At 35.2% G+C, this 114,353-nt stretch overlaps 5 protein-coding genes, 3 long non-coding RNA genes and 3 pseudogenes across 15 annotated transcripts; 7 read left to right on the top strand and 4 right to left on the bottom strand.

Moving 5' to 3' along the window:
- The first annotated feature begins 7,224 nt into the window (after window positions 1-7,224).
- On the top strand, window positions 7,225-21,940 carry LOC147280029 (TMV resistance protein N-like). Its single transcript, XM_086252114.1, is given in 9 exon segments — window positions 7,225-7,739; window positions 8,490-8,501; window positions 17,061-18,034; window positions 18,037-18,149; window positions 18,251-18,529; window positions 18,628-20,345; window positions 20,457-20,541; window positions 20,638-21,297; window positions 21,413-21,940. Coding segments are annotated over 9 exon segments (4,866 nt in total). The 5' UTR covers window positions 7,225-7,242.
- Window positions 21,941-29,642: 7,702 nt separating this feature from the next.
- LOC147280028 (uncharacterized) lies at window positions 29,643-32,141 on the bottom strand. Its single transcript, XR_015123563.1, has 3 exons — window positions 31,562-32,141; window positions 30,962-31,017; window positions 29,643-29,800 (listed from the first exon to the last, which is right to left on the bottom strand). It is a non-coding gene; the product is annotated as an uncharacterized LOC147280028 (long non-coding RNA).
- A 516-nt stretch (window positions 32,142-32,657) lies between these two features.
- Window positions 32,658-33,614, top strand: LOC147280027 (uncharacterized). The gene has a single exon (XM_086252113.1). It carries the CDS (start codon window positions 32,658-32,660, stop codon window positions 33,612-33,614), a length of 957 nt encoding a protein of 318 aa, XP_086108239.1.
- LOC147280026 (uncharacterized) lies at window positions 32,658-36,178 on the top strand. The gene is made up of 3 exons (XM_086252112.1): window positions 32,658-34,925; window positions 35,009-35,406; window positions 35,489-36,178. The coding sequence occupies exons 2-3, from the start codon at window positions 35,032-35,034 to the stop codon at window positions 36,176-36,178; spliced, it is 1,065 nt and encodes a 354-aa protein (XP_086108238.1). The 5' UTR covers window positions 32,658-34,925; window positions 35,009-35,031.
- A 252-nt stretch (window positions 36,179-36,430) lies between these two features.
- Window positions 36,431-38,144, top strand: LOC147280025 (uncharacterized; annotated as a pseudogene).
- A 19,187-nt stretch (window positions 38,145-57,331) lies between these two features.
- On the bottom strand, window positions 57,332-59,729 carry LOC147280024 (uncharacterized). Its single transcript, XR_015123602.1, has 3 exons — window positions 59,340-59,729; window positions 58,594-58,650; window positions 57,332-57,499 (listed from the first exon to the last, which is right to left on the bottom strand). It is a non-coding gene; the product is annotated as an uncharacterized LOC147280024 (long non-coding RNA).
- Window positions 59,730-76,300: 16,571 nt separating this feature from the next.
- LOC147280022 (uncharacterized) lies at window positions 76,301-88,912 on the top strand. Of its 6 annotated transcripts, XM_086249735.1 has the most exons (5): window positions 76,301-76,809; window positions 76,882-77,642; window positions 77,901-78,314; window positions 85,877-88,081; window positions 88,315-88,912. In XM_086249735.1, exons 1-5 carry the CDS (start codon window positions 76,319-76,321, stop codon window positions 88,716-88,718), a joined length of 4,275 nt encoding a protein of 1,424 aa, XP_086105861.1. In that variant the 5' UTR covers window positions 76,301-76,318; the 3' UTR covers window positions 88,719-88,912. The 6 variants fall into 6 exon arrangements, with proteins under 6 accessions (XP_086105861.1, XP_086105862.1, XP_086105866.1 ...); XM_086249740.1 differs by lacking the exons at window positions 76,301-76,809; window positions 76,882-77,642; window positions 77,901-78,314 and adding an exon at window positions 84,824-84,834 and having other exon boundaries at window positions 85,392-88,081; XM_086249738.1 differs by lacking the exons at window positions 76,301-76,809; window positions 76,882-77,642; window positions 77,901-78,314 and adding an exon at window positions 85,397-85,853 and having other exon boundaries at window positions 85,989-88,081.
- LOC147280023 (uncharacterized) lies at window positions 80,543-83,071 on the bottom strand. 2 transcript variants are annotated; one of them, XR_015123623.1, is made up of 3 exons: window positions 82,801-83,071; window positions 82,383-82,528; window positions 80,543-80,831 (listed from the first exon to the last, which is right to left on the bottom strand). It is a non-coding gene; the product is annotated as an uncharacterized LOC147280023 (long non-coding RNA). The 2 variants fall into 2 exon arrangements; XR_015123622.1 differs by lacking the exon at window positions 80,543-80,831 and adding an exon at window positions 81,627-81,744.
- A 661-nt stretch (window positions 88,913-89,573) lies between the features above and the next one.
- Window positions 89,574-90,860, top strand: LOC147280021 (annexin Gh1 pseudogene; annotated as a pseudogene).
- Window positions 90,861-91,344: 484 nt separating this feature from the next.
- Window positions 91,345-97,026, bottom strand: LOC147280020 (uncharacterized). Of its 2 annotated transcripts, none has more exons than XM_086251873.1 (5): window positions 96,887-97,026; window positions 96,747-96,805; window positions 96,481-96,530; window positions 91,823-91,968; window positions 91,345-91,712 (listed from the first exon to the last, which is right to left on the bottom strand). In XM_086251873.1, exons 1-5 carry the CDS (start codon window positions 96,904-96,906, stop codon window positions 91,508-91,510), a joined length of 480 nt encoding a protein of 159 aa, XP_086107999.1. In that variant the 5' UTR covers window positions 96,907-97,026; the 3' UTR covers window positions 91,345-91,507. The 2 variants fall into 2 exon arrangements, with proteins under 2 accessions (XP_086107999.1, XP_086108000.1); XM_086251874.1 differs by having other exon boundaries at window positions 91,823-91,965.
- Window positions 97,027-100,989: 3,963 nt separating this feature from the next.
- On the top strand, window positions 100,990-102,837 carry LOC147280019 (uncharacterized; annotated as a pseudogene).
- Window positions 102,838-114,353: the final 11,516 nt, after the last annotated feature.

Raw genomic sequence — 114,353 nt, 5'->3', positions numbered from 1 at the left:
AAACACTATGTTTTATGGTTAGCCCCAAAGCTAGCTTCCCTCCCTCTCCCACCGTCCTCTCTCTCTTCTCCCCAGTGCCCAATCTACTATAGTGCTATGGCTCCAGTTAATAATTTGACAATTGCAGATATGTAAAGCTCTGTTGTTTTTTTTTTTTTTTTCAGAAATTTTCCTATGCAACATCACAATTTCTTCTCCTCTTTCACTTCTCTTTCCTCAGCAAAACACCACAACACCCCAAGGAATACATTTGTACACTCAACAAATAACAAAGCAAAGATGTCCTTGGGTTCACAGTAGAATTAATGCACTAAAATTAAAAAAAAAAAATATATATATATATATATATACACTATTGAGATTGAACAAAGTGTGGTGGCGTGACCTGGCATGATCATCTAAGTAAAAAACTAAAATAGATATTTGCCCATAAAGAGAGATCTTTATTGCTTGTTTAATGACCTTGCATGCACAACTTAAACAGCACATAGAAAAGTTACACTGGTCTAAACTTAAGGGGTACGTATATGAGATTTTGAATTGAAATGAAGAGTTATAACGTGATAAAAAGAAAATTATTGATTATACTTCAAAATGATTTAGAACTCTTCACTATACATGCAGCTAGTCTTCCAAGTTCCATAGAAGCACTTGATCAATGGTTAAACACTAAAATATCCCTCCTTAAGTAAGAGAATAATTAAATAACATACAATCTATCAAGTATGAAAACAAATGATATTCTTATAACCAAACAATGTAGCAACGAATTTAGCATAAGAAAATATCTAACACAATCTGTAATAGGTACTAGAGAAAGGAATTGTTTCTCTTCCCACATTGGGAAGGCAGCCAGTACTGGTAAAACAATACAAGTCAACCATCGATTTCAAACTCTTCTTCCTTGTCTCCTGTCAATGCGATCATATATACTTTCGTGCCAATGACTTTAATGACTTTGATCATCACTGAGTAATTATATCCTGTGTGCAACAAGCAAAAGGAAATATCAAACAAGCTATTGGACTAGCTGTTGTAGAATTTTATTTACTTGCAAATATACGAGCCTTATAATATACTAACGAGGTCGAATCTCAAGAAGTGATGCAAAACGATACACTAAGCTTAAACTTAAGTTAATTTAAAATTAACCTAGTTTGAAAATTTTGTTAGTTTGTGAGGCAACTTGCAACTAAAATATAAAGCAAATAAAGTAGATGAAAGGAGAATAAAGTAAATGAAGGGGCAAGAATTTAAATATTAAATATAAAGAGAAAAATAACAACTTTTTGGTTTTGGAAGTTAAACAATGGTATAAGAACCAAGGTTAGGGTTCCACACCACTATGAACATATTAAGTGAGATTTTTAGTAATTTCCCAAAAAGGAGGGCACCCAAGAGTCACTTGATGCCTTCTTACAAAGATAATTATGATTTGAGCACAAAAATTGAAGATTTATATGGTAGATCTTGATTTTTCTTAGAAAATACAAACTTTAAGTAACTCAAGTGAACCAAAAACTAAGAAACAACTAGAGTTCAAAAAGGTTTGTGTTTAAAAAATTAACCATAAAGCTAAAATGTGGAAAGAAAATCTAACTACCCATAATATATGACATTATGAGTGAAAGATGGTCTCTTTCTCATTTTAATATCAAGATCTAGAGCTTGTAGGATCTAAACAAGGAAAAAATTAACCTAAAAGCCTCACTTAATAATATTCATGGTGGTGCTTCCTCCTTACCTTGGTAAGGGGGTTTAGTGACCACCCATGAACTTAGAACTTAAATAAAAATAAAGAAAGAAATAAACAAGCATGTAATTAAAAAACAAGAAAATAAATAGAGCAAATTACACGTAGGTACCTCAAGTTTATCCTATATTTCAACTTAGTATCTCAAGTTCAAAAAGTTGCAAGTTGATATCTCAACTTTCATTTCGTTGCAACTGCATACCTCCGTTAACTTTTCCGTCTGAGAGCACGTTAACCGCCTACGTGGCACGCTGACATGGCTTTAAAAAATGCCACGTAAATAAAAAAATCAATAAACTTTTAAAAATGAAAAAACAAAACAAAAAAGATTAAAAAATAAAAAAACCAAACAAAAATCCAACACAACCCTCCTTCCCCACCCAGCAGCCCACAGCCCCCCCCCCCCCCAACCCGAGCAACCCCACCCAGCAACCTTATAGCTCCCCCTCATCGTCGTCTGATCCTCTCGAAGAAATCATCGGAGAAGCTCCGACTTTCGCAACCACCCCAACCCACAACCTTCCACTCCTTCCCAGCCACCCACCCCTCTGCCGAGATCCAATCACACAGCGACCCCAACGACCCAGTCCATCATCTTCGATCTCCACCTTCCCCATCGACTTCAACAGCTCCGTCAAGATCGCGACAGCTCCGTCATCTCCTCCTCATTTCCCATCGCGCAGAGCTGGGAGATCCGATGCCATTGAAGATGAGAAAATGAGGTTGAGGGAGGGAAGAAGGGTGGCTGGGGGGCGCAAGGTGGATGGGCTTAGATTGGGTCCGAGAGTGAATGTGATGTTGGGGTTGATCTCAGTCTGGGGTGGTGACTGGTGGTTTTGGGGTGTGGTTCGGCGGCGGAGTGGTGGTTTACTGTTGATTTGTGTTGATTTTTTTGATATTTTTGTTTTTACATAATCTCGTCCATTGAAATTCCTCAAAAAAGTATTAGTATCAATATAAAAACATTTAAAGATTAATTTACACAGACACATTCTATCGTATGTTTATATAACTTCAAAGATTTCATATATTACACTAAGATCCCTGAGGTTTTATCATGTATTTTCACACAATTCCTTAATCAAAACAAACGTGATTTAATAAAACAATTCCAAATCAACCTCACAAATGTCAATGTAAATACATTTAATTGGCAAATTTCTAAGACAAACCTATCTTCGTAAACATTAGAAAAGTTAGAGTTTGTGTGTCTATGTTTAGTCTAAGTTGGTGAAGATTATCAAGTTTAGTCATGGGTGATCGATGCGCTCAAATGTTTCAAGCTCAGATTGTGGTGTTCGAGTTCATCTCCATCCTAGATGAGGTAAGTCAGTGATCATGTATTCATATGTGTCATCATTATGGTTTATTTCATTTTTACTGAAAAAAGGCCACGTTTTATACAATTTGGTAATTCTAGTTTAAACTTTCATTAAAATTTATTTGGGAGTTACTTTTCTATAGACAGTATATTTTAAACCCATAATCAATTCATGGAAAAAAAAAAAAAAAAACCTCCATAATCAATTAATCATGTGAAAATATGACAAATTCACCAACCAAAAATATTCACCAAATAACTTTAGAAATTAATTAAGAGCAATATGAGAAATTGAAAACCTTCTTGTCCTCAAAATATATGTGGCCAAATAAGATGAGACGTGTTATTTTTAAAATTTTTTAACCCAATAACCAAACACTATGTTTTCTTGTTAACCCCAAAGCTTCCCTCCCTCTCCTCCCGTCCTCTCTCCCTTCTCCCCAATCTATTATAGTGCTATGGCTCCAGTTAATAATTTGACAATTGCAGAAATGTAAAGCTCTGTTTTTTTTTTTTTTTTTTTTTTCAGAAATTTTTCTCTGCAACATCACAATTTCTTCTCCTCTTCACTTCTCTTTCCTCAGAAAAACACCACAACACCCCAACGAATACGCATTTGTACTCTCAACAAATAACAAAGCAAAGATGTCCTTGGATTCGCAGTAGAATGCACTAAAATAAAATATAATTTTGAGATTGAATAAACAAAGTGTGGTGGCGTTACCTGGCATGATCATCTAAGGAAAAAACTAAAATAGCCTTGCATATATGCACAACTTAAACAGCACATAGAAAAGTTACACTAGTCTAAATTAAAACTTAAGGGGTATATGAGATTTTGAATTGAAATGATCAAGAGTTATAACGTGATAAAAAAAAATACAAATTATTGATTATACTTCAAAATGATTTAGAGCTCTTCACTATATATTCATGCAGTCTTCCAAGTTTCATAAAAGCACTTAATGGTTAAAGACTAAACTATCCCTCCTTAAGTAAGAGAATAAATAACATACAATCTGTCAAGTATGAAAACAAATGATATTCTTATAACCAAATAATGAAGCAACGAATTTAGCATAAGAAAATATCTAGCATAATCTGTAATAAGTACTAGAGAAAGGAATTGTTTCTCTTCCCCCATTGGGAAGGCAGCCAGTACTGGTAAAACAATACAAGTCAACCATCGATTTGTAACTCTTCTTCCTTGTCACCTTTTAATGCGATCATACTTTCGTGCCAACGACTTAATGACTTTGATAATCACTAAGTAATATCCTGTACGTGTGCAACAAGCAAAAGGATTATAATGCAATACCTTGTCTGATGTAGCACGCAGGAAATTACTCGGTGATGATCAAAGTCATTGGCGCGGAAGTATGATGGCATTGACAGGAGACAAGGAAGAAGAGTTTGAAATTGATGGTTGACTTGCATTGTTTTACCAATGTAGAACGTACAAAATACAATTCCTTTCTTTAGCACCTAGTTGTTGTTAATAAAATTAAACAGGGGTAGATATTTTATTATGCTAAATTCGTTGCTTCATTATTTGGTAATTATATGAAAATATCATTTGCTTTCATACTTCACCGAGTGTGGTAAGAGGGATATCATGAGACTATTACCAGATCCTATTTGGCAACGTACACCTATATACGCACATCAAGGGCTGATTTAATTATTTATATATTTGGGGAAGGGAGTTTCGAACTCTTTCAACAAAATGGAAAGAAACTACTTAAACCAACTACCAAGCTAATTGGTCTAGTGTATATGGTTATAGTATTAATATTACAGATTAGATCAAACAAGTACATCAACAATAGAAATATGTATTAATTAAGTTGCTCTTCGGTAATTAAATATAACCAAATTGCTTGCATGTATTTGTTTGGGTGCTTTTGGTGCTTTGCCGAGGAAATAGAAGTGAAAGAGGAGGAGAAACATCTTAACCAAATACTGTCTTCAAGAAAATTCTCAAGCCTATCGCATTTGCAGGAAATTACTCTGCCTTTGTTAGTTTTAATTTACCCAGGAAATTACTCGGTAATGATCAAAGTCATTGGCGCGGAAGTATGATGGCATTGACAGGAGACAAGAAGAAGACTTTGAAATTGATGGTTGACTTGTATTGTATATAGTCATAGTATTAAGATTACAGATTAGATCAAAGTCACGGGTTTGCCATTATAGCCGTGTTTTGTTGACCCTTTGCACGCGGCATTTGGACGATTTACATATGAAAAGAAAAAAATAAATACAGGATTTATATGTTGTATTTACTCCACCTTCTTTCAATGCTATTTGGTGATGATTTGTCATCTTCTCCTTTTACCTTCTCTTATATTTTTTTTAATCCGAAATATAATTTTATGATCGAAATCGTTCATTTTTTAAATCACATTACAAATATTATTTATGCAAAAAAATAATTAAATTGGAAATTGTTTAGTCATCGAATTGTTATCAAATATATTGGCGATTTTGGTAGCAATTTCAATCACCGTCTATTTATTTAATAACAGTTAGATGACTAAATAATTTTCGATTTGGTTAATTTTTTTCACAAATGATCTTTACAAAGTAATTGATCATGATATTACACTACAAATTAGGAGAAATATGGAAGAATGTGAAAAAGAGAATGTAAATAGCATTTCTCATTCCATAGGATTCCTTTTTGCATAATATATTTTTTTTGGCTTTTTGGCAAGATATCCACCTGAACTTTGACTCGATTTGCATGATACCACCTAAATTAAAATTAAAGCAAGTTGCCCCCTAAATTAAATTTTGTTTGCAAGTTACCACCTCCATCCAAATCCTCATGAGTTTTTTGGTCTTTTTATAGAGAAGAACTTGGGTGGGGAAGCTTTTGCCACCTCACCATGCTGAGTGGCAAAGCCTAACCAATTACAAGTGGCCACATGTACAACTATTCTTTTATTTCTCTTTTTCTATTTTTACAAACTTTGAAAATTATTTAAAAATAGTTTCGGACTCAGAAAAATACACGGAAAATTCTTACGGACTCGTCTTGACTAATAGTAATTTACTATAGAGTCAAATTATCAATTTGCCCTCTGAGATTTTCCAGAAAATTTAGGAAGTCCAAATTTATTTCTAAAAAATTAAAATACTCTGAATTCTTTAAAAATTCATAGGATAATCTCCCGAACTCCAAAAAATACAAGGTCTGCACCATTGGTCTTCAAAAAATTAACACTACCTTTCTCGTGAATACTTGTTACCCAAAAGACCGAGAGGTCTTAGAGGAAAATAAATTCAAACTTCGGAATGTTAATTTTTATGAAAGGTAGTGTTATTAGGGTAGCAAGTGTTCACGAGAAAGGTAGTATTAGTTTTTAGAAAATCAATGGTCCAGACTTTGTATTTTTAGAAGTTCGGGAGATTATCCTATAAATTTATAAAGAATCCAAAGTATTTTAATTATTTAGAAATAAATTTGGACTTCCTAAATTTTCTAGAAACTCTCAAAGGGTAAATTGATAATTTGACTCCATAGTAAATTACTATTAGTCAAGACAAGTCTGTAAGAATTTTCTGTGTATTTTTTTGAGTCTAAAACTATTTTTAATTAATTTTCAAAGTTTGTAAAAATAGGAAAAGAGAAATAAAAAAATAGTTATACATATGGCCACTTGTAATTGATTGGGCCTTGCCACTCAGCATGGTGAGGTGGCAAAAGCTTCCCCACCCAAGTTCTTCTCTATGAAAAGACCAAAAAACCCATGAGGATTTGGATAGAGGTGGTAACTTGCAAACAAAATTTAATTCAGGGGGCAACTTGCTTCAATTTTTAATTTAGGTGGTAACATGCAAATCGAGTCAAAATTCAGGTGGGTATTTTGCTAAAAAACCTTTTTTTTTTTTTGGTCAACTTTTTCCATAATTTATTTGTCATCACTTCACATTAATTAATTAAGAATGATTGATTGTAGTTATGGAATATCAAAATAGGAAAGTAACTCCAGTACTTACCCTAGTAGGAATAATGGATTTTTTTAAACCCGGAAATTTCTATGACATTTCAGCAAACCAAGCCCTATAATTATAATTAGGAAGAAATGCAAAGTTTTTATTTGCATACACCTTTCTGTAATCTTGATCATAAATTGAGCAGTAACCTTCCAGTACTCCTTTGATGGCCACCCAAACAAATACTTCTTCTTCTTCTTCTTCTCCTCCTACTACTCGATGGACATACGACGTCTTCCTTAGTTTCAGAGGTGAAGACACCCGCAGAAATTTTACAGATCATTTATATGCTGCTTTGAATCAGAAAAGAATATTCACATTTCGAGACGACGAACAGCTTAAGAAGGGAAAAGACATCTCACAAGATCTCTTGAAAGCAATCGAAGAGTCGAGATTTGTGATTGTCATTCTTTCAAGAAATTACGCTGATTCAACATGGTGCTTGGATGAGCTTGCAAAGACTGTTGAATGCATGAAAGTGAATATAGAACAAACTGTACTTCCAATTTTCTATGACGTGGATCCATCTCAGGTACGAAAGCAAACAGGGAATTTCCAGGGAGCCTTGTGGAAGCATGAACAAGCCTTTAAAGACAATCCAGAGAAGGTGAAAAGGTGGAGAGATGCTCTTTTTGAAGTAGGTAGTCTCTCTGGATGGCATTTGTTCTTTTGATTTTATCCCATTGACTTTTGTTCATTATTTTCTTATATCCATTTAATCTGCCCATTAAAGTAAATAATTGAAACAAATTTAAACCCTTTAATTTATTGTGTTTTTTCATATAATTTTGAATTTTGCATTGCGGCCAAGACGCACCTGTAACCAAACATAAAAATTTGTAAGAACAATTTGATCAAAAAAAAATTGTAAGAACAATAATGTGCCTCCTATACATGGATAGATACATAGGTTAGAGTTTATAGTCTCTTTCACAATACCTAGTTAAAAGGTAAAAATGGCAAATACACTTTGGAAACTCTAACCTATTATGAGGCATATTCATATTCTACACTAACTACACAACACGAATTCCAAACAAACACAAGAGTAATTAAGCAAACTGTACCTCCTAGGAAGATTGCTTTACTTTTATAAGAAACTATAGAGTTTATTTACCGGCCTTATTCTCAGAACTTTCATGGAAGATAGACAACAATCAAAATTCAAAATCCACAAAGGGTAAAAAGTAATTATAAAAAAATATGATTGTTGATTGCTTAATATAATGCACTTAGAGAGAATCTCTAAGGCCTCGTTTGTGTCATGACCCAAAACTTGAGTACATAACAATGGGACTTATCTTGAAAACACCCAATTCTCGAGTATTATAATATCAAATATTCTCATTTCTAGAAAGAACTCAAAAATGCGCTGAAAATGACAGCTAAAGAGCGAAGGACCTATTTATAGAGAAAAACTGGCGAGTTGACTCGGCCAACTCAATGACTCACTGGGTGGACCCGGGTGAACCGTCACAAAAGGAGCCAATCCGAGAACACATGGACATATGAATGAGAGAAGGCAACATGTTGCGACTATTGTAGCTGAGAGCGTAAAATGTGGCGTGTAGGGTACACGCGCAACGCCTCCAGACGCCTTGTAGGGTTTTTAACTGACACATGGTCCCTCAAACAGACGCGGGGATGATTCTGGGCTGTTTGATCTCCTCGCGTGGACATTCAAGATGGCACCACGTGTCTTCCTATCAACGGGCCTAGCGACAGTGTAGTACCGTCTGTTTGATGTGTTAGTGTGGCACGTGATCAATTCTAAGATCGCGCTACGTGTCGCTGCTCCAAATTTTATTTTCCTATTTTTCTAAATTTTTCATAACTTCTAAAATCCGAAAAAAATAGCTCGGGACTTGAGAAAATACCCCGAAAAATTCTACGAACATCTCTCGATGAGTATTTGATAGGACTGCACCCGGATTCCACCCTGAAACCCGGAGAGGTCCTGTGGGAATCCAAAATTAAGGAAAATCCTACCGAAAATTCGGCAAAACCTCCCAAGAAAATGGACTAACCCAAAATTTTCAAAACCTGTTAAAGCACTTCTAAACATCAACCACCTCTACCACAACCAAAAAGGGTCTCAGACCCAACAATTTCACAGAAAACCAACTTAAAATTTAAAAGTGGTTATCAGAGCTACTAATCTATTACAAAGAATTTTTACACCGAAAATAAAAATGGCGCCTACTGGTTCTGACTAGGGAGATGAACGTAAATGCCTCGACGTTATTAGCTCGACCTCCACCAAAGCTACTACCTGGGGGGAAACAACAAAACAAGATAAACCGTGAGACAAACTCAGTGAGTGGACAGTTTAATAAAAAAAACGAAAACGAAAGTAAACTTCCTGTTTCAGAAAATCCTTCAGTTTAAAACCATAAATTTTATTTAAACTTAAAAAAAATCCAATAAAATAATATATATTTTCTCAAGATAACAATTTCTTAAAACAAACGAACCGTAAAACATCGTAACAACCTTGATAGAATTTAAAAGAATCCCTCACTTAAAATCATATTTAATAATCTCTGAAAATAGCCAAATTCATTGTCCACCATGCTATATACCCTGAATAATCCTTGCCATACACCTGTGCGGAATTCCTGCATCGCACGGGCAGGCAATATTCTGGCCATACACACGCGTGGAGTGAAATCCAACACGTGCAGGCAATATCCTGGCCATACACACGTGTGAATAAAATCAGCACGTGCAGACAATTCTGTCATACGTGCACGCAGAGCAGCCCCCAAAGGGCGAAGCATCCCGACACACGGCCCAAAGCCTATATGTGTGCCGTGATGGATCCCAAAGACCGATCCAATCCGATAACCTGGAGGGTACTGCAAGGGTGGTTTGAAAACCATTTTTCCATAACCAAATCATAAATCCTTTTTTTTTTCCACCAAGAATAAATATCAAGGTACTTTTTCAAAAAGAAACTTAAAATCCATAGGCCAACATACGAAATCCGAATCAAATTCAATATACATAAATTAAAATAATACTTTTCGACAAAAACCGAAATATTAAACGAACCTTGTATATAAAATGAGAAACTAAATTTTTTTTTCCCAAAACCCAACATCCTCACTAAAACCAACATGTGAATATATGTTTTAAAAACTTACTTATGAAGCATTTGAAATCCGAAATCTAACATTTTCATCAAATCCCAAAACAAATTCAAGCCATCATGCGTAATAGGATTAATGAAATCTTTTATGATTTTATTTAAAAACCAAAGTTCGCTCACATTTGTTATTTCTAAATCAAACTTAAATAACCAAAATAAAAACATAAATTTCATAAATCAGTTTAAGGAAGAAGGGTCCACTCACAGTATTTTCCGAGCTATGCACAATCTTTCCCGAGATTTGTTTCCATCTCACGATTCAACACTCGTTCGCCACTAGAAATAGCCGAGAGACGATACTTTATCAACCTAACTCAACTCCGAAAAATAATAATAAACTCCTAATCAATCTCAAATCTCCAAACCAACGTCTCATACTTATCCAAAATCCATACCTATTACGAAAGAGAGAATTATAGGTTAAACCTTAGCCAGAGCTTGTCTGAGTGCCGATTGGTATTGATAAAGCGTCCGTTTGTGTCCTGATTCCCAGTTCAGTTTCTCTGAGCACTTTCAAATCACCTAGCATGAGCAAACATGTTATTAAGGGGCTAAAGAAGACCACAAAACTATTGGGCAGTCGGTGGGTGGCCAAAAACACAGCGGTGGCGGCCTGAGGTGGCAGCCCAAAAGGGATTTTTTGCAAATTTCACTTTCTCCTTAAGTTTTAATGGTCGGAAACACCCCACAAGGGTCCTAGGATTTTTAATGGTTGGAAACTACCTCAAACACACCTGCACCGCCACCAAGTGCTGTGGATCCGCGGTGGTCGTGGGTGGTCTAAACGGGTTTCCTATTCGGGTCAACATCAGGCCAAACCAGTCATACAAACTTGTAGAAAATGAAGAGATGATCGATTTTGATACCTGGGTCGAGGCCAACGGTGGCCGGAGTTGGCCGGAGAACACGAAACCCGCCGGAGGTGCCGCGAGCTTCTCTTCTTCGAATCGCCGCGTACGGTGGTCGTCTTGGCAAGGTGATGACACCTTTGTGCTCGGCTCGTCGAGAGGAAGAGATCTGGGGTGGTCGGAGGTCGCAATGTCGCCGGAGTTGAGAGATCACCGGTGGGGTGGTCGGACTGTTTTCGCGTCGATGCGTCGTCGTGTCTGGTCGGATGAGCAATCTGAGACCACCAGTAGGAAGGTGTCGTCATAGGCCTCTGGTCGCCGTGAAGATGGCTGGGGCTGGCCGCGCCGGTGAGAGAAGAGAGGGGAGAGTGTGAGCTCGGGGAGAGAAAAAGTGAGAGTGTGTGTGTGTCTGTGGGTGTAGGTGCGGGGAGAGAAAGATAGAGAGAGAGAGAGAGAGAGAGAGAGTATGCCAGAAAATTCAAGAGAGAGAGAGGAACTTCTTAAAAAAAATCTGATGTTTTTAAACCCAATTTGTCAATTTTACGAAATTACCCCTCGCTTCAAACGCCCATATCTCACAAACCGTAACTCGAAACGACACGTGTTACGTGTCTATGAAATCGTGGGCTCGAAACCTATCTAATGGACCCACAGTCAAAATCAAAAGCACTTTTATTTTAAAAGTCAATTTTTGGTCAAGCTCAAATTAAAACAAATAAATAAATAATTAAATCAAAACCCTTTTATTTTTCAAATAAATCTCAAAATCTTTAAAATACAATTCCACATCCTTTAAAAGAAATCTCTTAAAACATAATTAAATAAAAATTTAAATTTCTAGTGAAAATTTGGGTCGGGTCGTTACAGTATTATATTCCTATTAAGTGAAAACAAAAATTTTACTTCATCCGTTTTCCAAAAAATTTCAACTTCCTTAAAATGAATTGCGGAAAATTAAAATAAGTCTTTTCTACTTCCCAAAATTCACCGAAATTCTAGAAATTTTCCAATAAATCACCAAAAATTCAAATATATTGAAAATGAAATATAGAAATATTTATGGCGTCGTCTCACAGTTTGGTTCGTAAATTGAATTCATAGAAAATCATTCCCATGTTAATTAGTTTTCCAATCATACATAGTCTTATAAGTGGGTAATTAATGCTTTTCCGTGGAAAATAATTGGACATAATTGATATTTTTAAATGTTGATGGGGGAAATTTAGTCTTAAAAATGTGTAATTAATGCTTTCATATGGGAAATGAAATGCAAACCAAAGTTTATTGGAAGGTTTCATTTTCCCCCTTTTGGGGGATCACTTTCCCATGGAGTAGGAAATGATTTCCCATGCATGCTTTCACTTACCAAAATAACATGGGCAATGAATTACTTTCCCATTCTGAAGCTCCAATTACGCCAACCAAACGGGGCCTACGATATTTCCTAAACCATTAACTTCAGATATTTGTCCACCTCACCGTGACACCACGTGACGGTGTGACCAATCCATTAAAATTATAATATGTATACAATCATTAAAATCTGAAACCCTAAATCCTAAATTTATAAACCTGTTGTCTACCCATATCATAACACGTGGATCCGTAACACCACGTTGCGTTATTATGGTCACACTATTATCCTTAGTACATGTTATTCTGACTAATTTTGTCTTAAGACCTTGCTCCAACTTGTTAGTTATTACCTTACTATTATAGGATTTACTTTTTGGTTACATAAATGTGGCTAGGAGGAGAGCGAAAATAGCTAATAGAATTTGCTTTATATTTTGCTTTTGTTGAGCATTTAGTTGATGCTTTTGGTTAAATAAAATATAAAATATTTTGAGGTTAGCTAAAATAGTGAACATTGTTAGAGTAAATTTTCAAAAGTTGGTAGTCAAAATAAATTTGTAGTCAAAACAACCACTTTTAGGTAACTGGAGTCCAATTCACGTTTCGCCATATCACAACGATCACTTTCAGGTAACTAGAGTCCCTAGTTCGACAAGAAAACATTACACTAAATTCTAACTTTACATAACCCATTGACCTTAATAAGGTTAGGTCGGGTTGTCAAATCTTGAGGCGGATCCCTAGTTTAGTCACTAGGTGAACCATCTCAGGTCATAGGTTTGACTTGCCTCGTAAGGTCAAGTCATTCCAGACCATTCAAGAACCTGAGTCACGATTTGGTTTCTGGAACCTAAATTCCCATTTTTAATTAGGTTGAGAAGGTTTCTACTTAATTAGGGCGACATTCAAAGAATTTTTGAGATTTGTAGATCGCGACTGTTTGAGCACGATGATGCCGATGGTGTTGCTGGTCAAGGTTTGGTTTCCAGCATTGTGGTTATGGCCAACAGTGGCATTGCCGACCAAATCTCTCTCTATTTTTTTTTTTCTATGTAACATTATGGTAAGTTTTTTTTTTTTTTCTCTAATCAATAACATGGGAAATGAGTTACTTTCTCATGGTTACACTTACCAAATTAACATGGAAATTGAATTACTTTCCCATTCTGAAGCCCCTATTACGCCAACCAAACGGGGCCTACAAGATTTCCTAAACCATTACTTGAGATATTTTTCCACTTGACCTTGACGTACACCACGTGGCAGTGTGACTAATACATTAAAATTATAACATATGTACAATCATTAAAATCTAAAACTCTAAATCATAAATTTATAAACCTGTTGCCCACCCATATTATAACACGTGGATCCGTAACATGCACCATGTGACGTTATTATAATCACACTATTATCCTTAGTTATTCTGACTAATTTTGTCTTAAAACCTTGCTCCAACAAGTTATCTATCACCTTACCTATTATAGGATTTACTTTTTAGTTACATAAATGTGACTAGGAGGAGAGAGAAAATAGCTCATAGAATTTGCTTTATTTTTTTTCTTTTGTTGATAATTTACTTGATGCTTTTGGTTAAATAAAATGTAAATATTTTGAGGTTAGCTAAAATTCAGAACATTGTTGGAATAAATTTTCAAAAGTTAGTTAAAATAAATTTGTAGTAAAAAAGACAACTTTCCGGTAACTAGAGTCCAAGTCATGCTTAATTCACCACCTCACAACGATCACTTTTAGGTAAGTGGAGTCCCTAGTCTGACAAGAAAATGTTACACTAAATTCTAACTTTACGAAAACCGTTGACTTTATTAGGGTTAAGTCGGGTCGTCACATCTTGAGGCGGGTCCCTAGTTTAGTCACTAGGTGAACCATCTTAAGTCCTAGGTTTGACTTGCCTTGTAAGGTTAAGTCATTCAAACCTTTCGAGAAACCGAGTAACAATTTGGTTTTAGAACCTAAAGAGTTTCTACTTAATTCCCATTTTTAATTAGGTCGAGGAGATTTCTACTTAATTAGGATGACGTTCAAAGAAGTTTTGGGGTTTGTAGGTTGCAACCATTTGAGCACGATGATGCAGACATTGATGGTCAAGGTATGGTTGCCAATGTCATGATTGTGGCCAACAGCGGCATGGCCAAATCTTTTTTTTTTTTTTTTTTTGGTTCTTATATAACATTATGGTAACTTTTGTTTTGTTTTGTTTTTTTTTTTTCTTAAATCATCCTGTAAGCTACAAAAAGAAAAAAGATAGGCTTTTGATTTCATTTTGGTGTCTTGTTTTTCTTGTTGTTCTTGGTGTTCTTGCTTTTAATTATTTTTAAATTTTATTTTAATTTGAGTGGCCGAGGGTGGGTGAAGATGAGAGATTTTGGGGATTGGTTTTGGGGGGGGAGGGGAGGGGGCTGTTTTTTTCTTAGTTTTTGGTGTTTTCTTTAATTTATTGTAGAATTTTGTTTACAATTTATTTCTATTTTATTTTTATTTTTATAATTTTTTATACTTTATTTGTCCACATGGCTATGTTTAATAAATTAAGTATTTAGCAAGAGATTAAAGTAGAGTATTGGAAAGTCGAAAATTAAATATATGGTACCAAGTAGTATAAATGTGACAAATTGAGATACTAAATTATAGTTTGCTCAAATAACTTCTAGAAAACTATTGAAATGTTCCTAAAAACTTTTAGGAAGGCTTAAAAGTGAGCATATATATATATATATATTTTTTTTTTTTAACTCAAAATTCCCTAAACATACATCGGCGGACGCGCGACTGCATTTCAGTAAAATCGTGCCCAGCGCTCGTAGAATTTCAATCAAGGAAAATCGGATATGATGGTTTAACGGATGATCAAGTTAGGTCTTTTAATTTTACAATTTACTGACTAAAGCCTTATAGCTTTTAAAATTCTAAATAAAGTCCAATAATATTGTAATCATTCCATGTTACATAATATTGGTCCATTAGTTTCTAATTTTTTCATACATACCAGGCGCCGAGCGCTTGGCGGCCATTTTTCGATTTTTCTACAGTACATTTTTACTTCTTCCTCAAGCCTTGGTTTGTCGACTTTACATTATGTTTTAACTCTGAGATCCACTCAAAATCTCATAGTTAAAACCTAACATGCAACCTTCACAAACCTCATTCTATATACCCTAAGAAGGTAGGAAGTGAATCCGTACCCTATATCCTCATAAAAAAATAATGACATATTTCTTTGACAAGGCAATGGTCAAAGACTCAAAGGGCTTTATTTAGAAGAAATAAAGGATTTATTTGGAAAAAAAAAAAAAAAAAAAGCCATAAGGTTTTTTTTCAAATAAAAAATATTAGAAGGACTAAACTCTAATTTTTTAGATGATTATTATTCATTAGTTAAAACATTAAAACCCTATAACTTGTCTTCCTAAGTTTTGCGCCGCCGTATCTCTCTCTCTCTCTCTCTCTCTCTCTCTCTCTCTCTCTCTCTCTCTCTCTCTCCTCTCTATCCCTCTCTTTCATTCTTTTCTCTTTCTCCGATTTCTGTCTCCAGCGTCTCCGTCATGATTTTTCAGAAAGCAGGCATTGCATTTCTTCTCATCTTTCTCTCTCTCTCTCTCTCTCTCTCTCTCTCTCTCTCTCTCTCTCTCTCTCTCTCTCTCTCTCGCTGGTGGCGGATCTCGGCCCTCATGAGATCTCTGCTCTTTTCTCTCTCGCCTTTGTCTCAAATGTAAAACCGAAAGCGAATTGCACCAAATCGGTAGCATCCGTTGACCTTGTCGGTTGAAAGGGTCTCCGGTTCGGTTTCGGTCGCCGTTCTTCCAATACCGACATCATCGGTTTGGTTCTCTGTTTTAGCCACACGGTTCGGAAACCGAACCGTGCATGCCCACCCCAGTTTTAAATCACGTGACTGATTAACATAGGAAGTAACCGTTTATTTCCTCTATTCCGGTAAATCATGGCTCATCTATATATATACCTATTGTCAATTTTCATCAAAACACATAATTGTCAAACAAAAAGTTATCTGTACATAATTGTTTGATATATTATTCTTCCCACTTAGCAGTTATATATATTATATATACACAAATTCTCTCTATAGGACGTCCGTTCTTTAACTAAAAAATGAACATGGGTATTTCTATGACATTTTGTCATTTTTTAGGCTATTTTTTACAGGGTTCAACGTGTTAGGGTATTGCCCAAAACTCGAAAGTTAACACCTAGATTCTAACCGAGGAAATGAACTCAAAATCATGAGAGTTAAAACCAAGGAATAGGTCTCGATTGATGATTTATACCCTAAATAATTAAATCATAACAAGTTTAAGATCAAATGGTGAAAAAAAAGTCATAAAACATATGCATTCATTCAAACGTCCTGCAGAGAGAATTTCTATTATATATAGGAGTACAAATATTGCCAGCACTAACTGAAAAAGTTTTTTAACCAATAAAACATGACTTCTCGTGAATGTCACTTGTCACTCAAATAAATAAGAGATAAAATCTATGACCCTTCTAATCAAAATAAAGAAAATGGAAAACATTATAAAACTTTACATTATCCACATATGATTGTTGTTTTACATATATGATGGTTATTTATTTATTTATGTACAGGTATGAATCCAAAATTATTGAAGATATTGTAGAAAGTAGTTTCACTCAATTACATCGAACAATGTTAAGTGTATCGAAGGATTTAGTTGCGATGGATTCTCACGTAAGAGAAATGCTTTCATTCTTAGAGCTCGAGTTGCTTGATGTTCGTATGGTCATTGGGATTTGGGGAATGGGGGGAATTGGTAAGACAACTATTGCACGAGTAGTTTTCGAAAGGATACGTGCTCATTTTGAAGCTTACAGCTTCCTTGACAATGTTAGAGAGGAAATTGGGAAAAAAGGTCAAGTTCATTTACAAAAGCAGCTTTTTTCTGATATGTTGTTGGAAAGTAACGTACATATACAAAATATTGATGTGCAAAAGGTGATAAGGCGTAGACTATGTACCAAAAGGGTTCTTATAATTCTTGATGACGTGGATAAGTTTGAACAAGTGGAAGCATTGTGTGATCCCAGTTGGTTTGGTTTAGGGAGCAGAATCATCATAACATCAAGAGATGAACATGTGTTGTGCGGATGTAGAGTAGATAAAACATATAAGGTTAAGCTATTAACTGATGATGAAGCTCTACAACTCTTTAGTTGGAAATCCTTCCAGAAAGACCAGGTTGGAGAAGTCTTTCTCAAGCTATCAAAGGATATTTTAAAATATGCTAATGGTCTTCCATTAGCTATTAAAGTTTTGGGTTTGTTTCTTTATGGTCGAAGCGCAAAACTATGGGCAAGTGAATTGGATAGACTGAAAGCAAATCCTAAAAAAGAAATTATTGATGTTTTAAAAATAAGTTTTGATGGTTTGTCAACTACAGAAAAAAATGTATTTTTGGACATTGTGTGTTTCTTTAAAGGAGAGGACAAAGATCATGTAACAAGAATACTAGAAAGTAGTGGCTACAGTCCAAACATTGATATAGAAGTTCTCATGGAGAAATCTTTAGTAACTCTATTTGGAAGAAAATTGTGGATGCATGATTGATACAAGAATTGGGTTGGGAAGTAGTTCGTCAAGAATGTGGTGAAGACCCTGGAAAGCGTAGCAGGTTGTGGCTTCGTGAGGATATCATCCGTGTACTTGTAAAAAATAAGGTAAGAGAGATTCAGAGATTGGAAAACTAATTATTATTGTCTTTGTAGTTTGCTATATGAATTGTGTGCTTAACAACTTATTCTTTGTTCTTCTTTATTAGGGAACGAGTAAAGTTCAAGGCATAGTCCTCAATTTAGCAAGAAAAGAGGAGGTGGTTCACTTCATTACTGATCCCTTCTCAAATATGGACAAGTTAAGATTACTCAAAATTTGGAACGGGAACTTTTTCGGAAACATCAAATGTCTTTCTAAGGAGATGCAATTTCTGGAATGGCATGAATATCCATTCGACTATTTTCCTTCAAACTTTCAGTCAAACAAGCTTGTTGAACTCAGAATGTATTCAAGCCGCATCAAACAACTATGGAGTGGAGAAAAAGTAAGATTATTAATTCTTATATATGCATTTTTAAATTTTTAACTATAGCAACCAATTATTTATTTCAAATCATATGATTATTTTTTGACTTCTTTCAGAACTGGACCAGGCTACAATTTATCGATATGAGTTATTCCCAATACTTGATCAAGACCCCAAACTTCAGTGAGGTTCCAAATCTTGTGACTTTGGTGCTTGAAGGTTGTATAGGATTGGTTGAGGTTCACCCATCCATTGGAAATCTCAAAAAACTTACTTTGTTGAATATGAGAGATTGCAAATCTGTTAAGAGCCTTCCACCTTCAATTAGTTTGGAATCTCTTAAAACTTTTACTCTCTCCACCTGCTTAAGACTCAAGAAGTTTCCTGAAATTAAAGGAAATATGAAAAGCTTGTTGGAGCTTCATCTAGATGGGACTGCCATAGAGGAATTACCTCCATCAATTGAACGCTTGACTGGTCTTACTTTGTTGCATTTAGGGGACTGCAAAAGCCTTTTGGTTCTTCCAAGTACCATTAAATATCTGACATCTCTGAAAAGTCTCATTCTAACAGGTTGCACAAAACTTGATGGCATACCTGAGAATCTGGATTGTGTGGAATTTCTGGAGGAGCTTGATATAAGTGGAACTACTGTAAGAGATTTTTCTTTCATTGCAGATATGAAAAATCTAAAATATCTATCCATCCGAGGATGTGATGAAGATCTACCTTCAAAATCATGGCTTAGAAAGAGCCTTGTCTCCATGAGCTTGTTGTTGCCTACTTCCTTCTCAAGTTTAAGTTCTTTGACATATCTAAATTTAAGTGATTGCAGTCTAATGGAAAGACCAAAATTTCCAGATGATCTTGGCAGCTTATTATCTTTAAAAGACTTAAATTTGAGTGATAATAATTTCACCTGCTTACCAGATGGCATCTCTCAACTCTCCAAGCTTGAATCTCTCAACTTGAGCAATTGTAGCAGTCTTCAATTGCTCCCTAAGAAGCTTCCATTAAGTGTTCGACATGTGGAAGCAAAGGATTGTACTTCACTGATAGATTTTCCGAATCAGTACAGACTATATTCTTCTGTCTTGGGAACAACTATTGTCAATACCCGCATTTCATCCATGAATCAAGAACGTTGTACTTTAAGTTGGGGCAACTTCACAAGAGGGTATAGTAGTTTTTCAGGTTCTGATGTCAGAAGAGAGTATAGTAGATTTTATGTCAAACGTTTTTTTCTTAGGTTGCAGCTAATGGATCATAGTATAAATCGCTATTGTTTGTCTTGTAACCAAAATGAAATTCCAGAGTGGTTCAGCAATACAGTTATTGGTGATTCCATAGTAATCTCAATACCTCCAGGATTGAAATCTAATAAGAAGTGGATGGGGGTTGCTGCTGTTGTCTTACTCAAGGGACCCCCTGATGTCTCTCTCACTGAATCAGATTCAGAAACTTCTAATTACTTCTGTCAGTGCAAATTGAAAACTCAAGAATTTTCAATGGAACCATTTCTCTTGAATGGCAGTAAACAGCACAACTACACGAGTTCAATATCTCTTCCTCTTTGTATTTTCTATCAACCTTGTGTGAGCTTTCCAGAGCTGTTAAATAAATCAGGTGCAATGGAGGCTTCATTTGAAACCTACCAAGGCATTGAGGTTCAGAAATGTGGGATTCGTCTACTATATGAACAAGATGTTGCAGGGTTTATCCAAACTGCAGTGATGCAGTATTCTGGACTCCAACAGTACTGCAATCAAAACCAAGATAATGGAGACACATGTGAATCTGGGTGGTATAATCTGGTGGATAACATGTTGAGATGGTATAGAATTTAAAGTTTTTGAGAATTACTTACATTGCTTCTTATTAAAACTTGTTAAATTCATAATTGTCGACGTTTTTCTTGTATTTGGTATATATTGCATTATTGCAGGGAGTCATTAATTCTAAGTTCTGAAGAAGGTTCCATAATTCTGCTGAGAAAGAACATTGAGTCATTTCTTCCGAGATACCTTGAGGTCTCTTTCTCTCTCTCTCTCTCTCTCTCTCTCTCTCTCTCTCTCTCTCTCTTTTCTCTCTCTCTCTCTCATATTAATTATCAGTTTTTCCTGCAGGGACTAAACCATAAATGTCATGGCTATAATTATTTTGTAAATGGAAGCCCAGAGTGGTTCAACCCTCAAGTTAGGTCCTACATGTCAATAGATCTGCCATCAAATCTACGTATGAGTAAGAAGTGGATGGGATTTGCTCTATGTGTATCAGTTGAAGTGAACAGGCCTATATTAGGAGATGATTATCATGTTTTTTGTCAACTCCAAATGGGTAAATATTCTGATCATGAGATAGGTTTAGTTCTGTCGCTAAATAGAATATCAGCTGTCAAACCTCAACTTTTAGTTACTTACATACCGCGGGCAATGATGAATGTTGACTGGTTCACTCACGAATCATCAAGAAAAATATGCGCTTCCTTTAAAACCGATAGTCCTGATGTAAAGGTTCAAATGTGCGGGCTCCGTATTTTGTACCACCAAAATTTACAAGGGTTTGTCCAGGCAATCACCCAATGTATATTACGCAGCTCAGATATTTCCTTTGATGATTATAATAAATTGCTGGTAACAGATTGGTTAAATTTCATAAAGTTGGAAAGTCGTGAATTGGATTTGGATGCTGGAAAAGAAAATTATACTTCTGGAGAAAATGTCTCAAGTCAGCTAACGGCAGAGGAATGTGAAAGTGATTTTAGATATATGGTCTCTCTCTCTCTCTCTCTCTCTCTCTCTCTCTCTCTCTCTCTCTCTCTCTCGCTCTCTCCCATATTAGAATTTGATCTCTCGAGAAATTAATATCTCACATTTGAATTTTTTCTTTATTTTCAAACAGTTCTCGTCTGCTAAACACTTTGGACATACATTCACTGGAACTGAAATTCCCAAGTGGTTCATGCATTTGAACAAAGACTACTATGCGCGAATCCAAGTGCCTCCAAATTTGTTCAATGATGATGATTGGATAGGGATTGCTGTCTGTGTTTCTGTATCGATGCACAAACATCCAAGCGTCATTCTCAACACTCCTGATTTAGAGTTTACTCATGGGTTTATTTGTACTCTGGACACCAATGTTTCTTGTGGCGGTGAACTCCTTTATGGGTGCCATATAATTAAACTGATGGGGATGCATGCATGCGATATCATTCGGTTCATATACATAGCACGTACTGAGTTTCCTCAATCGTGGAATCAATGTAATCGCATTGGTGCAACTGTTGAATCCAATAACCCAGTTGGCTTAGGAGTTCGTGAATGTGCCCTACGTCTAGTGTTCAAGGAGGATGTGGAAGAGCTTGTACAAACATTGACCCTCCGCAACAGTCTGTCCTGCACACAATTAGCAGAGTATTTATGGTAATCAATATATAACACCGGAACCCATGAAAGAATATTAGTTAAGAAAGCTTAGTGATCTCAAAATGAAGTACAAGCTAGGGCAGACGTACGTGGGAGTTGTAACTTGTTAGTAGCCTTTTACCTTTCTCATTAGATCAAATTTTGTTACTTTTAATTTGGGCTAGTGCAATAGCTTGTTTGATATTTCCTTTTGCTTGTTGCACACGTACATGATATTACTCAGTGATTATCAAAGTCATTAAGTCATTGGCACGGAACTATGATCGCATTGAAAGGTGACAAGGAAGAAGAGTTAGAAATCGATGCATGGTTGACTTGTATTGTTTAACCAGTACTGGCTGCCTTCCCAATGGGGGAAGAGAAACAATTCCTTTCTCTAGTACCTATTACAGATTGTGCTAGATATTTTCTTATGCTAAATTCGTTGCTTCATTATTTGGTTATAAGAATATCATTTGTTTTCATACTTGACAGATTGTATGTTATTTATTCTCTTACTTAAGGAGGGATAATTTAAGTGTTTAACCATTGAGTAGTGCTTCTATGAAACTTGGAAGATTGCATGTATATATAGTGAAGAGGTCTAAATCATTTTGAAGTATAATATATAGTCTTTTTTTCTCTATCACGTTATAACTCTTGATCATTTCAATTCAAAATCTCATATACCCCTTATGTTTAGACTAGTGTAACTTTTCTATGTGTTGTTTAAGTTGTGCATGCAAGGTCTATTTTAGTTTTTTCCTTAGATGATCATGCCAGGTCACGCCACCACACTTTGTTTATTCAATCTCAAAAGTATATTTATTTTAGTGCATATTCTACTGCGAACCCAAGGACATCTTTGCTTTGTTATTTGTTGAGTGTACAAATGTGTATTCGTTGGGGTGTTGTGGTGTTTTGCTGAGGAAAGAGAAGTGAAGAGGAGAAGAAATTGTGATGTTGCAGAGGAAAATTTCTGGAAAAAAAAAAAAAAAAAACAGAGCTTTACATATATGCAACTGTCAAATTATTAACTAGAGCCCTAGCACTATAGTAGATTGGGGAGAAGAGAGAGAGGATGGGGGGGAGAGGGAGGGAAGCTTTGGGGTTAACAAGAAAACATAGTGTTTGGTTATTGAGTTAAAAAATTTTAAAAATAACACGTCTCATCTTATTTGGCCACATATATTTTGAAGACAAGAAGGTTCTCAATTTCTCATATTGCTCTTAATGAATTTCTAAAGCTATTTGGTGAATATTTTTGGTTGGTGAATTTGTCATATTTTCACATGATTAATTGATTATGGGCTTTCTTTTTTTTTTTTTTTCTATGAATTGATTATGTGTTTAAAATATAGTGTCTATAGCAAAGTAACTCCCAAATAAGTTTTAATGAAAGTTTAAACTAGAATTACCAAATTGTATAAAACGTGGCCTTTTTTCAGTAAAAATCAAATAAACCACAATGATGACACATATGAATACATGATCACTAACTTACCTCATCTAGGATGGAGATGAACTCGAACACCACAATCTGAGCTTAAAACATTTGAGCACATCGATCACCCATGACTAAACTTGATAATCTTCACCAACTTAGACTAAACATAGATGCACAAACTCTAACTTATCTAATGTTTACGAAGATAGGTTTGTCTTAAGAACTTGCCAATTAAATATATATACATTGACATTTGTGAGGTTGTTTTGGAATTGTTTTATTAGAAAGATATTATGGTTTTGTTAAATCACGTTTGTTTTGATTAAGGAATTGTGTGAAATTAAATACATGTTAAAACCTCAGTAGCCTTACTGTAATGTATGGAATCTTAGGAGTTATATAAAAGTACGATAGAATGTGTTTGTGTAAATTAATCCTTAAATATTTTTATATTGATGCTAATACTTTTTTGAGGAATTTTAATAGACGAGATTATGTAAAAATGATTTAAAACCTCGAGGGATGCCATTGTATTTTCTGAAACCTCATAAGTTATGAAATGAGGATAAAACGACTTAAGGGTGTGCGCATAATTAACCCTTACAATCATCAAAATTATCAAAGCAATTTAGAAAGATCAAGCAGATCACTTTATAATTAACCCTAAATAACTAGGTGCTGAAAACAATTGGTGATCGAGGGCAAAATAGGAAAAAACTAGCCAACGGTAAAAATTCTCTACAATCCCTACTCAATTATTGATGCCAAAAGTGGTCGGCAACGGCAACTATCCACGTCAACGGCTACCCCTTACCCTTTATTTTTCAGTCAATAAAAAATTTAAAAACAGTACCACAAATAGAGACTGCCCTCTTCCACAGATTATTCCTTTATGTGATATTCCAATTTCAATCCAATACATATCATCATAATCAGCATCATTCTTGTTATTTTTCTAATTCAGTTAGTGGGAATATGAGGTGGAATAAACTTGAAATGAGTACCTCACACAATGGTTGTATGTCTAGAACCCGATGTTCTTAATGACCAAAGACAACGGTTTCATCTCAAAATTGTAGTATGAAAGACCTATAAACATGACAACCAACTATTTTTAAAACAACTACACAACGGTTATTAGCAAAACACTGTTGTCGTAATAGGCATTTGATGTCCTTTTTCTACATAAAACAGTTGTAAAATACATGCATTTTGTAATCTTAACCGTTGTGTAACATGTTTTCACACATCTGTCTTTACGTATAAACCGTTGTCTAGATAGGCACTCAACAACAGTTTCCTCTAAACCTTGGGTTTTTAAGGGTCAATATAGAATGGTTGGATACTCAAAACCATTGTGTTAGTGTAAACAAGACAACAGACAAAAGAAGTTGTCCATTGGTACCCCAATAGATGTCGGTCAATTAGACGACGGTATTTGAGCACACTAGACAACGGTTTTTACCCGTTGTCTATTAGCTTTTTTGTAGTGTGCCACTGCATAGTGAGGAAAGCTAAATAATTTATTGCATCATGGAGCACAAAATGCAACTGACTATCATCAAATTCAACTTAAGTAAATTTCTAACCAAAACTATGACATTTACAGATAGAAAATGAAAAGAAAATGGAAAGAGATAGTAAATGAAAAGAACATGAAAATAGCTTGACAGAGTTCAGTTTGCAAAAGAGCAGCAGAAGAAAATCATGAACAATAAAGAATGACATTTTATAAAAACCTTTCCAATCATTAGAGGATATGTGTCACGCCCCGAAACCCAGGTACGTAACAGAGGCACCTATCTTGAGAATACCTGAGACTACAACAACCAATCCCCCAGTGTTATAATCTCAAATATCCACAAAATAGGTTAAGCCTTTTGGTTTAGTAAAAATGGGTTGGATCAGAGTGCTTGAGTTTGCAGCGGAAAGTTTATTCAGAAATAATTAATTCATAATTAAACCAACCCTCGGAGCTACTATTGTTTAGAGTAACTTCAAAGAAACTGTTTATATAGACTCGATAATTCAAAAGTAGACAACCCAAGGACTCAGTGTATATACAAGATATGACCAAGGGTATATAAAGATAGTAAAAGGACACCAAGGACCTGCCCAAGGAAATATACTGACTAAACAGGAACACAGGAGTTGACAAGCTCGAGACCGCACCACCACCCCCTTAATCGAGGCCGTCAAAGTCCACACGCGCAGCACCTGAGAGGGAGAAAAACAACAATGTAGGGGTGAGCATCACATACGTTCATTGCTTCCCCTCAGGGAACTCCCTGCTAGGTTTGAAAAATAGTTTGAGATAATTTAAAATCAAATGCACAACACAAACCAATTGTCAAGCTTTGTAAAACGAGTAGCATGCTCATACAATTTTCAAAATACAGTTTTCCGGGCCCAAGTTCAGAATCATACCTGTTGACCAGCCGTTAGGGCTAACTACCCTCTCACAAAAATATAACAAAGTCCTGCAGTCATTTGACTGGGACAGGGTAGCGAAAGTGGCCATTTCATGGTTATACCGCCTAGACTGGCCTCCCAAGAAGGACAATCGACCAGTCCGTCCGTACAACCCCTCATGAGGTTTTGGGGATCGAAACCCAGGGTCTACCGTAAGGGACCTTTCACTCTCAAGTCAAACACAATAACAATCTCACGAGAATATGCATAACAGTCATCATTCTCATCATCATAAAACCAAGCAGATATGCCAATCAAAAACATGCATCTTTATCACACAGTATTTATTATATAGTACATGCAGGAAATCCACTAGTCAGAGTGTGTTGTCCCCCTACCTAGCGTCCAAAGCTTTTGCTTGTTCTCGAGTACAAATCACAATTTGCCACGTCGCAACGACCTCCTTTAGGTAATTGGAGTATCTAGTTTGACAACAACTGGTGTAAAAAACGGTCTTCACGTAAATCGATGACCTTGTCTGTTAAGACCAGGTATAATTCAGAGGTTTGGCACTAGCGTAACTGCTAGGCTTCTCTGAATTATTAATCCGATATGACCTTGCACCCCGAGGCAAACAGTCATGTCAGACCGTGTGGTTTCTATATCTATTTTAATATATTGTCGAGGAGGTTGATCAGATATGAACCCACAACGTGACCAGGTCAGTGCATGGGGAAACTGAGGGAGCTCTGGCTCAGTACCCAACGCCTGTATGCTCATGGACTGACCTTAGTCATCACGTTATTTGGTTACCACTGATATGGCCTCAATATTTATTAAGTTCATTTGATAATAACAGTTAAACAGCGTTCCGTCTATAACCACAACTTAAATAATAGCAGGTTAAATAAGCTGGGTTGAGGGTATACCTGTTGAAGACTTCCCACGGGCAGAGTCTCGGTACTACTAGACTTGCTAAGTAACAAGATTAAAAGAACCTAATTAACAAGAGATTAATTTAACAAAATTTTAGCAGAAGTTCGACAGGGATCAAGAAATTACCTATGGAGCTCAGAAATGATTTTTTTAAAAATTCACCAAAACATAGCCTTCACACTACTAGAATTGAAGAGCTCGTCGCCACGATCGCGTAGGCGAAATCGGATCGTCGATCGGAGCTCCAGAACTCAAGATAAACTCAAAACAAGATTGAAGAAGAGAGAGAAAGGAGGAGAGAGGAGAGAGAAGCTCTCTCTTGGGAAGCGTGCGGCTGAAATGGGATGAAGATCAGCTGGGTTCACGCCACTATTTATAGGGAGAGTGAGTGAGTCAACTCGGTTGACTCATCCGAGTTGACTGGGTTAACTCAAGTCAACCGTCACAAAATGGGCCAATGAGGAAGTGACACGTGGCATGTGCACTAACACTTGGCTGCACATGCAGCCATCAGATCTTGCTGCCATGCAGCGATGGACGCTCCAGATCGTGCCACGTGGCGCGATCTGGTGGTTTCCTATTTTATTTTTCTTTTTTATATATTCTCCAACTTCAAAAATTAATTAAAAATAGCTTGGGACTCAGAAAAATACCCCGAAAAATACTACGGACTCGTATCGACTAGTACTAATTAACTATGAGGTCAAATTACCAATTTGCCCTTTAGAAAAATTTCAAAAATTTCAACCTCCACAAACTAAGAAAACTTAGGAAATTCATAAAATAATCTCCCGACTCGGAATAATACGAGACTTGCACCGTTGGGTTCGTGAGTAAAAGTACTACCTTTTAAAGTTCTAATTTGGGTCAAAACCCTAGTCAAAATTGGTCAAACAATTTAAAGCTCAAGGTGAAAAAAATTAGATTTTCTAACAAATAAATTCTATAAAATTTTTTTTTGAAAATAAGGAAAAATCACAAAATAAATTTGAAAATTTCCGGGTCTCACAATATGTCTCCAAAAAGGCAACAAAGAAGAATCACAAATGATAAACAATGAACATGAAAGAAAACAAATTATTGAAAGTTTGAAAAAAGCCAATGAAAGATAATCAAGGAAATCAAATAGACTAATTAAATGCATATATGAATAGAACCCTCTATGTTGTGGATGAAATTAACTATATGCATTTAGTCTATATTCACATACTAAATGCATTTAGTCAATCTCTTCAACCCTTTAGCCTATATGCAATTAGTATATATTGACAGAACATAAATCAGATGATGGCCTGGGGCTATTAAATGTATATATGAACAAAAGCTATCTATTTCCAAGTTTAGATGAAAATAAAGTGACAGAAGAACGTACAAAAGCAAAATAAATGACACGATGGGCTATAGTCCTCAACTCGATTCATATCACTGCATAGTGATGAGGAAGTTTATTCTCACTACTACAAAAACTGTCTATTGTGGCGGACAATGCTGGCGGATTAGTCTTATCCGACGCGAATGCTACTCTATTCCTGGCGGACACATAAAACCGCCAGTATTACTCAATTATGGCGGATTAAACCGCTAGGAATACTCATACGTGGCGGTTATATCCGCTAGGATTAAATAAGCAGGAAAATTCTCGCGTTCAGAACACTTGTTGAGAGTAGAACTCAATCCTGGCGGACGGGACCGCCAGGATTACTCAATTGTGGCGGATTAAACCGCTAGGATTACTCATTCCTGGCGGTTATCCGCCACGATTAAACAAGCGGGAAAATTCCCGCGTTCAGAAGGCCCGTTGACAGTCAAATTCAATCCTGGCGGATTGGACCGCCATCATATTTAATTCTGGCGTTCCAAACCGCCTGGATTGCTCTAACCTACTTACGTTGTGCAGCCTTCCCCCTTTCATTTCTCCTTCTCCTTCGCGTTTTCTCTTCTCCTTCGCCGCGCGCCTCTTTCTTTATTTCAGTTCACAGTGATCTTCATTTCTTCATTTCTTTTTCTTCTTTTCTTCTTTTCTTCTTCTTCTTTTCTTCTTCTTCCCTTCTTCTTCTTCGTAATATATTCTTTTTTTCTTTATTTTCAGGTGCGGCCTTTGGAACTCGATCGGCTGGGGTTTGATTTGGGTCTTCCTTTGTTTGAACACGATTTCAGGTTGATTGGAGTTTGATTTTGGGTATTTTTGTGTTGATTTTGGGTCTTCCTTCTTCGATTTGAGTTTCTGATTTATTAGATTTTGGGTTTCAAACAGATCTGATTTTGGGTTTTATTTTCTTTTTTTTTTTTCAGGTTCAATCGGCAAAGGTGTAACAAAGATCGATTGGTGTTTCATTTTGTGCATCCTTGGATTTTTAGGTTGAGTTTTTAGTTTTGCCTTTGATTTGGGTCTGATTTTTTGTGTTTGATTTGGATCTAAACTATGATTTTTTGTGTTTTATTTTGCAGGCCTACCCGTTGGTGCAGCAAGGTTTGGGTGGAGATTTTGATTTGGCAACAAGGTTTTTCTATGTCTTGGATATTTGTTTTTTGTGGTTGTATGTTGATGTGTTGTAGTTAAAAATTTGTTAGAGCTAAAAATATGTTAAAAATTATTTATGTTTAATTTAATTGATATATATGTATGTGTTAGATTTGTGTTTATTTTGTCATATATTGCATGTTAGTGTTAATATATTATTAGGGTAGTATGAAAAATATTAGTTATTGACAGGACCGCCCCCGAGTTTCGCCCAGAAACCCGGAGGGGTCCTGCGGGAATCCAAATTCAAGGAAAATCCTACCGAAAATTCGGCAGAACTTCCCCTGAAAATGGACTAACCCAGAAATTTCAAACCTGTTAAAAAGCACTTCTATACAGCAACCACCTCTACCACAACCAAATAGGGTCTCAGACCCAACAATTCCACAGAAATCCCACTTAAAATTTGTAGAGTGGTTATCAGAGCTACTAATCCTATTACAGCAATTATTACATTTACGGATAGGAACTTCTAAAATGGAAATGAATCCCTACAAGATCCGGGGGCAGAAAATGGATGTAATTTGCCTCGACGCGTTTGGCTCGACCTCCACCAATGCTACTACCTGGGGGACAATTTAAGACAAAACAAGAAAACGGTGAGATAGGCTCAGTGAGTGGACAATCAAATGAAAATGAAATCAAAGATTTAATATCTTTTTAGAAAACCATTTTACACACGTTTAACTCTAAAATCTTAGAATGTCCTTTGAAATCCCCCAGTTTTTAAAACCATTTCTCAGTGAAATAATAAAATCCCGAGCTGAAAATCAAACTTTGAAAGTCCAAGTTCTCAAACTGAAATCGATATTGTCAATTTATAAATAAATAACTTGAGCTGAAAACTTTCTTCTCAAACATTCTCAACATATTGAAAATCAATAAACTGTTCAACTGAAACCGTCTTACTTAAAAACCTTTTACTGCCATAAACTCATCACTTAAAATACTTAACAGTTGAAAACACACACCAGTCAGATACCCATAGAATCTGTCATACATGCGCAGAGCCGAGGATCTGTCATACGCATGCAGAGCCATAAATAATCTGTCATACATGCGCAGAGCCGAGAATCTGTCATACGCATGCAGAGCCACAAATTCTGTCGTACGTGCACGCAGAGCGGCCCCCAAAGGGCGAAACATCCCGACACACGGCCCAAAGCCTATATGTGCATCGTGATGGGTCCCAAAGACCTATTAAATCTGATAACCTGGAGGGTACTGCAAAGGGTGGTTTGAAAACCATTTTTCATAATCAAATAATAAATCTTTTCTCATCAAAAGCAAATATTATCGAAACCTTCCAACAAAACATAAATCAAAATGCCAAAGTGTATTATTTCAAATAAACATGAAACAAATCCAAACTTTCGACAATACCCAAATTATTAAGTAAACCACGTGAATGAAACAAGAGACTAGATTCTTTTCCAAGGTCCAACAACTCAGAAAAATCAACATGTAAATCTAGGTTTTAAAACTTATTTATGAACACATTTTGAAATCCGAAATCCATTGCCATTGGTCAAATCCCAAATTAAAATCAACAATACGGAATAATTAAAATGATACGATTTTTATAACTTATTAAAGATTAAACAACCAACTCAAGGATTTTTATTTCTCAAACAATAATTAGAAAACAATTATAAATTAAATTATAAGCTTTCATAAACATTTTCAAAATAAAACATTTCAGAAAGATTAAAAGTTAGTCCACTCACAGTGATATCCTAGCTCCGATCCTCCGCCGAATCGTTCCTAGCCGCGGTCGTCTCGCCTATAAAATAGACAATCGACGAAATATAATTAGTTCCGACTCAAGGCACTTAAATGTAACTATGTGCTTAACTTAACGTCACACCCGCCTCCCAATCTAGTTTGACGATTCCCAACCTCCACTCGTAGACCCAAAACTCCTACATAAACACTCCGGAAGCTCTTCGGCTCAGCCTAACCAGAAACGTCATAACCAAGATCAATAACTCACTCCACAATTGCCCACAATTACTCCTTTATTTACGAATGACAGCGGGGGTTCGGACTCACTGCAGGAGCCGTCCAAAGTGGCTGCCCCAACTCCAAATTCAACCAAGAAATGCCTAATTCCTCAAACCCACTCAATCCTTCAATCTTAAACCACAATTGGGGTTTATAGGAATAGAATTTATTATTTAAAACGACAAAAACAGCCCTCTAGTCCGAAAATTAAAGAACAACCCGAAATGGCTTCAAAACCCAGAAATTTCCAATTCCTATATACTCGAAATAATTCAACATCAATTAGGAAAATGAAAACCCAAAGGAAGAGGAAGAAATCTCACCAAAAATAGGGATGAAATGGGCTGAGATTTGGCCGGAAATCCGGCGAGCAGTGGCGGCGGCTGGGCTTCCTCTGGCCTCGTTCTCGCGCGTGTGGGAGCTGGGCTGTAAGGGGGAGGTTGCTGGGGGCTCGCCGGTGGCCTGGGCAGGTCGGGTAGTGGCCGGAATTGACCGGGCTGGGCTGGGCTGAGCTGGTCGCGCACAGAGGAAAGGGGGAGAGAGAGAGAACTCGGGGAGAGAGGAGGCCGGGGGGTGGTCGGCGCCTGGGGGGAAGCTCGCCGGAGCCAGGGGCCTGGTCGGCAAGTGGTGGTCGACGGCGAGGTGAGGGGGGGATGGCTGGGCTGGTGCGCGCAGGGAAAGGTGCAGGGGTGGAGAGTGGGTACCGTGGAGAGAGAGAGAGAGAGAAATAAAGGGAGAGAGATGTTTGGAGAAGATTCTAGAGAGTGAGAGAAAAATCAGAAAAATTTTCTGATTTTTGGGTATTTAAAACCCACTTTTACAAATTTACAAAATTGCCCCTCACTTCACATGTCCGTATCTTCCAAACCGTAACTCGAAATGACGCGTGCTACGTGTCTATGAAATTGTGGAATCGAACCCTATCTAACGGACCCGAAGTCAAAATCGAAATCCCATTTATTTTAAAAGTCAACTTTGGGTCAAACCCCAAATTAAACAAAAATAAAAATTTAAATCAAAGCCCTTTATTTTCCAATAAATCTCAAAATTCTTTAAAATACAAATCAACATTCTTTAAAGACCTCTAAAAAAAATAAATAAATATTTAAATAAAACAAATTAATTTTCCAGTGAAAATTTGGGTCGGGTCGTTACAGTTATTTAGCTAACATACTATTTAACTTTAAAAATTCATGTATCAACCTTAAAAATAAAAATTATAAGAGAAATTAATTTATTAATTTGATCATCCTAATTTATTAATTTGTTCCTTCTAATATATTGAATGTTTTTTGAATTTAATCTAATAGGTATGGATAGGTACGCCTACATGATAGGGATTGAAAGATTGTAAGCGTTAGAGTCTAGAGTTTTCATCTAAGAGTTGCGTAATATCTTTTGATTATTAGGAGGTAAAGCATGGATAGGAGTTGGTTGACGATACCGCGACAGTTAGAGGCATACGTAGATGGAATCAATTTGTTTTTGGATCAAGCGGTTGCGAATGGTGTTGGGTTAGATAAGTTCAAATGTCCTTGTAAAAAATGTTGCAATCGATATACCTTTGGAAGACAAACTATTGTGGATCATCTTGTTTGGCATGATATGGATAAAGATTATAAAAAAGCTTGGTGGCGTCATCATGGGGAGCCTAACATTGGAGAGCCAATTTTAAGGATGATAGAAGATGATGTAGGAGGGGAGATGGATGGTATGCACGATTTTCTTAATGACATATTTGTTCAACCAGTAACGGAAGAAGAGGTCAGGTCGTCAACACAACCCCCTATTGTGGATGAGCGTCCAGCAGAGGCTGAAAGTTTTTTCAAGTTGCTTGAAGAGGCAGATCAAGAGTTGTATCCTGGTTGTAAAGAGTTTAAGAAATTGGAGGCCGTTGTAAGATTGTACCAGATTAAGTGTTTAGGGAGTTTGCCGGATAGTTTATTCACTACGTTACTAGAATTGGTAAAAAGAATGTTGCCTGATGGAGATTGTTCGCCTGAATCTTGTTATAAGGCAAAAAAACTTATAAATGGGTTAGGTCTCACGTATGAGAAGATTGATGCATGTCCTAATGATTGCATGATATATTGGAAAGAAACCTCAAAATTGACTGCATGTTCGGTGTGTGGCAAATCAAGATATAAAGATAACAAGGAAGATGATACTTCTAGAAAGAAAGTCTCAGCTAAGGTTATGTGGTACTTCCCTCTAAAGTCAAGATTGAAGAGGTTTTATATGTCGAAGCATATTGCCGAACATATGAGGTGGCATGCAACTGAATGTCCCAAGGATGGGTTTATGACGCATCCATCAGATTCTCCGGCATGGAAACATTTAGATACTTTGTACCCTGAGTTTGCGTCAAAAATTTGAAATGTTCGTTTAGGGCTTGCAAGTGATGGATTTAATCCTTTTGGCCATATGAGCAATGCCCATAGCACATGGCCTGTGGTGCTTTCTGTTAACAATTTGCCTCCATGGATGTGTATGAAGCAACCAAATTTATTATTGTCCTTATTGATTCCAGGACCGAGAAGTCCTGGAAATGATATTGATGTGTATTTGCGACCATTAATTGATGAGTTGAATGAGTTGTGGGAGGTTGGCTCTACCACGTATGATGTGTTTTCAAACCAAACTTTTACGATGAAGGCTGCTGTGTTATGGACCATTAGTGATTTCCAGCTTATGGAATGTTGTCTGGATGGAGTACTAAGGGATATAAAGCATGTTCGCATTGCATGGATGATAATGTATTAGAATATTTGCCTGTGAGTCGTAAGATTTGTTATTTGGGGCATCGAAGATTTTACCCATTGGGCATAGGTTTCGAAGGGAACAAGCAGCATTTAATGGTCATCGAGAAGATCGTCATGCACCAAGACAGTTGAATGGGTTACAATGTCTTGAACAACTATCTAGTTTGAGGTTCACTTTTGGAAAGCATGACCAAAATGCTCTTGTTGGACAAAGAAGACGCAGGCCTTCAATTTCTAGAAGTAATTACGGTCAGTGGAGAAAGAAAAGCATATTTTTTGAACTACCCTATTGGAGGCATCTTTTGATTAAACACAATCTCGATGTCATGCATATTGAGAAGAATGTATGTGATAATGTGGTTGGAACATTGTTGGATATTGCGAAGAGGACAAAGGATGGATTGGCTGCACGTGCAGATCTTGAAGTCTTGAGTATAAGACATAGTCAACACCCTCGCAGAGAAGGAGATAAAACATTTTTGCCCCCGGCAATATTCACATTGAGCAAAGAAGAAAAAATCTCATTTTGCAAAGTGTTGTCTACTATTCGAGTTTCTGATGGATATTTAGCAAATTTGTCTCGATGTGTGAATGTGAATGAGAGAAAAATAAATGGGTTGAAAAGTCACGATTGCCATGTTTTAATGCAACAATTACTTCCGCTTGCAATACGTGGTGTGTTACCCAAATCTGTCACAATGGTTTTACTAGAGTTGAGTGCAATCTTTAGACAGTTGTGTAGCAAGAAGGAAACTGAGGCATCATTCAATCAACTGAACTCTAGAATTGCATTAACCTTATGTCAGATGGAGAAGATTTTCCCTCCTTCATTTTTTGATGTCATGGTGCATCTCCCAATTCACTTGGCAAATGAAGCTTCCATTGCAGGACCAGTTCAATATAAATGGATGTATCCCATTGAACGGTAATGGTATTTCCTTATGCTTAATTTGCATTCATTTTAGTTTTGATTCTCTAATTTTTTTTTTGTCATGTTAAACATTGAAGGTATTTGCAAACACTGAAGCGGTATGTGCGAAATAAGAGTCGTCCTGAAGGTTCTATTGCTGAAGGGTATTTGGTTGATGAGGGTGTACCTTAGAGATGTTGATACTCGTCGTAATCGTAAGGGTCGAAATGCAGATGGTATTGGACGTGGAATATGTGGTGGGTTATCAATTTTTGACCCCACAGGTCAATATTTAGGTTCAGGTGAAAATGTGGAGCTTGATCTAAATGATAGGAATCGATGCCACAGTTACATTCTTGATAATTCTGATGAAGTAATCCCTTTTAGAAGGCAACATGAGGACTTTTTGAGAGATAAACATCGAAGGGAAAGGTTCACTAGGAGACAAATCATGGAGATAAGCAAAAAGGAATTTCCTGAATGGTTCAAGAAACATGTAAGAATTCAATTACTAAGTTTCTACATCATGTCTGTAATATTAATTTTTACCTAATGTTTCTACATCATCTTTTTCCCAGATTAATGCAAGGTTTTATGCTAATGATCCGTTGATATCCGATGACTTGCATTGGCTTGCTAATCCTCCTCGCACACTTGTGACGAAATACAAAAGCCACGCTATTAATGGTTTTAGATTTCGAATAAAATCAGTGGATGATAAGCATAAGAATCAAAATTGTGGTGTATTTGTACCTGCAAATATTCCGGGTGGTGTTGGACAAATTAATTGCTATGGTGTTGTCACAGATATGTTTTTGGTTAGATATTGTGGTCCCACCGAGGCAGAAGATATGGGTCGTTGTGTGATGTTGTTTAAGTGTGATTGGGTTGATAGTGGAAGTCCTAGGGGTATGAAGACAGATCAATATGGTTTTACCTTGGTGAACTTCAATCAATTGGGATTTAGGGATGACCCTTTCATACTAGCTTCACAAGCAATGCAAGTATTTTATGTTGCATATTCGATTGAAAAAGATTGGCATGTAGTGGTCCGAACGCATCCGGGGGATTTTTTTGATGTATTAGAAGATAAAGATACAATTGATGATTATGCCATACCAAATCTAGATGATTGGGTACTTGACAATGAAGATATGCAAACAAGGGTTGGCATGGAAGAGACACCTTTTGATGAAGCATTACCTTTGCCGTCTGAGCTGGTTAATTCAATTGCTGACGATGAGCTTGATGATGATATGGATGTTTAAATTAATTTTTTTATTTTTTTTTGTGTTGTTTTGTAATTAAAAACTCTTATGTAATACTTTTTTATTAGTGAATTTTTTTTGTGCTGGACTAGGTCCCGTGGTTTTTACCTTTCGAGGGTTTTCCACGTTAAAATATATTTGTGTGTTTATATATTGGTTTTATAGCAATTTAGTTTTATTTAATTAATTAATATTTATGTAGTATGTATTTGATGGTGTATATATATGTATATATATATATAATTTATTTAGATGAGTGATAATGAAGAACATATGGATGAGCACCACGATGAGCAGATTGAGGCTAGTTCAAATGGTAAGCTATAGTTTGTTTATATAAAGTTTTTATTTATTCTATTATTTACAATATTTTTGTCATTTATGTATATTAATTTGGATTAATATGTAGAAATGCCCCAAAGGAGAAGACGTGGTCCTGGAAAGATTAAGTGGGCTGGTAAAGATCATAGGGGGAAAGAGTATTGTGAATTTAGTCTGAGCGGGAAATGTATTTCTCAGAACAGTATAGAGTTTTCGAAGTTTATATCTTCTGAAGTAAAAGATTCCAATAATGTTCCTCTAGTGCATGATTGGAGATTGGTTGAAGAAGAGACAAAAAACACTTTGTGAGACAGAATACGGGTATCAATTTATTTTTTTGAAATAATCTTAAAAGTAAAATACCTGCAAATATTTACTTATAATTGTTTTTTTTTTTTTATGGATGTAGGGCACTATCACTTTTCGTGATGAGGATTTGGTAAAAATGCCCGTGATTAAGACCATGACCTTGGCAATTGCTGAACATGCTTATAAAGAATACAGAGCATATTTGAAAGGGAAGTACTACACTGGCAGGACAGGTCAGCGGCGGTTGAGATGTCCCAATAATGTAGATCATGTGCAGTGGGCGAAGATGGTGGAACATTGGGATAACCCGAAAACTCAGGTGACACTCTTTAATCAAATATTTAATAATACTAGTATGTGCAATTACGACTAATTTATATTATGTTTGACTTTTTAGGAGATAGCTGTGAAAAATAAAGCTAATCGTTCTCAACAAACGATGAGCCATACATCAGGATCGTGGACATTTGAACGTCTTCGTGAAGATTATGTGAGTATAGTTAATTTTTTTCATCATATTGAGATACAATTTTATTTAATTAGAGCACATAAATATGTTCTAAATTATTTTTTTTAATGGTTTAAATTTTTAGAAGAAGAAGCATGGAGTTAAAGCCGATCCCGTTACTTTCTTTCGTGTCACCCACACACGCAAAGACAATAGTTAGATTGATGTGCCATCAGAGCAGAGAGGGGTAAATATTTATATATATATATATATTTTTTCCATAATGTGTATTTTATGTTCTAACATTTTACTTACAAATTTATCTAAATATTTGTTTATTAGATGTCCATGGAGAGTTCCATTGATTCACAAGTTGAGTCTGGAGCGGATGACACTTCTGAACTTCGTACAGAAGTGTATGTTGAGGAGATGGGTCCTGAGAGGAAAAATAGAGTTCGGCTCTATGGACATGGGGTGACACCTGAAATGGTGCCTTATGCTAGGGCTCAATCTAGTACTTCTTCTCGGAGATCATCGAAGACGAGAGAAGCTCTTTTGGAGGCACAGTGCCTCGAATGGCAGAAGAAGCATAAGGCTGTGCAGGCTAAGCAGGATGCCCAAGATGAGGCAATTGAGCTGTTAAAGACTCAGCTACAGCAGCAGCAGCAACAGATGATGATGTTTATGCAGCAACAACAGCCAGTGATGCCGTTTATGCCTCAGACACACCCGCAGAGCTCGCATCAACAACAGCCTTCTGGCCAGAGTCAGCCTCCACATTCTCCCTATGGAATGTTCCCGATGCATCCTATGTACCAGATGCCGTTTATGCCGCAGTCACCTTTGCAGATGCCTATGTATCAGCCAGAGGTACATTCTCAGCCATAGGTACTTTGGGTGGCATTTGGGAAAAAAAATAATTTTCAGGTGGTATTTGAGCACACCCCCTATAGTAAAAAAAAGTTTGCACAATACCATCTGTACTTTAAGGCATAGTTAATTAGCTTGAGTAAATTTGAAGGGTTGTACTCTTAATTGCAACTGGCATATAAGTTAGAGTCATTTTCTTAAAAATAATATCTCTTCATGTAGGAGAGCCCTTCCAATAAGGGATCCCTCATTTAGTGTTAAATGAGGGATCACCTTGTGGGGCCCACACGAGTCGTTTTATATTAATCCGAACCGTCCATTTTTTATATCTTAATTGATAGATCATCCATGCAAAAAATCAGCCAAATCGGAAATCGTTTACCCGTTCGATCAAGTGGTCAAAGTTTAGGTGTTTATAGAGGAATTTCTTGTTCGTCCATTTGTTTTAAACTTTGACCGCTTAAACAAACGGGTAAACAATTTCTGATTTGGCTGATTTTTTGCAGAGATGATCTATCAATGGAGATGTAAAAAATGGACGGTTCGGATTAACACAAAACGACCCGTGTGGGCCACACAGGGTGATCCCTCATTTAACACTAAATGAGGGATCCCTTATTGGAAGGGCCCTCCTTCATGTAGAAGCAAATATCTATTTTAGATTTTTCCTTAGATGATTATTTCAGGTCATGCCACCACACTTTGCTTATTCAATCTGAAAAGTATATTTTATTTAGTGCATTCTACTGCCAACCCCAAGAAAACATGCATCGATCTTTGCTTTGTTATTTATTGGGTGTACTGCATGTATTTGTTTGGGTGCTTTTGGTGCTTTGCCGAGGATATTTGAATTGGCAAGGTACACCTATATGTGCAAATGAAGCCGGCTGATTTAATTATTTATATATTTGGGGAAGGGAGTTTCGAACTCTTTCAACAAAATGTAAAGAAACTACTTAAACCATCTACCAAGCTAATTGGTCTAGTGTATATAGTTAGAGTATTAATATTGCAGATTAGATCAAACAAGTACATCAGCAATAGAAATATGTATTAATTCAGTTGCTTTTCGGTAATTAAATATAAGCAAATTGCTTGCAATATATATTCAATTTGACAAAGTCACGGGTTTGCCATTATAGCCGTGTTTTGTTGACCGTTTGCACGCGGGTTTCCCATTTGGACGATTTACATATGAAAAGAAAAAAATAAATACAGGATTTATATGTTGTATTTACTCCACCTTCTTTCAATGCTATTTGGTGATGATTTGTCATCTTCTCCTTTTACCTTCTCTTATATTTCTTTTAATCCAAAATATAATTTTATGATCGAAATCGTTCATTTTTTAAATCACATTATAAATATTATTTATGTAAAAAAATAATTAAATTAGAAATTGTTCAGTCATCAAACTGTTATCAAATATATTGGCGATTTTGGTAGCAATTTCAATCACCGTCTATTTATTTGATAACAGTTAGAGGACTAAATAATTTTCGATTTGGTTAATTTTTTTCACAGATGATGTTTACAGAGTAATTGATCATGATATTACACTACAAATTAGGAGAAATATGGAAGAATGTGAAAAAGATAATGTAAATAGCATTTCTCATTCCATAGGATTCCTTTTTCCATAATATATTTTTTTTTGGTCAACTTTTTCGATAATTTATTTGTCATCACTCCACATTAATTAATTAAGAATGATTGATTGTAGTTATGGAATATCAAAATAGGAAAGTAACTCCAGTACGTACCCTAGTAGGAATAATGGATTATTTTAAACCCAGAAATTTCTATGACATTTCAGCAAACCAAGCCCTATAATTAGGAAGAAATGCAAAGTTTTTATTTGCATACACCTTTCTGTAATCTTGACCATAAACTGAGCAGTAACCTTCCAGTACTCCTTTGATGGCCACCCAAACAAATACTTCTTCTTCTTCTTCTTCTCCTCCTACTACTCGATGGACATACGACGTCTTCCTCAATTTCAGAGGTGAAGACACCCGCAAAAATTTTACAGATCATTTATATGCTGCTTTGAATCGGAAAGGAATATTCACATTTCGAGACGACGAACAACTTAAGAAGGGAAAAGACATCTCACAAGATCTCTTGAAAGCAATCGAAGAGTCGAGATTTGTGATTGTCATTCTTTCAAGAAATTACGCTGATTCAACATGGTGCTTGGATGTACTTCCACTATGACGTGGATCTATCTCAGGTACGAAAGCAAACAGGGAATTTCCAGGGAGTCTTGTGGAAGCATGAACAAGCCTTTAAAGACAATCCAGAGAAGGTGAAAAGGTGGAGAGATGCTCTTTCTGAGGTAGGCATTCTCTCTGGATAGCATTTGCAAGATGGGTACGTAAACTTTACTTCTTTTTTCTTTTACAAAAAATTAAAAGAAAAAACGCAGATTGTTTTACATACATATGATCAGTTGATCACTAATATTTTCTCGAAGCTTTTAGATCCCAACCTTAAAAGTATAGCTCCTATTAGATTTAACCTAGACATTTTTGTTCTTTTGATTTTATCCCATTGACTTTTGTTCATTATTTTCTTATATCCATTTAATCAGCTGCCCGTTAAAGTAAATAATTGAAACAAATTTAAACCCTTTAATTTATTGTGTTTTTTCATATAATTTTGAATTTTGTATTGTGGCCAAGATGCACCTGTAACCAAACATAAAAATTTGTAAGAACAATAATGTGCCTCCTGTACAAGGATCGACACATAGGTTAGAGTTTATGGTCTCTTTCACAGTACCTAGTTTAAGGTAAAAAAGACAAATACACTTTGGAACTAACCTATTACGAGGCATATTCATATTCTACACTAACGTACTACACAACACGAATTCCAAACAAACACAAGAGTAAGCAAACTGTACCTCCTAGGAAGATTGTTTTACCTTATAAGAAACTATAGAGTTTTACTGTCTATCAAGAATTATATTAACTGGCCTTATTCTCAGAACTTTCATGAACGATAGACAACCATCAAAATTCAAAATCCACAAAGGGAAAAAAGTAATTATAAAAAAATATGATTGTTGATTGCTTAATATATATAATGCACTTAGAGAGAATCTCTAAGCTAGGCCTCGTTTGTGTCACGCCCCAAAACTCGGGTACGTAACAACGGGACTATGGTGCAACGCTTATGTTCCTGAATTATGGTCGGGTATGGAATTTCGTCAATCCTAGCATGATCCTTGAGGTCCAACGCTTATGTATAGATTCCATTCGATTATGGAAGTTTGTTTCTATGATCTAGTACTCTGGCCAGAGATTCTTGAATATAGACATCTGTTGCCTCTTGAAACATCTCTCATACTGCCAAGACTGATAGATTCTTTATTGAACACACATATGTCCCCATACGTCAGTGACTATGTCCAATCTCTACCTTTAGATAACTCTAGGAGCCTAGCTTATGATATAGTCAAAGTATAGCAACTGAGTGCTCAGGACAACTATGGTGTCTCACTTCTAGGGATCAGTTGTATTATCAAGACTTAACAATTTTATGTTGACGAGTGTGTAATACACCATGACAGGTATTCGTTACTTTGGTCACGTTTAGTGAACCATGTACTGGCATTCGTGATCTTCTCCTAATGTCTCTACAGCGATACTCTGAGACCGATTATCCTAGACGTTAAGCGGAGATAGATCATATTGGTTTTACCGGATTTGATATTGTCCAGATATCAATCATAAACGAGGAACAGTTTAGACTTCAAGTACTAAAGAATATAAGTCTCACTATCCTAACTTCTTTAGGACATTATTCCTTTAACTTGAAATCATGGACCTTTTTTATACAAACACACATATATTAGAATATAGTATGTATATGAAGGATGGAACATAAAAGACAAGTTTACCCGTGATGTTAGAAATATACACAATACGTTTATTAAAACGATTTGCTTTAGGGCATATTCCAACATAATTTGCTTTATTTTTTGCTTTTGTTGAGAATTTAGTTGATGCTTTTGTTTAAATAAAATATAAATATTTTGAGGTTATAGCTAAAATAGAGAACATTGTTGGAGTAAATTTTCTCAAAAGTTGTTAGTTAAAATAAATTTGTAGTAAAAAATATCACTTTCAGGTAACTTGAGTCCAAGTCATGATTCGCCAAGTCACAAATTAAGATCACTTTCAAGTAAGTGGATCCCTAGTCCGTCAAGAAAACGTTACACTAAATTCTAACTTTACGAAGCCTGTTGACTTTATTAGGGTTAAGTCGGGTCGTCAGATCTTGAGGCGGGTCCCTAGTTTAGTCACTAGGTGAACCATCTCAAGTCATAGGTTTAATTGACTTGCCTTGTAAGGTTAAGTCATTCAAACCTTTCGAGAAACCGAGTAACGATTTGGTTTTTAGAACCTAAAGAGTTTCTACTTAATTCCCATTTTTAATTAGGTTGAGAAGGTTTCTACTTAATTAGGATGACATTCAAAGAAGTTTTGGGGTTGGTAGGTTGCAACCATCTGAGCACGATGGTGCCGACCTGGTCGAGGTCTGGTTGCCAACGTCATGGTTGTGGCCAACAGCGGCATGACCAAACCTCTTTTTTTTTCTTTTTTTTTTTTTTTTTTTTTTTTTTTTAACATGCATTATTGTAACTTTTGTTTTGTTTTGTTTTTTTCTTAAATCATCCTCTAAGCTACAAAAAGAAAAAAGATAGGCTTTTGATTTCATTTTGGTGTCTTGTTTTTCTTCTTGTTCTTGGTGTTCTTGTTTTTTATTATTTTTAAATTTTATTTTAATTTGGGTGGCCGAGGGTGGGTGAAGATGAGATGATGAAGAGAGAAGCAGAAAAAAATAATTATGGGGATTTGTTGAGGGAATTGTTTGGTGAAGATGATTTGATGATTAAAGATTTTGGGGATTGGTTGGGGGGAGGGGAACTGTTGTTTTATTTTTATTTATTTGTAGAAACTTTTTTTTTTTCATAATTTTTTTCTACTTTATTTTTATTTTTATATTTTATTTTTCCACGTGGCTATGTTTAAGAAATCAAGTATTTACCAAGAAATTGAAGTAGAGGAATTGGAAAGTTGAAAATTAAACATATGGTACCAAGAAGTATAAATGTGACAAATTTAGGTACTAAATTACAGTTTGCCCAAATAACTTCTAGAAAATGCTTATTTACTAGTTTGCCTCCTGAAAGTAACTTCAAGCCTCACTTTACTTCTTAAGGTTTATTTTGTATTACATTACCTCCTGAAACTAATTCTCGTATATCACTATAACCACTTCCTATTTTTATAAACTTTGAAAATTAATTAAAAATAGCTCTAAACTCAAAAAAACACACGAAAAATTTCTATGGACTCGTCTTGACTAGTTCTAATTTACTATGGGTCAAATTACCAATTTTCCCTCTGAGAGTTTCCAGAAATTTGGGAAGTCCAAATTTATATATTCTTAGAAAATTTAAATAAATTTCCCTCTATAAAAATTCTAAAATTTTCGTAAAGTCTCGGATGAATTCTCAAAAATATTTTGGAAATTACCAAAAACCTGTTTTAGAGAATTCTTTCGAGACTTTACGGAAATTCTAGAATTTTTCTCGAATTTATTTTATAGAGGGAAATTTATTTTCCTCTAATATTGAGAGGTCTTTTGGGTAGCAAGTGTTCACAAGAAAGGTAGTTTTATTGTTTAGAAGACCAATGGTGCAAACCTCGTGTTTTTTGGAGTTCGAGAGATTATTCTATGAATTTCCAAAGAGTCAAGAGTATTTTAATTTTCTGGAAACATTCAGATGGAAAATTAGTAATTTGACCACATAGGAAATTAGTGCTAGTCAGGACGAGTCCGTAGAAATTTTCCATGTATTTTTTTGAGTCCGGAGCTATTTTTAATTAATTTCCAAAGTTTGTAAATATAGGAAGTGAGCAAAGTGATACACGAGAATTAATTTCAAGGGGTAATGTGATACAAAATAAACCTTAGGGGGTGAAGTTAAATTAGAAGTTACTTTTAGGAGATGAAGTAATAAATAAGCCTCTAGAAAACTATTGATCGAAAAGTTCCTAAAAACTTTTAGGAAGACTTATAAGTGAGCATATATTTAATTATTTTTTTTTTCAAACTCAAAAGCCCCTAAAGATATGTTGGCAGACGCGCGACCGCATTTTAGTAAAACCATGCCGAGCACTCAGTACTATAGTGCAGTTTCCCTATTTTTGACATGTTTTTTTATAATTCGTTTTGGTTGTTGGGTCTTATTTGAGTGTGCTTAGGCATGATTTAGTATGTTTTAGGGAATTCGTAAAGTTAAAATTTTCGAATTTTGAGTTTTTTAAAATGATATATACGTGTAATTGCCTTTTTTCTATATGCCTGACCTTTTGGTTCGCATTGATTTGAGAGTGTCAACTGCCGTCATCTAAGTGGCATATATGTTAGTCAATCAGGATTGCCAGCAGGCAATTGGCAAACCGGCTAGGAATCCTTAAGGATGTTGAACGCCCAACATTCCCTTTATAATACTAATGACTAGTTAATATTAGCAAGACCAAAACACTTCACACTTAAAGTGGGCAAAAATACTGGAAAATCGAGTTTCGAACCGAAACAAACCAACCGGTTTGGGTTGGTTTGGTTTTTTTTTATTTGTGGTTTAAAAAATGAACCAAAACAATCAAGATGGTTTAGTTTTGGTTTTCAATAATGAAAATTTTGTTTTTAATCGAATCGAATCGAACCACCAGTTAAAAATAGGCTCAACTACATTTACATCCACCAACTATAAGATCCATTTCAAGTTGATCCACAAACTATAAAACATTTACAATTCCCCCATTAACTAACAAAAACATACAAAATGGTCCATCCGTTAGAGATTTCGAGAAAATGACCGTTAAGTGTCACGCTGGATGTAGTACGTCCACTTGGCATTTTTAATGACCTGGCATTGACTGGTATGGAGTGAAATTGGGTTTGACCCCAATATAATTTCCCACCCATTCCACGACGACACGTGGCACCTAACTCTGATATAAGCCCACCACTTTCTCCCCTTTTGTGAATGAAACCGTAAGCTCCCATAAATTAAAAAAATTGAGTTTTTCTTCTAAAGGCCAAAAACAACGTATTTAACCATTGAAATTAGGGTTTTTTGTTCACCCAATAGTTTTGTCCATGATTTCCACTGCAAATTGAATCTTATACAGTGCAAAGGCTGATTTTTTGTTAGATATTATGGAAATTAGTGTTTAAGGAGACCAAGTGGACTATGTCTAGCGTGGTACTTAACAGTCCCTTTAACAAAATTCCTAATGGATGGACTATTCCGTATATTTTTTGTTAGTTAATGGGAAAATTTGAAATATTTTATAGTTCGTGTACCAACTTGAAATGCACGTACCCTATAGTTGGTGGATATAAATGTACTTAAGTCTTAAAAATATATTAATTTTTATAAAGTAATTAGTTTATATATTGCTTTAATACCTATTATAGACTAAACCAAACCCTCTACTATAGTATTGTTGCCACTTTATGTACAATTTGTTTTACTTGAAATTTGAAATGAATACCAAGTTGTAGCTCGCAAGTATACGAATCGCTTGAGGTAAGCATAGCTAATAAGTACGAGGTCGTTCCCTATCTTTTGTTATATTTGTTGAGGTAAGCTTTTGTTATATTTTCTACGTTGTGTTTTGTCTATTCACTGGCTTCCATATCTTGGACCTTCTAGAAGGTTACCTGTAAGTTAAATTTGTGTTTTAGGATGGTTTTGGTTAAGTTTTTAGCTTGTCAAGAAGGGAGCTAACAATTGTTTTGGTTACCACTAAACCACTAAACCACATCAATATTTGGTTTTGGTTACCACTAAACCACCAATTGTTTGTTTAAAAGATTTCCCAATAAATATATTTATAATAATAGTAGGTAATAAATTGCCATTAATACATTTAATATATTAGATGATTATATTTTTTTGGTAAATATATTAGAGGATCATTATTCATTAGTTAAAACATTAAAACCCTATAACTTCTCTCTCTCTCTCTCTCTCTCTCTCTCTCTCTCTCTCTCTCTCTCTCCCCTCTATCCCTATCTTTCTCTCATCTCTCTTTCTCAAATCTCTATCTTCGGTGTCTCCATCGCAATTTTTCAGAAAGCTTGCATCCCGTTTCTTCACCTCTCTTTCTCTTTCTCTCTCTCTCTCTCTCTCTCTCTCTCTCTCTCTCTCTCTCTCTCTCTCTCTCTCTCTCTCTCTCTCTCTCTCTCTCTCTCTCTCTCTCTCTCTCGTCTCCCTCTCTCGCTGGCGGCAGATCTCGGCCCTCACAAGGTCATTTCTCTCTCGCCTTTTTCTCCGGTGTAAAACTGAAATCGAACCATACCGAACCGGTAACATCGGTTAATCGACCTTGTCGGTTGAAGGGTCTCCGGTTAGTTTTTGGTCTCCGTTCTTCCAAGACCGACATTGTCGGTTTGGTTGTCAGTTTCAGCCACATGGTTCGAGTTTCGAACCGTGCCCACCCCTATCCATGATCAGTTTTAAATCACGTGACTGATTAACATGTGAAGTGTCCCCTAACATACATGGGACGTAACTGTTTATTCCCTCCATTCTGGTAGATCATGGCTTGATCATCTATATAAATACTTACTGTCAATTTTCATCAAGACACATAATTGCCAAACAAAAATTTATCTGTACGTAATATATTCTTCTTCCCACTTAGCAGTTATATATAAATACAAATTCTCTCTGCAGGACGTCCATTCTTTAACTACGAATATGGGTATTTCTATGACATTTTGTCTTTTTTAGGCTATTTTTTACAGGGTTCAACATGTTAGGGTATAGAGTTTTATATTTTAGATTTTAACTCTTGAATTTTGGGCTGTAGCCCAAAACTTGGGAGTTAAAACCTAAATCCTAATCAATAAACTGGAATTCAAAATCATGAGAGTTAAAACTGATTAAGGAATATGTTTCCTTGATGATTTATACCCTAAATAATTAAATCATGTCAAGTGTAAGATCAAATGGTGAAAAAAGAGTCATAAAACATATGCGTTTGTTCTTTAACTACGTCTGCAGAGAGAATTTTTGTTATATATAGGAGTACAAATATAGAGAATAAGGAAAGAAAACAAATCTTCTAATTGTACTAGGACAAGAACTCCTAATTATATTTTAATTACAACTCATACCAACACTTACTGAAAAAAGTTCTATAACCAATAAAACATGACTTCTCGTGATTCTCGATCGATCACTTGTCACTCAAATAAATAAGAGATAAAAGCTATGACCCTTCTAATCAAAATACAGAAAATGGGAAACATTATAAAACTTTACATTATCCACATATGATTGTTGTTTTACATATATGATGGTTATTTATATATTTATTTATGTGCAGATATGAATCCAAAGTTATTGAAGATATTGTACAAAATAGCTTCACTCAATTAAATCAAACAATGTTAAGTGTATCAAAGGATTTAGTTGCAGTGGAACTCCAGCAGCAGCAACAAGCTAGTGGAAGAGGCTGAGGCTTCCATGCAAGAAGCTGAGGACTACTTGGACTCGGTGATGGAGAGTGTCATGGATGAGTTTAGACGTTTTGAAGAGAAAATTGAGAACATGTCCAGAGCTGAAGTGGACAGCTTGATTAAGACTGCTGAGAGTGCAAGGAAGATGGGAAAGTCGATGGAAAATGCAGCCTCTATGGCTTCCAAGAGGTATATTGAGGCTGCACTCAACTTTGCCACTGCTTCCATGAAATCAGCTTGGAAGGGAATTTCAGCTAACAAGGTTCACCCTTCTTAATTAAATTCATTAATTGGGATTATGTAAAGCCAATTTGGTGTGTAATGTGTATTACATTGCTTACTTTAATTATTTATTAGAAATTTGCTTTACGTGAGAGTTGTTGAGTAGCCTAGTTTAAAGTACAGTCGAATTATTCACAAATTCACAAGTACTCAAGTTCGATTTCCTCTCTCTCCAAATAAATTTTTTTTTGCTTTAAGTAAGTGGTTTCCCAAGAATTGGCATACTGACACTTCAGCTCAAAAAAGAATTAGAAATGAAATCTTCTACATATATCATACATTTGGGAATAAAATTTCTTTTTATATTTTTTGTGTTTTTCTCTAATTTTGTCGGACGGGTGAATGAGATTTCATGTATATATGTAACGCCCCGAACCTCGAGCCCATAACTACACTGAAACTTTGTCATTTAAATCTCTTTTCAAAGAATGAGTCATGCGCTTAACATAATAAATAAATACATTTGATAAATCAGAGTGTGAACCCAAAGCATTTATGTAAAATTCACTATATAAAATCGGTTAAATCAAATTAAAATGGGTCCCGCTGCCTCGTCTTTTCCCCACTGCTTCCTCAGTTTGCTTAACCTGCAAAATAACTACAACCACACTGCACCATATCCATGGTACACCGGGTCATTCAAACAAACAACCCGGTAAGCTCACTAGAGCTCGTATGAGTGAAATGACTTAAACAATAAACCTCAATAAAATCCTCAACTTCCATGCTTAATAATAATCCATAATAATATCCATAAATATTCAATCACACAATAATTTCATCACCAATCATCAAGATAAATCATAAATCTCGTATTCAAATCAAATCCCATCAATAAATAATAATCATCATTCTGGCAAATCAATTGCCTAAACGTCAACTATTAACCTCAATTTCGAATGATTCACATCCTAACTCATAACCTCAATGCATAATCCATTCATCATTGTCCATCCTCAAGATTCAAGCCTAGACTTTACCAAGTCCTAGCCAAACCAAATCCTAGCAAACAAATGCACACAAGCACACAAAGCAACGAAATAGATGATCTAATTTCACTCACAGTTTAACCACGCAGAAAGACCGGAATGCCCTTCTTGGCTCCTTTGCTTGGATATCAAATCCGGCAGCATAACGGCATCGAGAATGAGAATTCTCGAGCCCGTGTACCTGTTAAGACCAAACAACCAAATAAATACACACAGAATTCACAATTACGCCACTGAACGACCGAAACGGGCGGCCGCCACCACACACGGTGGCTGCCCCACCCCAAACAACACACCAAAATTCACAGAAACTCACCCAAAGCGTCACTGGACAATGAAATTGACTTATGGGACTTCCGAAGAGGTAGAAACGCAACAAATAACCACCAACCTGCCGCCACACAAGGCGGAGCTACAGTGACCGTGGCTGCAAATTAGGGAAATTGGATTCGAATCACAAATGGCTCAAACAAAGTGCACAGACATGAAGAGCATGTTGAGAGGATGAAGCATGATACCTCACTCGACTGAAAACACCGCCAGATTCGCCGGAAAAGCCGTCGGAGCAGCAGCAACATGGTGGCGTCGAATCACCGTCGTGGAGCGTCACCGGGGTGAGAGAAATGCACGGGAAGACTCGCCGTGGCCTGGGGAAGAGGACCCAGGTGGTCCAGCGCCGCGATTTGGCCAGAAAATGCAGATCGCCGGCGAGGAGAGGCTCGGCTATTCCGCGTCGTTCCTTCGTCGTGGGTGATCGGCCGGAGAGACGGAGTCCACAGGGAGAGAGAGGGGAGGGTGGTGAGCACAGTGGGCCAAACACCCAGCCCAGTCGCCACCAGACACGCCGCGAGGGTGAGGGGCGAGAGAGACGCGAGAGAGAGAGAGAGAGAGAGAGAGAGAGAGAGAGAAAAGTCTGACTTTTTGGGTTTTAAAACCCACTTTCGTAAAAATTACAAGTTTGCCCATTACTTCAAATGCCCGTAACTTTCAAACGGTAACTCGGATCGACGCGTGCTTCGTGTCTACGAACTCATGGACTCGAGACCTATCCAACGTGCCAAAAGTCAAAATCAAAAGTCCACTACATTTAAAAGTCAACTTTTTGTCACGCCCAATTTAACACAAAATTTAAAAATTAACCCAAAACCTTTTTAAATTCCAAATAAATTCTCAAAATCCTTAAAATAAATATTCAAAATATTTAAAATAATTATCTGGAAAATACGGGGTCTCACAATATAAATGTTTGATACATCGGTTTTCGGTTGGAAACTGTTGCAAGAAGGCACATCATACAACGGTTGCAAGTTCATTGTTCCAAATGATTTCCCTTGATGATGTTAACATTCCTAATAAATATACATTCACAAAATACTTAGCTCAAGTTTAAACTAATCCACAATAATAAAAGCTTTTGAAATTTATAAAGTACCAAATCATATAAGGTATTTCAAGGTAGTAATTGTATATATCTAGCTTACTACCTTAACTCAATGTCATACACAAAACCAGCTAGCCATCCCATACACAAAAACCAGTCATCTATCTAATTTAGCAAGCCTATCAATCATTAATATCCCCCAAGCTAATCTAGCTAAACACATGACCTACAAAATCAAGTTAACAATACTAGCTGTCATGCAAAAATCCAACATGTAGTCTACATATACTGCCCCAAAGAGTTTGCCCATTCAGCTCAGACTTCATCAATATCTTCTTGGGTATAAGTGTACGTCGTTGTCCTTCCTCCATTCCTATCTCAACAATATATATATATATATATGTATATTGTTGAGATAGAAATGGAGATGGAAGATGTTCTTATAGATCAGACTGTCATTAAATTGATTGACTTTTAGCAATCAAAAGATGTAGTGATAACAGAAACTTTATGACATTACTTGAAAGAACATGCAGAAAGCATGCTTTGAACAAAACAAGTTCAACTCATAAATATTGTGATCTACACAAGTTAGTTTCTTTTTTTATAATATATATTAGATTTCTAAAAAAAAAAAAAAGTCAATGCCATATATTATGCCACAAGCAAAAAGTCTGGTGATAATTGCAATTTGAGTTGAACAATTTTTTGAGCCTCAAACATCTCATTGTGTCTAATCAAGGTCCATGCTTGAGCATTAAGAACAAATTGTGCATCGTAGTGGAGAGGTCACAGCTTCTTACACATATAAAATTAAATGGTTTTATTTATGGAGAAAAATAAAAGAGAAGGTAAAATGAATTGCATATAACACAAAACCTAGATCATTTGTTTCTTTCATAATGAATTTTATTCTTCATATTTTTTGCTCCATGATGCAATAATTTATTCCTCATTTTACAGTACCATGGAGCACAAAATGATGTACTATAATTTGACTGTGCTACCTCTTTTATCAACATGTTGTTATCATTTTAAAAATGATCAATTTATTGTTTCCTTTTTTGTTTGTTAGCTATATATTATTCAATTTAAGAATTCATCAGACTCTATAAATGAATTTCATATTTCATCAATGTGTAAAACATTAATGTCATGCTCCTTTATTTTGTACAGCTATAAATAATGCTGTAATTACTGTAAAACTCTTTCCAAAATGTGAGTTTTAAGACTTTTACTAAAAGAAAAACTTGCTTTGTAGGTGCTCCTATCTTGGTGTTGGAAAGGATCTGTTGAAATTGCTTTATCGGTCTATTTAATTCTGTTAAGCAAGAGGTCAGTTTCTATCAAATATCTTTCAATTGTTCACTGAATTTTTAATATCATCAAAGTGTAAAAGATCAGTGTGATGCTTCTTAATTCTGTGTGCTAATGTCTGTAAAAGTGTTTTTAAAATATGAATTTTACAAGTTTTACTAAAAAGAAAATTTATTTTGTAGGTGTTGTTATCTTGGCCTTGCAAAGGATGTGCTGAAATTGTTTTCTCAGTGTGTATAATTTTCTGAAGCAATAGGTGAGTTTTTATTAAATATCTTTGAATTTTTCATTTTCAATTCCAGTATCTAGTGAACTTGAAAACACAAAAAAATGGACTGACTGATTTCCATCATCATTGCTAATATAAAGAAATAGAAACTAGCATCATGTCAGTCACTAAAATTTAAAACTCAATAGGCAAATGTCTTGCATCAAGTTTTAGCACTCCATTGCACTTTTGCCACATACGCATGTGAAAGTCTTTTTCATTAATCTCAATGTCATCATCAGGCCTTTACTTCATGCCAAGGCTTTGTCTGATCTAGTGTTTCCAAAGTCCAAACTCTTCATTCCCTCTATCCACTGCAGTAAAAAGTTTTTTTTACTTGCTTATCAACCCACCATTCAGATTAACTTAATTAACACAGCAGAATGAAAACACAAATTTCCAACCAGAGCAAACTTCAGTTCTAGCTTCACATTCAAGAAATAACAAAAAAAAAAAGTTTAATTGCTAAAGAGACAATATTATGTGTTAGTCTTTTTCTTTCCAGGACGTCCTTTAATTACTAACCTTCTAATATATATTATATATTAGTATTTTTGGGTGTACTATACTGCCGTTTTATTTTTGTTTTTCGTTTTGGTTTGTATCAGCCTTAATTTAAAAGGTAAAGCATGCATGTTCAATTTAGCTTACTCCTCTAAACATTTATACCACATGTTCTTTGCAAATGTCAATTTAATTTGTGCCATAAAAATAATATGAATAATAAAACTCAATATCAACTAATTTTAACGTAACAAGTGCTCATTTTTTAAAAAAAAATTCACTCTTAAAGCTATCAAATTTCTGCTTTGTAGGAGTTCATTTCCTGCTTTTGTGATGGTTGTGTTCAAATTTCTGTGTCGATCTATTCTCGCGCATTAAGCAAAAGGTAAGTATCTGTTCAATCTGTTTTGGAAATGTTTTATTTACAATATCATTACAATGTGCATGTGTTATTTTTGCAAATAATCTATAATTTAAAGATATTGCTACATATTTATACATATTTTTTTTTCCAGCCATCAATCTACTGCTTGCGATATTTTGGTTTGAATGCAATGTATCAAAAGCCTAGGCTTTGTGATAGAACTCTAATAATAGAACAAGGCCATAGTTCAAATTAATATAGCAATTAGCACTGAAATAGCTAGCAAACAAGTATGTGATACTATTTCTAGCAGTACCTATAAAAAAAAAAAAAAAAACTCATAATAAAAGACAAAAAACTGTTGAGAATGGATTGTTTAGCTATGTAAATGCACTTGAAACAAGCACAGATCAAATCCTTTTAGATCAACTGGATTCTGACATGTGATGCTTTCGTCTTTGATGAAAGTGATTTTGATTATGGTATTGGAGTTTCCAGTTCCTCAGTCATTTCTCATTCTCATGCTTTGGCCTCTGATCAAAGTCATTTTGATTTGGCTATTGCAGCTTCCACTTCCTCACTTATTGAGGATACTTCAAATCAGGTGAATAGGGGTCAAGCACATTATGATAAGAAGAGACAAAGTATGTCTTCTTTTTTGTTCCAACTTTCTTTCCAATTTCAACATTGTTGGTCTATTAGTCGTCATACTTTATATTTCTGATTTTTTCCTGTTTTCTACGTGTTTTTTTTTTATAGGAAGTGTACGTTGACGAATATGTTGATTTTGGAAATAAGAATTATAAGTGTATTTACTGTAATGCATTGTTTTGGTTAAAGGAATGCATTCAAAGAAAATCTAAAAAAAATGAGCCTTTATTCACTCTTTGTTGTCAAGAAGGAAAGATCAAACTTCCAATTGTCAAGCCAACACCTCCTTCTTTAGACTTTACTTAATCCTGCTAAAGGTCAATCAAGTTTGGCATTTAGGGAGAACACTAGAGCATATAACTCTATGTTTGCATTCAGTTCAATGTGAGCCATAGTTGATACTTCCATTAACAATAGACAGGGCCCTTACATCTTTAAAATTAGCGGTCAAGTTCATCATTTAATAGGTTTATTACTACCACCTAAAGGAGAGTGTCCAAAATTTGCCCAACTTTACATTTATGATACCAATAATAAAGTGATTAATTGCCTTAGTGTTGTTAACCGTCTTCAAACTGATCAAAAGTTGGATGAAAATATTGTTAAAGGTCTCATCAGCATATTTGATGAATCAAATGAATTGGTTAAATTTTTCCGCACATGAGAGACAAATTTGAACAAAATTCTCTTTCTAATGTCAAAATCAGATTGTTAGGTAGGCAGCCAAATGACACTATATAGTATGAACAACCAACATGTGATGAAATTGGTGGTCTGATTATGGGAGATATAGGTCTTTTTTATTCAAATAGAGATATTGTAATAAAATTGCAGGATGGGGAATTGAAAAGGATAACAAAATTACACCCAAAATTCATGTCTTTACAGTATCCTATTCTCTTCCCTTATGGTGAAGATGGTTATAGACCTGATATCAAATGGAATAATGCTTTTAAAAATCATGAAATGAAAAGAGAGAGAGTGTCTATGAGAGCTTTTATGGCTTATCAAATTCAAGAGAGAGAACTTGAGTTTAGTACATATTGTTAAAAGGTGGAAGATTATTTGAACAATTTTTGGTAGATGCTTATGCAACACTTGAGGAGGACAGATTAGATTATATTCGAAAAAACCAAAAAGTTTTGAGGAGTGAGATATTTAAAGGCATTTATGATGTAGTTTCAAAAGGTGATAAAAATGCTAATGATGTAGGTCAAAAAGTAATATTTCCAAGCTCATATACTGGAAGTGCTAGACACATGATAAATAACTACTAGGATGCTATGGCAATTTGTAGAAAATATAGAAATCCTGACCTATTCATCACATTTACTTGCAATGTAAAATGACCTGAAATTGTGAGAGAGTTGGATAGAAAACCTGGATACAAAGCAGAAGATAGACATGATATTATTTCAAGAGTGTTCAAAATGAATGATTAATTATATCAAATCAGGTAAACCTTTTAGAGAAACTGTAGCAGGTACATTTTAAAAACCTAACAAGCTTCTTTAAATTACTTTATTTCTTTTCTGATGATAATCAAACTAATTACATTTATATTCTTTTGACTTATTGTAAATAGAAATATGTGCAATTGAATTTCAAAAAAGAGGATTGCCTCACTGTCATTTGTTAGTCTGGTTGGAACATCAATACAAGTGCACTTCACCAGTAGATTTAGATAGCATAATTTCTGCCGAAATACCAGATAGGACTGTGTATCCAACTCTTTACAATATTGTGAATCAATTTATGATTCATCGTCCCTGTGGAGAATTGATTTTTGAATCTCCTTGCATGCAAGGAGATAAATGTTCCAAGTTTTTCCCAAAACAGTACAAGAGTGAAACAGTTTTGGACACAGATGGCTTTCCTGTGCATAGGCGTTGTGAAAATCTAGACAAATTTGTGTTAAAAAATGCAATTAACATTGACAATAGATTTGTAGTGCCTTGTATAATTCAGAATTATTATTAAAGTACAATGCTCATATCAATGTTGAATCATGTTGTCAATCAATGCTCATAAAGTATCTTTTTAAGTATATAAGCAAGGGTTCATATAGAGCTAGAGTTGTTGAAAATAAACCAAAAGATGAAATTTCCGTATAAAGCTGTTTGGAGGTTGTTTCAATGCCCAATTAATCTTAGGGAACTTGCTGTAGAGCGATTGCCAATACATTTGCCTTTAGAGCAAAATATTTTTTTTAGCACTAATCGATCACTTGAGTCAGTAGTTAATCGAGAAGGTGTTCAGGTTACAATGCTTACAAGTTGGTTTGAAGCAAATAAAATTTATCCTAAGGCACAAGATGTACCTCATGCAGAATTCCCTTCAAAATTTGTATGGGATTCTCGCAATAAAATTTGGAAACCTAGACAAAGAGGAAGATGTTTAGGTAGAATTGCTTATGTTCATCATACATCTGGTGAATTGTATTATCTAGGGATGCTTTTGAATTTGCAGAAAGGTGCCTTAAACTTCGATGATATCAAAATTGTTAATGGCACTAAACATTTGTCATATCAATCTGCATGCCAATCTCTGGGTTTATTAGGTGATGACAAAGAATGGATTGAAGCCTTAAGAGATGTTATTAGTAATAGCAACATGCTCTGAATTAAGACAGCTATTTGTTACAATCATTTTGTTTTGTGATGTGGCCAAGCCTAAACTGCTTTTGGATAATCATTGGCAAAATATGTGTGAAGATATTTTGTACAAACTTAGAAAGAGTTTTGACATGCCAAATCTAATTGTGCCAGCTGAGTATGAGCTCAAAAATTCTTTTTTGTATAAGTTAGAACAACTTTTTAATACATCATCTAGCTCTTTAAAAAATCATAATCTTCTATTGCCTAATGAAAATAGAATGTTAGAAATAAAAAATAAACTTTTGACAGAAGAGCTAAATTACAATAATACATGAATTACAAAATGAATACTTGACCTTAATCTCACAGCTAAACAGATAGCAAAGAAATATCTATGATTTTGTCATAGCTGCTGTGAATGAAAAAAAAAAAGGAGGCCTAGTTTTTGTTTATGGACATACAGGAACTGGCAAAACTTTTTTGTGGCACACAATCATAAGCAAAATTAGATTTGAGGGCAAAATTGTTTTGGCTGTTGCATCATCAGGAATATCATCTTTGTTACTACCTGGAGGTAGAACAGCCCATTCTAGATTTAAGACTCCGTTAAATGTTACAGATTCTTCTATATACCAGATAAAAAAAGGAACAAATCTTGCCAAATTAATTCAAAAAACTCATTTAATTATTTGGGATGAAGCACCTATGAATCATAAATATTGTTTTGAGGCATTGGACAAATCATTGTGTGATATCTTATTAGAGATACATGCATGATTCATGTAATGCCAAACCATTTGGTGGAAAATCTGTTTTGTTAGGAGGTGATTTTAGACAAATCTTGCCAGTAATTTCATGGGGAACAAGAGAGGAAATAATAGATGCCTCCTTTAATAACTCTTATTTATGGCCTCACTTTAATATATTTTTTTTGAAACAAAATATGAGATTGTCAAAAAAAGGTTCGGACATTATTGAAAAGCAAAGAATAACAGATTTTTCCAACTGGATTCTTAAAGTTGGAGTTGCTAAAATCAATGATATAGATTATTTAAATGATCAGGAAGCATCTTGGATAGAAATTCCTGAAGATTTGCTCATTCAATCTGACAAGACCGCCCCCGGATTCCTCCCTGAAACCCGGAGAGGTCCTGCGGGAATCCAAAATCAAGGAAAATTCTGCCGAAAATTCAGCAGAACCTCCCCTGAAAATGGACTAACCCAAAATTTCAAGACCTGTTAAAAAATCACTTCTAAATCATGAACCACCTCTACCACAACCAAATAGGGTCTCAGACCCAATAATTTCATAGAAATCCAACTTAAAATTGTAGAGTGGTTATCAGAGCTGCTATTCTATTATAAGGAATTTTTAGAAGAATAAAATGTTGCCTACAGGGTCCGACTAGGGAGATGGATGTAACTGCCTCGACGTTATTGGCTCGACCTCCACCAAAGCTACTACCTGGGGGACAATTTAAGACAAAACAAGGTAAAACGGTGAGATAGGCTCAGTGAGTGGACAGTTTAATGAAAATGAAATCAAAAGTAACCATCCTGTTTCAGAAAAACCTTCAAAACAACATTTAGCTCTAAGACCTCACGTCACTCTTTGAAATCCCTCAGTTTTAAAACCATTTCTAATCTTTAAGAGTGTAATAAAACTAAAGGACTCAAGGAAAAGATATTTTCAACCACATTTCTCAAAAGCCAACCATCTAAATTAGTAAAGTCATAAAAATAATTATATCAAAATCCTTATAAATCTCGAAAAGTATTTCTCAATTAAAATTCATATTTAAACTCTTGAAGATACCAATTTCATTTTCCCACCATGCTATATACCCTGAATAACCTGGCCATACACCTGTGCGGAATTCCTGCATCGTACAGGCAGGCAATATCCTGGCCATACACACGCGTGGAGTAAATCCAACACGTGCAGCAATATCCTGGCCATACACACGTGCGAATAAAATCGGCACGTGCAGGCAAACCTAGTCGTACGTGCACGCAGAGCGGCCCCCAAAGGGCGAAGCAACCCGACACACGGCCCAAAGCCTATATGTGTGCCGTGATGGGTCCCAAAGACCTATCCAAACCGATAATCTGGAGGGTACTGCAAAGGGTGGTTTGAAAACCAATAACTCAAAAACACATAATCCAAATCTCAAATCCTTTAATTTTTCTTCCAAAACTCTTCTTAACAAAACCAAACTCATCAAAATCCATTTCCTTAACTTGTAATATCCCATAACAAATATACATAAACATTGAGACGAAGAATACGAAATATAAACGATCTTTCCATAACCAAGTTGAAATTAAATACGCCATTCCAAATTATAGTACGTACTTTTAATATAAATTCATATATGAAAGCACGCTAAAATATTTATTGATCGTGAAATTTATGAAATCCAAGATAAGTGTATTGAGTTAATATAAATGATTATTTGATAGACATTTAAAATTTAAAACTCAAAATGAATTCAAGTTAAGCCAAAGAAACTGAAACCACATAAAAATATAAATTATTAAAATTCAAGGTCAACTCACAGTGATAGCCCTAGCTTCGATCCTCCGCCGGATCGTTGCGAACCCCGGTCGTCTCGCCTATAACACAAACGATAAAATATGAAATTAGTCTCGACTCCAATACATTTACTTTTGTGTGTGTTAATCCTAATGTCCCGCTAAACTCACGCTCAAGTAACGGTTATAAATCATCTTCCTCAAAACTATACGCTCTCTAAACTATTCCTCAACCATCTCGAAACTTCCCGGCTCACACCAACGTCACCCACACTTCTAAAACCAATTTTTAAATCTCGAAAATAAATCTACGTAGCTGCCCTCAATCGAGTACATTGTCCAAGAGTAAGTTCGGTATCTAAAGACTGTCCGATTATGATCCAAAATTGAAATTCCCTTCAACCCAAGGGGCATCCACCTATTCAACAAAATCCAACTCATTAACGATCTGTTTTACACATTAACTAAGGGAAGTGGTGGCTGGGTGGTTGAAACCACCGTTGTAGCCGCTCAAGGTGGCGGTAATAAACCAAAATCCACCATTTCTCCAAAATTTCTCTAATTTTTCCGTTCTAACAACAAAAAAATGGAGTTCCTAGAGATGAAACTTATCCAATAAAACAACAAGAACACACTCTAATCCAATAATCCATGAAATTTCGAAATGGCCCTAAAATCCCATAATTTGAAGTTTCAAATTTCTATATTTTTCAGAGCTAACAAACCTGAGGAAATGTAAATCCAAAGAAAGAGGAAGAAAACCCACTTACAAGGGAGGTGATTGGCGCCGGATATCAACCGAAAATTTGGCGAAACAGAGGGGAGCCAAACCGCTGGGTTTTCTAGGTTTTCTGTGCGTGCGGGCTGGGCTAGCTGGAGGAGGAGCTGGCGAGCTGGCCGGCGTCGGGGACGCACGCCGGTGACCTCAGGTGGCTGAAGATGGCTGGGCGAAGAGAAGAGTGGCGGCTGAGGATTTTCTGGCTTGTTCGCTCGAGTGTGAGGGCTGAGCTGCAAGGGGGTGATTGGGAGATGGTGGTCGGTGCGGTGGGGACACGCCAGTGAGGCTAGGTCGGCTGGTGGTGGTCGGCGGCGAGAGTGGTGGACGTTGGTTGATGTGCAGGGGCGGGTTGCGGGAGAGGAGAAAACAGGGAGAGAGTGCGGGGAGAGAGAAGAAATAGAGGGAGAGAGAGTGTGTAGAATATTCTAGAGAGAGAGAGAGATCCTCTTAAAAATATGATTTTTAAACCCAATTTGTCAATTTTACGAAATTGCCCCTCGCTTCAAACATCCATATCTCTCAAACCATAACTCAGATCAACGCGTGCTACATGTCTATGAAATCGTGGGCTCGAAACCTTTCCAACAGACCCAAAGTCAAAATCGAAAGCCCATTTATTTTAAAAGTCAACTTGGATCAAGCCCCAAATTAAAACAAAAATAAAATAAATAAAAATTTTAAATCCGAACCCTTTTTATTTTCCAAATAAATCTCAAAATCTTTAAAATACAAATCAACATTCTTTAAAGACCTCTTAAAAACATAGTTAAATAAAAATTTAAATTTCTAGTAGGAAATTTGGGTCGGGTCGTTACACAACCATCCAAAAATCCCATCCATTCAGTTTTCTTAGCAACATATATACCCAAATTTTGACAATAATTTTGACAACATTGCTTATCTAAGAGAGCGAACCATCATTACACCTAGAAATTCAACAATTACAGAGATAAATAATTTTGTGATAAATTTAGTACCTGGAATTCATCGGACTTATATGAGTTCAGATTCTTTGTGCTCATTATCTAGCAATTTTGAAAATCTTAGTGTAATGTACCCTGTAGAATTTCTTAACCAACTTGAATTTAGCGGTTTGCCTACACACATTTTGACTTTAAAAATAGGCGTGCCTATCATGTTACTAAGAAATTTAAATCAAGGCTCAAGGCTTTGTAATGGAACAAGATTAGTCATCACTCAAATGCTTGACAAAGCCATTGAAGCAAAAATTGTCACTGGTAATAACATTGGCCACAAGGTATTCATACCTAGAATTATTCTTTCTGCCACCGAAAAAAAATGGCCTTTCATTTTTAAAAGACGTCAGTTTCCAATCAGGTCATGTTATGCAATGACAATAAATAAAAGTCAAGGACAATCTTTGAAAATAGTCGGTTTGTATCTTCCACAATCTATCTTCACTCATGGACAACTCTATGTTGCATTGTCTAGAGTTATATCTGGGGAGGGGCTGAAAATCATGATAGAAAATAATGGAGAAGCACCAAATAAATTTGCTAAAAACATAGTGTACAAAGATGTTCTCCAAAATTTCTTAACAGGTTAAAAGTACTATACATATATTATAAAATAATGTCAAATTATTCATGCATATCTGCACTTACAAACATTTCGTCCTTTTTTTTATAATCACAATCATCTTATGTTTGCTGATCTTTAGCACAATGGCCTTGGTTCCAATCCGTAGTATAATCCTTTTTTAAGACAATAGGAAAATTAGGGTCTGCATTTGCAGACTTTGGAGGCCAAAGGCATATGCATCTGATGACCAATTTGCTGGCTTGCACTGTGTGTTAGTAGATTCAATGGTAAGAAAACTGTTTCCTTACACTGATTTACTCATATTATTCTTAATAGTTTTATTTGAAAGACACCAAGTTACATACATGCAATACTTAATCTCTAATATATCTCGCATTGACTATGCTTTCATCAATATTTACTTTTAATTCCTATAAATTATAACTATTTGTTTTGCACGCATGGCATCAATTGTCTTTTTCTCTGCAACTCTGTAAAACTATGCTATTCATTTTCTTTCTATTTTGTTGTTTTACTTGCATTATTATTCATTCCTTACTGAGTTTCGCTTTCATTATTTATTGGACTGAATTTTTCTTTCTCTGGATTAGCATAGCAAACCTAGGTTAGGATTTTAGTCAGAATTAATTGTGTTTTATTAACTTCATCTTTATCTATCAATTCAGCTGACTTTATGAAACATAGATGAATCATCTATCTACCTGTGATAAAATATCATTCAAGTACAACAACTATAGTAAAATGGCCAGACAGAAATTTAACCAACAAAAGATACTATTACAAATTTACAGTCCATGAGTCATACAATAAATGACAATACGGTTCAATTTCTACATAAAATGAAACAAAAAAAAAAAATCCTGGAGGTCGTCAATGGCTACCAGATTTACATGATTAATGAGTATCATTAATGCAGTTCATAGTAAATTGGGTGGGTAAGTAAGAATTCATCTTCTTAGATAAATTTGTGTCTCATGTCCGCAAAAGCATAATCAAATTTTGTTAAGAACTATAAACAACTTTATTTCACTCCCATCCCTCCATTGGCCTCATACAAATTTGGTTTACCTAACTCTCACATCCTTCTACTCTTCTTCCTTACAACCTTTGTTTTCATCGCATATATATATAACTAACTCCCTTATGTGTGAAGAAATTAGTATACCATATTTTTACCAAAAAAGAAAAGAAGAAAGTCTACCAGACATAATTCCTAAAATTACTTAATCTCACACAAGAATTACTAAATCAAACACAACATCTTCTGAATTGGGCAATGACTAAATTTTTCTCCAACTTTATCTATCAGATGATGCATTGCACATATGAAATGCCTAAACTTAATGTATAATGATCCAGCTTCAATTTAATGTTTTATTATCTCATTAAATAGCTGAACTTAGCTTAAATTACTACCTCTCTACCATTTGATCGAGTGTTTTAATTCGTGAACTTTCATTTAGTTTGAAAGCTTCCTTACATATGCACATTCTAATTTGCTTTCCTTTTTACACACTTTTCCTCAAATTAAACAAGTTGGTTATTCCAATACACACTTTAAAAGCATCGTGCAAGTGTTACACACTTGCTACAAATTTTACAGAGTTTTTACACATTTTCTATCCTTGCTGCACATTTGCACATTTTAAACCCTTCATACACATTTGTACAATTAAATCAATTGGTTATTCCAATACATTCCTCCATTTTTATATTAGTGTCTATCTAAATTTTTCCTTCTTTATTCCAATACATTGCTAAAACAATTTGTTATTCCAATGAACAGTTAGGCCTCTTTTTTAAACTCTTACTGCACTATTTAGACCATTTTAGTCTTCTAATTAATAAACTTTGATTTTCTTTGAAAGCTGCCTTATACATGCACTTTTTTATTTGCTTTCATTCTAACACTGTTTTTCTAAAATTCCTACTGTGAATCACATTTTCTCCACATTAAATAGTAAATAAAGTTGACATGAACACAATTTGTATTTAATTAATTTTCGTTTTCTTTTGATTGCATTATTTGTATTGTAAAATGAATCACACAAGTACAGTTCGTATAGGCTGACCCATGACATATGTGGATCAAACAAGTTGTATTACTTATTAATCATATCCTTGGTATTAATTTGCCTGATATATATATTAATATATATTTTGTACTATATTTATAGACAAAACAGTATTCCACCATATGTTTTGATAATATCCTGAATGTATTAATATATATATATATATATGAGGAGTGCTCTAAAACTCACTAGATAGTAAGTTAATACGAAACTAACCATGCTTTTGGGCCCACCACATAACTAATCTTATAATCCGAACCGTCCATTTTTTAGTTCATACTTCAAAGATCATCATTGCAAAAAATCAACTAAATCAAAAATTATGTAGTCATCTAATTCAGATCAAATAAATAGACGATCAATGTTTTCGATAAAAGCATAGAAATAATTGTTGTTATAATCAAATGATTAAATGACTTCCGATTGTGGAGATTTTTTACAGGGATGATCTTTGAAGTAGGGCCTAAAAAATAGACGGTTCGGATTTTAAGATTACATTGTGCAGTAGACCCAACATGATAGTTAGTTTTGTATTAATTTACTAACAAGTTAGTTTTAGAGCATTCTTGATATATATATATATATATATATATACTCCTGTTTTGACTAGATTACTAGATAGTATATTAATCTACTTTTTTGATATGTTAATTACTATTAATATAGTATTATCTATTTTATATTATGATATAATGTAAAATAGTATTATAAGTATAACTTATAATACTAAGTTATAATTTATAATTATAATATAGTATAACTTATAATACCAATGATATAATATCAGTTATCTAAGACTATATAATTTATAAGAGAAAATTACAGATTTGGTCCACTTATTTTATACCTAGTTCAATTTTGGTCCATAATCTTTTTTAAGTTCTGTTTTGGTCCACTAATTGTTTCATTTGTTCAGTAAAGGTCCAGATTTGTGACTTTAAATCTTTTGGGTTGTGTTTTCTTCAATTATAATTGAACTATAAGTTATATTTCATCATTTCTTAGTCATAAAAACAAATTTGGAGTATTATAATCTAAAAGAATTGAGATTTGGTGAAGTTTGAAAAATTGGCAGTTTCGGGTACCCTACTTTGGGGTCAATTATCTTGAGTTTTAGAACTCCAATTTGAATGATTTTTATATGGTTGTAAAGAAGAAATACATAGCTTTAAAACAAGTATATGTTCGCTGAATTTGGATGAGATTTGATAGGATAAAAAGCATGCCAAATTTGAGAAAACAAATATGGACCTTTACTGAACAAGTGGAACATTTAGTGGACCAAAACAGAACTTAAAAAAGATTGTGGACCAAAATTGAACTAGGTATAAAATAACTGGACTAAATCTGTAATTTCCTCTAATTTATAAATAAGTTATAGTATAACAATTGACTAGATTACTTATAATACCAATTGATAATATAACAATTATATATACTATTAAAACAAATGAATTATAAATTAATATATAAATATATATATTAATTAACTGAAGGATTTGATCGATGATGGATCCTCCACTCAGCATATATATACAATTTATAAATTAATGACAGAACAATTTTCTAGGTTGGTTAGCATACAACACCCTGGTTGGCAACATCAAATATGCAATTTATAAATTAATTTGTATCATATATTTATAGATATAGACGCTTCAAAAGCTTGATACAAATGTAATAGGCTTACTACAGATTTGATAGCTTCAAATGTAATAGGCTTACTACAGATTTGATAGCTTTTTAGCAGATTTCCTGGCCTTCCTATGCATCTCTACGTTCTAAACCCTTCGTACACATTTGTACAATTACATTAGTGCACATTTTTATACCTCTTATTTTAATCAACACTTAGGCTTCTTTTTTAAACCCTTACTGCACATTTTTATACCTCTTTTATTCCATGATCATATTAAAGCTACTATCAATTGATTAGAAGCATTCCTTCTAATTAAATATCTTAAATTACTACCCATTTACACCATCTTAACAATTTCACTCACCAATTTCAATTTCCGTAGGTTCTCAGGCTATCTTTCTATGCATTGTTCTAAATTCTCAACTTAGCTTCATTCTTATATTAAAATTACATTAAATTCCTGAAATTCCTAACCATTTAGACCACTCTAATCATTTAACTGAGATTTGCATGTCCTCAACAATTTTTAACCACAAGCTTACTTTTGTTCATTCATTATTATTAATATTTAGACTTTGCTTTCCATGTATTCATTATTGGCTTATTTTTTTAATGACTTTTTTTTTTTTGGTCATCAAGGGAGAGGCGATCTAAGCAACAATTAAAGAAATAGATTATTATTGTAAAAGTATGTGAAAATAGGGTTTGTGGAAAAGAGAGGCAAAGAGAATATGATCTGTCTCGATATCATTCATCTTATAAACATCCTTATATAGAGGTAGGGTTAACTAGGGTTTTGAACATTTACTAGCATGCCCCTACAACTAATTACATGAATAGCCATACATAATAATATATTTACAACACTCCCCCTTGGATATTCCATGTCATTAGTGTTGTCTCTGCTATGCGCTTCTAAATTACCTCGTTAAAACCTTGCCAGGTAATGAAAACCCTGTGGGAACAAAAACAACCCTGGTCGAAGGAAAAAGAATACAACGCGCATGAGTGTGGAGTAATCGCATCAGAACCTCAAAAGTAGGTGAAGTCATATCTTTTGGATCATAAGCAGATAGTATGTCAATGGGAGCGGCATGCATTAGAATTGCTACACCAAAACCTTGCCCGGTAAACCCAATGGGAAAAACCTGTGGTCAAAGGGAAAAGATGAGCAAATGCATATATATCAGATCAATACATCTTCAGGATGTAGTATTAGTAGGGTGACCATGCAAAGATGTGCCTCATTAAGACCTTGTCAGGTAACAAAACCCAGTGGGACAAAATAACCCTGGACGAAGGACAAAAGAATACACGATGGTCAAGTGAGTATGCTTCGGGATACTCCCCCTGATGTCGACTCCCCCTGAAGACTACATACTGGGTAAATCAGCCAATCTACGCAAACCAATACCTCGAACATGCATCAAGAACGTGGACTTTGTAAGTGACTTGGTGAAGAGGTCTGCATGGTTGTCTTGAGATCGGATCTGCTTGACTTCAATTATCTGATGCTCTTGTTGCTATTGATTGAAGAAGAACTTCGGTGCAATATGCTTGGTGTTGTCTCCTTTGTTGAAACTCGTCTTCATCTGCTCAATGCAAGCGGCATTATCTTCATAGATAATCGTTGATTCATCAGTGGTGGAATACAGCCCACACGTACTTTGAATATGCTTGGAAACTGCTCTTAGCCATATACATTCACGAACTGCTTCGTGAAGGGCTAGAATCTCAGAATAATTCGAAGAGGTAGCAACAAAGGTCTATTTCGTAGACCTCCAAGATATTGTTGTATTCCCAATAGTAAAGATATAACCAGTTTGAGAACGCGCCTTGTGCGAGTCTGATAGATTCCATGCGTCAGCATATCCAACAAGGCGAGCATCATTCCGAGGATCGAGGGGGTTCGATTCATTCCTTGATGCGTAGGGATAGAATAAGCACATATTCTTCGTACCTCTAAGGTAGCGGAAAATGTTTTTTATACCATTCTAGTGGCGGCGTGTTGGCGCAGAGCTGTATCTAGCTAACAAGTTCACAGCGGATGAGATGTTCGGTCTAGTACATTGAGCCAAGTACAATAATGCACTTATTGCACTTAAATATGGGACTTCTGGTGCCAATATGTCTTTGTTATCATTTGCGGGTATCCTCATTAAAGCGCCTTAATATCTTCTGGATGTAATTTGATTGATGGACCAGAATTTCATCTGCACGGTGCTCGAGCTTCAAGCCGAGACTTAAATTCGTTCTCCCAAGATCTTTCATCTCGAATTTCAACTTCAAGTGTTTAGCGGTTTCCTTCATCTCTTCAGGAGTACCAATTAGATTCATGTCATCGACATAAACAGCTACAATAGAAAAACCGGAACTTGTTTTCTTAATAAACACGCAAGGGCATAGATCATTATTTACATATGTTATCCCGATCAAATATTCACTTAGACAGTTATACCACATCCGTCCGGATTGTTTCAATCCATAAAGTGACCGCCTCAAACGAATGGAGAGCGTATTCCATGGTCTGGAACTATTTGCATCGGGTATCTTAAGTCCTTCGGGAACTTTTATATATATCTCTATATCAATATCCCCATAGAGATAAGCAATAACCACATTCATAAGCTGCATACTCAGTTTTTCAGAAACTACCAAATTGATAAGGTAGCGAAATGTTATGACGTCTATTACGGGAGAATACGTTTCCTTGTAATCAATCCCAGGGTGTTGAGAAAATCCTTGCGCCACTAGACGAGCCTTGTATTTCACACTCTCGTTTTTCTCATTACGCTTCCTTACAAATACTTATTTAAATCCTACAGGTTTAACATGGAAAGATGTAGGAACGACAGACCCAAACACCTTTCTCTTTGTCAAGGAACCTAATTCGACCTGAATTGCTTCTTTCCATTTTGGCCAGTCTTCTCGACGTTGACATTCATCAACGGAGGGAGGTTCAATGTCATTGCTAGTTACGATTTTGGTAGCTACCGCAAATACAAATATATCATCGATGATAATCTCGTTTCGATTCCATAACTTACTTAAGCATGCATAATTTATAGAGATCTCTCTGTTCTCGGGAGTGGGTTCAGATGTTGGAGCGTCCCCCAACACCGTCTCTTCCAGGACGGACCCATAATTCGAAACTATTTCTTGAGATGGATCGGTTGAGATCGTGATGTCAAGAGGACTCGTTTGTGCCAAATTTATCCTCTTCCGGGAATAAGAGTCCTTCGAACCTAGTGGTCTACCTCGCTTCTAGCCGTTATGATAGTACCTCGTCCATCTGGGATGACATGTCCTTCTGGGATGACACGTCCTTCGAGGACAGATATCCTTGCAGGCACGTTTGTAGCAGGTAAATGTGATCTCATCACTTTAGCTAGATCAGAGAATGCGTCTGGCATATTATGGGCTATTCTCTGTAGATTTAGAATTTTTCGCACTTTGTTATCACATTGTGCGGTTTGGGGATCGAGATGAGACATAGTGGGAACATTCCACATTAATTCACGTCGTTCTTCAGGAATGGTGACGTTCTTATCTCCCCCTAACGGCGGGAAGACTGTCTCATCAAAGTGACAATCTGCAAATCTGGCGGTAAAGAGATCGCCTGTCAAGGGCTCTAAAAAGTGTATAATGGATGGGGATTCATAACCAACATATATGCTCATCCTTCATTGAGGACCCATTTTGGTACGTTGTGGCGGTGCAACTGGCACGTAAACTGCACACCCAAATATGCGTAAGTACGAAACGTCAGGTTCGTACCCAGTCACCACCTGTAACGCGGAGTAAGGTTGGGTAGCAGTGGGCCTCAACCGGACCAACATGGCTACATGCAAGATTGCATAGCCTCACGCAGAAATTGGAAGCTTGGTGCGCATAACCAAGTTTCGTGCGATCATTTGTAATCTTTTAATGAACGCTTCTGCGAGACCATTATAGGTGTGAACATGGGGAACTAGATGTTCAACATCAATCCCAAGGGACATGCAATAATCATCGAAAGTTTTCGATGTAAACTCTCCGACATTATCAAGTCTTTTGGACTTTATGAGATAATCCGGGTGGTGAGCCCTCAATTTAATAATCTGGGCGAGGAGTTTAGCAAAAACAGTATTTCTTGTGAACAATAGTGTAACATGTGACCACCTTATCAATGCATCAACCAAAATCATGAAATATTTAAATGGTTCGCATGGTAGTTGGATAGGTCCACAAATATCCCCTTGTATCCTTTGCAGGAAAGGGATGAAATCTTTACTAGTCTTTGCATATGATGGTCTAGTATTCAACTTTTCAAGCGAGCAGGCTTGGCATAGTGTGTCACTAAACACAAGATGCTTATTAGTAAGGGGATGCATGTGTGATGAATTGAGGATACGGCGCATCATACTTTGACCTGGGTGTGCCAACCGGTCATGCCATAGCAAGAAACTGCTCAAACTGGTTCACTTCTAGTTAACTATGTGATTTGCCTCAATCGATCTGATGGTGGTCATGTAGAGACCGCTCGAAAGGCATTTCAATTTCTCCAATGTACGCTTCTGGCCATACAAATTGGAGGTTATGCAAAGATATTCCACTTCATTTTCCTCAGTTGTTTCAACGTGATAACCGTTGGCTCGAATATCCTTAAAACTCAACAACGTTCGTCTGGAACATGGAGAATATAAGGCCTCATTAATGGTAAATTCAGTACCATTGGATAACATAAAATGGGCTTTGCCATGGCCCTCTATTAGGTTGGATTGGCCTGATATGGTTGTCACAGAGGTATGAGTAGGCAATAAGTTTGAAAAATATTTACGATCTTGGAGTATGGTGTGCGTAGTAGCACTGTCAGCCAGACAACAAACTTCCCACTAAACATGCCTATTCATAAATTTAATTCAATGGATCACATATATGAAAATAACTTAATTGAATTAAATAATATTCGAGCATAACCAAATTTTCCAAAACAAATAATCCAAGTCATAAATCACCAAAATAATTCGAATAAGAAAAACAGTATTCAAAAAAATAAATACGGCATAAGCGCCGATCATATCCATATTATCGAGTTTCTAGTCCTCGAAATGTCCAATAGCAACCTGGAAATCAGTGATCTCTAAGGTGGTATCTATAGGAAATGAACCCTCAACAAGGTTGATCTCTCGAGTTCCGCGACTGGTGTGATACTCATTTACAGCTTGCGCTGATGCACGGCAAATGCGAGACTAGTGATCAGTTCCTCCACAATGGTAATAGAGATCATTCTGATTCTGATTCTGGTGGGACGGGCTGGACCAGTTTTCTTTTCATTTCGAGTTCTTGGGGCCGAAGGACCACGGTTCCTACCACGTGGGCCTTGGTCGCGTTGGCCTCGATCATACGGGCCATTCCTTTGAGAACGTTTCCTTCCATATCTCGGGCGGTCGGACTTTGCGGCCTTTCCATGACCTTGATATCCTCTTTCATAGTTTGAATCGCGATGACCAACAGCGTTTGCTTTAGGCAATGGTGCTGCTTTAGTACCGACAGGTCGGGCTTGATCATTTCTCATTAAGAAGTTATTATTTTTTTCAGCGAGCAACAGAGTAGTGATCAATGCCGAGAACTTGGTAAAATTCTTTTCCCTGTATTGTTGCTGCAAGATCAAACATGAGGCAGGGAAGGTGGAGAAAGTCTTCTCCAATAGGTCAACTTCGGTGAGCTCCTCCCCACAAAATTTAAGGAGTGACCGGATTCGGAAAATTTCCGAATTATACTCATTTACGAATTTAAAATCCTGGAAACGGATGTTCTGTCAGTTATGTCTTGCTTCAGGCAAGAAAATAGTCTTCTGATGATTAAACCGCTCTTCCAGAGCCACCCAAAGAGCTCATGGATCCTCTTCAGCGAGGTACTCAACTTGGAGTACTTCCTCCATATGCTTTCTAATGAAGATCATGACGCTTGCCTTAAGAGACTCTGTGACAACATTGTCTGCATTGATTGTCGACCTCATCTTCTTGGCAGTCAAATGAAGCTTAACATCTTGGGTCCACTTTAGATAGTTTCTTCCGGAAACTTCCAAAGCGACAAAATTAAGCTTGTTGAGATTTGACATTCTTTGGTTGAAAGGAACAAATAATCATAATTAGTGTTTTGGGCAATAACATCCATAAGCAACAAATAAGAACTTCAAGTTCTATAATATGGTATAGACATGTAAAATCTACTGGTTTTATCATGTATGATGAATTTATGAAGGAAACTTCAGGTTCCTTATATGGCATCATTTAAGCTACAAGTTCAATATTTATGTATGAACTACTGGTTCATTAATCACCTGCAATTTCTACACATATATTCTAGTGCAAAAATTTAAACAAGTAAAATATTCATATACCCAAGTAGAACAGAAAAATATCACAAAATTGTTTGAATAAAAGTTTTTGGCATTTAAAGTATATATAGTAAATGATTTATATACTAACAAGAAATCATCAACAGCACAGTGGTCAAGGCACCAAGGTGGTGCACAAGAGGTCCCAGGTTCAAACCCTAGACATGGCAAGAATTAAAATTTTCTTTTTACAAAGTTTCAGGAGGCTCGCCATGTGTCTGCGTGGGAGTGGCGCTGACGTGGATGCCTGCGTGGCGCTGACGTGGCGGACCTTGGGCTGCTTAGGTCTGGGCTTGGTGGGCTGGTGGGCTGGTGGGCAGCAAGGCCGCTGCTGGGCTGGTGGGCAGCAAGGCCGCTGCTGGGCTGCGCTGCAGCAAGGCTGGGAGGCAACGAGGCGGTGTTGCGCTACTGGTGCGCGAGGGCTGGCAGCAAGGGCAGATCGGGGCTGCTGCTGGTAGCAAGGCTGCGCGAGGCAGCGAAGCTGCTGGCAGCGCACGTGGGGAAGGGGCGGGCGGCTGCTGGCCGCACGGGGTGGTTTCAATCACCCCAATAAATCTCCTTTTTTTATTATTTAATCATTCAATCCAAGAAAGCATGTACAAAATATATAATCCTAAATAAATCAATCTCATAAATTTAAGATTCATGCTTCATGGAGATTTTTCAAGAAATCAAGGTTTAAAAACATGAACATAAAATTGTTTTATAAAACCTACTTGGTTGAAGAATAGATTGAATGATGATCCTCTATTGTTTGGCGATCCACAATCCTTAGAACTTTTCGTGTTGATAACGTGTTGTAAAAGTATGTGGAAATTAGGTTTGTGAAAAAGAGAGGCAGAGAGAATATGATATGTCTCGATATCATTCATCTTATAAACATCCTTATATAGAGGTAGAGTTTATTAGGATTTTGAACATTTACTAGTATGCCCCTACAACTAATTACAGGAATAGCCACACATAATAATATATGTACAATAATTATGATATTGTCAGTCCAAAAATTAAAGCTGGATCTGTTTATGAAATTTCACATTTCCATACTATCAACAATCGATCATCCTACAAAATTGTACCTCATGCTGGAATCCTCATCTTCAATAAGAGAACAATTTTCAAAAAATTGACAACTGTTCAGCCAAGTATCCCAATGCATCATTTCAACCTCCTTGATTACAGTCAGCTTCCATCGCGAATCAATGTCCATACACTTCTTATAGGCAGTGATCAGATTTAAAACAAATTCATTCAGTTTTAATCATCTTTTCAACCTGTTTTTAAACATTGAAACCTATATTTAAAGAGTCCATGTAAACATTCTAACTGTTTATCATCTCATTCTAATAATTATCAGATGTAATGGGACGTATAATTGCTATCCAACCTTTGGAACACATGATGGTAATGGACAACGCAAGGATTGAAAAAAGTGCGAAATTCACATAGAGAATATGAGGTACAGTGTTAAAAACTCTCTATCACTTTTCAATTTTTTCAAATCAAATGTGTTGTATTATCTCTATTACTGTAGGAGAAATGAAGTCAGGGTTACTCTATGGAGCGATGCTGCCAAAAACTTTGATCACGAAGCTGTAAAACAATTACCACCGCCAATATTCGTTGTTTTCACCAGTTTAAAAGTCAAAGAATACCAGAGTAATTAAGCAGTTTCTTTATCCTTTTTCCTATTCAATGTATTTATAATCTTATAATAAATATGATCAGTTCACCCTCTTACAAACATGTAGAGAAACCTATTTTGAGCAGCAGCAATGCCACCAGAATCTTCCTCAATCCATAAAGAACAATACTTGGGTCACCCCTTGGGGATACCTCAAGGTCACCCCACCCTCCTAAATTCTGATTTCGGCAATGTCGATGCATAATCGGAACCGTTCACTTTTTAGATAACACATTAAAGATCATCTCTGTAAAAAATTAAATCAATCGGAAATCGTTTGATTATATAACTGTTGTCAATTAAATAGAAAAAATAAATGGTTTTCAATTAAAAAGTGATTTTTTTACCTAACCGTTGATTTTTTTTATTTAATCGACAACAGTTATATAACCAAACGATTTCCGATTGAGTTAATTTTTTGTAGAGAAGATCTATAATAAATGATCTAAAAAGTGAACGGTTCCGATTATGCGCTGACATTGCCGAAATCAAAATTTAAGGAGGTGGGGTGACCTTGAGGTACCCCCAAGGGGTGACCAAAGTATTGTTCATCCATAAATACCAGAAATTGGTTCCTACAAGTTGGCGTATGATTCTTACACTTTTCAATATAAAAACATTAGTTTTTATCCTCTCGATTAACAATCTTCATTGTTTTTCAAATATGAAACATGCAGTTTTCGCGGTTTTGCAATGCCTATCAAAATCTTGCCACCTTCCACAGCCCTGCGATTACCACCTCAATAGCTAGAAAGCGCTGACAAGTTATCTGTGAAAGCTTTGAATCGTCTTGACCCACAACTTTGCAAAGTAAGCATTTATCCACAAAATACATTTAACAATTTCCATCAACTTTATTTTCCTTTTTCTTCTTATTACAATGAATTGTATTCTTATCTTAAATATACAAAATATATATAAGATGCATAAAAATTAAATTTTCTTTCTGATTTAAATTCTATTAAACTCTTATTCTCTCTCTAAATCTATTATAGGATAGGATTCTTTCTTGTAGAGCTACAATCACGCGTTTTGACACACGTGGTGGGTGGTGGTATAAGGCTTGCCCTACTTGCTTCAAACAATTGAGAGCCACTCCTCAAAATGACAGACTAATCTGCTCAAAGCACAATGCAATCAACCCAATCCCTTGGTAAAATTAACAACTATTAACATGAAAATTTCTTTGCATGATTTGTAATTGCAGACCAAACTGATGTGACCAATGTGATTGTAATTGGAAAACAAGCAGAACAATTATTCCGAGTTTCATGCTACAACCTGGTTGTTGAAAACTTGAAAGTGGTTTCATTGATCAAACCCAATTCCCAGAGGCCATACTTCGTGTGAGAAGAAAGCCAAAAAAATTTCAGCTTCGATTTGGAGCCATGAAAAGTTATTCGAATAGGAATGACCTCCTCATACATGCTGTGTTTGATGAAGAACCTCTTCTGATTGAATGATCATCAACTCCATCTAATGACCAAGTACCCATAGGAAAAGAAAAATCATTGCCTCAAAAATTGCTTCTTCATAGCCCATCACCTTCTTCTAAGATAGCTCTAGTTACACCCATTCCCATCTCATCCACCAATTTGAAAAAAAAAAAAAAAAAAAAAAAAAAAAAAAAAAAAAAAAAAAAAAACCGTATCAAAAGGGAACCTTGCAGTGAAAAGAGCTCTTTTCAGCTCTATACAACAATGAAGAAAAAAATTCAAAAGGTTAGTGTTCTTCCAACAATTTACATTTTTTCATATTCTTATTCTCTTTGCTTATAACTTACACTCAAACTCTAATACTTATTAACACATTTTCATTTTTCTTATGCTTTGCATCTCATTAAGTCTCAATCAAACTCAAGAAAAAGCTGAGAAAAGTGCTGCTCCAAAACAATCTGATTCAACTTTGGGCAATATTCCACTCAAGGAATTCATGACTAAACGAGCACCAAAAAAACCTAAAATCAGGTTTGTTCTTCCCTACAAAATAGTACACATTCTTTAATACATCTCCCTCCTCTTTTTCCATACAAATTCACATATAGTATTGATAACTGCTGATTTGTTCAACTGCGTTTAAGTTATCTCATTTCCAATTTTTATTCTTTATATTAGATGCAAGCTGATCGATCCAAAATCCATTTGGATAGAGACTTTTACTAACTTAATATATATTTTAAGTGGGCTGCTAGCACATTTTTTCCTACTCCGTTTTGTTCTTTACAGTTTTTCTACGGATAAATTTTTCCATACTTTGGTCATCTAATATGGCACTCTATAAAACAATATAATAATAAAATGACTAAATGTGTGGCAAAACATCTTAGCTTGCATAAAAACACAAGAAAATCTTTCTCAACTATGTGGTTTAGCGCAAACACTGAATAATTTATATTGTTAATTAAGTGCTTTGATGATAGTACTTACATTCATTCATTTATCTTTTACTGTTACTTAATCTGTCATCAGTTTTCAAGAATCAATTCTTAATGTATTATGCAAAAACAAACCATATACTCTGCTGGCAAAATATTTTTAGGCTTACATTGTTTTCAGAAAAAAGTATGTGCTCCACATGGTTTTGACAAAACCTGTAGATGGAAACTTTGCATATATTTTCTAATAGCCGCCCACTCCAATTGACCAATTAGTCACTAAGCCTGGATGCATTTCATCCAAAACCAATTTGGAGAGATACATGCATTCTATTATTCTAGATATACTGCCAGGTGTACAATTTCACAGAGCTTTCAGAAGCTTGAAAAACTTAAACATAGTTGATTTTTTAGAATATAGAACAAGTTTGTTGAAGCTGTTGGTTTTATGTCATTTAATTTGTTGACTCTTTTCCCTTCTATCTTCGTAATTCTGAAAATGTTAGTCACCCTTTGTCACATTAATTCATTTGTCACAAAACAAGTTCTCAACTATTTTCAAACTTGGAATGATCTTTTCCTTGGTGTTCATCATTTATCATTTATGATTTTTTTTACCATCTTTTTCTTTTTTGGTATAAAGTGAGATTTTTGCCTCATTGAAGGTTGAACTTCAACTTTAAGATTTTCATGGATGCTTAGGATGTGACTAGTTTGTTGATTAATTAGTAACAGTGGACATTCAAAATCCCCACAAACAATGCAACGAAAAGTCTATAAGAAGGTTCCCCTCAACCCCCACTTGGAAATGAATTTGTAGTCATGCATCTGCAACATGAGATTAATTGGAGATTCCTTTTGGTTGTCAATTCTTGAATCAATTAACCTAAGGCCACAAAAACATTTAATAGAAAAATAAGATTGAGCATGCTTAATTTAACTAAGTTCATATTGTCTGCTCGATCTTTAGTGTTTCGTATTCAAGTGGATGAGCTGCTTCTATGAATCTATCATTTTCATTTCATTATCAAGTTGAAGAAGACCAAGCAAAATTTCCAATTTCAACATTAGAGATTGAGAAAAAGACTTTAACTATAAAAAACTCCATAGTCTTCCCTAAACCATCCCAATCAAGAAAGAAATTGATTCATGACTTTCAATTAAGTAGAATAATTATAGCTAACGCAAGGCAATTGGCACTATAAATAAGTCCCAGAAGTAGTATAAACATTATATACACCAAAAAGAAAAACCATGACATCTTCAAAAGTATTATGCTCTGTTTTTTTTTGCCTTATCTTGTATGTTGAGCTGATTTCATCATCAAACTTTGCTTTTGCTTCTGCTGCTCCTACTGAAGCAGAAGCTCTTCTCAAATGGAAAGCCAGCTTTCATAATCAAACCCAGTTCAATAATCTCACCTCATGGACTTACCTTCCTAGTAACAATGCCACCAATTCTTCCACCAATCATAAACCAAATGCAAGCCCATGCATTTGGGCTGGTATTTCATGCAACGCTGCTGGAAGTGTCACCAGGATAAACCTTACCAACTCTGGTTTACAAGGTACGCTACATGAATTTTATTTCCTGTCCTTCCCTAATCTTGAATATCTTGACCTCAGCATCAATCAACTCTTTGATCCCATCCCACCTCAGATCAGTTCCCTCACAAAACTCATTTATCTTGATCTCTCTCACAATCAGTTGTCTGGGATAATCCCACCAGAAATTGGAAATTTGAAGTCTCTAGTGGAATTAGGCTTTTCTACAAACAATCTTTCTGGTTCAATCCCTGCATCGTTGGGTGATCTAAGAAATCTTACCCATCTGTATCTCTTTAGAAATAAACTTTCTGATACAATTCCTAAAGAGATAGGGAACTTAAAATCTATGGTGGATCTAGCGTTGAACAACAACTATTTAACAGGGCCTATCCCTCCAACTTTAGGAAACTTTAAAAAGCTAACCCTGTTCAACTTGGCCAAAAATCAACTTTCTGGCACTATTCCTAAAGAGATAGGGAACTTGAAGTCTCTGGTGCGACTAGAGCTAAGCATGAACCAATTCACTGGTTCAATTCTTACTTCATTAGGTGATTTGAGAAATCTTACCTATCTCTATCTTTGGAGAAATAAGTTTTCTGGAAGTATTCCTAAAGAGATAGGGAACTTGAAGTCTCTAGTGCGGCTAGATTTAAGCAATAACCAATTCACTGGTTCAATTCCTACTTCATTAGGTGATTTGAGAAATCTTACCCATCTCATTCTTTTTTCAAATATGTTTTCTGGCACTATTCCCAAAGAGATAGGGAACTTGAAGTCTTTGGTGTGGCTACAGCTGGGCGACAACCAATTCACTGGTTCAATTCCCACATCATTAGGTAATTTGAGAAATATTACCACTCTCCATCTCTCTACAAATAAGCTTTCTGGAACTATCCCACCGGAAATAGGAAATCTCACGAGGTTGACATCGTTGCAGTTATATAATAATGAATTAGTTGGTTATTTGCCCCAAAACCTTTGTCAAGGTGGATTACTCGCAAACTTTACAGTAAACAACAACCATTTGACTGGTCCAATCCCCAAAAGCATGAAAACCTGCTTGCGCTTATTTAGATTGCGGCTTGATGGGAACCAATTGACAGGCAATATATCTGAAGATTTTGGTGTCTATCCAAATCTTCATTTTATAGATTTAAGTGAAAATAAATTTTATGGTGAAATCTCACACAATTGGGGGCAGTGCCCACAGTTAACAGCCTTACGAATTGGGGGAAACAACCTTACTGGTAGTATACCACCTGAGATTGGCAATACAATCCAAATTCAAGAACTCAATCTTTCTTCAAATCGTTTAGTTGGGATTATCCCAAAGGAGTTTGGGAGATTGACTTCTTTGCAGAGGCTGATGTTGGATAGAAATCAACTGTCTGGTAGTGTACCCTCAGAATTTGGATCACTAACTAATCTTGAGTATCTCGACTTGTCCACAAACAAATTCAATGATTCAATTCCTAGCCTTCTGGGTGACTTGGTCAAATTATTCTACTTGAATTTGAGCAACAACCAGTTCAATCAAGGAATTCCAATTCGATTGGGGGAGTTAGTTCACCTGACCAAACTTGATTTAAGTGCTAACTCGCTTGGAGGTAAGATACCATCAGCAATGAGCAATTTGGAGAGTTTGGAGAAGCTGAATCTTTCTCACAATAATCTTTTTGATTTCATTCCAACAAGTTTCGGAGGTATGCACGGCTTGTTGTATGTCGACATATCCTACAATGACTTGGAAGGTCCCCTTCCCAACATCAGCGCATTTCAAGATGCTCCCCCAGAAGCATTACAAGGGAATAAAGGATTGTGTGGCAACATTGGAGCTTTGCAACCCTGCAAACATGGCTCAAAAAAGGAAAAGGACCACAAACTCATATTTGTAATCACATTTTCTCTTCTGGCATCACTTTTACTTCCTTCTTCTATATTTACAATTGCCTTTGTAGTAGAAAAGAAAAAGAAGCATCAGCATCTAGAGGAAAACATCATGCATGCAGAAGTTTCTTTTTCAGTATTAAACTTTGATGGAAAAAACATGTATGAGGAAATTATAAGGGCAACCGAGGATTTTGATTCTAAATATTGCATTGGGAAGGGAGGACATGGAAGCGTCTTCAGAGCAAATTTGCCATCCGCCAATGTAGTTGCCGTGAAGAAACTCCACCTGCTATGCAAGGGTGAGAAGAATTTTCAAAAGGAGTTCTTGAATGAAATAAGGACACTAACAGAGATACGTCACCGAAACATTATGAAGCTTTATGGTTTTTGTTCCCATAAACGGCACTCATTTTTGGTGTATGAGTATCTAGAAAGGGGTAGCTTGGCCACAATGTTGAGCAAAGATGATGAAGCTAAAGAATTGGGGTGGAGTAAAAGAGTGAATATTGCTAAAGGTGTAGCTCATGCCTTGTATTACATGCACCATGATTGCTTGCCACCAATTGTGCATCGAGACATATCAAGCAAGAACATTTTGGTGGATTCTGAATATGAAGGCTGTGTTTCAGACTTTGGTACTGCTAAGTTTTTGAACCCTGACTCAACTAATTGGACTGCCCTTGCAGGCACATACGGATATGTGGCACCAGGTAATATTGTGGTTTTATGCTTTTTGTGTTATTATATATTTAACATATTTTATTCTTTTCTTTTTAGGCCAATAATTCTTTTTCATTGTTAGGATGAGCTTAATTAAGGATAAACTTAGTTACACCTCTAATTAATCACTGATAGCATGATACGATTAATTTCTTTAAACTTTCCTTGAATAGTTATACCTATATACTAACATGCCACTGGTATGAGCTTTTGTTCTAAACAGAGCTTGCGTATACAATGGTAGTGACTGAGAAATGCGATGTGTATAGCTTTGGAGTAGTAACATTGGAAATAATTTTGGGAAGGCATCCAGGAGATCTTCTCTCATCTTTATTATCATGGTCATCATCATCATCATCCTTGTCATCTTCATCTGCAGTACCAGCCCATGAAATGCCAGCTGTGGATTTTTTGGACCAACGCATTTCCCCTCCTACACATCAAGAAGCAAGGGAACTGCTCTCTCTTTTGAAGACAGCGTTTGGCTGCTTGAATGCCAGTCCGCAATCTCGTCCAACAATGAAACAAGTTTCTCAATTTCTCTCCTGTCATAGGCTACATTCGTCAAAGCCATTGCATATGATAACATGTGGTGAATTGCTTGCTCTCCATGGTTGGACTACCTGATAACATGTGGTCGATTTTAGCTTATTGTAATCTATTTCATGTACTTGTGTGCTATGGCTAGCACGTAGGATGCCTCAAAGTTAAAAGTTTGCATTTCCTTGTGAGAATTTAACAGAATAAAAATGGTTTCTTTTTGTATAATGGTTTGATATATATATATATATATATTTTTTTTTTTTATATACAGTGCATTCTTATTCCTATATGTTATATGTAAAACGACTAGCTACAAGACAATGCAGGCTATGCAGCAACACATACAGACGAATTTGAGTTTGTACACCACCCCAACAAAGACGAAAAGACCCCACAAGGTTCAAAATAAGTACTAACAAATTCAATTTTTTATTGAAAATTAATTAACAAAATAAAAATTTCAATAAAGAAGAACAAGTAAGTTGAATTTGACATGGCAATAATTGCAATGGCGATACTATATATGGAATATGGACAGCTACAAAGACCATATATATAGAAACTCATATACAAACACAGCCATATATTCTCTGTTTCAATTTTCTTACAAAGAGAGAGAATCATAAAGTAAAAGTGACAATGTCATCAACCCTTCAAGTCCCTAATCAAGTTCCTTTTGCATCCGAATTTAGACTGTGAGCAACTCAAAAAAGCCTTCAAAGGTTCCTTCTTTTATTTTCTGACCGTTTTCTCCTTTGCATCATTTCTTGTTCTGATCATAACATTCCCCATCTTTTGTAATTTGCTTCAAGATTGATTTTCAACCAACCCCATTTCACCGATCCGATTGTTAACGTTAAACATGACGTAAATGATCTGATAATAATGGAAAATGAGTCGTCTTGTTATTCATCTTCATTCACTCTGTCAGTGATCAATGGTCAGGTCAGTGTTATATGTATGTGGGGTCTGGTGGGTTGGTGCAAGAAAGGTCCATGTGAATGTGATTGCCGGACTTTTGTAAACGATGATCTTTTAAGCTTGTTTTACATGTTGGTCACTTCACTCTGCACCAAAACTCTGTTTATTAGAAGAAGATGAGGTATTTGGGCTAATTCTATTGGAAAAAAAGGAAATAATTGGTATACATAAATTATAGCAGCTTTGTAGATGATCTGATTTTAAATGAAAATGGTTTTGACATGAAATGTTTAAGAGTGATGGATGAGTAATAGTAAATGATCAAAAACCTTGGACGATGAGAAGGCTATTCAGTTCTTACTGTAAGACAACATATCATTTGGTAGAGGAAGCAATAGAGTGAAGTTAATTATTTGATCTGTTTGATTCTTGACAGCATAAATTTTCCCAAGACATTCTATGTACCTTCTTTGATTTGATGAAATTTCCCAGCATGATAATAATTGCAAGCTTAATCTTTGGCTAATTAACTTACCTGTGGAAGCAAACACATCTGTTGAAAGGGCTGACACATTTGGTTTTTCTGAATTTCTCTTAATCAGAGGGTGATACTGCTTTCAAGACAGGAAGATTATAACATATCTGTAATTCCTAAACTGTTTCTAAGCTTCCCACAGACGTGTGGGTGAAAATGATCAATCATATAATGGCTGGTGGCAATGGAACAGAGTTAGCACAGTCTCAAGGGAAATTAAAGAAAGGTCCTAGCAAAGCACTGGCTATAGTCATCCATTGATATATGCCTTCTTTTCTTCAAATTTTTTAATTTTATATATGTATAATTTCTGCTGGGCAAGTTTATTTTGTTTTGGACTTATCATATCAAAGTTTTATTTCATTTAAGAAGTTTTTTTCTCCTTGCACCAAATAGAGAATTACTGCCTAACTTTGCTCTTCCCAGCTTTTGGCACCTCTTGTTAGCGCATATAGATATGAGGTGAACATGACTCTGGCAAAATCAGAGGGTAAGATACTCCATGAACAGATCTCGGAGAAGGCCTACAATCATGAGGATATTATCAGGGTTTTGGCTACATGGAGCAAAGTGTAGATCAATGCAACTCTCAAACACTACACAAATGAATTTGGGAATTGATTTCAAGCTTTTTTTTTTTTTTTTTTTCTGGTCTGACCTTTGATTTAAATTATGTTGACATCAATTTTAAGTTTATTCTTTAAATTCAAATTGCCTAGAAAAAAGTATCAAATCTGGCGGGTCTAAAACATGTTTTTTTTTTTCCAAAGAAAACCAATAAAATGAATGAATGCAACTAAAATTTGTTCTATGCACAAACAAACACAATATATCTAAGCTCAAATTTTTCCTTCAAGTAACATGTATTTATCCCTGACTAAACGCTTTTGAAACGCGCTAGATTTTGGAAAATTATAATATATATATATATATATATATACATAAAAAACATTACATTCAGGTGTCCTAAATCAACAAAGTATATGGTCAGAAATGACGAATTAAAAGTGGGATGATTAAGAACTGTAGTCAACTGCTTACGTTCTTTCAATCTGATGAAAATGGAATCCACTATTACTTCACTCAAATTCCATATAAAACAATTGAAAAGGGAAATTAAAGCTTGCATCAGGATTCAGAGTCAAAGAATTGGAAGACTTACATTAGCCTTTTCATGGATTTACAATTTAGCTTGAACTCTGATGCAGGAGTTGGTTGCTGTTCAGCCTTCAACTCAGGCAGGAACTCTGAGAGGGAAGAGAGATCATATGCTTTCACTTTCTTTTGTCGGCTACGGAGTTTCTTCTTCTGGTAGAAGATAAATTACTCATTAGCATACTATGTACTGTGAATATTATAAAAAAAATTAATGATATTTTAAGTAATATCCATACTATAAAGAATACCAAAAGCCTGAAGATGTTAGTAAAATGAACAAAATGACTCGTCAAAGTTTTGCTATTACATATTAGAAAAAGGAGAGGAAAAAGTATTTGAACAAAACTAAAATCCAAAAGTTTAAGAAATCAGCGCAGTGACAAGATAAGAAATGGGTTATTGCAAAATAGTGTTTCCCTTGCCTTGAAGTGTCTTATGCTTCATCTAGTGAAATCAACGAAGGCTTTCAAGATCACTTCATAAAATTTCCCCTTTTTCTTGGTGATATATTTATTTTTCCTTGCATAGGGCTCTTTTCTGGTGGAAGAAGACCCTAAAAAGAGGTTAGAAATAAGCCCTCTACCCTCTTCCCCTTAACAGAACCTAACTCTGAGCCGAAATTGGAACTTAGCCCCCATCCCTTTTTTTCTTTTGACTTTACAGCATGTGACTGAATCTCACCCTCACCACCCAGCCCACACCCAAATGATAATGGAAGTTTGGGATTCTTAGGGCCTGTTTGGAGTGCTTTTGCTTAGTAGCACGATTACTAGTAGCACTTTTGTCAAAAGCACAATTTTTTTATTAAAAATCAAAATACTTCTTTTAATTGTACATAGGGCATGTGTGTCAGCATTTTAAAAGGCTTAAAAGCACTTTTAAATAGTCAAAAGAGTTTTTGCTTGCATTTGGCAAAAAAAATTAAATGTGTTTTTGGATTATAAAAGCACTTGAAAGTGTTTCTTGGAGAAGAACCTGGAAGCGCTTCTAAATACATTTACAAGAAGCACTTTGATTTTCTTAAAAAAAAATTATGTTTCGTCACCCAAAGTGACTTTAAGCGAGGAATTTGAATGTTCGTCACCCAAAGTCACTTTGGGCGAGGAACCTACATATTCGTCGCCCAATGGATAAATCAACCACCATTTTGGCGCGTGATTTGAGGCGATGAAGTATTGTCGTCACCCAAAGTCCTTTTAGGCGAGGAACATCATATTCGTCGCTCAAAGTGATCTTGGCCGCCCAAACCTGTATGGGATTAGGCGACAAATTTTTTGATTTGTCACCCAAAGTTGATTTGGGCGACGAATCTATGTTCGTCTCCCAAAGTTTCGTCGCCCAAATATGTTTTTCTTGTAGTGAAAGCTAGTCATTGAATATGATAACAAAAAAAAAAATTGCTTGCTCTCTATGGTTTGACTACCTGATAGAAATTAATGTGCTTCTTTCCTACTTATATTTCTGTTTAATTTTTTTATCAATCTTTTGTTGTGACTAATATGTACGTACTTTATAAAGTTGAATTTGTTTTTCCTTGTGAGAAGTTAAAAAGAATAAAACAAGGATTTCGTTTTGTTAGATGGTTTGATAATTGATAATATGTGTTCTAAATCTTGCGATATACCATCCTTAAAGAGAAGACTCCGCAAAGCTCAAACTAATTAGTAATTAACCAATTCATTTGGCCGAAATAATTAGATATGCAATTAAGATTGAATACTACTTTTCTTTCTTTTGTTATTGTTTTTTTGTTGGGTTTTTTCCTCGATCGTTGAAGTTTGAAGCTTGATTTTACTTTAACTATATATATATCTGTTGTTTGATAAAAGACTAGCTAGCTTAGCATATTAACCTAACGCACACGCTCATTTTAAGGCCACAAAAACATTTAATAGAAAAATAAGATTAATTTAACTAAGCTCATATTGATGATGTACTCTGCTCGATCTTTAGTGTTTCCTATTCAAGTGGATGAGCTGCTTCTATGAATCTATCATTTTCATTTCATTATTAAGTTGAAGAAGACCAAGCAAAATTTCCAATTTTAACATTAGAGATTGAGACAAAGACTTTAACTAGATGTGCACTAATTTTATGGTCCCTTCAGACAAGGTCTTCGATCAAGTCTTCTTCATCAGTCTAGCACTATCAATCTTTTAGGTACGAGTAGGACCCATCTCAAGTCTCAACCCCCTCTGTCAAACATCCAATAAAATGCAAAAGTTGCATTTAACTTTAAAGAGAAAAGACACAAAGACTTATGATTGAGAAACAAAAGTGAAGGAGAAAGTTGGAAACACCTTCCAAGTCTACCTGAAGACTTGTGAATTTATTTTCTTTTGTTTTTTTTGGTGACTGCGAGCCAAAGGCCCAAAACAGAAAACAATTTGCACCTAACTTTATTGAGGAACATAAGTTAATTTACAGTAAATATAAGAGACGAAGACTTTGACACTGTTATGGGCAATATTTCCTATTAGATACTTATTTACTTTCCCTTTCCTATATATAGGAGATACCCAATATGTAATCAGTATGAGAGAAAATATATTTTACTTTTGTATTGCTAATTTTAGCTTTAGCTCGTTAGCAAGATGGGTTAACCCATCACTGTTATGGACATCTTCAACTTATTCTGATAAAATATGCTCTCTGGCTTATTTTCTTATATTGCATGAATTCTGGCTTATTTTCATATATTGCATGAATTCTCACTCTTTGCAATTCACCTGTTAATACATGCTTGCCGTGCTGTCACTCTTTTCCTGTTCTTAGTCTTTTTCTACTCATATGGATGAGCTGTTCTTAGTCTTTAAAGATGACAAACAAAGACTTTGACTCAAGCATGTGAAAAACTCCATGGAATTATTGGAAAGACTTCTGAACCCTGGAATACTTACCAACTTATTACAGAAGAGAGAACAGGGCCCTTAGAATAATTATAGCTAATGCAGGGCAGTTGGCACTATAAATAAGTCCCAGAAGTAGTATAAACATTATATACACCAAAAAGAAAAACCATGACATCTTCAAAAGTATCATGCTCTTTTGCTTTTTGCCTTATCTTGTATGTTGAGCTGATTTCATCATCAAACTTTGTTTTTTCTTCTTCTGTTGCTCCTACTGAAGCAGAGGCTCTTCTCAAATGGAAAGCCAGCTTTCATAATCAAACCCAGTTCAATAATCTCACCTCATGGACTTATCTTCCCAGTAACAATGCCACCAATTCTTCCACCAATCATAAACCAAATACAAGCCCATGCATTTGGGCTGGGATTTCATGCGACGCTGCTGGAAGTGTCACCGGGATAAACCTTACCAACTCTGGTTTACAAGGTACGCTACATGAATTTTCTTTCTTGTCCTTCCCTAATCTTGAATATCTTGACCTCAGCATCAATCAACTCTTTGATCCCTTCCCACCTCAGATCAGTTTCCTCTCAAAACTCATTCATCTTGATCTCTCTGACAATCAGTTGTCTGGGAGAATCCCATCAGAAATCTGTCTACTAACAAATCTTACCCTTCTCCATCTTTGGGGAAATAAGTTTTCTGGCACTATTCCCAAAGAGATAGGGAACTTGAAGTCTCTGGTGGAGCTAGAGCTAAGCTGGAACCAATTCACTGGTTCAATTCCTACTTCATTAGGTGATTTGAGAAATCTTACCCTTCTCTATCTTTCTAGAAATAAATTTTCTGGAACTATTCCTAAAGAGTTAGGGAACTTGAAGTCTCTGGTGGAGCTAGAGCTGGGCTGGAACCAATTCATTGGTTCAATTCCTACTTCATTTGGTGATTTGAGAAATCTTACCCATCTCGATCTTTCTAGAAATAAGTTTTCTGGAACTATTCCTAAAGAGATAGGGAACATGAAGTCTCTGGTGGAGTTAAAGCTGGGCGGGAACCAATTCACTGGTTCAATTCCTACTTCATTAGGTGATTTGAGAAATCTTACCCATCTCTATCTCTCTACAAATAAGCTTTCTGGAATTATCCCACCAGAAATAGGAAATCTCACAAGGTTGACAAACTTGCAGTTATATAAAAATGAATTAGTTGATTATTTGCCCCAAAACCTTTGCCATGGTGGATCACTCAAAAACTTATCAGTAAGCAACAACCATTTCACTGGTCCAATCCCCAAAAGCTTGAAAACCTGCATCAGCTTATTCAGATTGCGGCTTCATGGGAACCAATTGACAGGCAATATATCTGAAGATTTTGGTGTCTATCCAAATCTTCATTTTACAGATATAAGTGACAATAAATTTTATGGTGAAATCTCACACAATTGGGGGCAGTGCCCACAGTTAACAGCCTTACGAATAGGGGGAAACAACCTTACTGGTAGTATATCACCTGAAATTGGCAATGCAATCCAACTTCAAGAACTCAATCTTTCTTCAAATCGTTTAGTTGGGATTATCCCAAAGGAGTTTGGGACATTGACCTCTTTGCAGAGGCTGATGTTGGATAGAAATCAACTGTCTGGTCGTGTACCCTCAGAATTTGGATCACTAACTAATCTTGAGTATCTCGACTTGTCCACAAACAAATTCAATGATTCAATTCCTAGCCTTCTGGGTGACTTGGTCAAATTATTCTATTTAAATTTGAGCAACAACCAGTTCAATCAAAGAATTCCAGTTCAGTTGGGGAAATTAGTTCACTTGACCCAACTTGATTTAAGTGGTAACTTGCTTGGAGGTAAGATACCATCAGCAATGGGCAATTTGGAGAGTTTGGTGGAGCTGAATCTTTCCCACAATAATCTTTCTGGTTTCATTCCAACAAGTTTTGGAGGTATGCACGGCTTGTTGAATATTGACATATCCTACAATGACTTAGAAGGTCCCCTTCCCAACATCAGCGCATTTCAAGATGCTCTCCCAGAAGCGTTACAAGGCAACAAAGGATTGTGTGGCAACGTTGGAGCTTTGCAACCCTGCAAACATGGCACAAAAAAGGAAAAGGACCACAAACTCATATTTGTAATCACATTTTCTCTTGTGGCAGCACTTTTACTTCTTTCTTCTATATTTACAATTGCCTTTGTAGTAGAAGGGAAAAAGAAGCATCAGCATCCAGAAGAAACCATCGCGCATGAAGAGGTTTCTTTTTCAGTATTAAATTTTGATGGAAAATCCATGTATGAGGAAATCATAAGGGCAACCGAGGATTTTGATTCTAAATATTGCATTGGGAAAGGAGGACATGGAAGAGTCTTCAGAGCAAATTTGCCATCTGCCAACGTGGAAGTTGCCGTGAAGAAACTCCACCTGCTATGCAATGGTGAGAAGAATTTTCAAAAGGAGTTCTTGAATGAAATAAGGGCACTAACAGAGATACGTCACCGAAACATTATGAAGCTTTATGGTTTTTGTTCCCATAAACAGCACTCATTTTTGGTGTATGAGTATCTAGAAAGGGGTAGCTTGGCCACAATGTTGAGCAAAGATGATGAAGCTAAAGAATTGGGGTGGAGTAAAAGAGTGAATATTGCTAAAGGTGTAGCTCATGCCTTGTATTACATGCACCATGATTGCTTGCCACCAATTGTGCATCGAGACATATCAAGCAAGAACATTTTGGTGGATTCTGAATATGAGGGCTGTGTTTCAGACTTTGGTACTGCTAAGTTTTTGAACCCTGACTCAACTAATTGGACTGCCCTTGCAGGCACATACGGATATGTGGCACCAGGTAATATTGTGGTTTTATGGTTTTTGTGTTATTATATATTTAACATATTTTATTCTTTTCTTTATAGGCCAATAATTCTTTTTCATTGTTAGGATGAGCTTAATTAAGGATAAACTTAGTTACACCTCTAATTAATCACTGATAGCATGATACGATTAATTTCTTTAAACTTTCCTTGAATAGTTATACCTATATACTAACATGCCACTGGTATGAGCTTTTGTTCTAAGCAGAGCTTGCGTATACAATGGAAGTGACTGAGAAATGCGATGTGTATAGCTTTGGAGTAGTAACATTGGAAATAATTTTGGGAAGGCATCCAGGAGATCTTCTCTCATCTTTATTATCATGGTCATCATCATCATCATCCTTGTCGTCTTCATCTGCAGTACCAGCCCATGAAATGCCAGCTGTGGAGTTTTTGGACCAACGCATTTCCCCTCCTACACATCAAGAAGCAAGGGAAGTGCTCTCTCTTTTGAAGGCAGCGTTTGGCTGCTTGAATGCCAGTCCGCAATCTCGTCCAACAATGAAACAAATTTCTCAATTTCTCTCAGCTCATAGGTTACATTTGTCAAAGCCATTGCATATGATAACATGTGGTGAATTGCTTGCTATCCACGGTTGGACTACCTGATGAATGTGCTTCTTTCCTATACGTATTTCACTTTTTGTGTGCTTTTTTTTTTTTTTAGTATGTGTGCTTTCTTTTTAAAAGAAAGATTCTTCTTCGATTTTAGCTTATTGTAATCTATTTCATGTACTTGTGTGCTATGGCTAGCACGTAGGATGCCTCAAAGTTAAAAGTTTGCATTTCCTTGTGAGAATTTAACAGAATAAAAATGGTTTCTTTTTGTATAATGATTTGATGTATATATTTTATATACAGTGCATTCTTATTCCTATATGTTATATGTAAAACGACTAGCTACAAGACAATGCAGGCTATGCAGCAACACATACAGACGAATTTGAGTTTGTACACCACCCCAACAAAGACGAAAAGACCCCACAAGGTTCAAAATAAGTACTAACAAATTCAATTTTTGATTGAAAATTAATTAACAAAATCAAAAATTCAATAAAGAAGAACAAGTAAGTTGAATTTGACATGGCAATAATTGCAATGGCGATACTATATATGGAATATGGAATCATAAAGTAAAAGTGACAATGTCATCAACCCTTCAAGTCCCTAATCAAGTTCCTTTTGCATCCGAATTTAGACTGTGAGCAACTCAAAAAAGCCTTCAAAGGTTCCTTCTTTTATTTTCTGACCGCTTTCTCCTTCGCATCATTTCTTGTTCTGATCATAACATTCCCCATCTTTTGTAATTTGCTTCAAGATTGATTTTCAACCAACCCCATTTCACCGATCCGATTGTTGGTCACTTCACTCTGTACCAAAACTCTGTTTGTATTAGAAGAAGATGATGTATTTGGGCTAATTCTATTGGGAAAAAAAAAAAAAAAAAGGAAATAATTGGTATACATGAAGTATAGCAGGTTTGTAGATGATCTGATTTTAAATGAAAATGGTTTTGACATGAAATGTTTAAGAGTGATGGATGAGTAATAGTAAATGATCAAAAACCTTGGACGATGAGTAGGCTATTCAGTTCTTACTGTAAGAAAACATGTCATTTGGTAGAGGAAGCAATAGAGTGAAGTTAATTATTTGATATGTTTGATTCTTGACAGCATAAATTTTCCCAAGACATTCTATGTACCTTCTTTGATTTGATGAATTTTCCCAGCATGATAATAATTATTTCACCGTTAATAGTTTAGACCAGTGTTGTATCTTTACTTTCATGTTCGGGTTGTTCGGTTTTATCTAATCTTAAATTTTTTGTCGATATGATTGCAGGATGGGGGACCAATGATCGAGGATTTGATCATATCCATCTTGGGGCATAGAAATGCTGCTCAAAGAAAGGCTATCCGAAAGACTTATGCTGAAGCTTATGGAGAAGATCTCCTCAAGAATTGGCCAAAGAACATTCAAGTGACTTTGAGGTCGATCAGTTTTGCAATGCACTTTCTTTTGCATTAGTTGTGTTAATTTGACTGCATATATTTTACTTAGGCTGGTTATTGCTGGTACCAGGATTCTTCAAAGACAAGGCAGGGCATAAGCTATCATTGTTTTCAGCTTTCTTTTCTTCCTGATTGGATAAGAATCCATGATACTAATTTTCACAAGCTTAATCTTTGGCTAATTAACTTATCTGTGGAAGCAAACACATCTGTTGAAAGGGCTGACACATTTGATTTTCTGAATTTCTCTTAATCAGAGGGTGATACTGCTTTCAAGACAGGTAGATTATAACATATCTGTAGCAATGGAACAGAGTTAGCACAGTCTCAAGGGCAATTAAAGAAAGGTCCTAGCAAAGCACTGGCTATAGTCATCCATTGATATATGCCTTCTTTTCTTCAAATTTTTAAATTTTATACATGTATAATTTCTGCTGGGCAAGTTAGTTTTGTTATGGACTTACCATATCAAAGTTTTATTTCATTTATGAAGTTTTTTTCTGCTTGCACCAAATAGGGAATTACTGCCTAATTTTGCTCTTCCCAGCTTTTGGCACATCTTGTTAGCGGATATAGATATGAGGGAGATGAGGTGAACATGACTCTGGCAAAATCAGAGGCTAAGATACTCCATGAACAGATCTCGGAGAAGGCCTACAATCATGAGGATATTATCAGGGTTTTGGCTACATGGAGCAAAGTGCAGATCAATGCAACTCTCAAACACTACAAAAATTAATTTGGGAATTGATTTCAAGCTTTTTTTTTTTTTTTTTTTTTTTTTTTTTTTTTCTGGTCTGACCTTTGATTTAAATTATGTTGACATCAATTTTAAGTTTATTCTTTAAATTCCAATTGCCTAGAAAAAAAGTATCAAATCTGGCGGGTCTAAAACATGTTTTTTTTTTTTTTCCAAAGAAAACCAATAAAATGGATGAATGCAACTAAAATTTGTTCTATGCACAAACAAACACAATATATCTAAGCTCAAATTTTTCCTTCAAGTAACATGTATTTATCCCTGACTAAACGCTTTTGAAACGTGCTGGATTTTAGAAAATTATATATAATATATATACATAAAAAACATTACATTCAGGTGTCCTAAATCAACAAAGTATATGGTCAGAAATGACGAATTAAAAGATATCTTTTCTTTTTGATTTTTTTTTTTTTTTTTTTTTCCATTTCTTCACATGTCAAATGGCAAGTACCCACCTGCAGACCAAAAGAATCCCTATGAAAATAGGACTGAATTAAACCAGTTACAAGTTCCAGTAAAACCAACAAAACTACGTTCAAAATTTGAGCATTGGAATATTCAGGATGTGTTTGTGAACAAAATTAAGTTATCAAGGTGGGCAGATAGAAAGTCCGTATATTGTCTCACAAATCCATAGATTGGGGTCCGGCTGTAGCCTTAGATTTCTTCTCTTTCCTCTTCTTGCTTCCACTTTTGTTCTTCCTTTTCTCTGGTTTCTCCTCTATCACTGGTTGTGTCCTCTCTAAATGTTGATGAATGGCAGCTAGGGGATCCGACTGGAAAGTGGGATGATTAAGAACTGTAGTCAACTGCTTACGTTCTTTCAATCTGATGAAAATGGAATTCACTATTACTTCACTCAAATTCCATATAAAACAATTGAAAAGGGAAATTAAAGCTTGCATCAGGATTCAGAGTCAAAGAATTGGAAGACTTACATTAGCCTTTTCATGGATTTACAATTTAGCTTGAACTCTGATGCAGGAGTTGGTTGCTGTTCAGCCTTCAACTCAGGCAGGAACTCTGAGAGGGAAGAGAGATCATATGCTTTCACTTTCTTTTGTCGGCTACGGAGTTTCTTCTTCTGGTAGAAGATAAATTACTCATTAGCATACTATGTACCGTGAATATTATAAAAACTTAATGATATTTTAAGTAATATCCATACTATAAAGAATACCAAAAGCCTGAAGATGTTAGTGCAATGAACAAACTGACTTGTCAAAGTTTTGCTATTACATATTAGAAAAAGGAGAGGAAATAGTATTTGAACAAAACTAAAATCCAAAAGTTTAAGAAATCAGTGCAGTGACAAGATAAGAAATGGGTTATTGCAAAATAGTGTTTCCCTTGCCTTGAAGTTTCTTATGCTTCATCTAGTGCAATCAACAGAGGCTTTCAAGATCACTGCATAAAATTTCCCCTTTTTCTTGATGATGTATTTATTTTTCCTTGCATAGGGCTCTTTTCTGGTGGAAGAAGACCCTAAAAAGAGGTTAGAAATATGCCCTCTACCCTCTTCCCCTTAACAGAACCTAACTGTAAGCCAAAATTGGAACTGAGCCCCCATCCCCTTTTTTCTTTTGACTTTACAGCATGTGACTGAATCTCACCCTCATCCCCCCCCCCCCCCCCCCCCCCCCAAATTCCCCAGCCCACACCCAAATTGTAATGGAAGTTTGGGATTCTTAAGGCCTGTTTGGAGTGCTTTTGCTTAGTAGCACTATTACTAGTAGCGCTTTTGTCAAAAGCACAATTTTTTTATTAAAAATCAGAAAACTTCATGTAATTGTACATAGGGCATGTGTGTCGGCGTTTTAAAAGGCTTAAAAGCACTTTTAAATAGTCAAAAGCGCTTTTGCTTGCGTTTGGGGCAAAAAAAATTAAATGTGTTTTACTTGGAAGCGTTTCTTGGAGAAGAACCTGGAAGCGCTTCTAAATACATTTACAAGAAGCACTTTGATTTTCTTTAAAAAAAATTATGTGCGTCTCACCAATGCGCTACTGAGCAAAAGCGCTTCCTAAAGAAGCACTCCCAAACAAGTCCTTAGGAGCACTTCTTGAGGAGGCACTACCAGGTGCTTGTCCACGAAGTAGTAAAAAGTGCTTCAATAAACCAAAAACACTCCCAGCTATTTCTGTCAAATGCTACCAAAGCACTGCCATACAAGCCGAACATGCTCAAAATCAAGGCTGAACTGCATGTCCTTTGATATGTTTGTGTGTTCTTAGCAAAAAACATTTGAAGCCTGTACTCATTATCTTCGCTCATAGTTTTTTGGGCTAGCATCAAACTGAACCCCAACTGACCCATGTCATTTTTGTGGTTATCATTTCTCCATCCATACTTAACTGCCTTCCTAACCACCTCTAAGGGCCCCTCCTGATTATACAAACCCAGACTGATCATGTTTCTCCCTTTCCTTTGTTTCCTCTAACACATTAAACTTGAGAGGTGGGCTTTGTCCTTCCAAGTCACCAAGAGGTATGATCGTCATGGGTGAGCCGAGTGGCTTTGCTCACTATTGGCCTTGGGTGAATGCCACTGTTTTCTGTTGGGTTGTCTTCCTCACTTAGGCAAAAGGGGAGAAGACTCTCATCAGTTCACACGAGTTGAAGGTTGGCCTTAAGAATGGGCTTGTAGTTGGGTTTTGGAGTTACGCCCAATTTGCAGTCTGATTGAGCCTTGCAAATGGGATCAAAATCCCTCCAGGCTTCTTTAAAATAGGCCACAAGGGCATGTTGTTATTTAGACCTGTTTGCTTTGTTTGGCCCCGGTTGCAGCCCATAATTCCTTTGAGCTTTAAGTTGCATAGCACAATACGTTCAACTCCCAATTTCTCATAATCATGTACGCTGTGGTTTCGTTTTGATTGCTAAGTCTGTTACTTTATCCCGAACCCCCAAAGCTAATCTGTATTTCATCCCAATCCCTGATGCCTCCCCTTTCCTTAATCAATTACCTCCATCCCTCCAATCTGTCCCAAGACTTCCCTATTATTGTGAAAGAACCTAGTTTTTGTAGAAGAGCCTTGTGTTTTGATACTTTTACCAGAAGGGAACTGTCCCAAGTCAGCAGCCCTCTTGCATCTATTTTGCCACCAAATGGGTCACCCATCAACGGTATGGAATAAGGATGCTCTCTTTGCGATCAACTCACCACTTGTTCGTCCCCAACCATTCCTTTCTTCTTCAACATTCTACCTTGGTGCCATGGGTTTGTTCTACACCCATACTCATGATCCATCAACAGTGGTCAGACGTCTTCACATTGATTTTGAATTTCTCCCCATGAGCTTCTATCTCAAGAGAGCTAGCGATTGTAATGCAGGAGCCAAGTTCAAAGTATAATAAATAAGACCATCCAAGTTCCAAGCAACAGATGAAGAGTCTTTGCACTAAATAAATGAAATTTATGCATTTATTTTAGATTGTTCTGGAGTCTTATACTTACTGTATTAAGTGTCAAGAGTTGTCTTTTAGAATTCCTAGGCGTAGTAATGTGGGTCTTATTGTTCATGTACCAATGGCTCTATAAAAGGGCTACTTTGTAATCTTTGAAATTGAGTGAATGGTGAAAGAAATTTGGTAGTGTGTGAAGCACAAATTGACTTGGAGTGATTCCAAGCCACCTCTGGTGATGCCTTCAGCCGGTGTGAAGCCGGAATTTCCAATACACCTTTGGTGCAATGCAAAAGGCCAGAGTGAGTCCGGATCTATATCTTCTCTTCCTTACTCTTACTATTGTCCTACATCAGATTGTCTCTGACTCTAGTCTCCTCACAGGAATCCTTATCTCAAGAGAGCTAGCGATTGTAATGCAGGAGCCAAGTTCAAAGTATAATAAATAAGACCATCCAAGTTCCAAGCACCAGATGAAGAGTCTTTGCACTAAATTAATGAAATTTATGCATTTATTTTAGATTGTTCTGGAGTCTTATACTTACTGTATTAAGTGTCAAGAGTTGTCTTTTAGAATTCCTAGGCGTAGTAATGTGGGTCTTATTGTTCATGTACCAATGGCTTTATAAAAGGGCTACTTTGTAATCTTTGAAATTGAGTGAATGGTGAAAGAAATTTGGTAGTGTGTGAAGCACAAATTGACTTGGAGTGAGTCCAAGCCACCTCTGGTGATGCCTTCGGCCGGTGTGAAGCCGGAATTTCCAATACACCTTTGGTGCAATGCAAAAGGCCAGAGTGAGTCCGGATCTATATCTTCTCATCCTTACTCTTACTATTGTCCTACATCAGATTGTCTCTGACTCTAGTCTCCTCACATGAATCCTTACTTCAAAATGTTACTCATGCCATCTCTTTTCCTGTCCACTACAACCAAAGCAGCAACCACCGAGCTGATAGGGCAATTCTCCTATTCCAACCCATCCACCTATAAATGAAATTGTGCCCATGCTTGAATTGACCCTTGGAACCCATCTTTGTAGGACCACTTTGGAATGACCCTCCATGAAGCATCTGCCATATCCACCCATCTTTAAGCGCGTCTGGCATTCTTACAGAAAAACATTGCCTTGTCCAATGGAAATGGCTCCAGGATAACTGAACTCCAGATTAGATAAAAGTAAAACTATTAGTAATCTACATGAATCCAATAAATTTATTCAGGTGCATACCACTGGCTTAGACCACTCTTCATACTTTAAGCTTTCTAAAAAACTAACATTTCATGAGACATCCTTTGTCTGATAGGCAGCATTTTGTTGTCACCTTGGTGATTGCAGTGTTGTTACCTTCCCTGTTATGGTTTGTAATTCTTAAGCCCATGGGTTCTACACTCCTTCCAAGGTGAAAAATGCCCAAAAGCATGAGAAAAACTTCCATGGGACGGTCCTATACACCCAATGTTTCTATCTCTCTCATCATGTGACAAGTCACGTGGTGAGAGAGATAGAAACATAAACATATAGGACTGTCCCATGGAAGTTTTTCACCAAAAGCATTCCTAACATCTTTGCCCAACCATCCAACTTCCTTCCTTGAGGTACAATGACCTTCTTAAGCATCCCTGAGCCTAGGTTTTGATACGACTATAAATGTGCCTTTATGATTACTGTCTTTCGCCATGCAGACTTGGCAGGAACTTCCTCTGTAATTCCTAAAGAATTTGTGCCGCTTCAATGATGCATTTGCTTAAATAAGAAAAAACTATGTCTATTTTCAAGGTGCAGGTTCTCAATCTTTTTCTCTCCATGACTTTGATCACCCCACCATGTGAGTCCTCATCCACCTCCACTTTGAACAATCGTATAATACTGTAAATCCCCAACTAAGTGTTCAAAGCTTACATTCTCTCTTCCTCTTGTGAATAAAAACAAAAATTACAAGGAAAACTGCACCTCCCAAAGTCAACTTGAAAATTCAACAAGCAAAACAACCAACTATGATATCATCACACCTCCTCTAATTTAACAAGATATTGCACCTCCTCTAATATCGAGTATCATATTAAATTGCATATTTAAACTGCCTAGAAAAATATGTACAACAAGAAACTTCGCTAAGCAAAAAGTGGGTAAAGCAATAGAATGTAGTTTTTCTTTGGCCAAGAAAGCAGTACTATGTAGTTAGAGATTCTAACCTTAACAATATCCTTCTGGGCACTCAAGGCAGAAACTCTATCTCTAACCTCTGCATTATTCATTCAGTAATTATCTTTGAGAAAATGTGCATATTGAAATACAATCATGTTGGTCATTTAGAAAACAAAAAAAAAAGTTGTAAATTTAAGTCAATTAACTGTGAATGAAAATATTTATTAATATTACTGTTAAAGACAAAAAAAATGTATTTAACCCAAAAAAAAGTAACCCAAACAGGAAAAGAAAAGTGAAAAAAAATCCTCACTAGCATAAAATTCGAGCTTCTTTTCGAATTTGCGGTCGGCTTTGGTCGACGATTCTGATCTGCATAAAAAAAATTAAATATTTTGAGAGAGAGAGAGAGAGAGAGAGAGCACAAGGGCTTGTGTGCTATTGTAGTCTTACCGTGAACCTGGCTTGCCCATAACTGAAATTTTTCGAGCTTGCAAAACACTTTGTATGGAGCTCAGGTTAAACCCACAGATTTATGGTTTTAGAAGAGAGAGAAAGCATTTAGGAAGAACCACGCCTAAATTGGAATTTCCCTTTTTTATTTAATTTTGTTTTCATTTATTAATTACCACTTGTTTACTCAAGGAGGAGATTTTCAAACAATTATAACCTTCACTCGTAAATCAATATAAAAAATATATTTATTTTTAAGACATAAAAAGCGGCTTAAAATTAAACTTTTTTCATGATGGCGTATGTAACTTTTACAGAGTTACACTTTATTTTATTATGAAGTATGTAAAAAATTAAACTTTATTTTGTTTTAATTCAGTATATAACTCTTAAAGAGTTACACTTTTTAATTATGTAGAAATACACTTTGTTAAATAATGTAGTATTGTTTTAAGGTTTAAGCATTTAGAGTTTAAGTTTTATGACATCATATTTAGGATTTTAGGGCTTTAGTCCTAAATTCTAAAGACTATATCATAAATCTTAAGCTCTCAAAAAAATTCAAAAATAATTTAACTAAAAGTTGGGTATGCTTGAAAACCTTACTTAGGTATACTTATATTTGAATAATATTGAATGCTCCATACTTGATTTAGTTCCATTAGCTCTAGGATCCTTAGGTGTGATGAGACATGAAAAATAAGAAATACCTAAGAGATGAGAGATTACTCTTGATGACCTTTTGGGTAGAACCCAAGATTGTACACATCCATGGGGATGTCTTTATTCTATGTCTATCTTCATGATTTGGCTCTACTAAGAGGATGAACTCACACTACAAAAAAAAAAAAAAAAAAAAATTAATGGACCTATTGACAACATTCGTTGGGCATTGTAAATTAATAAGCATCCACATAATGTAGGAAAACGTTGTGGAACAAGCATTTACAACAATTCATGCACGTAGTCATTACTAGAGAACGTTGTTGTTTTCTAAATAAATGACAACGAGCAATTACAAGTGGTCATATGCAAAAAAAATACGCACTGTGTGTAGTTGCATAAGCTTTTAATAACGTATCATATGCACATTGTACGTGAAAGTAAGATTAATAATAGTGTACGAAAACAAACACTTCATTGCACGTTGTTAATGAGTGCTTTCAACAATAGGCATTCCGAGCGTTGTCTTATTAATGTTGTCATATCATGTTTTTCTTGTAGTTTCACTTATCTCTCATGGAACTCTCATCTAAGCTAGAGGCTTAAGATCACAAATATGATCTCTCTAAAGCTAGTCCACACCAAATGTAGGAGAAGGAAAGATGAAAAGATTGATCTTGGCTACTAGATCATCATCTTTTCTTAGGGATTGCAGCAAAGATAGGGTGATGGAGATGAGTTCATCAAGACTCATCTTTTTCTCTCTAGGTTTCATGGAGGAAGAGAGAGGATGAAGAAGATGAAGAGATGAAACCCTAGGTTTCATCTATGTGAGAGGGTGCGGCACATAGGGGGTTCACCCCTCCTTTTATGTTTTATGATCTCTTTAATTAATGAATGGCTTAGATTCATTCATCTTAAATGTATGGTCCTCATTCACCCATTTAATTCCACCAATCACCATCTTTTCTTATTTGCACTATTTCTCCAAGCTCTTTAATACTATGTGACTTATCTCATGTGATACATATAGTCAAATGTCCTTTGGCTAAAGATGATCTCAACACCTAATCATGTGATTAATATTTTAATCAATAAGCTTAGTGTTTAGGTTAGGACTAATGATTAACCAATTAATCATTTATCTTAATTAATAAGAAAACATTAATTATTCTCCTAATAATTAATGATTTAGCATTGGGTCAATAAGCTCAAGCTTTAACTTTCCAATCTTACTCTCTAAGTAGATTAATTAGTTAATTAATTCTACTTAAGAAAAGATTATGTCAAGTGACTACCCCAAATTAATCACTTAACTTATGGGCTTACTAATTGTCTTCACCAATTAGTAACTAAGTTATTAGAGCTTAATAGTCCCCATTAGTATGTCACAATTAAGTGAGCTCACACTAGAGCAATATTAAAGCAATAATAAATAGGATGAAAGACCCACTAGGTAGTGTCAACTTCCAATCTTAGGCAATACCAATTAACAGTTGTGATCAATAATCAAATATATTGCTTCTTGGTATCATCCTTTCTTTTTGGTCTCCCACGTACTTGTATGTGTGTGATCTTTTAGGTTCTTATTCAATTTGGCAGTAAGATCACAATTAACCTAGAACTCTTTCTAGTTAATTGCTCTTTAGACTCTTCAAACCACATTAACACCTAGCAACAATTTATGACCCCTAAATTAAATAGAATTTAGCCTTGAACCTATTTAATTATGATTACATGACAGTATAGTCATTTCTCTCATCTATGTCTTGATTACATCCTGGGTATGAAACTTATGTCAAAATTCATTACAGGATATAATCATATATGTGACTCTAATGCTTTGGCCAGAGACTTTGCGAGTCTTTCTTTCTAGGGACATCTCATTCTTTACGGAAGGTAAGAGATTTCATGTTGTACATTCACATGTCTTCATATGTGTGTCAATGCACCCAACGTACACATGTAACCCATGTTTGATTGCGTTGGTCTATTTTGTGCGGTCAAAGTACACTAAGGCCTCATTTGGATCATGAGATAGGACATGACTATTCAATTAAAATTGACAACAGTCTCGTGTGACATGTTTGGTGCTCTTACAAGATACATGAGACTAAACACTTATTTGGGACCAGAGTCCCAAATAAGTAAAAAATTTTGTCCCAAGCTAATTGGTGGGACACCTCTGAGAGAGGCGTCTCTTGCTGCTAGGTCGTCTCTTGCCCTCGGTCGTTTGTTGCTCACCTGCTCGCCTCCATCTTCAGATCTTCTTCTCAAGAATCAATCGCCTCCATCTTCTCCGCTCTTTGTCTTGCTCATCTCCATTTTCTCCTGACCAGGTATTTCTCTAATATTTGGATTTTTTATTTTTTTTTTGGTTTAGGGATTACAAAAATCTTTGTAAAATCAAGGGTTCTCTAGCTATTTGTCACATGGGTTATATTCTGATTCTTTCATACATTGTTCAAACATTCTTTTGATAGAGCTATATGTACATATTGATTGATTTTAGAACATGATATTCTTGATCTTAATTGGGTCGTCTTCACTGCTGCCTATTGGATATTTTCTTGGCGTGCTTCTTTAATTTTCTTTTTCTCTGTGCTTTTTTACATATATGAGATGATTCAATTCCCATTTTTGGGTGTTCCAATTTCTCGGGACCGTTTTGGTTGATTGAATGATTTATTTTTATGTAAAATGGGTCTCTAAAGTGGAGAAATATCATATGTACAGTTGCTACTTTTTCATTGTTTCTTTCATTTCAAGTTCCATGCTTTTTCTCTATTATTCATGTTTGGAAATTAGATATGTGTATTATATGTCATGCATGTTGCAAATTGTGCGCAATTGGCCAATTGGGTATATATTGAACATATATAATACATGATAAATTGTCAGACCCAACTGTTTTATATGTTATAAAGGTCTAGCTAGGTTGGTATCATAATAATGTATGAATCTAATTTGGTGTTTGGTTTATAGGAAAGAATTAACATGTCAAACTTCTTTTAGAATTGCCAAAAGCTCTTTTCGAATTGCCAAAAGCGCTTTTGGTAGCGTTTGGCAAAAATAAATAAAAGTGCTTCTGGGTTATAAAAGCATTTTTAAGGAGTTTTTTGAGAAGTACATGTCAAGTGCTTCCACATGAAGCACTTCCAAGTGCTTTTGTATGAACCACTTAGATTTTTTATAAAAGTATCTGTGCTTTTTAGCATAAACACTTCCAAGAAACAATGTCAAACGGGCCCTTAATTACTTCTTTATTTTTTTATAAATAAAACTTATCTGGACACTGGGGGCTGTTTTGTTGCTAATTTTTTTTAATTGCTGGGGGCCTGCTTCAGATACTTGGGGGCTGTTTTGTTGCTTTTATCTAGATACTTTATTAATTTTTTTTCATATGATGACTAGAGATAGATCAAAATAAAAAACAAGCTATGACCCGAAAGAGAAAGAGGATTGTTACAACTATACTTGCAATAGAGTTAGGGAGGCTTCGATTTTGTGCATCCATGATGATGGTTGTTGTCACATATGTTGTGACCACATATAATTATGAAAAGTATCATCTTACGAATCATACTTTTGCTTGGAATGAGACTCAATTGAATCTTCTAGATCGTTTTATAAGTGATGGTGATATAACATGTGTGAATGAACTCTGAATCGATAGGAATACTTATGGAATTTTGTGTGAATTACTTCGTACTAGTGGAGGGTTCAAGATGAATGGTAGGGTGTGTGTTGAGGAGCAAGTTTGTATGTTCTTACATATACTTGTCCATCACGTAAAAAACCGTACAATTCATAATATATTTGGGCGATCTGAAGACAATTAGTAGATACTTCAATGCGGTTCTAAGTGTGGTTCTAAGGCTCCATGAAATCCTACTAAGAGTGACAGATCCTGTGCCTAATGATTGCACTGATGAAAGGTAGAAATGGTTTAAGGTATGTTTATACACTAGTAAATTAAGACAATCATTTATTAATTCTTTTTTTTTTTTTGTTGACATGTAAATTGAACCTTGTAGTTTTGTTTGTATAGAATTGTTTGGGAGCATTAATTAGATGAGATTTATATTAAGGTGCATGTCCCAGAGGTTGACAGGCCAAGATATCGAACAAGAAAAGGTGAAATTGCCACTAATGTGTTGGGTGTTTGTTCTCGAGATATGAAGTTCGTATTCATGTTACCGAGTTAGGAGGGTTTCGCATCAGACTCTAGGGTACTTCGAGCTAGATGCTATCTAGGTCACATGGGTTAATGGTCCCAACTGGTAAGACTAAGACAAATATGATAGGTGAATAATATTATAGATTTTAATTTTTTTTTAACATGAAGTACGTCCTCTATATTTTTACTTTTTTAGGTTATTATTACCTTGTGGATGTCGGTTACACAAATAGTGAAGGGTTTCTTGCACCTTATAGGGGAAAAATGTATCATTTGTCTAGGGGCGGAGCCATAATATTTTATTTGGGGAGGCACAAATAGTGAAGGGTTTCTTGCACCTTATAGAGGAAAAATGTATCATTTGTCTAGGGGCGGAGCCAGAATATTTTATTTAGGGAGGCCAAATCATAAAATGCAAAGCTTGATTTTTTTGACATGTATGGTAACCTATTAATTGTATTTGATTACTAAACATTTATAATTGAATGAAAATAAGTGAATTTGCTTACCAAAAAGAAGTGGCTTTTTACAATTTTACTATTATTCACGTTGGAATGCAATTTTTTATCAACATATATCATATATAAGAGCTAAATGGGGGGGCCACGAAGCTTAATCATATCCATTTTCATATCTATAAGAGTACACTTATACAAATAATAGTAAAAGGATTGAAATAAGTTTGGGGGGCCAAGACCCCTGCAGGCCTATGCATAGCTCCGCCACTGCATATGTATGAATGAAGAGATGGATGTGCGCTTTTGAATTACTGGGAATACTTTAACAGGAAGCATGCATCAACAAGGAATGTGGTGGAACATTGTTTTGGACTCCTTAAGATATGTTGGGCAATCTTAAGGAGTCCATCATTCTATCCACTAAAAACTCAATATCGAATAATAACTGCTTGTTGTCTTTTACACAACTTGAAGGAGAGAGATGTCTTTGGATCCAATGGAGTATTAAGTTCCATCACGATCTCATCAATGAGATCAATGAGAATCATGGAAATATTGAAAATATTGGACCATCTAATCAATGGTCTGAATGGAGGGATAATGTAGCTAATCAAATGTTTAATGGGTGGAGGGGTAATAGAGCAACATAAGATTCTGGTATTTGAATTATGATTCATGTCAAAAAAGGTTAATGGAACATGATATGGAAAGTATGAGTATTTCTGCATTGGCAAAAAAGGTCAACTTCCTAGAAAATCAAAGTGGTATATTCAAGACAGGGCAACCAAAGAGTTTCCACATCTCACTATTTAATTTGACCAGGAGTTGAAGGTTCATAAATGGGGGAGCCATGATCCTAAAGGATATCACATTTATTACAAGCAATATAATACTGTATAATTATATTATATTATTTAATTATAAAACATTTGAAAACTAATGGTACAAAACAAACTGTTTTAATCCATTAATAATTTATGGTTTAAGGTAGTCTACGGTTTAAGCCATTTAAAAGAAATGACTTAAAATATAATTGTTAAATTTTGATAGCTAATTTAGGATATCTAATTAACTTATTCTTTCTTTGTTAAACCAAATAATCAAGCAGTTCCAAAGCTTTTCTCATTATATTCCTCTTCTTCTAAAGAAGTTCACTTTAAAAGAGAAGTAACGACTCTTTATTTTTATTGATTACAAATTTATAGTTTTATCGATCACTTGAAAGTTTTAAATTAGGAGTCAATTATGAAGGGTTAGAAATATATGTATCATCATGATAAGTGAAGTAGTAGAAGCATGTGTCACATTTTGAGTAAGGCAGTGATAATTTGCTCTCCACTTTTTCTACACGTTCTCTCTCTTCGTCTTTCATTGATTTGATGAAGCTTCGCATATTAATGTGTCATCCGCCCTTCATGCAAATTGAACAGAATCAACGGCCATAACTAATTAAATGAAAATTATACCAACATGCATGTTATATGGTTGGTCCAAATTAAATGAAAATATACAATATGATTTGTCTTCTTCATTTATATTATGCTCTACTAATTTGCCAACACGTACGTACAAATCGAAAATTTGGTTTTTATTTTTCGTCTATTTTTGTGACAACAAATTTGGATGGTGATGGTGGCTTTGATGGCTACCACAAAGAGTGGCCAATTGAAAAGATGTTCTTCAATACATGTATGAAGTTAATTAACTTTGCACGCAAATATATATAATGAGAGATATATGTGATAGATAGTATTGAGTTATTTAGCCTAATTATTCAAAAAGCTGGTTTAATTTGATTCAAACAACGAGCATACACAATTTTGATCCTATTATTTTGTGCATTGTATGTGCATTGGATTCTTGACAAGTCCTGTCTTATGAGTAGTACTAAACAAATGGTGTGTGGTCTTCCAAAGTCACATTTTATTGTGTACACGTTTTATAATGTACTGAGCTAATAATAAACTTTGCTTCAAAGTCACATTTTTATAGTATTAGTATTTAATCAAAAGTTCTAGATTAAATTAGTTTTATTTAATTTTTGGAATGAAGGTAATTGTTTGTTACAATGAATGAAAGACTTCATGAAAGAGAGCAAATTGATAGACCTTCTGAATGGTTTTGAGCATGTGCCTACTTATGTGGTCAAGGATAGATGCATGCTTGTTGAGAATGCGATGCTTGTTGGGAATGCGCCATGGGAGTAAGTATTTCTTAATTTCCTTATTTATAACTTTGAAATTAAATTAATCAAGCTACAAAGACTTGAATTATGTACGTACAATGAACAACATCACTAATTTTAGTTATGTTTTTGGATGTAACAGAATCTTTGTTGATTCATGCAAACTCTTGCGCATAATGAATGGATCTGAGGCCATTGGATTTGCTTAGTACCTTCAAAATTTAACTTTAACCTATTAACATATCTCAAAAGTTTAACTTAAGTTTTTTTTTATTTTATAATTTGCAAATTTTTCATATTTTGTAGCACCAAGATCTGTGGAGAAGTGCACAAACGTACGTGCATATGCTTGGAGATTGTCACCAAGGTAAAATGCATATGCTTTCTCAACTTCTATTGTAATTAACGTAGCTAACTAAATGAGACATAACATAAAGACAGAGTATTCCAAAATTGTATCATCGATAAGTGCAATGAGGCAATTGTCTACCATTTTGTTTTTTAATTAATATCGTAAAATGTCTAAATTAGCCAAAAAATTGAGGAGGTCGAGCTGGTTGAGGAAATAGTCGAGCTGATCCCATATAAGAACTCGGAATCAAGAAGATGGAAATTAAAGTTGAACTAGCTACCGTGTGTATATACTTATATGAGTCGAAATTCATTGAAAAAAAACTTGGTCAAAATTTTAACTTTCTAAAATAGAGATCAAAATTATGAATCTCATTAAAACAGGGCCTATATCAGTATATCTTTTATGATTGGCAGTTGTTTAGGTAGCCCAAATGAAAAGAGTTGTAGAATAACCCCCTTTGCACCCAAGTTGGGATCCTCCCTCCCTTGAATCAAAAAAATTATTTTGTATAACTGTAACACCACCATGTGGTGCAACCAATTTACATTTTATAATATATGTGAGCGTTACTAATACTATACCCTATGTGACGGTGTTAAAATTACACAAAATAATTTAACCAACGAGAGCATGTTCTAGAGTTGTTATTTCTCCTTAAATTTAGGGTGGATATAATTTATATTGATCTTTTTTTCTTTTTTAGAATAGGGGATTCAAACTTGAATCTCTCAAAAATTGTTGAAGAAATACCCAAGACGAATAGTTAAATGGTTATATTTATCATTCATAAGCTTAAAATTTTAAACTTTGAAGAAAAAAAATAATAAGATGCTTGTTGTACGAAAAAGAAAAAAGAATAAGCTAAACTCTACAAAGATTTGGAAATCCTACAAAGATTTGAAAAATCTCCAATTCTATTTCTATGTATAAATAATTAACAAATAAGAGGATTAAGATTTTTTAGTAGACATGTGGCATCCAAGGAAGACAAGTACTCTAGAAAATAAGAAGGAAAATTCGGAGATCAATAACTTCTTACACAACAATATCGATACTCAAGTTGATCAAGAACGTACCAAACCTTCAAGTCCTAATTTGCCACCTCATTCAAGCAATAAAGGAAAAGAGATAACGAGTGTGACATAATGGCCTTCAAGTGCTTTGCTTTATTTTGATCAAATTAACCAAGAAGAACATTGTTATGAATGGAAGAAGTGCATACCATATGGGATGAAGTTTCGGCCATTCCTTCAACATCTTATTTTTTATCTCCAACAGAAAGTCTATGGTGACAGGTCCATATATGGTGGAATTGTTAGAGACATCGATCTTTATAAACATGAGCCTTGGCAACTCAAAAGTAAGTACAAAACTCTCTCTCTTAATTACTTTCATATATGACTTATGGAGTTATTGATTCATCATGTTATGCATGTAGTAAAATTATGCTTAAATTCAATTATTTAGAATAAGTAGTTAGGTTGAGCGGATTTGACAAAAAAACAAAAAACAAAATAGGAATTAGGGTTTTTGATAAAACAAAACAATAGGATTTAGGGTTTTCGAGGAAAAAAAAAATTTGAAATAGAGGTTTTGACCAAAAAAAAAAAGGGATTTGGGGTACTTGACAAAAAAAAAAAAAAAACCCATTAAGGTTAGTTCTTCTATAGGCCTTAAACAATTAAATGTGTTAATGTGTTTAGGGCGAGTAAAACTTCTATATAACGAGTTTATACATCTACTGTAACCATCTCTCACATCACGTGATGGGAGAGATAGAAACATAAGGTGCACAACCATTATAGATATATATTTTTTTTTTCGTTTAGGGTATATAATCCATACATCACTTTTTCTTTTTTTAATTTTCTTTCCTTTATTTCCTAGGACTTGTATAGGGAAAATTTTAGCTAAAGAACTTCAACTATACCCCATGTCTCTATTCAGGACATGAATTTTACTTTTTATCAACGAATAACTGAAACTTTTATTTTGTGTCAATTACGGACCCTGTGCTTTTCAGTTTTTATCTCAACTATGGCTTGAAAATTACGGACCCTGTGTCAATTACGGACCCATCGAACCTCCACCAAATTCAGCAAACTTATACTGGGTTTAAAGTTATGCATCTCCTCTTTACAACCATATAAAGATCACTCAAATCGGACATCTACAACTCCAGATAATCGGCCCCAAAGTAGGGTACCCGAAACTGTCCAATCAAATTTCTAGGAAAATATTTGAAAAATTGGACAGTTTCAGGTAACCTAGTTTAGGGCCAATTATCTGGAGTTGTAGATACAATTTGAGTGATTTTTATATGGTTGTAAATAGGAGATGCATTGTAATGAAATATGACATGTGTATTTGCTGCACAAGTTGAGAAAATAAATTTTTTTTAAAAAATTATTAGATCTACTAGAAATACCTCCAAATAAAAACTTTCATATATTCATGAGAAAAAGTTTTGCATAAATATTATATTTCCAAAGTAAATAACAAGAAAATAAAAAGAACTACATTTATTTAGCGAAACAAAAGTATAAAATGTGCATTGCTTATTTTAAGGTCGGGCAAGATGCAATTTAATACCTCAACTTTACCATGTTTCGCTACTTGATACCCCAAGTTTAAAAAATTGGCATTTCGGTACATCTACTTCTACTTTTTTACAAAATTGTACCTCCGTTATATCTTCCGTCAAGAGGCCCGTTTAGTGATGTAGCGATGAAGTGGCTCTTGTGTGGCACACTGCAGAATACCAAATGACTTAACGAGAAAACTTCCTGCCCAAATGTTCCACATCAGCCCTAACTGTTTACTGTCACTCTAAATGTGCATGCTACATGACTTGACACCATGGCATATCATACAATTAACTGGCCAATTAACTTGTTACTAGTAGCTAGGATCAAGTAACTACAAAATGCCAACTCTTGTAATATTCTTAAAAAAAATTATTATTTCACAAAGCAAGGGAATAAGTACAAAACTTCAATTTATCAAGGAGACAAGAAAATTAAATGCAATGCATGGTTCCAAGCCTCGCGAACAACCACATGACTTCAAAGTGGAACTAGTTAGGCCGTCTCGATCCTACATTATTTGGTGGTGTGAGACTAGATTCCAAGAGAATAGTCTTGTGATCGGACAATTTGGAATCAATATGATGTATAATTATGGAAGCCTAAAGATTATAGAACTCTGCAGTATTCATCGGACATTATGGAATCAATATGATGTATAATTGTGGAAGCCTAAAGATTATAGAACTCTGCAGTATTAATCCCTCAATCTAACTTCTTTAAAATCACACTTGCTAGATCATAACCCTGTCACCATGTGAAGGGAAAACCAAAACAAGAGATAATGGTAAGCTTGCAATTGTCAAGAGCCTATTGAAAGTTCGCCATCAAATAGGAGGGACGAGATGCACCATACTCTTCTCATATGGAGAAAGCAACTCGTTAAAGTTACCCAAGGACCCATTTGTTTAAGTGTGTTATATTTTGATCAAATGTCTATTTATTTTTCTTATTATTATTGAAAGCGTATATAATTAAATATATGTTAAGCTATTGTACAATTTGAAACATGACTTGACTTATCTTACCTTTTTTTTTTTCAGAGACGCAATATTGTTATAGAGTTATAGTTTAAAAACTTTAGGAGGGACGAGACACACTATACTCTTCTCATCTGGAGAAAGCAACTCGTTAAAGTCACCCAAGGACCCATTTATTTAAGCATACGTGTTATATTTTGATCAAATGCATGTCTACTTTTTTTTTTTTTTTTGAATTATTGAAAGCGTATATAAATATATGTGTTGATCTATTGTATTTGACAGTTTGAAACGTGACTTGATTTATCTTACCTTTTTTTTTTTTTCAGAGACACCATATTGTTGCAGAGTTATAAACTTATAATTCAAAAACTTTATTTAAGCATTATATATATATATATATTTTTTTTTTTCACTTTTGAACATCTTCCAATTGAAAATGAAGAGCGATTAGGATCAATTTTGTGCTAATAATTAATACTCTTTTGCCTTTTTACACTTTACCCTGGACTTTGGGGGTTTGCTAAAACCAAGACAAAATATATCAATTTCACTCATGATGTTTTTGTCAAAAGTATGAGCATATTACTGCTGTAGCATTTGGGTCCATATCTCCATATCTTCAGCTGCAATCCATCAAACATTTGGGTCTCTGAGCATATTCTTGCATGTCTATCCACTCTTTCAACCATGTGTAACATGTAAAAGAGAGTCCATAATTTTTAAGCCCTTAAAAGCATAATTTAATTGAATCATACTTTGCAAGTTCTCCCTTATTATTTCCTTGTTCATTGCCACTAATGTGGCGGCTTTAGCTAGAATGAAAGGTCGATATCCACGCATGATATCAAACTCAGACATAATGAACTCCAGAAACTTTTTGATTGCATGCTCTGATCGCTTTACCTCAAAATTCTGAGTGTAAAAATAGACATACTCATACGACACAATGGCTAAAAGCACCAACTTCAAGGACTTTTCTACCTCCAGCTCTATATCTTCAAACTCGTCCCTTTAAAAATGCTTTTTTGAAGTATCCATATATGGTATACTCCCTCAACTTCTTTTGGAGATTTTTCTCATTATTGAATTTTGCAGCTATGGTAGAGCTGCCTTAACAAACTAAGTCTGGTCCTCTTTTCTCGTCGCATTACCATTGATAAATATATCAAGGTAATGGACACCCAAGTAATATGTCTTGTGTTTATAAGCATACTTTTCAAGTACATATTGAAGAAAGCTTATAGATCAATTTCTTGTGAAAGTCTATTTTGATCAAATGTGTTTTTTTTTTTTTGGTTTAGGTGTAACTGTGGATAAGAATATAGAATTATTATATTGTATTTTGGTTGTTACAAATGTGAGATTTTGGTACTTGAATTATTTTAGTTTTGTTGTTTGTAAAGACACTATATTGTTGCAAAATTACAGTATAGAAACTTTATTTAAGCATTATATTTTGACTAGATGTATATTGGTTCTTTTATTTGTGATTTAGAATGTGTATAAGAATATTCTCTATTGTATTTTAGCTGCTACAAACATGAGATTTTGGTATCATGTATAGGATTTAATTTCGTATTGACTATGTCATAGTTGATTATAAAAATTAGGATCATTGGACATGGTATGTGATGAAGTGACTCTGGAATGTGGATATGTTTCCTTTAATAAGAATCAGTATCGTGAGACAAGCAATAATGTGCAAAGTATTTTAAAAATGGATATTGGATGGGTATGGTAAGACAAGGAATTAATAATGTGGAAAGTATTTTAATAAGTGGATATTAAAGTTGTTCTTTACCTATCACTTAAATGAGAAATTTATATATAGCAGATAATAATAAAGGTTACTGTACAAATGGTGTGTGGTCTTCCAAAGTCACATTTTATCGTGTACACATTTCATGGTATTTTCGTGTTGTTATAGGTGATTTTGGGAATAAGGGTTTAGAAATCATGTTTGGATATTAAGAAGTTGTAATATTGGCAGATTTTTCGCAACATTACGAATATTGATCATAGTTGTCTTAATTAAGATAAATTTGTATGTTGCATACTACAGTTAGATAACTTTGACTTACCTCTTAATATTTGTGTAGTGAGGGATGATTTGTCACAGCGCAAACCATAGGATGTTTGCACAAGACTTCCATGATACGTTGTTGGCCTTGTACAGTTTGATAGCCTGCTATCTTGAATCTACAATAATTTCCTATAAAGGGAAAAAAACAAAATATATTCATTTATAATTTGGTAGGTAATCTTTTTAAAGTAAATTTAAATAAGTTTAGATAGAAACATTTGTATGTTTCGCGACGTACTGCCAATCCTGCTCAAGTGCAGTACCTTCATCTACCAAAAATTGGTAGACATGCTTTTCGTATGTCACCTTCCTTCTTGGAACATTTTTCACTACGTGCTGAGAGAGGGTACTCTTTGCCAAGTGTGAATATGATGAACTGTTTATAAACACTCGAGTATGGCTATAGTGATGAAGTCCTGCCTACAAAAGGGTGGATAGAATCCCTTCAATCTTTATGGTCTGTAATCCAATGGTATGAAAACATTTATATTGTATAGTAATTTCATAATTATTAGTTTTGCAGTATATAAGTTTTGTAGGAATAATACAGTATGCAAAAATCAATTAAATCAAATGTCAGGTAGTGAATATTAGTCAAATTAATTAAATTAAAGGCGAATATAGTTAAGTGTTTAGATTCAAGGGGAACAAGTAGTAAATATCAATCAAATATCAATCAAATCAATTAAATTAAAGGGGAACATGATTCAATCATATCAAACTGGATTATATATATCTACTAATGAAAAAACAGTTTTTTTCAATTTAGATTCTCGAAATCAAATGGGTATGCTACCTCCAGCTCTATGTCTTCAAGCTCGTCCCTTTAAAAATGCTTTCTTGAAGTATCCATATATGGTATACTCCCTCAACTTCTTTTCAAGATTTTTCTCATTATTGAATTTTGTAGCTATGGATATACATCCTAGAGCTGCCTTAACCATCTAAGCTTGGTACTCTTTTCCCATCGCATTACGATTGATAAATATATCAAGGTAATGGACACTCAAGTAATGTCTTGTGTTTATAAACATACTTTTCAAGCACCTGTTGAAGAAAGCTTATAGATATATTTCTTATGAAAGTCTATTTTGATTAAATGTGTTTTGTTTTTTTGGTTTAGGTGTAAATGTGGATAAGAATATGTAATTATATATTATGTTGTATTTTGGTTGTTACAAATGTGAGATTTTGGTACTTGGTTTATTTTAGTTTTTGTTGTTTGTAAAGACACTATATTGTTGCAAAATTACCGTATAGAAACTTTATTTGAGCATTATATTTTGACTAAATGTATATTGGTTCTTTTATTTGTGGTTTAAAATGTATATACTATTGTATTTTAGCTACAACAAACATGATATTGGTCCAATTGACTTGTGTCATAGTTGATTATAAAAATTAGGACAATTGGACATGGTATGCAATGAAGTGACTCTGGAATGCGGATATGCTTCTATTAATGAGAATCAGTATCGTGAGACAAGAAATAACATGCAAAGTATTTTAAAAGTGGATATTCGATGGGTATGGTGAGATAAAGAATTAATAATATGGAAAGTATTTTAATCAGTACATATTAGAGTTGTTCTTTGCCTATCACTCAAATGAGAAAATAAATGATATATATAGCAGATAATAATAAAAGTACTTATGAAAGAAATGGTATATTAGAGTTGTTCTTTATCTATCACTCAAATTTACTGACTAACGAAGAAAGTTACATTAATATTTGTAGTAGTAGACCACCTAGTATTACAATAATATACAGAAATAAGTTAATTAATTTCAAAATTTCAAATTACTAATTACATAACCAAGGGTTCTTATTCTCTTAAAATGGAAACTGCACGGTATTCTGCGACCCTAAAACTTTTCTATAAATAAAATGATATATTATAAACATAAAGGAAAGCTGTATTCTGCCGTTATTGTGGATATAGATTTGAGTTGCATGCAATTATCATAAATGTTTATGAACCTACTGAAGATGGAGAATAATAATATAGTCAGAAACAGTGAGGGATATAAACATGTGTTCTGCCCCTAAGTTGCTATGAAATATGTTGTTTATATTTTTTGATAAATTGTCTCAATAATATCTTGAATAATTATTTCGTAAGTTTTTGTAATCAACCACATTTTTTAACGCTTTGTGTCTACATAGGTTTTTCTTCTTATTTGAGTAAATTGAATTTTGCTTTCCCAAAATTTATGTAAGTTATGATGCTGAGAAAAGTATCAAACTTGTGCGTGACTCTCTTTATGAGCTTTTTGAAGAATATGTTGTTGTTCATGGTTCTAAAGAAGTTTGCAATTCTTCAAGTGTTATTGGTGCTGGTGAGAGAAAAAGCATGCCAAAAGTAGAGTTGAGTTTGATCTTTGCATGGGCTCAACAAATGGATACAATTGATCTTATTAGATCTAATTTGGATATTTATCTTGAAGAAGGTCGGTATGTATGCCCAAGTGAAATGGATTTGATCGAAATTTAATGTTTTGGATTGGTGGAAGGCAAGTACCCTTAAGTTTCAAATTCTTTCAAAGATGCCACGTGACATATTATCTATTCCCATCAGCATGGTTGCATCTGAAGCTACATTTAGTGCTGGAGGGAGAGTTATTGATCAATATAGGAATTCTTTGAAGCCAAATACAGTAGAAGCTTTGGTTTGCACTACAGATTGGCTACGTTGTGATTTTGGAATCTCCAAGCCAACAAAGGTAAAACAATTATTTTCATTATGTTTTCAATTTCTTTTTACATATAAATTTTATTTTCTAAATTTATTTTTTTTCTTGTAGGTTGATGAAGAATCTATGCAAGAAGTTTGCTTGAATGGAGGATCTTTTGAATGATAGACTCAAAAAGTTGTTGGGAATGAGTATCAATGTGTTTTTTTTATTGAAAAAATTTACAAACAGGACACATACTTTGATAGTTATTTCATGTCAGAACATTAATTTTGATTCGTGTTAATAAAGAACACATACTTTTATTTTGTATCAATTAAGAAAATTGTTTTATCTCAACTTTGGCCAGACATTAGACTCATCAAAACTCCATCAAACTTAGCAAACTTATACTTTGGTTAAAGCTATGCATCTCCTCTTTACAACCATATAAAGATCACTCAAATCGGACATCTACAACTCCAGATAATTGGCCCAAAAATAGGGTACCCGAAACTGTCCAATCGGACCTCTAGGAAAAAATTTGTAAAATCAGACAGTTTCGGATACCTTACTTTGGGGCCAATTATCTGGAGTTGTAGAGATCCGATTTGGTTGATCTTTATATGATTGTAAAGAGGAGATGCATATCTTTAAACCCAGTATAATATTTCTGAATTTGGTGGAGTTTTGATGGGTTTAACGTTGGGCCAAAGTTGAGATAAAAACTGAAAAAACATGATCCTTAATTGACATAAAATGAAAGTATGCGTCTTTCATTAACACAAAGCAAAATTAATGTCCTGAAATGAAACAACCATCAAAGTATGTGTCATGTTTGTAAATTTTTTCCTTTTTTATTTCATCAATTGACAGTTGCTTTTTTAAGAGTATTTGCTGCAAACTTGTTTGTATTTGGAAGTATTCTGTTTTGTATCTTTTGCTTGTCCCTCCTTTTTCATTGTTTATATAAGGGCTTGCTATTTTTATTTCCTAATTTGTTTTTATATTGTTTGGTTATGAGACTTTTACTACCTTATGTCTCTTTATCTCTTTTTTAATGAGAATTTTTGCAAGTATTATGTTATGAATGTTTAGATGGAAATCAGATTTTTTTATTTTTTTTTAAATTGTTGCTAATAAAATACCTTAATTTTTTTAAAGCTCGACACAGCTCAAGTTCATATCGGATTCAATTTTTTTTAGCTTGTTCGAGCTCGGCTCGTATAAGAAACAAGTCAAGCCAAGCCAAGCTCAAGCTCAAGCTCGAAAAATTTATAACAAGCCAAGCTTGAGCACAGT

This window comes from Dryas octopetala, chromosome 7, assembly GCF_963921425.1.
Source record: "Dryas octopetala chromosome 7, drDryOcto1.1, whole genome shotgun sequence".
Taxonomy (NCBI): domain Eukaryota; kingdom Viridiplantae; phylum Streptophyta; class Magnoliopsida; order Rosales; family Rosaceae; genus Dryas; species Dryas octopetala.
This window is presented reverse-complemented; position numbering and strand designations above follow the sequence as displayed.

Coding starts and splice junctions, on each gene's coding strand:
- LOC147280027 (XM_086252113.1), top strand. CDS start 32,658: ATGGATAGGAGTTGGTTGACGATACCGCGACAGTTAGAGGCATACGTA.
- LOC147280026 (XM_086252112.1), top strand. CDS start 35,032: ATGTGCGAAATAAGAGTCGTCCTGAAGGTTCTATTGCTGAAGGGTATT. Junction 35,407..35,488: donor CTGAATGGTTCAAGAAACAT/GTAAGAATTCAA, acceptor TCTTTTTCCCAG/ATTAATGCAAGGTTTTATGC.
- LOC147280020 (XM_086251873.1), bottom strand. CDS start 96,906: ATGGGCAAGCCAGGTTCACG. Junction 96,806..96,886: donor ATGGGCAAGCCAGGTTCACG/GTAAGACTACAA, acceptor TTTTTTATGCAG/ATCAGAATCGTCGACCAAAG. Junction 96,531..96,746: donor GAAGCTCGAATTTTATGCTA/GTGAGGATTTTT, acceptor TGAATAATGCAG/AGGTTAGAGATAGAGTTTCT.
- LOC147280022 (XM_086249735.1), top strand. CDS start 76,319: ATGACATCTTCAAAAGTATTATGCTCTGTTTTTTTTTGCCTTATCTTG. Junction 78,315..85,876: donor CATTCCAACAAGTTTCGGAG/GTATGCACGGCT, acceptor GAATCCCATCAG/AAATCTGTCTACTAACAAAT. Junction 88,082..88,314: donor ATACGGATATGTGGCACCAG/GTAATATTGTGG, acceptor TGTTCTAAGCAG/AGCTTGCGTATACAATGGAA.